The sequence below is a fragment of the Camelus bactrianus genome, chromosome 8 (genome assembly GCF_048773025.1).
Source record: "Camelus bactrianus isolate YW-2024 breed Bactrian camel chromosome 8, ASM4877302v1, whole genome shotgun sequence".
Lineage (NCBI taxonomy): Eukaryota > Metazoa > Chordata > Mammalia > Artiodactyla > Camelidae > Camelus > Camelus bactrianus.
The window spans coordinates 8,441,133-8,584,900 of NC_133546.1; the positions used below are offsets into that span (position 1 = coordinate 8,441,133).

Consider the following 143,768-nt stretch of genomic DNA (forward strand, 5'->3'; position numbering starts at 1 on the left):
AAAGATTTCTTCCCATCCAGGAGTATGATAAAACATAACATCCTTGGAGACAGGACTCACAGAATGGTAGCTCTGAAAAGGGCCTTAGAAATTGTATAGCGAGTCCGACCATCTCGTTTTACTGACGAAGAGATTAAGCCACAGCTCCCGCCCGCCCCTACTCAATAAAAGTATAATCCAGGTCTCTAGATTTCGTGTTCCTTTGCCAAGTAAATTACGTTCCCCAATGATGTGAGCTTGAAGGAAAGGAACCCACTCAGCCCCGCCAACTTAACCCTTAAACTTCTACACCTGGGTGCCCGGCAATGCCTCCCCAAAGGAAATCCAACGTTCCCTGCGGGACAGCCGACCGGCCTAGTCAGGAAGAGCCCAGAAAGGGGGCGGGATACCGCCCTTTACCCCAGCACCTGAAGGACAGGCTTGTTGGACTTTCCCTCTCCTCTTTTTCTTCTAGACCCCCGATCTCCCACTCTTCTCTCACACTCCAAGAGCCGTCACCACGCACCTCCGCCCACAGATCCAGCAGCGCCTCGGCGTCGCCGACAGAGTGCGCCTGCGCCAGCTACGTCATCGCGACAGCGACGCTCCCGTGGGCGGAACACCTCTGCAGGAGGCGGGGCGCGGGCTGGGCCGAGGGGCGGGGCGGGGCGCGGTGAGGGCGCGGTCACGTGCCGCCCGGCGCCGGTGTAGGGCGCGGGCTGGGAGCCGCGGAGAGGGCGGGCTCCCCGCCGACAGGGTCCCGGGTGAGCGGCTGGGGGCAGGCCGAGTCAGCGTGCCGGCAGGTAGGAAGGGAAGGCCGGGTTCGTAGGGGCGGGCGAGGGCCTCGGCGAAGCCAGGCACTGCGGGGAGTGGGGAGGGCGCTGACGGGGCGCGGCCGGTGCGCCCCCGCGAGGACGCACGGACCCTGGCTGACCCGCTGACCCGCCGCTCGGCGTGAGGTGAGGGCCTCTCTCCCAGAGTCTGCAACTCGACTCTTCTTTCCTGGTCGCCGCTTTTCTGTGGTTCCTCTCCGAAGCCCAAAGAGCACCTGCCGGTACCATCAGCCCGGGCGCTTTGGTCAGGGAAAGATAATGAAAATGAGAAGGAAACAGTCTCCTCATTTAAATCGGAACCTTCCAGACCACAGCTTCTAGCTCTGACCGAGAGGTTGAACAGATTGAAGGCTGATAGGTGTCTAAGACGGGTAACTGTCATTTTAAAGTAAAAGACCCCAGAGAGTTCTAAAATTAGTTCCTTCCCCAAATTAGGATCTATAGTCTAATAGAGCTCTCTCTCCAATTGTTTTCACACCAGTGGAGAAATGAGGTTCATGCTTTCTGTTCCTAAGATAAAATTGTACTTCTCCAATGGTGTATTCATGTGATTTACGAACCTAGCTTTTCCATCTATTTTCCTCTTTCCCTCAACTCTTTCTCTTATGGTTGGTTTCCATAGTGCTGCGCATGCTCGCTCGCGCGCCCTCTCCCTCTCCCCCCCCCTCTCTTTCTTTCTCTCTCTCTAATCTCCCAAATATAGCTCTTCCCAAGTATCTTTTCAGTTTTTTTCTTCTTGAATGCATTTATCTCCTGGACTGTCCCATCAGTTCCATCACATTGGACCTCCATTCTTGTGCTCCAGGTGCTGGCCTGATGCCTGCACATTAATGACCTGTGGTAACTCTCCACCTCTCAAACTGAACTAGTTCTCACTTCATTTTAACTTCCAAACCTACTTTTCTTCTTGTGTTTTTCTAAGTCGTCCAGATTTAAAACTTCAATTTATTTATTCAACAAACATTTTGTGCAGTATGTGCCAGACCCTGTTCTAGACACTGCGAATACAATGGTAAACTAATTACAGTGGGGGAGAGAGACACTGACCTCAGTTAATAAGAAGGTATCCGATGTGATCTTATAAAGAGTGACTGGAAAGGCTGCTTTGGTTTAGAGGGTGTCAAAAATGGCCTTCAGTTCAAGCAGACTTCTGAAGTAAAATCTTTTATACACCAGTACTAAGTAGGAATTTGAATTAAAAAAATACTACTCATAACAGTATTTAATACTAAAGGTATCTAGAAATAGATCAAATTAAAGCTGCATAGTCCTTTAGTGAGAAACTTATAATGTTCTATTGAAATGCATAAAAGAAGACCCAAGTAAATGGAGAGGTATACCATATTCATGGATAGGAAACCTCACTATCATAAAGATGTCAGTTTTTCCCAGTTTTCCAGATTCATTGCAGTTCCGAATAAAATTGCTATATGGTTTTTCATGGAAGTTGGCATGCTGACTGTAAAATGTATACGGAAAGGCAAAGCACCTAGAATTGCTAAGTCAATTTTGAAGAAAAAAATCTGTTCCTCCTGGATATCAAAACAATATAAAGCCATAATAATTGAGATTACTGTCTCAATTACTGGTATTGGTTTAAGGACAGAAAAGTAGACTCATGGAGCAGAATAGAGAGCTTAGAAACACACTTACATACATGTGGGAGCTTGGTTTACCACTAAGTGGTATTACAAAGCATGGGGGAAAGTACAGGCTGTTCAATAAATGATGCTGAGATATGTGATATCCAAATAGATTAAAGACAAAATTAGATTCCTTTCCACACCATTTCCGACAGTAATTTCCAAATGGATTAAAGATATATGTGAAAAGTATTTAGAAAAAAAAAAGCAGGCTATGTTGTCTTGAGGGAAGATTTCTGTTTTTTGTCTGTTTTATTGCTGTTAAATACACATAACGTAAAATTTGCCATTCTAAACACTTTCATGTGTGCAATTCAGTTTGTGTTATTGTGCAGCTATTACTACTGTCTTTCTCCACAACTTTTTCATCTCTCTGGAAAGGATTTCTTAAGTTACAGAAAGCACCATTGAGGATCCTGTTGTATTACTCCAAATGAGAGATGGTGGTGACATGCACTTGAGTGCTAACAGTGAAGATGGAGAAAAGTGGCTGAATTTGGGATATGTTTTGATGGCAGACAGCAGTTACTGTGCTTGGTTTAGATAATGTGAAGGGAAAGCAAGGAATGAAAGGCAATATCAAGTTTTTTGCTTGACCTGTGAGGTAAATTATTTGCCATATATCATCAAAAACCACTTACCATTTGCTTGGTGGTGATGAGAGTAGGAGAAGGAAGAGTTTGGAAAGAAAAAAATGAAGAATTCTGTTTTGGACAGTTAAGTTTGAAAGACCTGTTGGACATTCAAGTGGAAATGTTCCAGTAGCTGTTGGATAGACATCTGGAAAGATGGTGACTGGAGTTACAACTTCAGGATCACTGGCATATAGATATTTAAAACTGATGTATTAGGATTAGATTTGGCTGCATTACATAGAAAATATAATAATGACTTAAATATGCATCTAATTCTATAGGTAGGCAGGCTGTGGCTGGTATGGCAGCAGCTCCATGATTATCACGGACTTGGACTCCTGTCTTGCTGTTCTGCCATCCTTAGCATGCTGCCTCATGGTTGAGATGGCTGCTTTAATTCCAGATGCCACCTGCTCATAGCAAGAGGTAAGAGGGACTCACAGGAAATACTGCCACTCAAGATGAGCTCTCAATCAAAAATTATGAAGCATATAAATAAATAAACCACCAAGAAGGATAGCCAGTTATTAGAAATGGTGGTTCTAACAGAAACTTTAAAATAAGTATGTTCAAAGTGTAAAGGAAGGTTTAGAAACCACATGTATCAGTTAGCTTTTTGCTGCACTATGAACTATCCCAAAACCTAGTCACTAAAATAGCCATTTTATTATTGCTTACAAGTTTAAGGGTTGAATATGGGGTTTATAGGGTCAGCTAGGGGCTAGTTAGTCTGGGATGACCTCATAAGCCTGGCAGTTTGTGCTGGCTGTCAGTTGGTACTGGTGTTTGGGCTAATGGGGGGATATTGAGCAGCATTTCTCTTTTCCTCCAGCAGAATAACCTGGGCGTCTTTACATGCTGGTCGTCACAAGTTTCCCAAGGCAGAACAGACAGAAACCCCAGTATGCATTGCTTCTCAAGTCTCATTTGAAGTCAGTTGTAAGGCCAGTCCATGGTCAGTATGGGAAGACACTACCAAAGAACATAGATATGGGAAAAGGAATAACTTGTGGCCATTTTTCACAATCTGTCATAATTTAAGACAAAAAACAGAGTAGAATGTGAAAAGAGCAGGCAAGTGTGAAGTGAGCCAAATAGAAGTTTTAGAAATAAGGGAAAGTTATTGAAATACTCAGTAGATAGATTGAATGGCAGGCTAAATACAGCTAAATAAAAGATTGGTGAATTGTAAGACAGATTTGGGGAAACAATCCATAAAAATGTCCAGAGACAGAAAAAGTTAGAAAATATGGAAGAAGTTGAGCTTTGGAAGTAGAATCAGAAAGTCTAAAGTATACCCAATAAGAGTACCAGAAGGAAAAAATAGAGTGGAGCACTCCAAATCCTGAGCAATACATATAAAAGCAAACCAGTACCTAGACATAACATACGGAAGTTTAAGAACATCTAAAACAAATATCTTCAAACTGCCAGATGAAGTACAGTAATCATGATAATAAGTAACATTTGTTGAGCACTTAACTTGGAATAGGCACTATTCTATGTACTTTACATGTATTATGTCATATTTATATAACTCCTTAAAGTAGTCCTATTATTGCCATTTTGTAGGTGAGGAAAGTGAGGCACAGAGAGGTAAATTAGCTCGTAAGCATATGTCTAGTTGTGTTTTAAAACATACTGAGAACTTTGTTTTAATCACGTGTGGTAAGATGACAAACACAGAGACAACTGTCTTGAAAGAACAGTTTACTATAGTATTGCTTTCAAGAGGAGGGGGCGTGCCATGCTGTGCACTTAGGGAGGCATTGGGATTGCTCAGATGGAGTGAGGGGAAACCACGGGCCAGAGCCTGTTATGATTTTCGTGGGAAAGAATGGATAAGATGGGGTAGTCAAGCTGAACAAGTTTAGGATTGGATGGATTGAATAATTTTGGCAGCCTTTGGGCTATAGGGAAAGTCCTTAGTTTTCTGATACCTGGCCCTGGATTGATACAGGGCAGGGGAAATATTGACTTGGTGTATGATGGATAAAGGAGGTTTGCGAGTAGGACTGAGGATTGGTTGGTTTGCACATGAATGGTGTACTCACAAGCGGGTTGTTTGCAATTTCTAGAAATCAGCTAACCTCTGAAGGGGCAGTTGTCTCCTGGGTCCTCAAGGCACCAAGATGTCAAAGCATAGTAAAATAAAAGACACAATTAATATAGGTTGTTGGTGGAACTGGATTTGAAACTAGCCAGTGTGGTTCCACAGAGAACCTTCCTAACCTCTTTCTTACTTTGCCTACAGAGAAACAAAAAGACTTGTAACAGATTTCTCATGAGCAACAACAAATACCAGGTGAAATGTCAGTAGAAGTATGGTTAACATGCTTAAGGAAACCTACTGTTAATTTAGAATTCTAAACCCAGCTAACTATGTTATGTAAGAGAGTAAAATATAATGCTTTATTTTTTTATTGAGGTATGGTTGTTTTACCATATTATGTTAGTCTCAGGTGTACAACATAGTGATTCACAATTATAGATTATATTCCCATTTACATTTATTATAAAATATTGGCTATATTTGCTTTGCTGTACAATATATCCTTGTAGCTTATTTATTTTGTACGTAATAGTTTGTACCTCTTAATCCCCTACCCCTATCTTGCCCCCAAACCCCTTTTCTCTCCCCACTGGTAACCACTAGTTTGTTCTCTGTATCTGTGAGTCTGCTTCTTTTCTGTTATATTCACTAGTTTATTTTATATTTAGATGCCACATATAAGTGATACACAGTATTTGTCTTTGACTTATTTCACTTAGCATAATGCACTCTAAGCCCATCCACATTGTTGCAAATGGCAAAATTTCATCCTTTTTTATGGCTGAGTAGCATTCTCTTGTGTGTGTGTGTGTGTGTGTGTGTGTGTGTGTATTTTGTTAAAAGCTTTTTCTGCATTTATTGAGATGATCATATGGTTTTTATTTTGTATGGTTTTATTCTTCAGTTAATCTGATGTGTCACACTCACTGGTTTACATGTATTGAAAAATCCTTGCATCCCTGGGATAAATCCCACTTGATCATGGTGTATGTTATAATTCTTTTAATGTGTTGTTGGATTCAGTTCAGTAGTATTCTGTTGAGGATTTTTGCATCTTTGTTCATCAGTGATATTGGCCTGTAATTTTCTTTTCTTTTTGTTTTTTTTCCCTGTTATCTTTGGTTGTAGTATCAGGGTGATGCTGACCTCGCAGAATGAGTTTGGAAATGTACCTTCCTCTGCAATTTTTTTGGAATAGTTTCAGAAGGATAGGTGTTAACTCTTGTCTGAGTGTTTGGTAGAATTCACCTGTATGCCATCTGGTCCTGGACTTTTGTTTGGTGGGAATTTTTTAAATTACTGATTCACTTTCATTACTGGTAATTGGTCTGTTCATATTTTCTATTTCTTTTCAGTTCAGTCTTTGGAGGGTATACATTCCTAGGAATTGTCCCTTTCTTCTTGGTTGTCCAATTTATTGACATGTAGGTGTTTATGGTAGTCTCTTACGATCCTTTGTATTTCTGTGATGTTGATTGTAATGTTTCCTTTTTTCATCTCTGATTTTATAGATTTGAGCCCTCTTAATTTTTTTCTTGATGAGTCTGGCTAAAGGTTTATTAATTTTATTTATCTTTTCAAAGAACCAGCTTTTAGTTTTATTGATCTTTTATTTTTTTAGGCTCTATTTCATTTATTTCTGCTCTGATCTTTATGATTTCTTTCCTTCTACTACTTTGGGTTTTGTTTGTTCTTCTTTTTCTAGTTCTTTTAGGTGTAAGGTTAGATTGTTTATTTGAGATTTTTCTTGTTTCCTGAGGTAAGCTTATATTGCTATAAACTTTCTCCTTGAACTGCTTTTGCTGTGTCATAGATTTTGGATCATAGTGTTTTCATTTTCATTTGTCTCTAGGTATTTTAAAATTTTCTCTTTGATTTCTTCAGTGATCCATTTGTTGTTTAGTAGCATATTGTTTAGTTTCCACATGTTTGTGTTTCTTGCAGTTTTTTTTCTTGTAGTGTTGTGGTCAGAAAAGATGCATGATCTGATTTCAACTTTTTAAAATTTACCAAGGCTTGTTTTGTGACCTAGCATGTAATCTCTCCTGGAGAATGTTACATGTGCATTTGAAAAGAATGTATATTCTGCTGCTTTGGGATGGTGCTTCTCAGATCCCTGTAATACAAATGTTAATGTGTTTGATGTTGTCCCAGGAGTCTCTTATTCTTTCCTCATTTCTTTTCATCTTTTTTTCTTTTTTCTGTTCAGCATCAGTGGTTTCTACTGCTCTGTCTTCTAGCTTACTGATCCGTTCTTCTGTATCATTTAGTCTACTACTGATTCCTTCCAGTGTATTTTTCATTTCAGTTTTTATAGTCTTCATCTCTGTGTGGTTGTTTGTTATATCATCTAACTCTTTGTTAAAAACTTATTACTTTTTGCTCTCCCAGGTTTTTTGATCATCTTTAAGATCATTACCCTTAAGTCTTTCTTGGTAGATTACCTATTTCCACCTCTCTTAATTCTTTTAGGGTTTTATCTTCATCCTTCATTTGGAACATGTTCCCCTGTCACCTCATTGTTTCCTAATTTGCTGTTTTTATTTCTATGTATCTGGTAGGTTGGTTACATTTCCCAACCTTGGAGAAGTAGCCTTTTGTATAAGGTGTCCTGTGGGTCCCAGCAGTGCACTCCCATCTTGTCACCAGTGTTGTATGCTCTAGGGGTATCCCACATGTGGGCTGCATGTGTCCTTCTGTTGTGGTGGGCTGACTGCTATGGATGGTCTGGTCTGGTAGGCTTGGTTGGCCCCTGGTCCAGTTGTTTGCCAGGCTCTGCCTTGTGTGGAGGTTACTGGCCATGGGTTGGCAGGGCTGAGTCACAGGACAGCTGGCTATAGAACCCTGGTGGGGGGCCCTCAGGGTAGTGCTGGTTCATCAGTGGACAGAGCTGGGATCCAGGAAACCTTGGGGCTGGTGTCTGCCCACTAATGGGTGATGCCAGTTCCTGGGGCTAGTGGTGGCCCATTGGGAGACAGAGCCAGGTCCTGGGGTCTGGCTTTAAGTCCCAGGGGTCCAAGAGATGATGTCAGACTACTGGTGAGAGGGGCTGGTTCCTGACACAGCTGGTTATAGAGTCCGGATTGTCCCAAAGCTTGTGTTAGCTTGTTAGTAGGCGGGACCAGGACCCAGCCAGTCCCAGGGCCGATGTTAGCCTGCTGGTAGCTGGGCTGTGTCCATAGGCTGGGAGGGGATGCAGTTGTACTATGGCTGCTCTGCCTGCTAGTGGGTGAGGCTGGTCCATAGGCTAGAGAAGGCTTTATGTTGGGCAGGGCCAGGGATTCTAGGGCTGGTGCCTCCCACTGGTGCTTGGAACTGGGTTCCAGGGTCTCTGGCTGCAGGGCCCTCGGTCTAGTGCCTGCACAATGGTGTGTGGGGCCAGATTCTGGTCCCTTTGGTGGGCAAGGTGTGTCCAGCGGTGGTTGTGTGCGCAGGAAGCCTTAAGGCAACCTATCTGCTGGTGGGTGGGGCTGTGTTCCCACTCAGTTTGTTGTTTGGCCTGAGGGTTGCCAGTACTGATATGTGTAGGCTGTTGGGCGAGGATAAGCTGGTTCCTGAGGCTGATAAGCTAGAGAGAGGATTCTAAATAGCCCTTGCCAGTACCAGTGTCCACATGGTAGAATGAGCTCCCCAAAATGGCTGCAGCCAGTGTCTAACCCCCCAGGGTGAGCTGGAGTTGCTTCCTGCCTCTCTGGGAGATTCTCCAGGATCTGCAAGTAGGTCTGACCCAGCTTCCTTTCAAATTACTGCTTCTGCCCTAGGTCCCAGAGCATGTGAGATTTTTCTGTGCACCTTTTAAGAGTGTGTTACCAAACCAAACTTGGGTCCATTCGCCCCACACACAGCATAGCCAATCTATTGACACTGGGTGAAGGAAAGTACAGCATTTATTGCAAGGTTCTAAGCAAGGAGTACAGGTGGCTAATGCTCTGAAAACCCTAACTCTGCAGTGGCTTTCAGGGAAGAGGTTTTAAAGGCAAGGTAAGGGAGAGAGGGTCATAGGGAATGTGAACAGTTCCTGCAGTTTTCTGTTTGGTAGGGGATCAGGTAATCAGGCAACATCACAGGGCTTAACATTATTAATCTTCAGGCTCCATCCGATCTAGGGGCTGCATACTAACGGTCATCACCAGATGGAGATCTGGTTGGGGTCTGATTTCTTCAGAACAACTGAGGAATATGCATTAGAATTTATCTTTACTTTTGAGACAGAACTGGGAGTCCCTGGGGCAGATTCATTGTTTAAGTTATGATTATTTCCTGCCTGCCTGTTGTATCTTTTTTCTACATTCCTTACTTTTCCCATCAACTGCTACGGCTTCTTTCTTTCTTTCCACTTATGGAAGATCTAGGAGGCCACAGTATATTCTTACAGTTTTTTTCCTAACCATCAGTAAGTAGGGGACACCTAGGCATTCTGTCACCAGGAAGGCCCCCACATAGGTCTGCTCCATTTCAGTCCCCCACCCCTTTTTTTGTAATTCTACTCAATCCTGAGGGGAATAGTGGTGGTGACCTCTCAGCTCTTCCTGCTGAATAGGGGTGACATTTAAAAGGGGGGAGGATTTGAGAACAGAAATTCTTGAGCCTTTACTTCAAAGAAGTCCTGTGTCCCATGTGGCTTTTCTGACTACTGCAAAACAAATAGGCTTGCTTTCTCCTCTCACAATAACACTTCAGCAGGAAAAATAAGAGATGACTATCAGGAAGCGAGCAGCCATCTCTCTAGTATAATCAAAACTCCCCGTGGACTGGAAAAGAAAAGAAAACCGACCTATGATTCCTGAACAAGTGTTTGCATAGTCTTTTGTTAGTTGCACTATTCTCTTTCCTCCCTTGTCTACCATTATCTGTACTCAGTGGAATTCTGTAGTACTCTGTGGCAAGTCCCACTGGACTAGTTCAGATTTTTCCTCCAGTCTATCCTTAGGCCAAATGACTTGCACAATGGCGTAGTGGGGTGGGGTGGTTAGTCCAGTTCCCAGTACACATAGGCATCTACATCAGTGGTATCATACATTTTTTTAAATTATAGTTTCCTAACTGTACTGTAATTGCACCAGATCCCTGTGTCATTCATACAGCAGGTGTTATTGTTACAATCCTGATCAGATAGAACAACTGTCTCATTACTGATTCGTCTCAGCAGAACTTTCCTTTTCCCATATACCATATGTTATCTTGCCAAGTCAGAATGTTTCCTAGGTCCCACTGGTTTGAGGACATAATCAGATGCTGCTTTTCAAAGTGCAGCTCAGTGTGGAGATTGGTGTCCAAATCTGGGGCCCAGTATCTTTATTCAGCAGGCCAAGTAGCTTCCCGTAAGCAATATGTGCTGTCTCTGGAAAATATTCCCTGTGCTTACCAATTGTGCTACCTGCTAGCCCCTTTTAATTAATCCAGGGAACTGGGGCCATCAAGGCACAGTGGTGTAAATTACAGTTACTGCTCAAAGTATCCCGTAGCCCGGGGTGGGAGGGGCATGGCTATTGCTTAGATGCCACTTTGGCTTCCAATGGATCAACACGCTTAATAAGCTTTGCTGGGTGTTTAAACAGGTTCATTCCCAGGGCTGGCATTTTTTGCTGTTATTTTATGGGCCTGATTTATCCATTGATTCAAAGCTTCATTTTTCTCCCAGGCTGCTTTCTAATTTCTCTTTTCTTCCTGAAATAGTACCCCTGTTAATCTACCTACCTGGATTAGCAATCCCTTCTCCTTTCCATTACCATACTCATTGGCGGACATTTCTGCCTGACTCAGCACCCCTAACCCGGCTCCCAGGTTTCCCCAGTATATCGTTTTTTGTTCTCTTAGTTTGTGGCCAGTGTTGCTCGAGCCACCGCATGTGCTGGTTCAGTTGGGAAGTGATTGCTTGGTGCAGTTCAGGTTAAGAGTGTCCACCCAAAAGTGTTGGGTTCCCCAGACTAAAGTAATATGAGTAGTGGTTGTGCCCAAATACAGGTGGTTTCTGTGGTCCGTAAGGCCCCCCATAACCTTCCAGATCTCCTCTGGGTTTGAGCATTGTTAACATTTACCCACTAGGTTACGCTAATTGATTCTGGCCAGGGGTTAGCAGAATTGGGAGGTAATCTTGAGGGTGGGGCTCACTTGCAAAAACAAGGCTAGTATGTGTGAGGGCAAAGTATATTATGACATGAAACAACGTGCGGCATACAGCACTTTACTAACCCCAAGCTCTGGAGAATTTCATCATCTAGTCCTTTTGGCACACAGTGATATCTAGTTCGGGAATTATAGATTGTTCTTTCTGGCTGATTGCATGACAGTATTTCTAAAAATGTCCCTCTCAGCCTAGACCTTATAGGGTAAATAAATCCTGAAAATGGGGTACTAAAGGCTAAATCTAAATTAGAGTGTGACAAAAATGAGTACTTGAGTTCCAGAGTAGTGTAATTACAGTGAAAGAATAAAGTAACTTTATCTTGAGAAAGATTTGGAACCAGCCTCCAGGAATAACTTTCAGGATCAAACAAAGGCAGGGGTTTTGGTATGCAGGTAGGTTGACTTTCCCCCAGCAACAGAAAAGTTACAGCTATTACTTTAATGTAGTGAGCCATCCCCTTTGTTTCTTACTGTTTTCTTCTAAAGAGAATGTTGATCAGTTAAGGACTCCCAGCTGAACTCTGCAGGGGGCTGTTTGGGAGCAGCAGTTCTCTCCTTTGATGTGGTGATGGAGTCAGAAGTCGCTGGAGGGAAGTTCCTTCACTTGGGAGTGGTGGATCCTAGGCTTAACACCTTCAGGAATGAGTTAGTAGCAAAACCTGAGAAGGCCCCACCCATCAGGGTTGGAGTTGGTTTTCTGGGAGTACTTATTGCCAGGTTTTTAAAAGTTACCAGTTCCCCAGTTTTATCTGATGGAGGGGGACATCTGTAGGGTACTTCATTCTTATATTAGGAAACTTATGAATAGCATTCAAAACAAATCCCAGTTTTGTACATATTTTATAGTATCTGTGGATGAAAAATGTTGCCTGGTGTGGCAGTCAAGCCACCAGCCACTTCAGTGACTCCCAACTGTGTGCCCTGAAAAGGGGGTTCAGGATAGAGAAAAACAGGATACTGGCCCTAAGTAGTTAAGATGTATATCAAAGGAATGATTTCATTGAACCCAGACTCTTGCATCTTCCTATGCATAGAAAAGTGCTAAATTCATTAACTTGAGATGTCTGGTTATCTTTAATTGACAGTAATCTTTTGATGTTCCAACTACCTGAGTTTGTTGCAAAACTCCTGTTTATCCTGGCATCTCCCTTGCTCTTCGGAGCAGTCTCTCAGAGCTGTTTGAAAAGCTGTCTTCAAGGCTTAAGTCCTCAGTTTTGTCTGCCAAATAAAACATAATTCTGAACTTTAAGGTTGTGCATATTTTTCAGTTGATTTATCTAATTCTTTTATCTTGTCAGAAGTTTGTCTGCTTAGCTGTTCAGAATAGAGGAATGGTCTCCCACACAGTGTCTGATAAGGACTCAGTTACAGGCTGCTTCTAGGGGCCACCCTGATTGTAAGCAGTACAACTGGAAATATTTTGACCCATGTTAAATTAGTTTCTTGACAGATTTTGGCTATAATCCTTTCCAAAGTATAATTCATCTTCTCCATTTTCCCAGTTTACTGGGGTCTTCAGGACGCATTAAATTCCATTTTATTCCAAGTTGCTCATAAACCCTGTGTAATACTGGCAACAAAAGCACTTCCATTGTCACTCTGAATTGAGCTGGGAAGTCCAAACATGGGAATTATTTCCTTGAGTAAGGCCTTCACTACCTTGGAAGCCCTGTCTGTCTGACCTGGGAATGCTTCCACTCAGCCTGTTAAAGTGTCTATCATTACCAGTATATATTGTTGCAAGAGAGGGAAGTATCACATCCTGGAACCCGCAGGAGTCCTTAGGACAGACTGCTAAGTGAGAGTTCCTGGCTTTGCGTGGGAAAGAGTTCAAGAGCCAGCCAAAGGAAATCAAAGGTAAGTTTATTTACAGAGATACACACTCCACAGGCAGAATGTGGCCTGTCTCAGAAAGTGACAGTGGCCCCCAGGCATGGGGTGGTAGGTTTTTATGGGTTAAGTAATTTCATAGGCTAATCAGTGGGAGGAATATTCCTGCTTTTTCAGGGAAGAGTGGGGATTTCCTGGGATTGGGCCACTGCCCACTTTTTGGCCTTTCATGGTCCCCCTCAGAACTGTCATGGCTTAAGGGGGAGTGATTTTTTTGTATTACGATGAAGGTATAGTGAGCTGAAGGTCAATGACCAGACTATTCTCAAAGCCACCTAGGTTTCAGCTGGTTCCAGCTAGTCTTCATAACATTTCAACAGCTGTGCCCCTTTTCATTTATCTAGCATGTGTCCTGCCTCTTTCCCTCCTGCCTCAATATGAAATGGAGAAGACCTTCTGGGGCCCTTTCTGGTACAAATCCTTTCTGTGTCTCCCATTTCTTGTTTGTAGGAAATAGGCTTTATCCAGCTTCCTTGACCTTCCCTGAGTTCCAAAGGGCAGATTCAAGCAGTTGCGAATCAGGGTGGGAGGGGAATGCAGAAAGAAAGGAGGTGCAGTCAAGAAACTGCAGTGCAGGAATAGACTTAACAATATCTCTGAGTTCTTCTGCAGGAACTTAGGCCCCCACCCAGGTGGAGAATGGTAACTTCAGGCTGAACACAGGATTCCTGAAACACTGATGCATTATGTCACCACCAACCAATCTAAAGAAAGTCACATACCCTCCAACCCTCACCCCAAATTTTGCCTATGAAAACTTCTTAAAAACCTTTGAAGAGTTTGGGGTTTTTCAGCATAAATCATCTGTTCTCCTTGCTTGGCCCTACAGTCCACATTTCTCTGCTCCAAACTCCGATGTTTCGGTTTGTTTGGCCCCACCGTGCACCAGGCACGTTAACTTGCATTCCGTAACAGATAATGAAACCTTCCTTTATAGTCTTAGGTATAACTGAAATCTACTTGCCCATCTTTCCCTGGGCCTTCCTTCCTCCCTTGAACTCTCATAGGAGGGGGGAGGAGGCTCATTTCTAGAGTTATTTTTAGCACAAGTCATGCACTTATGTATAATTCTTTGAACAGTCCTGGACATATTAGGTCCTTGAATAAAATCTTGTATCCATTGTAGGTAGGGTGCCATTTCATATCACATGTTCTGATGTATAGAACTAATCATTTCTTCCATTAAGCTTTCAGGAATCAAAACCTTTTCTTGGTTATTAACTAGCCAGATTGTGGGTTCTAAACTGGTAGGGTTGATTCCTATTCTCTTGACCTTTCAGAGTCCTTGGGTGAGTATTTGGGCTAAACTGGGTTAGGTCCCCACTTGGAATGGCCATGACCAGAGGAACTTTAGTTGTGGCTGCTTCTTTAGCCTCCTGATCTGCTCTTTTGTACCCTTTTGAAATTAGACAATCAGACTACTGATGTCCTGGGCAAGCATATTTGCCACTTCCTTCAGTTTTTATATTGCCTCTAGTATATCTTAAGATCTCTTGGGGCATGTTTGATTTCTTTCCTTTCGGAAGTGAGCAGCCCCCTCTCTTTCCAGGTTTCCATGCATTATTGAGAAAGCATATTTTGAATCAGTATAGATTGTTGACTGAAAAAAAAAATGCACAACATGAGAGTTGTTATTTAAGTTTTATTTGGGGCAGAATGAGGACTGCTAGCCTGGGAGACAGCATCTCAGATAGCTCTGAGAAACTGCTTGGAAGTAGGGGGGAAGGTTAGTATTATATATAATTTCAGTGAAGTGGGGTACTTGCAGTCAAGCACACATTTAGGCAGAGTCTTGCTGCTAGTCACGAGGAGCAGATGTCCCCACCATAAATGATTTTAGTGCTTTCTAGATATGAGGAGATGCAAGAATTTGAGCTCATAAAATTTTCTCCTGAGAATAACTATCTGAAGGCCTGTTCTACCAGTTTTTCCCAGAGCACAGAGTGCCTCATTCCTCATCGCCATCCTGAACACCTTTCAGGGTGTGTCAAAGATCAGTAACTGCAGTAGGTAGAGACTTAATCCTTGTAGAGGCAGATGGCAAGTGTCAATTTTTAGTTGGCAAGATGTTGATCCACTTACCTTTGCCGAGATGCAGGTGAGAGCGATAATTTTTGCCTTTTGGGAGGAAGTACCTGGTGGTAAGGCTTCTGACTGGGGAGTTCTGCAGTAGAGGGTAAGATCCATGAAGGCAGGTACTTTTCATATTCATTGCTTTCATATAGTTTTCATATTCATTGCTGTATCTCCAGTACTTACAACAGTTCCTAGTTCATAGGGACTCAAGTAAGTATTTGTTGAGTGAATAAATAAAGAATTAAAGAAATAATGGACAAAGGGAAGTTGACAAATGTATAAGCCAGGATGAAAAATTTTAAAACCTCTCTGAGGTACTGGTAGATCATAGAGACAGAAATTAGTAAGGCTGTAGAAGCTTTTAACAACACAATTAACAAGTTTGATATAATGGATATACTAAATTTTACCCATAACAAAGAATAAGTTTATATAATAATTTTATAAATATTGACTGCAACTAGCTAACAAAGCAAGTCTCCACAATTCCAAAGAATCTGTCATATAGCACAATAAAAAGATAATCTTTAGAAATTTCATGTGTTTGGAAACTAAAAATAAAACTAAACAATCCACAGATTAGAGGAAATCACAGTGGAAATGTCAGGACCTGTGAAATTGAGGTATGGCAAAACGTAGAGTGGAATTTATAGTCTTCAGTGCCTTTACAAAAGAGCAAGAAATACTCATAATGTATTAGTTAAGTGTTATTGAAGAAGTTAGGAAAACAACAGGGTGAATCAAAAGAAAGAAAGGAGAAAGCAATGAAGAGCAGAGATAGAAAACAAAAAGTAGAGATGATCAGCAAAACCAATAGATAATAAAAATTGATAAATCTTTTCCATTAATAAACTTTAGAAGACCACTCAAAAGTAAAAAAGAAGAAGCAGATATAATGCTGGGAACAAAAAGGTAGGGAATTTTAGGGCTAAAAAATATTTTAAGAATGGCATGAACAACTTTTTTTCCATGCATTTTTAATTGATGTATAGTTGCTATAAAATACTGTATGTTACAGGTGTACAATATAGTGACTTGCAATTTTTAAAGGTTATACTCCATTTATAGTTATTGTAAAATATTGAATATATTCCCCATGTTGTTCAGTATATCCTTGTAGCCTATTTATTTTATACATAGTAGTTTGTACTTCTTAATCCTTTACCTCTGTCTTGCTCTTCTCACCTCCTCTCTCCCCACTGGTAACCACTAGTTCTCTATGTCTGTCAGTTTGCTTCTTTTTCATTACATTCACTAGTTTGTTATGTTTTTTAGATTCCACATATAAGTGATATACAGTATTTGTCTTTTTCTTTCTGATTTATTTCACTTAGCATAATGCACTCCAAGCCCATCCACATTCTTGCAAATGGCAAAGGTTCATTCTTTTTTATGGCTGAGTAATATTCCATTGTATGTGTATACCATATCTTCTTTATCCATTCATCTGTTGATGAACACTTAGGTTGTTTCCATATCTTGGCAATTGTAAATAATGCTGCTATCAACTTTGGGGTGCATTATCTTTTTGCACTAGTGTTTTGGATTTTTTGGATATGTACCCAGCAGTGAAATTGCTGGTTCACATGGTAGTTCTATTTTTAGCTTTTTGAGAAACCTCCATACTGTTTTCCACAGTGGCTGTACCAATTTACATTCCCACCAACAGCGTACAAGGGTTCCTTTTTCTCCACATTCTTGCCAGCATTTGTTATTTATGTTCTTTGTGATGATAGCCATTCTGACAGGTGGATGAACAACTTTATGTTAATGATTTTGAAAACTTAAATGCTCATTTTTCTTGAAAAGTAGATATTAAAACTAAAGAAGGAAAATCTAAATAAACCAGTGATTGTAGAAATGACTCTAAAAAAGAGGCATATTAATAACCAAATGTAGCGTATGGGCCTTGTTTAGATCCTAATTCTAACAAACCAATAGTGTAAAACAAAAGTTTATGAAATAATTGAAGAATTTGTTGGATATTTGATGATACTATGGAATTAGTATTTAAGTTGTGGGGTTTTTTTTGGACATAATGATGGTTAATTTTTTTTTTTCTAGGAGCTACATACTACAGTATTCATGGGTTAAATATGACATGACATTTTGGATTTGCTTCAAAATAATTGATTGTTAGGGTGATGGAAAGTGAGTGTGAGTTACAGTATAGGTTACACTCTTCACTACCATAGCCACTAGCCATATGTGGCTATTTAAATTGAAATTAGTTAGAATTTAAACAGATAAAAATTTCAGTTCCTCAGTCACACCGGTATATTTTCGCATTAGTAGTGCAGATACAGAAAGTGTCTGTCATGTGAAAGTTTTATTGGGTGGAGCAGTTATAGATGAAACAAGATTGGCTATGTGTTGATAATTTTTGAAACTGAATGATAGAGTCCATTGTATTATTCTCTCTACATTGATATACATTTGATGTTTCCATGAAAGCAAAAAACAGAAAAAACATGCATAACCTTTGTGAAGAAAATGACAAAAAATTTAAAAGAATACTTAAAGATATACTATTCATGAATGGAGGGCCTCCATGGTATCAGTTCTCCTTACATTAATCTGTAAATTCAGTTCAGTTCTACTGAAAGTTCCAGTAGCCAAGACAGTCCTGAAAAGAATGGGAGCAGGGGTGCTCACTCTAGAAGCTATCAAGGCTTGTTTTAAAAGTATGTAAATTAAGAAAGATGTTATATCATTGATGCAAATGTATCAGTAGAACAAAACTCTCCAGAAATGGACCCTAGATAGATTAGACCTTGGTGTAGGAAGGAGTCATTTCTAATCAACGGGGAAACTGTGGTTTAGTAATAAATGTCTTGGGATATTTGCTTTTAAGAGTTGGTTTGATGATTTGACCAGGATCATTTGATATTCCTGGGTTTTAGGTGTTTGTGGTGCTTCAAAGTCAAATGTGCATTAGGCAGTTGTTTCTGTGTGTCTGAAGCTCAGCACAGAGAGACTTAAGGTAGTTATCGTGATTACAGGTAAAGCTTTGTGATGAAAACACTGATATGACTCAGCCAGAGAATGTAGCATGAAGGAAAAAGAGGACCGCAGGTAGAACCCACTGGAACACTTATATTTAAGGGCTGGGTGGAGGCAGCAGATCCAGCTCCAAGCTTAGTAGGGGCAGGGAGTTGTGCTGCCTTTTTCACATCTCAAATTTCTGTCCCTGACAGGTGATAGGTGCTCAGTAAATGTTTGTTGAATGAGTAATGGAATGAAGTAGCTAGAAATGGAAGAGTAGCTAGAGGAAAAAGGAGGGCGTAGTCAGATGCTTCAGACAAAGAAAGGAAGATGGTGACTGAATAGTGGATTTAGCAACGAAGATGTCACTCACTGGTAACCTTAGGGAGGGCTGTTTCTTTGTTGGAGGAAGTCACCCTGGGGAAAGAATCTTAGGGAGGGTGGGAGAACAGGCAGTAAGTGGAGGGCACTTGGATAGAGGGAGAGTTCTGGGGCTTTTTCCCAATCATTTGTTTTTTATTTTTATGTTTTGATGGGAGAACAGTGGACATCTAGTATTTAGGGAGGAGGAGTAGAAACAGCTGAAAGAGAGGAAGTGCGTGAAGATTAAGAAGGCAGACGCAGATAATGAATCAAGGTCCCCATGGAAGTGTAAGGGATGGGGTCTAGAACACAGACAGTACATTTCCCTTTGAGAAAGAAGTGAGACCTTTCCCTCAGTAACAGGAAAGAACAATGCAGGTAAAAATCCACTTGGAATCTGGAAAAGGTGATGCAGATAAAGATATGTATGTCGACCAGGGTGGATTTCCTGTGGAGTTAGGAAACTTTGGCTTGAGAGTACCTTACTTACATGGGCCCCATTCAAGTGCTAGGAGTTACTCAGAGTTGTAATGTCCTCGGGAGGGAGGGAACACCAGAGTGTAATCCTGATGCATTTCTATGTAAGCATTTCTGACAAACTGCCCAATGAATCTCAAAAGAAAGGCATTAAAATTTCTAAGACTCCAGTTATTTATTGAATCTTTTCTCATTCTAAATCACTTTCATTTTAGTACCTAATCTGATATTTGTGATTTTGTGGGGTTTTTTTAAGCACCTCCTTCCCACACACACCATTTGAATAAATGTTGATTTCCTCAATACCTGGATTGATCCCTGCCTGTAGCTATGGAGGCAGAAACTGAGGGAGTTTATAGTCTTAATTTTCTGAGTGAAATAAGAGACAAGATTGTTTGAGAGGGATGGAGGTAGGGTAGGATGCTTGGCAGAGTATGTGGATTGTTTAGAGCAGTCATTGTGGGGATGAGAAGAGAACTGATTAGGGGCAGCAAAAATCATTCCAAGAGCCCACTCCCGGTTTGTCTTTTATCCCCCCACTTTGGCTGTCCAAGTATAGGCACAGAGAAAGCTGCAGGATAGTGGAAAGAGGAGAACTCTAGTATGTTGACGGAGCAGGCAGAGAGAGATTGAAGTGATGCCTCTGGAGTTGAGGCTGGGCGGGGAAGGACATACAACCATGGGATGACTGCTCACTCCTGGAAAAGCAAGGATGAGCACTGGAAACAGTCAAGATACCGAGAGAGTTGAAAGTTAAGAGAATTAGAAGTGGAGACGTTTATTCTCCACGGGAAAAGCTGAAAGGGCCAGTGATGTCATCTGAGGAAATCTAGAGTGAAGTAAGATGAGGAAGTAAATTTCCAGTGTACTCGGATTTATACCCAGGGCTTGGGAGGGAAACCTGCAGAGGGGTGGTGTGTTTAAGTTAATATGGTGACGGTTTTTAGGCCAGGGAAGTAATAGTAAACAATATTTGTATAATGTTTTATAGTTGGCCGCTCTTCATAGGTATCAGGATTGAAGGCAGCATAGATATTTTTGCTCTGAATTTTTGTTTCAGTCAAAAGTTTTCACGTAGTAACTGAAATGCAGATCTATACATGAACTCTTAAAGTAGTTTACACTGCATTCTGCCCTGGTTTTATAAGACCTTACTTCATTGCTGTCTTTACATTATTTTTACCGTTATCCTTATGTCTCTGAGAGAAGTAGCAGCAACCCTTTAAACAAATGAGAAAGTAAGAAATAATGACCTTTAAAGCAGTGACCTCTTGTAAGTTTACCTGTTGCCTAAACTAGTTTGTCTGGTCAACAATTGATGTACTAGAATCATAAGAAAAAATCTTAAAGGTTTTTATTTTGGGTTATGGTTAATAGATGTTTCTAACACATATACATGGAGCAATCTCCCCCCTAATCCCTGTAAAGCTGCCAGAAGTTTTTTTAATGTTGAACCAAAGGACTGTTTCTCACATGAGATCCTTAAGACACCTTCTTTCTTTTCCCTTATTGCAGAAGAAAAAAGAAGGAAAAAATGTCTCATCCAAAGACAATCTGGTATGATTCTAGAATACTGAGTTGTTCTAGACACATTGCATCATATTTAGATCATCTTTGCTCAGTTGATGAAACAGTTGAGCGACGGGCTAGTGATGAAATAGTTAAACAACATCTCTCTTTGACAGGATGCCAAAAAGTAACAATTAAATTTCAAAGATTTTAAACCATGTTGGGTACCATCCTGAAGGAGCTGGAGAAAAGCTAAACGCTCGCATAGGTCTTAAGTATATCTTCTATTCGGAGCTGCTTTTCATTTCTGTAGGGCCTTCAGTCACCAAAGATAAATATAAATATCTATCTATATGCATATATATTTTAAAAATTTGACACAACATTGTAAAATGATTATAAATCAATAAAAAAAGTTAAAAAAAGAAAGACCCCCAAAAAAAGACATTAAAAATTTTAATTCCTATGTTGATATTCTGATTAATAATCTCTTCCTGTTTCCTACTAATCAGTGTTCACAATTGGACACAATTTGAAGAAGAAGAATCAAGGTACTAGCAAAATACTATTCTAATACGTCTGCTTTAAATTTTTAAGAGAGAAAAAAATGTTTTTAATTGAAAAGTTTTTTCCAGGTCTTGAAAAATCTAACTCTATGGACAATCTACTGTGATTGTGACATGTTCTTATAGTTAAAGGAAATGTTTTTAATTAGGTGCTAAATTGAATTTGTTATGATTGTTCTATTTAGACACAGAATGTCCCTGGCTGCTTACTGTGTCATCTGCTGCAGAAGAATGGGAACCTCAACTTCTCCTCCAAAAAGCAACACGTACTGGAGAGATATCAGTGAGTACAGTTTAAACAGCAACATTTTCTTGCAGAAACAGTGATAGAATTGTGGGTAAGTTTCCAGGGTGGTCCACAAAAACATACAACCCCTGATAAATCTCAGATTTTTTTGTCTTTTCTATACTAATAGGTTCACCACAGATCTGTAGGCTCAGAGCCATGCATGCTCCTTTTTCTTAAGAATCTTTTCCCTCCCCTGTGTTTCCCATCAGATTCATACTTATCCGTCCAAAGTCAACTTAAGGACCACTGCATGTTCATTCAGCAGCTATTTATTAAGCTCCTATAAAATATGGAGCCAAGCACATGTGTTAGGTGCTGGGAATTCAGTGGTGAGCCAGGAAGATGGTTTGCTTGACTTACAGGAACTTAGGATCTAGCACTAATCTACTACATTCATTTGTAAAATTTTATTTATATTATTTGTTACTAATCTTTATTTGTAAAATGAGAATATTGGCCTGGGTCATGTGCCAGCTTCTATTACTAGGCCCTGAGGATACAGTATTGAATAAGACAAAGTCCCTGTCCCCATGGAGCTTCTTTTTGATCTTTAAGAGAGATCAGTTTTTAGGATAGATTATTTTCATTTAGAAAATTCTGTAATTTTGTGTTTTAAAAATAGAAAAGAAAAGTGGGGACAAAAAGGAAGCTTTTCTAATTATCATTTCTAGCAGAACAAACTCCATAGTAGTGAATATACTTCAGGGTAGGAGAAAAGGCCTTGAGTCTGTATTCTATTCTCAGGGCCCAGTAAAAAAGAAACATCTTTATAAGAAGAAATAAGTGGTAGCAGTGTAGGAGGAAACAAAATGTTCCAGAGGGATTTCACAATCAGGAGGCTCTGTGTGTCACAACTTCTTACCTCATCCCTGCAGACTTTCTAGAGCTGTCCTCTTTTCTCTTCTGGAACCACTAGGTCCTAGAGTTTGGGAGGAATGTCTGTCTCCTTTGGCTAGTGCATAGGGAAGTCAGTGGAGGAAAGTTCCTCATCCCTCAGTAGGGAGGAGAAATGTGTTCTTGGAAGCATAAATTGAAACTCTGAACAAAGGGCTACCTCTGTACATCCAATAAATTATAGGTTACGTAGATTTTTATGGAGTGCCCTGAGTACCTAACCATCATGGGTAATATATTAGTTAAGATTGTGTTCAGTGCATGTAACAGAAACTTGACTATAATGGCTGAAATTAGTAAGTTTTTCATTTTTCTTACATAACAATTTAGGGCAGGAATTGCAGTTTAGCAATTCTCCTGTCTTCCTGCTCTGTTATCTTTACTGTCCTCTTGGTTACAAGATGGTTGCTGAATCCGAGGATGTCAAGAAGGCAGAAAGGCCAAAAGTCATGTTATGAAGCTTTGTCTTTTTATTTGGGAAGGGATCTCTCCCTATACATTTCCATCTATATCCAAATATCTATATAGATATATTACATTTATATGTATATTGGCTACAACTGTGTTGCACAGACAGCACTGGCTGCAGAGGAGTCTGGGAATTTGAATAATTTTAGATAATAATCAGGTTGTGTTAGTAAAGTTTAAGGGTCTTATGTGTATTAGATAGGCAACTAGCTGTGTCTGGCACTAGGAATTTTTAATACTAAAAAAAAAGGTTTTCCAAGTTCCAAACAAAAAATTTATAAATAAACTTGTAGAATATAATCTATGTTTTAAATAGGACTACCTATATATGGCATTTAAGCACCAATTATAACATAATTACTTTGGGAAGAATCATTTTGTATCCCTAGTTCACAAACCTGATCCCTTAATATGGTCTTAGGTAGTGATAGGGATAATTCTCCCTATTCCTTCATTTAATTGGTTGTGAACTACTGAAAAATCAGAGGGGAAATTAGCCCTTTGGACATTAGATTCAGTGGAAGCACTATAGGCCTGGCAATGTCGTAGTGCAGCAAAACAAGGGTGTCTTACTGATTTGATGGGGGATGGCAGAATAAGAGGTAGAAGTGGGTAATAAGTATGAAATGAGAATGAGTATGAAATACAGATTGTGTTTTTTTACTCAGTGCTTATTGGTTCATTTGTATCTGAAGGTAAAAAGCCATGTGTTAATAGCAAATGATTATATTAATGGAAAAATACCAAGAACTTCTAATCCAGTTATGAAAAACATAGGTAGAGACTTACACTATTGCCTATTTCTTATCATATTTTGAAAATAAAACTCATTGAGTTAACTTTTTTCCTTTCTTTTTGAAGGAAATATAATAAAGTTTACTGGATCACTTATTTTAGGGTAAGTGTCAATTGTGAAATATTAATTGAGTTCATTATACTATTGTTTGAAATCTAAATGGAAGTGATTTATAGGTAGCATGGGATAGTGAAAGGGTATAGGGTTTGGAATCTATAAACGTGTGGATTTGTCACTGCTTCATCACTGGTTCTGCCACTTCAGTGTTGTCTTGATCCAGTTACTTCAACTCCTGAGGAGTGTTTTCTCTTGGATCCAAGTACATGATGGGGATCCTACCCATCTGGTACTGCTGCTCTGAGGAAAGCACTTGGCATGTACAGAGCAGGCACTCACTAATTAGCTCTCACACAGGTAAAATCACTTTGTATGTTAGGTTATAGAAAAGGTGAAGAAGGTAAAAATCGACTGTAGTCAAAATTATTTTTGAAAATCCTCTAAATCACCATAAAGTTCTTATGAAAGGAATTGAGGTTGACTGAGAAAACCAATAGATTAACATCTTGCATCTCATCCTGTTTCAGAGGTACATGCTTAATGAATGGAGTGACTTTCTGAAGATTGTTATTTTCCATTCTCTTTTCTTTCCTTTTTTTTTTTCTTGGCGAGGGGGATATTATGTTAAGTGTATGTCTAATACTGCTCTAGTGTTTTTGCTAATATTCTTTTTCATTAGTATAAATATAAAATCAACTCTTAGGTGCTAAAATGATAAATGAGATAGAATTGGCATTTTATCTAAACATGTACATTTCTCCATGACATTATAAGTTAAGGCAAAACACATTTAGATAATTTTTTTCTTTGACTCATTCCAGGCAAAAGATAAATATATATTCTTTTCTATAATTCAATTTCTTTGTTTATATCATAATTATATTCAGGAATATAGTGAAAATTAGTCACAATTTCTAGTAAAGAATTTTGTCTTTCATAGAAAGCATGATAAAAATACTGAATAGATTTGTTCTTTTTGGCTGCTCAGATAGATCCCCAAGAAAGGAGAGGATTCTTGAGAGCTTTCTTTCCATTCTGTTGGTGCTGGCCAGTGTCTGGCCTTTCTGTTGTACTTGCTTTTGCTTCAGGGTGGGAAGCTCAGGAGCAGGGTTAATACAACTGTTGTTTCTAAGCTCTGAATCCAGACGGAGTGCAGCCTTTGTGTTGGAACTTAGGAAGTGTGTAGGTCAATTTGATTAGGAGGAAAAAAACCCTTCATTTTGGGGTATACAACAAACAACGTATTTCACATTTAAAATTTAATTTTAGGTATAACTATTAGAAGAGGAGAAATTTTCATATGCTGGTGATAGGAGTACAAATTGGCCAATCCTTTTGAAAAAACAGTTTGGCATTCATTATCTAGTAAAATTGAACAATATACATACTATCAGAAAGGCTGTAATATTCTAGATATGTACCCTAGAGGAACATACACATATGTATACAGTGTAGATGTATAAGATGTGTAACAGCATTATTTGTAATAGACTCAAACTAGAAATCCTCTAAATGCCCATCTAAAACAGATAAATCTAGAACAGATGAATAAATCATAGTATAACCATGCAATGGATGAATCACATACCGTATGAAAATATAAACATATGAACTTCAGATACATGCAACAACATGTATCTGACAAACAACATGAATCTCACAAACAGAAGGCTGAACAAAAGAATACATACAGTGTGATTCCATTCCTGTGAAATTCACTGACAGACATATCTAAGCTCTGTTGTTCAGAGGTGCATGTTAAGGTGGTAAACTATAAAGAAAAGCAAGGATGACATTATAATAAGAATCAGAATAATAATCAGCTATAGAGATGAAAATGGGTCAAGATCAGGCAGAGACACACTTGAGCTTCTGGGGGACTGTTACTATTTTGTTTTTTGCCTGGATATCATAATGCAGGTATTTATTACTATTTGCTAAGCTGAAATACGTGTATACATTTATACATATATATATAATATATGTTATATGTGCATTACTGTATATATATTATGTTTTCCAATATAAAAGAAAGAAAAGGTTCTACGAAAAGTTTAATTAAAAAAGTGTGGCTCCTCTGTTATATTTAGATCATATATTTACAATGAATTTTTTGTTTCTTTTTAAGAGGTTCTTTATTTATTACATATGAAGTTCTGGCCCTGAAGAAGTCTTTGACATTAGATACTCAAGTGGTAGAAAGAGAGAAAATGAAGTCATATATATACGTGCACACAGTTTCTTTAGATAAAAGAGAAAATCCTGGTAAGTTTATGGTAAAGTAATACCATCTTTGTGAAAAATGGAAGCTAGTTATTGAATTTAAAAATGAGTATTTAGGAATGTAAATTGATGTATCCACTATGGAAAACATTGTAGAGCTGCTCAAAAAATTAAAAATAGAACCATCATATGATCCAACAATTCCACCCTGAGTATTTATCTGAAGAAAATTCTGGGAGATGTATGCACCCCTCTATTCACTGCAGCGTTATTTATAATAGCCAAGATATAAAAGCAATGTAAGTGTCCATCAATAGATGAATGGATAAAGAAGATGAGGTGTGTGCGTGCGTATGTGTATACACACATGCTGAAATATTACTCAGCTGTGAAAAAGAATGAAACCTTGCCATTTGCAACACCATGAATAGACCCAGAGGGTATCATGCTAAGTGAAATAAATCAGATAGAGAAAGACAAATACTGTATGATTTCACCTATATGTGGAATCTAAAAAATAAAACATGACCAAACATAACAAAACTGAAATAGAATCATTTTTATAAAGAACAAACAGGTGGTTGCCAGAGAGATGGGAGTAGGGGGAGGAGAGAAATAAATTAGCGAGATTAAGAGGCGCAAAGTTTTGGTTACAAAATAAATAGGTCACAGGTCTGAAGTGTACAGCGTGGGAATATGGTCAGTAATTATGCAACACCTTTGTGTGGTGACAGACAGATGATAACTGGACTTATCGTGGTGATCATTTTGAAATGTAGAGAAATTTGGAGTCGCTATGTTGTGTACCAGGAACTAACACAGTGTTATAGGTCAATTATACTTCAAAAACAAACAAGCATACTAACAAACTCATAAAAAAAAAAGTCAGATTTGTAGTTACCAGAGGCAGGGGTGAGTTACAAGGAGGGAGAATTCATTGGATGAAGGTGGTCAGACAAAGGTACAAACTTTCAGTTATAAGATAAATAAGTACTAGGGATGTAATGTACAACATTAATAAATATGATTATCAACGTAATATAATTAATGCTGCTGTTACGTTATACATGAAAGTTGTTGAGGGAGTGAATCAGAGTTCTCACCTGTTTTTATAATTTTGTATCTATATGAGATGATGGATGCTCACTAAACTTATTGTGGCCATCATTTCATGATGTGTGTAAGTCAAATTATTATGCTGTACACCTTAAACTTACACAGTGCTGTATGTCAGTTATATCTCAATGAAACTGGAAGAAAAAACCTTTTAAAAATAAAAATAAATATTTAAAACACAATATTAGTAAAATAGGTTCAGTTTACTCTTAAGAATTACCAAACCCTGTGAGAACCAAGTTCCTAAAGAATCAATTGAAGATCAAATTTTGGACTTTCACATTTAACCCAAATTTGGAGTTCTATAACTAAGTCAGGTGAAGACCAGCTAGCTATTTTAGTCTACATTTGGACTTCCACATTTTCATGAGGGCTGTCAGTTTGGAAGGCTGGTCTTCAGTTTAGGAAGCATAAAAACATGATTTTGTCACTTAGCTCAGAGATATTTTTCCTCTAAGGCATTTATTTATGCCACTAAACTCATGAGATGGATTCATAAATATGAATACCACTGTATTTACAGAGGGAAAAAATTCTGTTGTAAAAGCTGGAAAACCTGTCTTTACTCATCAGAACATTTGGTCACATGGAAACCTAATTAGTAATCAGACAATTGCTTGGTGAACATGAAATTTTAGAGCAGAGGAGTATCTTTTCATCAGGATACAGGTATCCTGGTGAGTCATCACACTAGGTTTACAGCTGCCTTCTCCTGCATTGTCAGCCACGTAACGACGCCTGTGAGCACGTGTTCCCTGAGTGGGGCAGGTTCTGCTGCTCCCCTGTCTACGAGCTGTATATATCACCACTCTCTCCTCCTGGTGTTTATTGTTATTTCACCTTCCTGTATCTCCACATACTTTTATGGTGTGTTACAGTTTCAGTTACACAGATAATTTTTATAGCTTAAAATTTACCCATATAGTAAAGCTTAATGTCATTAGTTAGTATAGTATCTCCAAATTTCACTTGAGAGGGATATTTTTAAGTGACATTTTCTTGAATGTAGTTAATCTTATGTTGTATATGGGGATTTTTGTTAGCATTAGCTAGTGTTTTTGCCTTTGTTTTGTTTTCACTTTTTCCCTGACTAGGAAAGCAGTCTTACTTTGGGATCTAGAGTTATGTGTCCCCATAGTGGTTTGGTTGGTTTGATAGAAACAATAAAGATAATAAAATAATGACAATAAAAAAGAAAGATGCTGTTTTGTATTTTCTTTTTGAAAAAAATGGAGTTTATATATTTCTCTTTGAAGTATTGGAGCATAGCATTAAGAGTATGTACTTGGTTTTATTTAAATTTGTAATCATTTTAGGAATCACCTACCAGGCAAGAAAAGAGCTTCACAAAGCAGTAAGAAAAGTATTGGCAACATCAGCCAGGATGTTACGGGGCCCATTTGCTGGTAAGCATCACATATTTAACTTGGATAGTGATCTGAAAGTCATTTGATGATCAACCTGAGATTTTTTTTTTCCATTTCTTATACTAACATTTATTATAGCTGTGGAAAATTGAGTAAAAATATACTCTGGACATATTTAATTTTAGGGATTGATATCTTGGACAGTTTCTATCTTTGTGGATACACAAATGTTAGATAGTTGTAAATAAATACTGAGACTAAATATACCCTCTTGAATATTTCAAAATTTAAAATTTGTTAGAAAATCATTCCTGTGCTTTCTCATAATAAGAATACTGCATCACAAATGTAGATTTCATAATCAGGCAAATCTACATTGTGAGCAGGTTATAAAAGAGCTGATCTGATCTCTTTAAAAAGTTGGCATCATGAAAAAGAAAAGGTGGAAAAACTTTCTAGAATTAAAGTACTACAAAGACTTAATCAAATCATGGTTTTAAAAAAAACAGCTCTAAAGATAACTTGGGGGACAATTGGAGAACATTGAATATGGAGTTAGATTGGATTTTGGATGATTTGGAAGGTTTTTTTTAGTATTCTTGGGTGTTATAATGGCTTTGTGATTATATAGAAGAAGTACAGGCTTTTTCTTAAGAGATGCATATTGAACTGTGAAAGGGTGAAATGTTATTGTTTCTGCAACTTTCATATAGCTTAGAAAAAAGTATACACGTAACCACATAGATGAAGCAAATGTAGCAAAATAATAACACTTTTTAATTTTAGTTGTGATAAGCATGTGAATTTTAATGTATTATTCTCTTAATCTTTCCATATGTTTGCTATTTCTCATGATAAAAAGTTCTTTGGGGAAAAGGAGCCAGAAAAAAACCAAAAAAAGACTGCAGTGTGAAAGCAACATAATATATAAAACAAAAGCACACACCATAATATGCTTAATAAATAAAATAATATGACAGAAGTGAGAACAAATCTATTATTTATTATCAACACCTAGAAATGGATTTAACTTTCCTAGTGTAGGTTTCAAATATTTATTACCATCTTAAATGTGAGGATGAAAATATTGTTTTTACTGTTCACATTGTCTTTTTTCCTTTTCTTTTTGCAAAGACACTTTTAGCACAGTTGATGTAGAAGATCATGAGTGTGCTGTGTGGCTGCTCCTGAAGAAGAGCAGGTCCGAGGACAGAGCCGCGCGACTGCAGGCTGTGCAGGAGATGTCAGAGACCCACCACTGGCAAGGTAACAAGGCCAAGGTGCACTGAACATAGTCCGCCTTTGCCTTCTGCTGTTAAAGAGAAGGGAAGGAGATATTAAGGAAGGAAAATAATTCAGGGAATATTAATATATGTAAAAAAAAGTTTCAAAACATTTAAAAGAAATGCCAGTGATAAAGTATAAAACCTGCTGGCCTGGTATCCAGATATGTTTGGTTAAAAACACTCTTGAAACAAAACTAGATATGTTTGTATAACTTTCTGCCAGAATGAATTTTTACTTGATTAGAGAAACACTTTTTTTTTTAATTGAAGTATAGTCAGTATACAATGTGTCAATTTCTGGTGCACAGCATAATAATTCAGTCATACTTATGTATACACATATTTGTTTTCATAATCTTTTTCATTATAGATTACTATAAGATACTTAAAATAGTTCCCTGTGCTGTACAGTATAAGCTTGTTATTTGTGATTAGAGAAACTCTTGATTCTGATCATTATGGCCTGATGTTGTGTTTGCATTTTCTTTTGATTCCTGTTTAATGAAATATATTTTATTTGCTGGCTGCACCAAAGTTATATTTGCTTTCACTTTTACAATCTATTTGGCACTAATACTAATAGTCAAATGTCTCTCATTTGTGTGTATATATTGTTTTTTAAGGAAGATTTAAAATATTTAATTGTATTTAAAATCACAAGTTGTACAGTAAAAGTACATGAGCAAGAGCTCAAATCTGCTCTGAGTACAGGGACTAAAGTACACTCTGTTAGTAGAGTCACCTTATAAAAATGGGTAAACAAATGAAAAAGAATAACGTTTTCAAAGAAAAGTTTAGTCTCCGAATAAGATCTCTGTCTCCATAGCAGTTAATTTGATTGATTGGTGGCTATAATTATAACTTACAATGTAAAAATAAGCCTACCTAATGTGAGTGGAGACTTAGGATAAAAATCTGTTTTAAAATCTGCCTTCCAGGACTGCATTTCAGACTTTCATTGTATCATAAAAATCAAAGGTGGAGCCCTGGTATGTAGATTTTGAAAAAGTTCCCCACTTGACTCTGAAGAACTCACCCAAGTTACGAAGTGCCATTATTAAAAATGTCTCCTTCAGTGGTTACAGTTTTGTTTTTGATACGTCTTAGTCCATTTGGGCTGCTGTAACAAAATACCTAGACATGGTTTATTTCTCACAGTTTCTGGAGGCTGGGAAATATAAGATTACGGTGTCAGCAGGTTTGGTGTCTGGTGAGGACCTGCTTTCTGGTTCATAGATGGAGAGAGCTCTCTGGGTTTTTTTTAATAAGGGCACTAATTCCAATCATGAGGGCTCCACCATCTCGACCTAATCACCTCGCAGAGGCCCTGTCTCCATATAAATACCATGACATTGGGGATTAGATTTCAATACATAAATTTGGGAGGGACACAGTTTATAGCAATATATAAATCAGGAAGGCTAAAACAGAGTACCAGCATCTGGAACCTCAGATTATTCATGAACATCATTGAATGCCAAAGCACCATACTGTTACCAGGGGACAATAGATCTAAACACAACCTCAGGTTTTTTGAGTAGTGATCAAAACAGCTTTTGAACGCTGGAATTATTTTGTTTAAGGAGAAGAAATTAAATTGGTTCTGATCTATCAGTTTACATATTTGAGGTTTTTTTTTTCAAAAAGGTTAGTTAGATTGTGATATACCTAGCTAAATATATGTTGAGAATTTATAAGTTAATTCATGGAAGTGTTGGATAGCTAACTTACTGGTATTGTAAATGCAGTTGTAGTTATGAAAAAAATGGGAAATTCTGAATTACAAACTAGTAGTTTAAAAATTAAGTTGTTCATTTAATCTTTGAAACAACATAGTTAATTTGGGTGCTAACAATATACTTTTACAATAGATTACCAGTATAGGATAATTGCTCAAGCCTGTGATCTGAGAACTCTTACTGGTTTGGCACGAAGCAAAGAGAGTGATCTTCGTTTTTTTCTCCGCCCGCCTCCTTTGCCATCTTTAAAAGAAGTAAGTAAAATAATCCAGTAAGTGGAAGTAGTTCAGTATATCATCTTCACTTTGGGTACAAAATAACCATTCAAAAAGCAGTTTGCTGGCTACTTTATACAAGCAGGTAAACTAGGGTGTCAACCTGAAATTATAGTTTCCATTCTAAGGTTTCTTGATTCCACAGGAGGTGCTGTTTCTTTTATTTTCCCCTTTTGGGGGTTGAGAGTCTCTGTACACTAGAAAGTGGCTGCTTATTAGCATATCAGCGTCCATACATCAGTTTTTCTCAACTTCAACACTACTGACATTTTGAGCCCAATAATTCTTTGTTGTTGGAAGATGTTCTGTACACTGTTGGGTACTTAGCAGCATCCTTGGCATCTACTCCCTGGAAGCCAGTAGCACCCCCCAGTTATAACAACCAAAATGTCTCCAGGTGTTGCAGGCTATTTCCTGGGGTTCAAAAGAGTCCCTGGAGAACCACTACATATAGATATTGATGTATTACTATATATGGGTGTAAATCATTAACCACTAATATAGATATTAGAGCATGTTTCTTGAGCAGTTTTCCTAGACTTCTGGAAAATGAAAACTGAAAACTTAAAATCTGTAAACTTGAAATCAGTTTTTGAAAAATAGAAAAACAAATATGCTAGATGTAAATTATTAGAAAATTAGATAAGAACAAGTTCTGGATATTAAAAAGCCAGCTTTCGTTGGAAAGAGTGTAATAATTCATTCTGAGTCAAGACGGGAAGTAGCCAGTAAGGTGAAGGTCAGAGCCGTGCTTTGCAGTAGGCCTTTCAGATTCAGGTAATAAACATGAAAGCACAGAATTCAAAATTAAATGATTTCCTGTTTTTACCTGGGTGAGTGTTTTCAAGGCTAAAAGCACTGATTTATCTCTTGTTTTTTTGTTTTGTTTTGACTTTGATTCTTTGGGTGCTTTTTGTTATACTCAGTTGTTGAGTTTGATTATGAAGGATTTCCTTTTATTTCAGGATTCTTCCATTGAAGAAGAGCTCAGACAGTTGCTGGCTTCTCTACCTCAAACAGAGCTTGATGAGTGTATCCAGTATTTTACATCTTTGGCTCTGAGTGAAAGCAGTCAGAGTCTCGCTGCTCAGAAGGTTAGCTCCTTTCTTCATTCAGTAAATATTTCTGAGGGCCCACTTTTCCAAGATACTGTGCCAGGGCCTAGCACTTAGAACTTTAGATAGTCATTCATCCAGAAACTGAATAAACATACTGTTTCCTGGTTGAATGCCACACACTGGGCTAGGTGTTTGGCATAATGGGGAGACGAGTGAATAAAAAAAGTCATGGAGTGTGTAGGAGAGGTTCAGGATACTTGGAGAGCCCACCTCTCTGTTTAAGAGGCCACTTTAGTAGGTTCCAGTCTTTTTTTTAACCAATGGTTGTTCAGCAATCATTTGTGGTTTTGTTGTGTCCATGAGAGGAGGCGAGCTCATGGTCCTACTACTCCGCCATCTTGACCGGAACTCTAAGAGGTCATTGTAAAAAGGCTTCACAGGAAGTACTCTGAGGTTGCATTTTGAAGAATGAATAGATAGTAATTGACAAAGCTTTAAAATATTACCTCTGTGCTGGTGATGCCTAAATTCAGTGTCTTACAGCCCTGTGTTCTAACCTAGGCTCTAGATTTGAACATTCAGCCCCCTACTTGATGTCTCTACTTGGATATATCATAGGCATCCCAGACTTTACATGCCAAAACCACCCTCCCTCTGCAAAGCTCTTCCTCCTTTAGTCTTTCTCCTTTTAGCAGAGGGCAAAGCATCCACCTAGTTGCATAAGCTAAAGCCTAGGAATTCTTGATTCCTTCCTTTCCTGTTCTCCTAATCAGCAGTTACTGTGAGCTGTCCCTTCAAATACAGCTTGAATCCATATATCTTATCATCTTCACTGTAGCCACTTACTCCTGGCCACCATCATCTCTTTTTCATAGTATCCTCTTCTTTCATCTTGGCTTCTATTCTTTCTTTCCTTTTAAAATAATTTTAAAGTCCCTTTCAGAGTCTTTTATTGACTTAGTTTACTGGGTTAATTCCTGACTCCCCCTTATGTTAGATTGTGGATTAACATGGGTTAGTCATTAAAAAATTTTTTTTATTTTTAATTTATTTTTATTGAGTTATAGTCCGTTTACAATGTTGTGTCAATTTCTGGTGTACAACACAAGCAAGGGTTAGTCATTTTTACTGTGAGCTTAGTTTTAGCCAGATTGATTGTTTTCTTTGGGAGTCCCAAGCACCTCAGATTCTAAATTTATCTCTACAGAGCAGTTTTTATGTTTACTTCTTTTGGATACCCCAGGAATTCACTGTTACAGGACTAGTTTTTGTATTAATTCCTTAGTTTGGAATTTCTGTCGCACATAGGTAGTATAAATTCAGATATACCTGTACATGGCATAGTTTTAGGATTGTCATTTCTCTCTCAAAGCCTGAAGCGGAAATAGGCTTCTTGTTGCTTTCATGGACTGGTGGGCAGAGTTTTTCTAAACTCTCTCATAGAGAGGAGGTAATCTTTCCAGGGTTCTGCCTTTATATAGGGATCTCAAATCTAGCTCCCACAGAACGTGAGACTCAAAACCGTATCTCCTGCACTGGACAGGTGTTAAAAATCCCATCCTGAGGTGCCTACAGAAATTTTACACCACCCGTTGTGTGCTTACCACTTCTGCTGAATACTCTGTTTTCAGTTCTGGCACCCAGGGGATTCCCTTTAGTTCTTCTTATTATCTTTAGAGCTTGGCTTTGTTTTAACATTGCTTTTATTATATTTTATTAAACATGTATGTCATAGGAAGGGTTCACCATGTTGACTAAAGAAAAACACACAACCTAAAAGTTGAGAGTTAAGTTTTATTTGGGAGACCTTACTGAGGACTATAGCCCAGGAGATAGCCTCTCAGATAGCTCTGAGGAACTACTCCAAAGAGGTAAGGGAGAAGCCAGGATATATGTGGTTTTTGCTGGGAAAAATAACATGTAGTCGCACGTCAAAGATTACTGCTAATCAAAAAACCCAGACATCTTGTTAATGATTTTAGTCCTTTTCTACGTATGGGAAGATGCAAGAATCTGGGCTCATTGAAATTATTCCTTAAATATACATCTTAGCTATCTAGGGCCAGTATCCAGAGCACAGAATGTTTCCTGTTTTCCTCCATCCTGAATCCCCCCCAGGGCTCACAGTGGGTGGAGGGTGCTACGGTGGCTGATGGCTTGATGGAGGGCAACATTTTTGTTTACTGGAATGACAGGCTACATTCTTTGTTTGCAACTAGAAGCCAAGTTTGCCATCTTGCTGCATCCAGAAAGCTTCCTTATCACAGTCTCCGTCACTTCTGTGAGCTACAGGCATTGCATCAGCCTCCAAGCTCCAACTTCTCTCTCCAGTTCTATGTCCTCACGGCAGCTGGAGTGATTTTTTTAAGAAACATGAATTAGAGCTCGGTCATACTCCTGCTTAAAGCCCTCCAAATGGCTTCCTGTTTCACGTTAAATGGGCCCTTCACTTTTTGTGATCCCAGCATGTCCTGGCCCTTGTGTACAGAGTGCCTGCCCCCAGGGATGGTGATGAGATTGACAGGAAGGCACCGGTAGCACAGTTAGAGGGTGTGAAGTGTATTTGGTGGCAAAGGGTCTGAAAACTGAAGGAGACCGTGCCGTAGGTGAGGAGGGCACAGCAGGCCCTGGCTGTGGTGCAGACTCGTCAGAGCACTCAGAGTGCTCCACGGGGAAGCCCACGCCTTTGGCATAAGACTGCCTTCAGACAGGAAGTCATCCCTTCCGACGGAGGTGTTCATGTTCTCTGCCCAGATCCCCTACTCCTACTGTTTCAGCCATGGCCTGTTCACTGCATGTAAATACCTGGAGTAAAACTAGCCATGCACAGCAGAGGGCTTCTAAGTGAATTCAAGCACTGTCCTGGGCACAGCATCCTACACAGACTCCAACTCCGGCCCCCCGAGGGTGGTTACTGAATTCCATTATTCTTGTGGGATCATCTCAGCAGTACTTTTGTCTTCATAAAATATCTCTTACATCATTAGAGAAATCCGAACAAATTACAGTCACTATTACTATAGTAACTATATAACCTACTCAGTGAGGGTAAAGTATTTTATCTGTAAAACAAATCATAGTATTTATTCTATATTCTTTTACCAATTGAATAATTTATCTTTTCCTCACTTCCCTTTTTATGAGAAATTAGGGACACATCAGTAGATACCACTTCTCTAGTGTGCTTTTTATAATTTCCCCTTTGGGCCATGTCTGGGAATGGCTCCAGTGAATTGTAATTATTGTTTTCCTTTTGATGCTCAGAGTGCCACTGCCCAGCCACTGGGGCCTGTTCTTTAGGCTGACCTCATTATCCTTTTTAGAATTCCATCCTCAAGGTGGCTGTGAGAGCACCTTTGTTTTCTGACAGTAGGATGTCCCTGGCTCTTCTTGATTCTTCCTGTCCTGCAACGGGAACCAGCTGCTCCTCCAAGGCATCCTCATGACTTCTGTCTCCCACTGCTGTCACCAACCCCTTTCCTCATCCCCCTGCCAGAGCTCCTGGTACCTGGCCTGGCGTTCTTATTTTCTGCACAGAAGATTTTCTTCTGCTCATTACTATTCAGGTAACATCCCTCTCCCTTCTGTACTGTTCTATCACCTTCCACTGTGTTTCCTTATCTTTTGCTAAGTGAAGAGAGAGAGTGGTTTAATACACTGTGCCAGTTGTTTTCTAAGCACATCTTTAGTTAATTTAATAGTGAAATAAATATTTAATTTCAATTCTGAGGTCCCATCTCATCAGACCAGTAAGCAACTCCATCTTAGTTATTCTTATTCCCCCACCCCCACCCCAGTTTCGTCAGGCTCTGGATCTTTCTATATGCCAGGAAGTTGGGGATGAAGGAATAGGAGGGTCATCCGTCTGGTTTTTAGTGATCTGACCAGTTCATGACAAACCTGTTTGGTGATAGTCCCCACGCAGCCGTCAAGTGGAATATGCTGCTTCTGCACAGAACTGCTCACGTGCAGAGGTTCCTCTGGGCCTTAGCCTACAGCCTACAGTTACGTTTGGTTTTGGAGCAGGGCTTCTTAACCTTTGTACATCATGGATCTCTTAGAGATTTGGTTAAGTCTATGAATTCATTTCTAGATGCGTAAAATACAGTACATACATGGGAAGCCAACTATATTGAGATACTGTTATCAGAATTCAAAAAGTGTAATATAATTAATATATGTACTTTAATTTCAAACTTAAAAAAGAATTACAACAATACATTTCACTGGGTTTGCCAGTTATTCATATTTTGTCCCTTTTGTTTTATCATTCCCCATTTACTCTTCCTCGTTCTATAGGTATATTTTTATATGTCTATTTATATACTGTTTCTACTTTGAACCATTTGAGAATTAGATGCAGTGTGGATTCTGTGTCACCAGGATGAGACTGTGCAGTTGGCATTCAGAGGAGCGATGAGCAGAATGTTATTTTCAGGTAGCTGCGGCAGCTGCGATGTGGTAGGGAGATAGCCGTGTTTTCAGTCGTGGACAGAGTTGCACAGACTGCTCCCATTACTGTGGCTAACTGTCCATGTCTGTAATTGAATACGATGAAAAATTTGTTAAAGGTTAGGAAAGGAAGGATGTAATTTTTTCCTATCCAAGTTTACATCCTCTCTGCCCTGAATTCTATCTGCCCCAGGCCCTTAAGGATGACCTGGGATGGGTTACAAACTCATGCTTTAGAATGAACATTGTTTATGCCCAGTTAGTTTGCACAAATCGCAGAGCTCTAAGGTTGTGACTTTTTATGAAGAAACAGTAGAGATTAGCTCTCACACATACTGATACAAAGGGACTGACAATGAGAAGCCTTAGCAAAACTCCCGTGCCCCCTGCTCCCCACCTGCCCTGGCAGTGGTCTGCCTTCCCTTCTTTTATGTTTTTTGTTCCTCAGGAAAACTGGGTCAGTGAGAGCCTAAGGACGCAACCAGGGATGTAGAAGTTTGGACATTTTCAATTGTGATTTCTTTTTGATCTAATGTGGCAAACTGCCTGGAATCAAGAGAACAGTGGATATGGAGCATTGAAATGATTTCCCATCATAAAGCTTTTGTGGTCGTGGCTTAAGGACAGTCCAGCTAAAATCTTGCATTTCTAGTATTACCATCTTCTGTAATTTCCCAGAGTCTCTCTGAAATCAGCTTAGCCATCAGGGTCTACTTGTGTTCCCTCTGCCTAGAATGCTCTGCCGCCAGAATGTCACATGCCTGCCTCATTCTTGTCCTTCAGATCTCAGCTTGTCAACTCCTCAAAGAGACCTTCCTCTTTATCTCAAATGTTTATTGCCCATCATAGCATATATCCCATTCTGTAATTATTTTATGTATTTATTTGCTTGCTTATTTCTCTTTTTCTCTTCCTTTAATCTCCCCAGTGTCAAACACAGTACCTCAGACACAATATGCTCTCAATAGATATTTATTGAATAATGAATGGATGAATCATGACATTACTAAAAGAGCCAGCTGTGCACAATCTTATACATACTTAAATAACAACTGGCATATTTCTGTTATGAATCAAAGTATTTTTGTATGACAGAGACAAAAATAGAGATAACTAAAGGTTATATTTAATTGGAAGGTAGATTATATGGTAAGAAAATATCCATTATATATTAAATCATTTGGCTGTTATAAACCTTTTGAATGCATTTGAAAAATACCACATTAACTCATAGTAATGCTGTGTCTCAATTTGGGTATCCTAATAGGAAAATGATACATAAAATGCTTTGTTACACACCTATGGTTAATATATAATATGGATATAAATTATTTAGTAACTGACTTGATTAGTTCACATTTCCTTTATACTTTTATTATTGTTGCCTTTTAATTTTTATGCCTTACCCTTTATTATTGTTTTTAACATTGTCAGTCTTTCCACCTTTTCCTGTGGATTTCTTTGATCTTTAAGACATCGTTTTTCAGTTGTGCATATGGAATTTGATGTGTGACATTTCTTAAATCTTTACAAATTTATTTAATCTTACTATATCTTAATCCAGTGATAAAGAAGCAGGGCCCATGTATATTTATTTTGTGTTAGGAGTTAGAAAATAATCCATATGACCACACCATGAGTTTATACCTTTTTAGTCATTCCTTTTGCTTATGCTTGTTACTGCCACACAATTTGCCAGTTCATGAATAACTTACAAGCTTTGCCAACAAGGATGGACTTGGAATTACATTTTTATATCCCACTTAAAAAATGATCAAGAAAAATGAAAATCCTAGATCCTTTTTCTTTTCCTTCTCCCTGTTCTTTCCTTGGATCATTTAGACTGGAAAGAGGTCAGATGGTTTGACAGTGTGAGGGAAGGAGAGGGATTTGGGGGAGGTTGTGGTGGTAAGTTTTTAAGAAAAATTTCCCACCCTGCAAAGCCCACCAGTCCACTCTCTACCCTTTTCTCTGCTAGAGGAGGCAGAGACTTTCAGTGAGTTAGTCCCTTCCCAGTCCTCCACTTGAATAGCGTGAATCTCTGAGATCCAGACGTGTTTAAACTCAGGAAAACGGATTACTACATCAGAGAGGATAGCATGAATAAGAATTAAAGAGTGGCCAAACATTTTGAACGTTACTAAGTTTACTGAACCATAGACCCTATAAATTAACTCAAAATGTAGAAACTTAATGGACTATATTTCCTACAGAAAACACATTGTTGAAAGACACTACCTTGTAGTTGTCTCTTTTGCCAGCAGGTAGTCTGTATACACACAGTTGTGCCACTAGTTCAAATATAAAGTGCTTCAAAGAGGAGATACAGTAATAAATCTTCCCTCCATCTCCCCACCCCAACAACACACACGTAGTTATACATACTCTTTTACACAAGTGATTTATCCTGGAGACTAATATATATCAATACATGAGGAGACTCAAGATTTTTTTATACTCATATCATTCCATTGTATAATGGTACCATCATTTATTTAACTCACCCCCTATTGAAGGGCATTAGGTAGCTTCAATTTTTTGTTCTTGCAAAGCTGCCATGGACAAATTTGTACCTGTATCACTTTGCCAATGTGTGAGTGTCTCAGTAAGATAAATTGCTGAAGGGCATGGGCACTTGTAATTTTGACAGCTGTCACTAAATTGTCCTCCACAGAAGTAGCCCCGTTGACATTACCAGCCGCAGGGTAATAAGAATGCCTGTTTCCCCACCTGTCTGATGGATGTAAAATGCCCTTTCTTAAGTGTAATCTCACACATGCACGCCTCTCATCATGAGCAAGGTTGGGCATTGTTTGGTACGTTTTAGAGACATTGTATTTCTTTTCCTAAGAACTTTCCATTTATGACTATTGCTCATTTTCCATAGCTTTGTTGGTATTTTTCTCACTGATTTTTAGGAAATTATTGCATGTTAGTGATCTGTGGTAAGAGTTGAAATTTTCTTTTCCCAGTTTATTCTTAAATATATTTTAATATCTATTAGGACTGGTCCCTACTACTTTTCTGTTTCAAAATTTTCCTAATTTCTTCTGTTTATTCTTCAGTATGAACTTGAATTTTAATTTAAGAAGAATTAAAAGCTCTCTGATCATTGCTATCATTGGCTTTATTTTAAATTTTTCCAATAATGCCTTTTCTGTTATTTTGATGGATAGATTTTAAGTAGACTCTACTGGCATAATCTGATACTAGAACATTCTTGATCAGCCCTGGGCTTTTCCTACTTGGTAAGATTTATGTGTTGGTCCTCATGCTTTCAGATAAGAGGACACAGAGGAAAGAATTGAGAAAGACTCAAAGATTGCTCTCTTCTAAGAATAATTCCATACGTTTTCTAGTCTAGTAAGCAACAGTTTGAATATTGAAAGTTCCCTCTAAGTTTCCAAAATATTTTGAGTCCTGCGTATTAGTTCTTTCTAGTATTGTATATATTACAGAGATTTTTATTTTGGTCAAGCAAAATTTTCAGCAAAAATTTTAATTATCTCACTTTCAGGGTGGATTATGGTGTTTTGGAGGAAATGGGCTTCCTTATGCTGAAAGTTTTGGAGAAGTTCCTTCAGCTACAGTGGAAATGTTCTGTTTAGAAGCTTTAGTAAAACATTCTGAGGTAACTTACATTTTCAAAATTTGGTTTACTTTTTATGATGACACTGAAAAAGTTATATATGTTGGTTATTCAAAGGAAATAATTCTCATTTTCTATAAAAGAAAAAAAAGCTTTTTTAAAAAAAATTACTTTTTTTTCAATTGTTAGAATTGATAATCATGATTTAGCACTGGTATATGAATTTCACTTTTGCTAAGTAGTTCTAAAAAACGGATTTAGTCTTCATTGCACATAAAGCAACTCATTGTCTAAATATGACATTTACCTTTGAGTTATGCTGTCTTCTGTTACCTATCTCAGATAATTTTTACAAGTAATGTTATCAGGGAGTTAATTTCCAGTAAAAGACTTGAGAAAGATGTGTCAAGATAGAAAAAAAGTAAATATTAGAAAATATATTTACTTGACCATGGTCTTGAATTGTAACTTGAATTGTAACTATATATATATGTCAATGATTTAAAAATTTTTGGCATTAAGACAACTTTTCTGTCATATTCAGAGTTTGATTTTAAAAAGAAAAAAGCAACAAACTTTGTGGTGCTCAAACATCAGTTCATAAAAATCATCGAGGAAGAGTGTTAAAAATGCACATTATTGCTCACCTCTAGCAATCTTAGTGTAGTAGGTATGGGCTAGTGTCCAGGAACTGGCATTTGTAACAGGCATCCCTGGTGAAGCTGGTGCAGGTGGTTCATCCCACATCGTTAGAAACACCATCCTGGAGGTTCCAAATGCTCCAGTTTAATTGGGAACCACTAGACAGGGCTCAGAAGCATGGTGCTCTCTGGTCATCTCAGCTCCCACGGGTGGAATTGGGAATCCAGCAGAAAGCAGAGTCATTACTCTTACAGTTCAAAAGGGCATGTGGGAAAATGAGCTTGATTTTTTTTTTTTGTGACTTACGGCTAGTTTCTGAAGCAATAGGTGCATCTGCAGTAGAACGTCCAGTACGTGGAATGTGATAGTTACCTTTTGGAAACTTCTCAACTTACTACATATCTCACTTGATATATGTCTAAAAGGCATCCTTTTAAATGCATTTGAAATGATAAAATTTAATGAAAATTTAGAGAATGAAAATAATTGCATAAATATGACATGATGTCACGTAAATAATAAAACTAGTGCTGGGAAGAGTCAAGGTCATGCTGGTGTCTTGGTGGGCTGTAATGGCTTGTTGGTCAATTCTGTCACCTTATCTTTTTATATATATTTCCTTTGGCTTTCTTTTATCTCTTCTCCATTAAAAGTTCACATCCCCTTTTCTTTCTTTTTTATTTTCACTGGATCTTTCTCTTTAAAAATTTTTTCTGACTCTTGAGTTTTAGGAGAGCCCCCATAGCTGTGGGCTTGCGTGGGGTGGTGTGTAGGCCCACAGGTGTTGCTTTATCTGGAAGTTCTTGTACGCAGAAGCAAAACCTGCCACTTACACAGGGGATTATTTCCTGTGATCAGGCGACAGTTTTCTTAAGGGTAGAGAACCCTTTAAGGTAGTATCAAGACAATCAAAATATCACTATAAGTTGAGACAATTCTGTAATAATGACATTGTGGTTACATTCAGCCAAGAGCTAAGCAGAATAACTTTAAGAATAAAAATTTTAGAAGTCCTGGTGGCCTTAATTTTTCAGCGATTTTAAAGCACTTCCCACACAGATAGGGGCTTGCTTATTTGAGTGAGCTGAGAGTTTGGGGGTCTCTGGGTCTCTTCCTTGAGCAGGAGCCACCTGCTGCCCACCAGCATGCTGTGTCACCTGGTTAGTGAATTTGTGCAACATAAAGTGAGCTTTCGTTAATTTATTGTGCTAGATACCCACACACTGTGATAAAATTGAAGCAAATGGAGGCTTGCAACTACTTCAGAGGCTGTACCAACTTCACAAGGACTATCCTAAAGTACAAAGAAATATAATGCGTATCCTTGGAAATATGGCTTTGAATGAACATCTTCATTCTGCTATAGTTCACTCAGGTAACAACTTTACATACTGAGTATTTTGCATCCAGCCCTTTGTTCTCCCACCTCCACCCCTCATGGTACATTAATTTTTCAATAGGCTTAATAATTTACTTAGCATTAGTTTTGGGTCCTTAGAGCATGTCATTTTAATAGGGGCAAGGAAGTGCTTGAAACATGTGGATAATTCAGACCTACGATAATCCATGTATGGACAGTCACTGGAGAGCAGTTTGTTTGCCATGATGACCATCTAATTGTTCATATTATCTTTGATATGATCTAAACCAAGACGTATAGTCAGACTAAAAACAGGTTCACTGTATATTTAGTGACTTTCCCCCTTGCAACTAATAATTCATCTGTGGGGAGATACTTTAGATGAAAATTCCTGCCTGATCCAGTCTTTATCATGATGGTTGCACAGTGATGATTTTCCAGCAGCAGCATGCCCTCCTCATTTACGTTTTAGCATCTGGCATTTTACTGTAAGCAAGAGCCTTTCCTGCTTTCTCTGTCCCTCCTTTTTTTCATCTTCTCCTTCCTTTCCTTCTCCCTCCCTCCCTACCTGTATGGGCACATGGATTCCTTTTTTAAAATGGTTTACAACTTATTACTGTACTTAATAATTTGATGCCAGATTGTCTCAGCTTTGGTAGTGGGATGCTGGCAAACTGGCTCCTGTGTCCTTGTGATCTGCCCACATCATTTTGGGAGGCATTCCTTACTTTCTGGTATAACAAGATGTTCCAGGCTCATTTCTCCAAGGAATCCTATTTCCTTTTAGTGGAGAATGATTATTAGAGACCAAGATCTGGGTTCTAGCTAGATGTGCTATTGCTCCTGGAGTGTCTTTGCTGCTTGGCTCTTTTAATGGAAAAAGCAGGGTGATATATAAAAATATATGTACACATACAAAAGATATACATATATGTACATATATGCATATGTTCATACACATTTATTAGAAACTATGAATTTACTTTTTTATTGTATATCTGCTTTTTTTTTTGAATTTACATTTAAGAGTACATTGATCAGCAGAAGTTTTTAATTTGATGAAGTCTAATTCAGGGATCAGAAAACTTTTCTGTAAAGGACCACTTACTATATTGGGTTTATTTGTTTCTCTCTTTTATAGATTCTTAAGGTAGAAACTTAGTCAGATTTTAACCTTTTTTCTTGTTTAAGTGATCTATTGCTATGTATTAAACCACCCCAAAACTCACTGGTTAAAATAGCAATCATACATTTGCTCATGAATGTGAAGTTTGGGCAAAATTCAGTAGGAAAGGCATTTATGTGCTCTGTACAACATCAGCTGGGGCAGCTCAGCTATAGGGTGGAGAATATACCTGAAGATCGCTCACTCATATGGCTTGCAGATTGGTACTGGCCCTCAGCTGGGAGCTCAGCTGGGGCTGAGGCATTGGCTGCTTTCTGCATGTGCCTTGGGCTTCCTTAAAGCATGATGGCTGGGTTCTCAGGGCAGATGTTTCAAAAGACAGCGAGGTATAAGCACTTTTGCCTTTTATAATCAAGCGTTGAAAGTAATTTTTGCCGTAACCTGTTGATTTAAAGCTAGTCACTAAGGCTAGCTCATATTCGAGGGGAAGGGATTTAGAAGGGGTTTAGACTCATCACCTCTTAATAGGAATAGTGTCAAAAGAAAACATGTTTTAAAATCATTACAATTACTTTCTAGTATTTAAAGCTGTAAATTTCCTGTAATCTGACTTTGGAAGCATCCCTCAAATTTTGGGTATATTGTATTTTCATCATTTTTCAGTTTGAAAATGAATTTCTTCTTTGTCTCATGGGTTACTTAAAGTGTGCTGCATAATTTACAAGTATTAATGGCTTTCTAGACATGTCTCTGATTTCTAGTTTAATATTCCATGTATTCAAAAAACACACCCTATAAGATTTTAGTCTTTGGAAATTTATTGACACTTATTTGATGGCCTATTTTATGGTCTGTTTTGGTGAATGTTCTATGTGCACTTGAAACGAATTAATATTCTATAGTTATTGGGTGAAGTGTTTTATACATAACAGTTGGCTGATTGTGTTTTTCAAATCTTCTCTAGACCTTTACCGAGTTTTGTCTACTTTGATGAATTACTGAGATGTGTTAAATTCTTGGACTTGTCTGTTTCTTCCTTTAGCTCTGTCAGATTTTTCTTGCTGGTGAATGTTCATTTTTTATTATCAAGTAATGTCTCTACTACTTTTCTTCAAGTTTTACTTTGTCAGGTATTAAAATAGCTACACTGGCTTTTTCTTATGCTTTCTGTTTGCATTGCATATCTGTTACCTTTTTCTCTTCTTTTGCTTTCATTTTTCTGTGACTAAAAATAAGCACATCTTTTATAGACAGCACATACTTGTATCTCTTTAAAGAAATTCAGCTTGATAATCCCTTTTAATTGAAATATTTTGTCTCTTTACCTGTAATGTAGTTATTGATATTATTCGGTTGTGTCTGTTGTTTTGCGCTTGCAATTAGCCCCCTCTCTGTTTTTTGTTTTGTTTTTTTCTCTCTTTGACTTTTTCAAGGTTATTTGAGTATTTTTTATGTTCTATTCTTTCTCTTCTTTTAGATTTTTATAGAAGATTTTTGCTGTATTTTCTAATGGCTGTATCCTTAACTTATCACAGTCTGTCTTGAATTAATATTATACCATTCGTATGTAATGTAAGATTCTCACAATAGATTAATTCAGTATAAATCCTTTATAGTTTTGTCATCATTATAGACCATAATATGCTGTAGACCACATACGTTACAGAACTTGCAATATGTTGCCGTTTTTAACAGTCAAGCGATATTTTAAGGATATAAGAGAAAAGGTTTTTTATTTACATAGTCATAATATCCAGTGCTCTTCCCTCTTTTCCGTATATCTAAATTTTCACCTGGTGTCATTTCCCTTCAGCCTAAAGACCTGGGTCTGCCGGCAACAAATTCTGTCACCTTTCTTTTTCTGAAAATGTATTGACTTTGCCTTTATTATCCAGGGAAAGGTTATTTTCCATGGATAAAGAATACTGTGTTGACAGTGTGTTATTTTTCTGTCAGCACTTTAAAAATATCATTTGATTTTCTCCTGGCTTCTGTTGTCTAATGAGAAGTGTTTCCTTATGCCCACTTCTGTTCTTGTATATGAAATGTGTCTTTTTCCCTCTGCTTTCTTTTAAGGTTTTCAACAGTTTGACTGAATTGCCTAGTCTGTTTTTATATTTATGTTTCTTGGGGTCCACTGAGCTGACTGAACCTATAAGTTGATGTTTTTTATTAAATTTGGAAACTTTCCAGCTAGTATATCTTTAGATGTTTTTCTGTCCCTTTTTCTCTCGTCTCTCCTCCTGGGACCTCAAATATGTATATTAGATCTCTTGATTCTGTTCTACAGGTCATTAAGACTCTGTCGATGTCTTTTCAAATTTTTTTTTCTCTCTGTGCTTTACCTTTCTTTTTTAAATTGAGGTATAGTTGATGTACAATGTTATGTAAGTTTCAGGTGTACGACATAGTGATTCACAATTTTTAAAGATAATGCTCCATTTATAGTTGTTATAAAATATTGGCTATATTCCCTGTGCTGTACAATATATCCTTGTAGCTTATTTATTTTATACATAGTAGTTTGTACCTCTTAATCACCTTCCTCTGTCTTGTCCCTTCTCCCCTTCCCTCTCCCCACTGGTAACCACTAGTTTGTTCTATATATCTGTAAGTCTCTTTCTTTTTTGTTATATTCACTAGCTTGTTTTATTTTTTTATTTTTCAATTTTTTTTAGGGGGGCAGATAATTAGGTTTATTTATTTAAATGGAGATACTGGAGATTGAACCACCTCATGCATGCTATGCATGCACTTTACCACCGAGCTATACACTCCTCTTGTTTTATTTTTTAGATGCCACATGTAAGTGATATCATACAGTATTTGTCTTTCTTTGTCCAACTATTTCACTAAGCATAATATACTCGAAGTCTATCCATGTAGTTACAAATGGCAAAATTTCCTTTTTTATGACTGAGTGATGTTTCATTGTTTATATACAGCACACCTTCCTTATCCATTCATCTGTTGATGGACACTTAGGTTGCTTCCATATCTTGGCAATTGTAAATAATGCTGCTGTGAACATTGGGGTACATGTATCTTTTTGCATTAGTGTTTTCGTTTTCTTCAGGTATATGCCCAGTAGTGGAAATGCTAGGTCATATGGTAATTCTGTTTTTAGTTATTTGAGGAACCTCCATACTGTTGTTCACAGTGGCTGCACCAATTTACAAGTGTTCCCTTTTCTCCACATCCTCACCATCGTTTGTTATTTGTGGTCTTTTTGATGATAGCCATTCTGACAGGTGTGAAGTCATATCTCACTGTGGTTTTGATTTGTATTTCCCAGACAATTAGCAATGTTGAACATTGTCTCATGTACCTGTTGACTATTTGTATGTTTTCTTTGGAAAAATGTATATTCAGGTGGTCTGCCTATTTGTACATTTTTTTTCTTGATGTTGAGTTGTATGAGCTGTGTATACATTTTGGATATTAACCCCTTATCAATCATATTATTTGCAAATATTTTCTCCCATTTGGTAGGTTATCTTTTCCCTTTATTGACAGTTTTCTTTGCTGTGCAAAAGCTGTTAAGTTTAATCAGGTCCCATTTGTCTATTTTTGCTATTGCTTCCTTTGCCTTAGGAGACATAAAAAGAAATACTACTATGATTTATATCAAAGAGTGTTCTGCCTATATTTTCTTCTAGGAGTTTTGTTTCAGGTTTTACATTTAAGTCTTTAATCCATTTTGAGTTTATTTTTGCATATGGTGTTAGAAAATGTTCTAATGTCATTCTTTTACATGTAAGTGTCCAGTTTCCCAGCACCTCTTATTGAAAAGACTGTCTTTTTTCCATTGTATATTCTTGCCTCCTTTGTCATAGATTAATTGATCATAACTGTATGGGTTTATTTCTGGGCTCTCTATTTTGTTCCATTGATCTATATGTCTGTTTTTGTGCTAGTACCATACTGTTTTGATTACTGTAGCTTTGTAGTATAGTCTGAAGTCAGGGTGCATGATTCCTCAAGCTCTCTTCTTGTTTCTCAAGATTGTTTTGGCTATTCAATGTCTTTTGTGTATCCATACAGATTTTAAAATTGTTTGATCTAATTCTATGAGAAATGCCATTAGTATTTTGATAGGGATTGCATCAAATCTATAGATTGTCCTGGATAGTATGGTCATTTAAACAGTTTTGATTCTTCCAATCCGTGAACCACAGTATGTCTTTCCATCTGTTTGTGTCACCTTTGGTTTCTTTCATCAGTGTCTTATAATTTTCTGATTACAGGTCTTTTACCCCCTTAGGTAGGTTTATTCCTAGGTATTTTATTATATAAAATCCTTATTGGTGAACCCTTAATTTCTCTTTCTGACAGTTCATTGTTAGTGTATAGAAATGCAACAGATTTTCGTATATTTATTTTGTATCCTGCAACTTTACCAAAGTCATTGATGAATGCTAGTAGTTTTTTGGTGGTGGCTAAGATTTTCTATGTATAAAGTATCATGTCATCTGCAGACAGTGACGATTTTACTTCTTCCTTTCCAATATGAATTCCTTTTATTTCTTTTTCTTATCTGATTGTTGTAGCTAGGACTTCTAAAACTGTGTTGAATAAAAGTGAAGAGAGTGGGCATCCTTGTCTTAGAGGAAATGCTTTCAGCTTTTCACTATTTAGTATGATGTTAGCTGTAGGCTTGCGGTAGATGGCTTTTATTTTGTTGAAGTATGTTCCCTCTATACTCATTTTATGGAGAGTTTTTATCATAAATGGATGTTGAATTTTGTCAACAGCTTTTTCTGCATCTATTGAGATGATCGCTCGGTTTTTATTCTTCACTTTGTTAATGTGGTGTATCACATTGATTGATAGGCAGATATTGAACTCTTTGCATCCGTGGAATAAATCCCACTTGATCATGGTGTATGTTCCTTTTAATGTATCGTTGGATTCAGCTTGCCAATATTTTGTTGAGAATTTTTGCTTCTATATTCATCAGTGATACTGGTCTGTAATTTTATTCTTTTGTGATATCTTTGTCTGAAGATGATGCTGGCCTTGTAGAATGAGTTCAGAAGCATTCCTTCCTCTGTAATTTTTGGAACAGATTGAGAAGGACAGGTGTTAACTCTTTTCTAAATGTTAGGTAGATTCACCTGTGAAGCCCTCTGGTCCTGGAGTTTGTTTGTTGGGAGTTTTTTTTTTAATTACTGATTCAGTTTCATTGTTGGTAATTGGTCTGTGTACGTGGCTGAAGTATAAAATCAAGTCATAGGACAGTAGGAATAGTATATTGCTACTTGGGAAAAAATGCATATGGAGCTACAGTGTATATGTATAAATTAAAGGTATATAACTGAATTTTTAAAAAGTTTTGGAAGAGTGTCTACCAAACTTAACTATAGTTACTTCTGAGGACATACATGGGAATTGAGAAATGCTGGGAGTGCTAAAGTGGGACATTCATTATTAAATGCTGTCTTCGTTTATTTTTACAATTAAAATGTATCCAGAGGTTATATAATTTATAAACAGTAAACATTTAAGAAAGACACAGGTTTTCCAAGAAGCATTTGATGGTTTATAAAAGGTGAAATATCTCAGGTTTTGTAAAAATACTTTGTCAAGTAAAAAATGCTGAAGAACTGGCTTGTGCCATGCTTTCTCTTATGTGTCCTTTCTTGTGGAGTCTTTCTTGCAACTTCATTAAAAATAAAGCCATATTTTTGTACATACCAATAACATACTACAGTATCTCTACAGGTAGCATTTTAAAACATTCTTATTTTATTATTATAAAGCATTCTATAACAGATTTTGAAGTGAGATTTTCTGATATTACACATTTGGATATTTAAGAATTATTAGGACTGAAATTTCTTTTGGATTACTAAATAATGGCCTCTTATCGTCACAATGATTCTCACCACTTTTGCCACAGAGAGTGGGAGGAGGACATGGAGACATGATCTCTATTGAGCACCTGCGGGGCAGTTTTGATATAGATTAATTTATTAGAACCTTCCTCCAGCTCAACGGAGCCAAGTAACTTGACTGAGGTTCCATAACAAGTAAGTGGGGGACAGAAATACAAGCCCAAGTCTCTCTAACCTCAAGGCCCATGTTTCGTTTTACTTTAAATTAAATAATACAAGAATAGACTGTCTTTGTAAATGCTTCAGAGAACATAGACACAGCCAAAAGGTCACACCCACCTCTATACAGAGCCCTCTCCAACCCCAGTTCCCACCTCAGAAGTAGTGACTGTTCATTAGTTTGGTGCCTCTCTCTAGATCTGTGTGTATGTGTGTGTGTGCGCGCGTACACTTGCATACATATTTGTGTGCATAAAGCAATACATTGTTTTAAACAACAAAAACATAAAACATAAATGAAATCATACTGCACAAAGTACTGTTTTGTCTCCCTTTAAGAAATAGTTTTTCCTTCCTGAACCTCAAGTTTTACAAGATTTTTGTCTGTCAAGCGAGTTCATTATTAAGAATCAATATCCTCGTGTGTATTAAGGGCTGCTAATATGACTGCCAGTCTGAATAAAATAATTAATATTAAATCACCAAACTTAATATTTCTTGCTAAAGCAAAATACATTTTCTTACTGTTTATGAACTCATGTCTAGTAATTACAACTTTTGTTACATTTTCTAATAAAGAAAATGGTTCTTAACTTCTTTGAGACCCCTAAGGAGTACCTGGCTGGGGACATCATGGCATTGAGTTATGGGACCCAGAGGACCTTAGGGAAGAATGGAATTGGAGTGGTCGGGCTTTTCCACGTAGACTGACGCTGAGGTTTGCCTTCCTTCCATCATTTTCAGCCTGAAACCTCTCAACAATCCGAGATAGGTAAGTGCCGATATTTAAGGAATATGTTCTTTTCACCAGGCTGGGTATCCATACTGGCAGAAGCAATGAAGTCTCAGCACATTATGGAGGCCTCACATGCCGCCAGGACGCTGGCTAATCTAGACCGAGAGACTGTGCGAGATAAATACCAGGACGGGGTGTACGTGCTGCACCCCCAGCACCGCACGAGGTAGGAGAGCAGAGTGGGGCCGCTTTGCCCCTGTGGGGACCCTAAGCTTAGAGGGCTTAATATTTTAATTTATTTCTGCATAATTTAGGTAAGTTAAGTACCTTACGAATACCTTATTTACTGAAACAATTTGCCCCTAATAACCTCAGAAGAATTGCAGGCTGTCATGAAAGTGTGGAACTAGCTAAATTACCTGGGTATTTTACCTACAGGATGGCTGCGTTCACCTTTTATAACGTGTCCCACTTAAACTTTGTATTGGTATTTCTTCTTTTTTCATTACATTTTTCATGTAAATCTAAGTTATTAACTGACGAGGGTTGTAGAAGTCAGTCTGGATGGGAAGGAGATAGGATATTGTTATATATAATTACATGCAGGCAGCCAGATTAGCCTGGGCCTAGAACTCAAGGGACTGGAGAAAGTTTATGCCAAGTACAAAAGCATGCACCAGAAGGAATAAGTTGTAATAAATCTGACTCATGCCCCTTCTTAAGGTTATTTCTGGTCACTGTTTCCAGTTGTATCACAGGTAAGACAATAAATATAGAAAGGACCACAATGAAAAAAAATTACATGTTTCTTGGGTTTTTGCCAGGCATTTTAAAAATAACACCTCAGAAAATAGCAAGAACTTTTTTAAATCTGAAAAATAGATTGCCTGGTTAATTCCAATTTGTAGGTAAAAGAATATGATCAAGTATTTTACATCTGTTATGTAATTGTGTGTATATTCTAAATAGCTTGCAAGTAATATACAGCTGCAGTTTTTAAGAGTGTCGTATCCAAAGAAAGAATATAAGTTACTTTAAAATCTCATTTGTTCCACTTCTGATAAATATTATTTATTTTCCTTGATAAATTAGAAACAATCTCTTTCATGCATACTGAGTGTGAACTACACTAGTGTATTATTTAATTTCTTAACTATTTTAATTGATTTGTACAACATGCTCATGAAATTCTTTGGAGGGTAATCTGTGACATCTGTCACTTCATTGATCACTAAGCACATTACAGTTGATTTTGGTTTGTCTGCCTGGCTAGCTATGCCTCCATCTTTATAGAGAGAGCAGTGAACACATTTTGTGTATGTCTCTGCCAAAACTTCTTGAAGGGTTCCTCAGCAAAGCTGTGCCTGTAAAGCATACTTTAAGTTTCTTTTGTTATATAAACCTGCTAAGCATCCTCCAAAGAGAGTGCTGTGTGGATTCTTAACAAAGCAGTAATGCATTTATTCTGCTTCTTTTTAAAACTCTCTCCCCGGCTAGTCAGCCCATTAAAGCAGATGTCCTTTTTATTCACGGCCTTATGGGAGCAGCATTCAAAACGTGGCGCCAGCAGGACAATGATCAGGATTTAACTGAAAACATTTCAGAGGATGAAACCAAGTACACAACTTGTTGGCCCAAGGTACGTACATGGCTGACTCTGGCAGGCCACCCTTACCCCGACACGCTGCCGTGTCCCTGCCCGCTGGAGCCGCCATTGTGACGTGCTTATGACTTTTTATTGGGGTTTTTTTCTCTGCAGTTTTTCTTTCCCTTAGGGGCACTTATAGTATGTTACATGGACAACTGGGCTTGTCACTCTGTATTGTATAATTTAGGGTGCAGTCTATATGACTCTAAAAGAATATTCTATTAAGTAAAAAACAGGGGCAAAGGGCAAGGGTCAGTAATAGATCACTTCCATTAAAAATATGATTGAACAAATAATATGTTAATAATAGTTGGGTAGTTTTCTGATTTTAATAATTATAAAAATAAAGACTTTAAGGAAGTCAGTTCTACTTTGGATTTCTTTGACATTATTCTAAAGAGCCTTAACTTTGGGATGAATTCATTGAATGATATTTATCTAAAGCTCAATGAATATGTATAAACAGTTTCTGGGGTTTTGTCCCACTGCTGCTCATTCACCTTCACAAGAGCTTATCAAGTAGAAAGAATGGTTTGCACTGTCTCTGGTGACACTGAATGTGGAGATGATAAAACTCAGGCCCACAGAGACAGAACTGTGACTAATTAGAATCTGAGTTCTCAGGTCAGATCCCTGACCATCACACTGTTCTATCCTGAGATCATAGCTTTCTATGAAATGCTTTCAAAAAGCCAGTTTGATCTAGATTCCAAAAACAGGCTCTGCTTTTAGCTATAGCAGATTAAAACTGAGAATATTCTCTTGAAACCTGCAGAGACCTTACACTATTAATCATGATACCTCCTTGTGACCAGAGATATAAAAAGATAAAATTGCCAGGATTGTTTTTCTAGTCACCTTTACACATGACTCCAGCGTGATGTTTTACTAGTTGTTAGTATTACAAGAGTCCTTTAGTTATGATTTCAGTTGCTAGGAAATAAGTGGGACTGTGGAAATTCATATTTTTCCTTTTATACCTTTTGTTTTATGTAGTCATGGTTAGCAAGTGACTGTCCTGCTCTCCGAATTATATCTGTGGAGTATGACACCAGCCTTAGCGACTGGAGAGCAAGGTGTCCTATGGAAAGGTAACTGAGGGGAAGGGTCCGGGCCACAAGGCCTCTGGGATGGAGGGGAGTTTTAGCTTTTGATGCCACAGACAGGATTTTCTTATGGAAAACTAACCTAACCTTTTTTCTCTTCCTTCTAGAGGGAGTTAGCGGTAAATAAACAATGAAACTATATAAAGCTTAGATATAGTGTCAATGTTGGGTTCCTAACATGGTTCACTTACAGCTGTTCTCATAGTAATGACCGTGGATTTTAGATCAAAGTCTTCTTTACCCTGGAAGCAAACATGAGGCTTTTGGCTTTTGTGTTCACAAGCACACCATATAAAGGAAGCAAAGAAAGAGATGCTGAACAGTGTAGACTCCTTATGTCACTCGGACGTACTAGGTGCCGTTGTGTATCTAGGAGAGAGCCTGGGCTTCAGGACCTAGGTGTGGCCAGTTCTGCCTGTGACACACTGTGCCATCCTAGGTCATTTAACTGGTCTGGGAAGTTTGGCCTACAAATTGAGAGTTGGTCTGAATCAGTGTTATCAAACTGAGTGTTACCTCTGAGTGACCCCCATGTAGGTGCCAGAGGAATGGTGCTGAGGGTCAGGGGGCACGACCCCAGGGCTCCTTCCCCATTTCACCCAGAGGAACTCTCACAAACTCTGGTTTCAAAGAAAGGATTCTACAAATACACAGTTTGAAATAGACCAGATAGCTTTGGGGTTCCCTTTTAGGTAGAAAATTACTTATTTGATATTCTCTGATTCAAATAGCTTTCTGTTGTTTCTAAGTAACAAACCAAAATGATGAAAGCGTACTGTTTGTAGCATAAATACAAGTAGAACTAAACAGCAGTGACAGCTGACTCCGCAGGTGAACTTGCAAGGGACAGCACGGTCTCCAGTGCTGCCTGTCTTGGGCCACGTACAGAGAAGGGACTCACGTCCTCGGTGGTGGGGGCCACATACAGAGAAGGGACACACGTCCTCGGTGGTGGGGGCAGAGTCCCAGGCCTGACCCGTGAAAATTGCCAGATACGTGTTAGATGTGTCAACAATGCTTGTTTAGTAAATGTTCCCACTTACGCCAGTGTGACTAAGTTAAAATGAGGAATGAGCAGTTGCAGAAATCAACCAGAGAGAATAGGGGTGTTCCTGACTCCAAAGCGTAGCATGTAGAATTGGTCCAATAAACAAAAGTTCTTGCCTTAAAAAGTGGCTAGCAAAATTGGTGGGGGAGCGTTGTTGATAGCCTCCTGTCATGCCTGTTGTTTTCATTTTGTTCAGAAAGTCCATTGCATTCAGGAGCAACGAACTTCTTAGGAAGCTCAGAGCTGCTGGTGTTGGGGATAGGCCAGTGGTCTGGGTATCACATAGCATGGGAGGTAAGTGTGTTTCAGTTTTGCCAGCAAGTACTGTGAGGCGGTCAGCCTTCGGGGCTAACATAAGTTACTGTGGCTCTGCTTTATTTAATAGCCCTTTTTCCCCTTCAATTAATGGTTTTGGCTATGGCTAGGAGGTTTAAAATTACTGTTCTCCTTCCATGCTATTTGTTTTTTCAGAGGAGGGACAAGTAGTAACAAACCATATAACGAGAAAAGGCGTTTGGCAACTTAATGCATTCATTAGGCATTAAGCATGATGCTGAGTATCAGAAGCTGCCCATGGCTTATCGAAGCCCGATTTGTAAATACCCCTCAGCATCTTGGCTGGTTCCAGGAGTCCCTTTCTTCCCTGCTCCTCCAGCCATCGCAGAGTCCATCACTGCTTCATTGCCCTCAGCCCCAGCCCCCTTCATGCCCAAGTCCACGCGGTCGCAGGTGTCCACTCTTTGGTCCTAGTGCTTGCTTGCTAAGCCACATCTCCTGCTTCTCCCAAACCCCTCCCCTAATCCAGTTCTAAATGTTCACCATCCACCTTGCAGAGGGCCCCCGGCCTAGATTATCTGATGAAATAAATGCTCAGGATTGCTGACTCTTGAGTCTGGGTGTTTTGCTGAGAGAAAGGTGGATGTAGCCCTTTGTGTCCTCAGAGACCCACTGTCACCATCCATGTAACCTTTGTCTCACTATCAGCCAAGCCCAGGTAGGGGGACAGAGGAGAAGCTGCCTTCTGAGGTGCATTTTCCCCCTAGCAGCTTTGTTTTCTTGGTGGTGGACTGGGAGATTATGTTTTTTTTTAAAAATATTAGTTCTGACCTAATGGAGTGGTCATTGGTGACCTAGTGGAGTGGCTGCTGCAGGCAGGCTGGGGAGGCTGGCTGCTGCATTTTCACTTCATTGATGGACACACAACATAGCAATGCCTAAATTTTCTTCTGTGGGAAAGTGCATCCTATGATATAAGACCTGCCTTACAAATGAGTTTCTAGAATCTCACCCATTTGTAGGCTTGCACTATATATTTTAGAGGATTAAGAGTTACCAAATATTAATATTTAAGGCTCTGTTTATTGGACTGCAGAGAATTATTAAACTTTTTTTTTAAAAGAAAGTACTTCTTCCTGTATTTGTCTTTTTTTTTTTTAATGGAGGGCAAGAAAACAGCTTATGCATTGTTTTTCTTCTCTGTGGCTAGGTCTTCTTGTTAAAAAGATGCTGTTGGAAGCCTCTAAGAAGCCAGAAATGAATACTATTATAAACAATACCAGAGGAATCATTTTTTATAGTGTCCCTCACCATGGATCCCATCTGGCTGAATACTCTGTGAATATTCGCTATCTTCTCTTTCCCTCTTTGGAAGTCAAAGAGCTCAGCAAAGGTAATACTTTCTGTCAGAAGGGCATTGTATTAACACCAGTTTCACAGGAGAAGGAGGAAAAACAGTTTCTAACTTGACTGTATTGCTTCATTTTCTGTGTATCAATTATGTTTAGACTGTCAGGAAAGATTTTTAGTTTGAGACTAATTTTTCTTTGATCCCTTCCCTTTTTGTTCTTAAGCAAGTATTTGCTCCAATAGAACAATAATTTTAATACTATCTTAAGTATTTAAAAATTTTAAAGTTATATAATGTTTTTCTTTAAGTATTATTCCAAATTACAAATGAACTGCTTTTTTCTGTGTTTGGAAAATCATCAGCTCTTAAAATATACATGAGCTTTAAAGATTCATCATAATTATAAAGTACTGTATTTTAGGGGGATTAATAAGCGTCTTCTCTTTCTCTGGAATACCTGTTAATCCGAATCTGGGGACCCCTGGCTTGAGCCTTTATGTGCCATTGTCTTTTTGCTCATATGTTCTCTGTTCTGCTTTGTGGAGAGTTATTAGAGTTATGTGACTTTTATATTCTTAATCTTCTGTTGAATTGTATTTTTTTGCAATCAGATTTTATTTTCCACAAGCTCTTTCTTGTTTTGTGATCCATTTTCTTTTGAAATCATTCTAAAGATACTTATTAGGGGATTGGTTTTTTTTTTTCCCCCTTTCTGTTTGTCTTCTGTGCTCAGGTTTTCTGTTTGCTTGCTGGGTCTGTCTCTCTTAGGTTGTAGGTAGGCTTGCCTTTAAGACCTGGTGCTTCTTGGGTGCCCTTTCATATTTGAGGATGGGGGGCAGGAAGGGCCGTGTGCTCTGTGATTATAGACAGGCCCTGTTGATGGAGGCTGTGCTTTAGGGTGGCTGTGGGGGTGCCGGCAGCACACTGGGGGACCCTTCAGTCCCACACAGCAAACTGCTCTGGCTACTGCCTCCTGTCAGCCAGTAATGTGAGAAACCTCTCCCTCTGACACTGGTCTCTGTTCTGGGTTGATTTTAGCCCTTAATCTCCTCTTAATGGCTTCTTAGGAAGGAGAGAAAATAAACAAGCCACTGTCTTGAATCAGAACTGTAATTTCCTCTCTAAATATGGAGGGTTGATGTCCATTTTATAGTGAAATAGATAAACAGAACTTGTAACAACCTTGTTCTCTATAATTTTACAGATTCTCCTGCACTTAAAACACTACAGGATGACTTTCTGGAGTTTGCGAAAGACAAAAATTTCCAGGTGCTGAGTTTTGTAGAGACACTACCAACCTATATCGGTAGCATGATTAAGCTCCATGTGGTGCCCCTGGAATCAGCAGGTATTCACTCTTTTGCAGCTTGTTGGTCCTTAGATGCCTGATTGTGGTCACCATAAGTGTCAACTTTTATATTCAGTTTCTCAGTTTTAGGAGACAGTTTTATGAAGATTTAGATTATACTATTCTTTTCAGCAATAGATTAAAATTTCTCTGCAAACTTAACCTTGGCATTCCCCTCCCCTCCCTTTATTTAACTGGTCAGAGGGCAAAGGTTAATTGACTAACTCTGAGTTAGCCCTCAACAGTGAAGTCTTTTGCATTAGATAAGACTACAGAGTGTCCTTTCAGCTGGATTAAAAGGGGCATTTAGTAGATTGATCGCCACCTGCAGGAACCTTAAAGAAAATCAACTAAAGATGTGGAAGCTTAGTAGAAATAAATGGAAGCTAATGGGGAGTATTCAAGCCACAGAGACGTCGAAGGAAGAAAACTAGTGTTAAAGTTCAGGCTCGTCCTAATGCTGGGGCCGAGGGAGGTGCGCAGTACGTGCTGCCACGGTGCCTGCGCTTTGCTGTGGTGTGCCGTCGGCCCTCGGAGGGTAGGGCCCAAGTCTCAGTTCTGCTTAGAGCTTCCCCTGCTGCTCTCTGTGTAGTAAGCAGCCCATCCATTTCACTCCCCGAAGGGCTTTTCTCCGGCTGACTCCTTAGTTTGCTTGTCAGATCCTTTTCTGATCACCATGGAGGCTGGCTCAGGTGCTGTACTGGTGTCACTTGGCCATACTGAGAGCTCCTGGCAGCCAGGGACGGTGCGGATCTGAGCGCTTGCCAGATGTCCTTCTGTCTGCCGAGCAAGTTTTGTCTTACTTCATTAATATGTTATCTAAATAAAATGGAAAAGGCTTGATAGTGGGACCTGAAGAGGCTTTACCTCAAAGTAACATGCCACAGGGTGAGGGGCTGTGATTTGATAATTGAAGAACTTGAAGAGTTCAAAGAACAGATTTTTTTTAAAACAATGACTTTGGAAGCTTAAAGCAAAATTAATATTGCGGACCAGCTGCTAGTAGTGACATAGCCTTGTCACAATTCTGTCCACCCTTTCTTCTGTGTCACCAGGTGGCTTGTCTTCCTTCATAACCACCACCTGCACTTCCTCGCCTACCTGGCCTCACTGGTACCTCCCTCCCTTCCATCTAGGTAGACTGCGTTAGGCTGAAACACCAAAAACTCAACCAACTCTCTCAAGTGCTGCGTTGTCTCCTCCGCTGGGAGAGTGGTCATGGAGGTCTGGGGATAGAATGCAGCCCACGTGGGATGTTCCCATCCTTTTCATCAGGACAAGGGAGCTCCTTACCTCTAATATTCTCTAGTATGAAGTGGTTAAAAGAAGTGTGGAATAATTGCATAATAACCTGCCAGTGTATAAAAGTTTTGAGGATGACAGTGCTCAGGCTCTGTTCATGCTAAATTAAGATGTAGGCAGCACACATAGGCAGAATTTATGAGAAAAGCATAAAATTATGATACACTTACTGAGATGCCACTTGTGCGTGGTGAGTCAAATACAGTTTAGCGATACAGTCAAACTTTAAGTCCTTTTATCTCTTGAAAGAGGCCTTTGTCACAACCAAATCAACATTACAACTACGCATTTGGCCTCTCAATATTGACAGGGGAAGCTTGTATTTTTACTCAGATTTTATTGACATTTTGTTTTCTTCAGATTTAGGCATTGGAGATCTAATTCCTGTGGATGTGAACCATTTGAACATTTGTAAGCCAAAGAAAAAGGATGCTTTTTTGTACCAACGTACCTTACAATTCATCCGTGATGCTTTAGCCAAAGACCTGGAAAACTGACAGTTGTCTTCTTCCATTTTCATACGTGAACACAGTGCAAGAAACGTGGTATTCTCTTTCTCTTTTTAAGCTCTAAGCAATCATGCAGACATAGTCACTGTGGCATCATTGTGGCCTGGAGTATGTTGCAGGCAACAAAATATTGTTCTGTAAAACACAAACACAGCACAGAAGTGGCAATCGGAGAATGAAGGGCTAAACTGGATTCTTTTGATTTAAAAGAACCTCCCTGTGTGCCAGGTTATGTTCGGCAGTATCCCTGGTGACGAGGAGCAAGCTACTGTGGGGTAGAGAATGTGACCTGTGACTTTTGTCATCTGTGCCTGTCCATGGCTTATGCTGGGAGGAGCACTGATGGCTTCTGAAGGGAGAGCCATCGCCAACTTACCATAAAAATGCCTTTTGGAGAGTACCTGTAATGGAGAGAGAATGAACTAGAACATAAAAGACTCTGTTTTGGGTCTGAGTGTCCATGTGCTGTAAATTTTAAAAAACTTGTCAGTGTAAAACCTTTGTCTAACATGTTAGCTTTGTTAGACCTCGTGTCACCCATGGGCCAGTTTCTTGTAAGTTTTATTTTCATATTGCTGAGACATATTTTTTTTTAAAAAGTTCTAGCCTATAATTCTTTCCAGACTGCAGCTGCCAGTACTTTTAATTTTTCCCAGAAAAGAATAAATCCATTACTGATCAGAGTATGAAATAAAATGATTCTAAGCCATTGTAATATCAACAGTACTTAGTATCAAGATTCTCAGATTCTTTTTAGCTAAATAAAGGATACCTTCCTCTTGCTCATTTAGAAGCAGTATTAACTGGTCTCTAGCATGTGAGAAATAGGAAATTATATTGATGACTTTTTCTTAAGCAATAGCATTATTGAGATACAGTTCACATACCATAAAATTCACCCTTTTAAATATACAGTTCACTGATTTTTAGTGTATTTTCAGAATTGTGCAACCATCACCACTATCTAATTTCAGAATATTTCCTCATCCCCCAAAATAACTGCACACCCGTTAGCAATCATTCCTCCTCTCCTCGCAGCCCCTGGTAAACACTGAGTTTCTTTCTCTCTCTCTATGGATCTGCCTATTATGGAAGTTTCATATAAATGGAATCTTACAGTAGGTGGCCCTCTCTGTCTGGCTTCGTTCTTTTAGCATCACATTCTCAAGGTCCATGCATGATGTAGCATGTGTACATGTAGAACTTCATTCCTTTTTATGGCCAAATAATACACTGTTACATGAATGTACCACATTTGCTCATCTGTTCCTCAGCTGATGGAGTTTAGGTTCTTTCCATTTTGGGGCTGTTATGAACGAGGCTGCTGTGAACGTTCACATACAAAGTTTTTGTGCGAACGTGTTTTCCATTCTCTTGGGTGTTTACTAGGAGTGGAATTGCTGGGACATGTTAAGCTTGTTTCCCATTTTGAAAATGATCGACATAGAATGGGATAGTCAAAGCTAAAACTGGAGTATTGCATCTGAAGGTAAACTGGGCTCATCAGTAAACTCTCAATAACTAATTGTTTAGTTATGCAAAAACTAGCAGGTGACCTAACTCTTTATTTTATTATGTAGAAACAGGGTGATAGCTAACAATAAACTCTTAGCTGTTGAAATGACATGGGGAGGGGGGTAGATACGTTTGGTTCGTTTTCTTTTTCTGTTTTCCATGAACCATGGCAGATATGCCATGGCTGGAACATCTGTTCATGAACCTAGAGTAATAGGATGAAACCCTACTCTTTAAAATCTCAATATAGCCATTATAGCTGTGTTTTAAAAATAAGGTCTGGGAGAGAGATCCAATGTATTTCTGAATTACTATAGTTTTTCAGACAAGTAACTTACCATCTGTTTATTCTATTTATAAAATGGATGTGATACACACAGATTCACTTCATCAGGTTTGTGAGATTTAAGTCAGTAATGTTTTAAAAATAATCATCACCTGAAAAACTCTAAGAACAGAGTATGAAAACATACATATTTGAAATAGTTTTAAACTTAGATCATCAATAAAATGGTTCTTAGCCTTGTTTAAGTATCTTTTCTGAAAAAAAAAATTTCAAATGAAGTTTTATATTACTTTTCCCTTCATGTGAAAAGTCACTTTAAATGATCTATCCAAGAAGGAAATAAATAGAATACAGCTTTATAGAAAGCTGACACTACTGAAAGCAAGCTGTAAGTAAAACTCAGATGAAAATGAAAAATCAGTTACTCTTATTCATAACCTTTTCTCTTTCTGATTACGTTGTCTACTGTGAAAGTCAAGAGCACTGAGTTCCCCTTTACTCCAGTGTTTAAATTAAATGTCATCATAGAAAGAGACCCAAACAGAGGCCGTGGTACCTTTCTCGACACTATCTCAACCATTCAACCAAGGTTACACCAACAGCCAGAACGTGGTGGAGGGTGCGGGCCTCTGCTCAGTGGGGATGCCCGTGGTGGTGGGCACCAGCACTGATTTCCTAGAGAGAAGACAGCACAGTGATACAGCGATGTGTATATCTCTTTTGAACTTGGTTCGTAATTCACATTGCCCCTCAAATTATTTCCAAATCCTAAAATTTGAGCTTTAGGCATACCTTCCTAGTTTTCATCTCTTTGTAATATTAAGTATGTTAATACATAGTTTGGTTTTTATTGACATTTGGTATAAAAATGATGTCCATGAAAAAAAATTTAAATATCAATAAATGCATTTTAAAGTACTTCAGTACAATTGGATGTGCCCTTATGTTAGATATTGAATACTCCCAAAAGCTTAAAATCTATTAGAAAATTACTTTATAAAAAGTAATATTTTATTATAAATTTCCTTAATAAAGCAAAAGACATAGAAAGTTTAATATCCAAGAAATTTCCAAATTTAGAAAAAATTATTCTGGTAAAAATTCCAGTTCTTAATCTGCTTTCTGCTTGGCCTTGGAAACAGTGACACGGAGTTCAACACCTGGACCCAGAGTTTGGAAACACTAAGCTTACCAGAACCTTTGATTTTTAATTTAATTCAGACTTTCTCTCAGGATTGTTAAAGCCAGTTTATACTGAAAGTTAGATAGTCACTGATTCTTAGGACCACTAGAGAGTGCCTGGATACGAACACAGTGTTCAAGCAGAAAAGACTTTTGTTGTGTATACAGCAATAATTTAGAGTTCAGAATATTCTGACAACTGGGATTACTAGATTAAAACATTTCTAAGAGTTCTTGTCCAAGATGGTGACCTAGGAGGCTCCTGAACTCACCTGCTCCACAGACCGAATCTACAGCTACGCACAGAACAGTTTCCTCTGAAATAAATTCAGAAACTAGCTGAGCAACTCCTACACACTGGGTGAACGAGAAAATGCCCATGTTGAAATGGGTAGGAGAGGCTGAGACACTCTCACCATGAATCCCATCCCTGGCACAGGGAGATTCAATCAGGAGGCAACACACAAGTCCCAGCTTCCGCCTCAGGCGTGAAGAGTTTGGACCCAACGTCTGGTGCCCCAACTTTTAAGTCCTCTACCTGAAGGATGGACCCCACCCCCAAAACACGTAGCTTTAAAAGTCAGCAGGGCTTGCATTCACAAGACCCATGAAACTATAGCAAAGAAACAGTTCTGAATGGGCTTGTAAGGACTCACAGTGTCTATTCCCCCCCAGGGCTCAGCACAAGGGCAGCAGACAGAAATGCCTGTCTCCCAGTCTTTTCCTGAAAGATGCCTATTTGCGTATCTTAAAAGCTGCAGCCTGAGGGTCAGGCTTCTAAATTGAACACACATCTAGAGTATGACTGTGATCTTCCCTGGAGACCAGGGAGGCTGGTGGGTTCTGTCTCTGCATTCTCCCTCTGATCCACTCCAGGTTGCTGGTGTCTCCCTGGAAGGAGTTGAGCACCTCTCTGGTGCCCTCGCTTTTGTGGCTGCTGCCCATGGAATGCACCTCTTGATTACCTGGCTCCGGTGGCCAGCAGGCCTTCTGTTTGTAGATCCCACAGGACTGTAGTAATCAAACAGTTCCATCCCCCTATTGCTCAGCACAGAGGGAGCAGAAACACCCATCTTCAGTCTTTCCCTGAAAGAAGTCTGTAAACTTTAAAAACTGCTCTGAGGGTTCAGTTTCCAATCAGCCTACATCTAGGTACTGAGATGCTCCCCGCTCCTCTTTGGAACACTGCCAGATCTTGGCAGAATCCCAACTACCTGGAGCCACTAAGAACAATAGGAGGCTCAATCACAAAGTTAGAGACAACCAAGAGCTCACTGGGCTCAATATTAGGTTCATCTACATGAGACCCTGCTGTCAAGACAGGGCAAGGTGGCTGTTTTATGTCATGCACAGAAGCCAACACAGAGAGTCAAAGAAAATGAAGAAACAGGGGAATATGTTCCAAACAAAAGAGTAAGATGAAACTCAAAAACCTTAATTAAATGGAGATAGGTGATAATTGCCATAATAAAGATGCTCACCATGATCAGGAGAGTAATGCTTGAACAAAGTGAGAATTTCAACAAAGACATAGAAAATAGAAGAAAGTATCAATCAGAAATCACAGGGCTGAAGAATATGAACTGAAAAAATGTAACAGAGGGGTTCAGTGGCAGAAAGGATCAGCATACTCAAACACAGGGCAGTGGAACTCATCCAATCAGAGAAACAAAAATAAAAAAGGATGGAAAAAGAGTGAAGACGGTTTAAGTGACCTATGGGATACCATCAAGCAGAATGATGTTTGCATGAAAGGCGTCCCACAAGGAGAAAAGAGGAAAAAAATGGGCAGAAAAATTATTCAAAGAAATAAAGGATAAATCTTCCCTAACCAAGAGTCCCAGAAAGTTCCAAATAAGATGAACCCAGAGACCCACACTGAGACCCATTATAGTTAAACTGTCAAAAGATAACGACAAGGAGAGAATCTTAAAAGCAGCAAGAGAAAAACAACTTGTTACGTACAAGGGAACCCCCTAAGACTACCAGCAGATTTTTCGCAGGAACTTTGCAGGCCACAAAGGAGTGGCACAGTATATTTCAAGTGCTGAAAGAAAAAAAATGTCAAGAATACTCTACCTGGCAAAGTTTTTCTTCAGAATGGAAGAATGGATTACAGAGTTTTTCAGACAAGCGAAGAGTGAAGGAGTTCATCACTTCCAGACCAGACTTACAAGGAAAGCTAAAGGGACTTCAAGCTGAAATGGAAGGATGCCATTTAGTTAGTCATAAGAAAACATATGACAGCATCAATCTCACCAGCAAAGGTAAATACAGATGGTCCTCAACTTACAATGGTTCAACTTATTTTATGTTTCAGTTTTATGATGGCAAAAGTGATATGCATTCAATAGAAACTATACTTCAAGTTTTGAATTTTCATCTTTTCCTGGGCTAGCAATATGTGGTATGCTACTCTCTTGTGATACTGGGTAGTGGCAGCAAGTCACAGCTCCCAGTCAACCACGTGACCACGAAGGTAAACAACCAATACACTTAAAACCATTCTGTTTTTCATTTTTCAGTATTAATAAACTACAATGAGATATTCAACACTTTGTTATAAGTAGGCATTGTTAGATAATTTGGCTTGACTGTAGGCTAATGTAAGTGTTGTGAGCACATTAAAGGTAGGCTAGGCTAAGCTATGATTTTTGGTAGGTCAGGTGTATTAAATGCATTTTCAAATTAGGATATTTTTAATTTACAATGGATTTATCAGGATGTAAATGGGGAGTGTTTTGGGAGGGAAAATTCAGCCCATAGCATTTTCTTAAAAATAACAGTATATAAATGGTGTATCTTATAATTGATGGTATATTGGGTATACTGAAATACAGTAAATTGTTAGATTTTATGACAGTTTATGTAAAAGCAAGGTTGTTTGATGCATTTCAATGAATAAAAAGCTTACATTTATGTATACTAGCAAAACAGATGAATTTAAAGAATTATTGGTAATTGTTAGATATAATGAAGTATTAAGGTTATAAAAGAAAATGTTATTTAGAGATACATTGAAAGTATTTAGGAGTCAAATATGATAGCAGAATTGCTTTAAAATATTTCAGCAAGGAAAAACATAAAGCAAATATAGCAAAACATTAATTACTATGAAATCCTGGTGATGGATATATGAGTGTTCAAACTAGTCCCTCTGATTTCACGTGTTTGAAAATTTTTATAAGTTAAAAACTTTGAAAACCATTAATGAAATCCTTAGAGAAATATACCATGTTCTTAGATTGAGGAGTCAATATTGTAAAGATGTCTGTTCTATTCCATTCAATCCCAGTCAAAAATTCCAGTAGGTTTTAGCTTACTTAATGGGACTTGACTCTATATGGCAATGCGAGTGGTCAAGAAGGGACAAGATATTCTTAAAAAGAAAGTACAAGGGAGAAGGGCTTGTTTTACCAGATATCAAAGGTAAACAAGACAACACGGTATTGGGACAGAGACTGACAAGTAGACCAGTGGCACAGGAAGAGAGAGCCCAGGGGGCAGAGATTCTGCAATGGCCATGTGAGCAGCTCAGAAAACCTCTCCCCCAGAGAGAGACCTATTAAACGAGTCAAAGTTAGCAAAGGCAGTCATACACAGTGTCCAGAGATTGATCAAAAGACATAACAAATTGAGAAGCATTTTATTTAAAAAAAACTAAGAATTCCTGGTAAGAACAGTGGGAGGTCACTGCAGTGGAGTTAGAACTAGAAACTGCATCCACTCCCAACAGATCTGCCTTCCAGAAAAACCTGCTCCTCTGGAGTACAGTGGAATTAACATATCAGATGTCACACACACACACACACACACACACACACACTTTTGTACCCTACAACTAAAAACATTTTGATTTTGTATTGATGAAATCACCAGAAAAATCAATCCTGCACTTTTGACCATGGAGCAGACCTCAATAAATTTTAAAAAGTAGATGTTTAGATCTAGGCCATATTCTCAGGTCATAATACAATAAAACTAGGAGTAAACAATTTAAAAATGCCAAACTCAACTATTGGAAAATTGCACAGTCTCCCTTGAATCAAAGAGAAAATAAAAGCAAATTACAATTCAGAAATTAATGAAAATGAGACTATTTCATTCCAATATACGTAAGGTGCAGTTAAAGCTACAATCGGGGAAATATATAACTGTAATGTCCTTATTGTTAAGAAAGACTAAAAATAATGAAGAAAGTGCTACTTTTAATTAAGAAAGTAGGAAAATAACAAAATGGAACAAAAAGTAGAAAAGGATGCAAATGAAAGATAAGTTGAAATTAATGAAAAATAGTTTAAAAACTGATGAAATAAAAATAAACAATAGAAAGGATATAGAAATAAATTCAAATGTTATTTGAAAACGTCAATAACCCCTTGAGAAACCCAATTAAGACAGCGAGAGCAATGGTTTGTTATTTAATAAACAGTATGGTGTAACTATCCCTCAGGAAGATGTTGGACCCCCTACCTCACACCACTTATAAACGGTATTCCAGATGCTTTGAAGAGTTGCTTTTAGCCCAGGCAAAGCCTGTGGTCTTAACCACTCTAAAACACTCAGATTTATTTAGGTATTTTTACCACCCACTACTTGTATTACCTACAAAAATATATTAAAATCCTAAAAATAGAATAAAATCCCAAACTCATTTAAGGTGCTCTGAAATTCTTTCCCATCAACTCATTCCACTTTGCTACGTGTCAAATTCTTAATCCTCATCTCTCAAGTCTCCCCTGGACCTCTGTTCACAAGTAATCACTCTCCCATTTGTACTGTCCTACCTCATGAAGACAGAAGAGATTATACAAGTGCAAACAGTTTGCCTTGCATGACAGTGAGTTTCAATTCCTCTCTCCTGCTACCTTGGGAAAGAAAGGTACTGCCGCTGGCCATTTACTTCCTCTCCATCCAAGTTCCAGGCTGTGCAATCAGATTAAATGAATTCAGTATATACTTACTGGTCAGGAAGGACTAGCCAACATCAATCTATGTTGAGATTGTTGGTATATTCTTATTCCTGAAAGGCATCAATCAGAGAACATTTATGACCTAAGTTTTCTGTGTTAATTAGCTAAGAATAAACCTAGACAGAACTGGAAGACTGTACTCCCTTGTCCAGCCTCTGAGTAATGTACTCAAACACTGGCAATCAAAGATTCTATACGTTTGCTATAAGATCCCATAGAAAATGAATCCTAGCATCTCTCAGTATTACAGAACAAAGTTATTATATATGTTATGTCAGAGAATGCTAGGAACATTCAAGTCAGAAATTCTTAACCAGGTTGTTACTTTTTGCCTTTTCAACTTAGTTGGATGGTTGAAAAGGAAACAAAAACAAATAAATTCAAACAGAGGAATAACTAGTAATCACATTTCATCCAGAAAAAAAAGCTAGCCAAAGATATCCCAAGATTCTCTTCATATCTGAAAAGAAATAAGCCAAAAAAAGATTTTTTAAGGCAAAACATTTAATAGGTTTTTTTTTTACAATTTCCATATAAATTATCACTTCAAATAAACATTATAGGGTTTTTATTAATTGCTAGTCACCCAATAAGTAATTTCTGCAGTTTTCCTTTCTAATAGAATTACTTCATTATAAAGCTAATGTTTTAATACATTTCTTTGTTTATATTTATACACAGGTCAGGAGAAATTTATTAAGTCTCTTGAACTTCAACAACTTTAAAGGAATTGCTTGCGCAGATGTCCTAGTTTCAGTCATTTATTGGAACAAATTTTTAAAATAGGCAAGAAGTCTAAGATTATGTTGTAAAAAGGGAATCTAAAAGGGGTCAGGGAGACAATGCTGAATTGTCAAGTTTGTCCTTAAAATACTCTGCAGTGAACTGTAACACTTTACAAACAGTAATGAAATAAATTGCAAGGTCCCAATAAAAAAGGCCGGTGTGGGAGCATCAAAGAAAGACCAAAAATAAAAACCACAGACTGAAATCCCCAGGAGGGTAGCTGCTCATTGTTGAGATTATTGAACCGACTTTACTGCTAACCTAGGAAACCCACCAACTGTTAAGCATTGAAAAAAATAAGGCAATTCCAATTGTCCTTTTTCTTTTTCTTTACTTTTTCTTTTTTAAAGAGAACATTAGTGCAAGAATCTTATGCATTATCAACTCAAAATCCAGTCTGTGTTGTCCACTAACCGTGAACAGCCATGATCAAGTAATATTCACTTCTTAAGGTTAGAACTACTTGTAATTTTTCCTGTGACCTGCCTCAGCACAATTCTGTGTGTTAATACTTACTGTGAGATTATTCAGAACTACTGGTGTGATGAACACCTTTTATCTTAGAAGAAATTCTTTTCTCTGTACCGTGTACTGGCTATTTGCCATCTAGAACAGAGAAAAAATCTGAAAATCAGGACTTTCCCAGCACTGGGAGCAACTTCCATGGGCTTACTTTCCCTCTGCTTTTCTGACTGGTTATTACATATGCATGCCTTCAACTTCACATCCTCTTTGGTGGGAAAAGATGTTATAGAGAAAAAAACATTTGAATGAAGAGATCTTTGATTCCATTCCCAACGGTACCTTTTAGCACTAAAGTGAATCCTGGCAAATGATACACCTTCCTCCCAAGCCTGTTGACCCATCTTGCTTCTCTTTCTCCCCCTGACAGGGGGAGAGGTTTACTTCCTGCATTTCTTAGAGAGGTAGAAATGATGTAAGTATGTAATGATGTTAAGTGTAATGATACAAGCTATAGAAGGTGTCCTAGCCAGCCTTGGCCAGAAACACTGTCTTTTATGGCTGGTTAACTACTAGCATTATCTGCTTATCTCTACAGGTCACTAATACCTTTTTCTTTTATTAGTTTTCGGATGAAATGAGATAAATACAGTTTTGGTTTTGTTTTGAGTACCAGATGTGACTAATCTGCAGTGGATCTTGATAGTGGCAATGAGAGGCTAAGTCTGAAATCCCAGAGGTCTGATTGGTAAAAGGGGAGTGGTATTTCCCCAGGCAAGGTGATTACTGCCATCCTAACCATTATTAGCGTTGAGTACAGGAACTCCCTGGTCACATCAGGGACAACACGGAACCACTGCTATATGATTCTATGACATGGAAGACTCCTAAATATGGCGGAGTAAGATTTTACCAGTGAATTTCTTATCAGGAAATTATGATATCTGCTCCAAATGGGTTCTTATAACATCCGGCCTTATAACATCCTTTAAAAAATGTAAAATAGTAGGGTGCTGTCTTTTTAAAAGACTGAATAGACTAGAAATGGTGTTAGAAACATACAGGGAAAAAATCCTAATAAAAGGTAGGTGAGCTAACTTAGAACATCCTGGGGTTTCTTATACACAGGGACAGGCGGTACTTTCCTTTCTGAAGCCACAGCCAGGTGGACCAGACGCAAACACATATTCTCTGAATTCTAACAGTGAGGATCAGTATTATGTGCAAGTATGAGTTTTCACATTTTGTGCTTTTACTGGGTATAGCATATACGGGAAAAAAGAAATCCACAAGGTTTTAACAGGGAATAGTGTGCAAAAATTGGCTTAAGCAGCACACCAGAGCTCAGGACTGTAGCCATTTAAGGGGACATGCGAAGTCTAAGACGTGCTTCAGGAGGCTTTAGCCAGTTGAAGCTCAGGTTAATAAGCTAAGAGTATGTGCTTTAGAACCAAAGCAGGGAATGACACCATCTCCCACAAGATTTACAGAGTCAAGGTTAACATCCATGTACGTAAATAAACAACAAGGGCTCACGGGAATGTGCAGTCTTATCTTTGGGTATTTGCTGCCTCCTACTCTGATATTTTTTTCACCTGGTGTCAGCTGGCCAGGTACAGCTCTTAATGGTCCCAACCACCTTTTAGTGTAATGCTCACTATATGCATCAACCTTCAAGTGAGTCGCCAAAAAATTATTCCAAATCTGTAAAATACAAAGAATATTAAAAAAAATACAGCACATACACACATAAATTGAACAACCATTTAAAATGTAACGGGAGGGAACGTCTTGGGCGTCGTCTGCTGGATTCTCTTTCCTAAATCTATGCACTGAATCCAACCCAGGTTTCCCATCCCCCCAAGAGGACACTTAATATGCACAAGTCTGGAATAAGATGTATCTCGGTGGCTGAATAATAATATTACTGAATAAGAGACACAGTTTTTGTAAACTACACAAGAGTGACAGAAGTACCAATGTTTTTTCAGTGTGCCTTTAAATAGATGTCGCTTTGGACTCGGGGGCTGAGGCGGGTGGGCTTCCCCCCGGAAAGTGATGCTCACGGAAGACGGCACACCTCCTGCAGGACAGCGGCTGTCCAAGTCTCCCAGTCATGTTTTCGCCAGAGGGTCAAACACTTGCAGCACCGTCCTCTTGTCCTCGTCGCTGATTGTCACCCAGTCACCTAAGTCTTTTTGTGTGTGCTCCGGTGGCGGCTCCCGGGCAGCTGAGGGGCTGATGTGCAGTGGGGCTGTGTGAGCCCTTGTCCCCGAGTCCAGGGGGTCAGAGCTCTTGGAGAGCCACGAATTATTCAACAGGCTGGGGTGGTGGAGGAGGCTCCAGAAGGGATCCTGGTAGTCACAGGGAAGGGAGGCTGCCTCCGACTTGGTGTCCTTGGTGCCATCAGCCTCCGGGCTGGCAGGTGCTGAGGTGCTGGGAAAAGCCGGCGGTGGGGAGAGAGTGCCCCCCGCAGGCTGGGGTGCGGGGGGACAGTCGCTGCCGGGGCTGCTGCAGGCGAGGCCCTGGAGAAGCTGGCAGTTGCTCTGCAGCACCTGCAGGTGGAAGGCCGCTGGGGCCGACTTCTTCCTCCGCGGGGGCACCCGGGGCACAAGAGGCGGGGCCTCCAGGGGGGGCGGCGCGGCCGCGGGAGGGGCCTCGCCGGGCGCTGGCTTCCTGGCGGCGCCTTTCCCGGGCTGCAGTGTTCTCGGTTTGGGAACAGGAGGGACTGTCGCTAGAGGTGGGGTGTCAAGGCTGGTCTCCGGGGGCCCAATTGTAAAATGGACAGCCTGTTGTCCAAACTGTTCTTCCGGTGACACGGGCTGAGGAAAGGCAGGACAAAGAGTGTAATTTTGTAAGAAACCGGCACGGGGTGGGGGGGGTGGGGGGGCGGGGCGCAGGCCGGGACTCAGAGCAAACGACAGCGCCCGCAGGGGAGCAGAGCTGGGGCTCAGCAGGCATTCTAGCAAATTCAGGATTTGAGAATGTCTGGGATGCGGGAATGTGACCAGGTACGAAAGCACATGAGAGAAACACACACACATATGTATCACGGAGGACTGGCAGGAGGGATGAAATATGAGCGGAAGCTTTAAAACCAGGGCCACCATGAATAATCTGAAACAAGTTTCCCTGTTACCAAGGAAACAGAGTTACACTCTTCCTTGATGAACAGCGAACCTCTCTGAAAACTATCTTCTTCTAGTCCACAGCTTTGATAATTCAGTCTGTACCACTCTAGGGAGAAGTAGCTTATGTCTCAATGTTAAGCTAACTTAAGGACTAAAGGGTATTCTTGCTCCTTGACTACAGAAGAATGGAAAATTTCACGCAGGAACTTCACTTCCTGGATTCTGATTCAAAAGGATCACAAAGAAAACAACCGCAAAAGGTGGGAGGGAGCTTTAGTACAGACACAACTGTTGGCAGCCGAAGCACCAGCATTTCAGTATTTCCATTGGTTCTTTAGAAAACTAGCTGCAAAAACAACCCCTTCTCCAAAAGCCTTTGCCTGTAGCTCCTGAGCAGCGGGTGGGAAAAAGAATCCATTTCTGCCTCTGGCTTTGAAAAGACAAAGCAAAACTAGAGAGGAGGAGGAAAGAGGTCTGTTTTGAAGGCAGCGTGGAAAACAGACAGATGACCGAGCAAAAGTGGGACAGCAGAGCAACCCAGAAAACACCAAGCAAGCTCTGTCAGAACCAAGCATCCAAGCCACGCTCACACTTTCTACAGGTGGGAAAGCAGCCACTCTGTAACGAGCAGCCGAGAGATTACCGAGTGTCCGTTACTAACACACTGAGCTCAAACAGGAGATCCAGACGTCTCTATAGGTGCCAGTCTTTGGGCTGCTACTGTCCTGACAAACTCATGTCTTTGAAGCAGCAAGCAAGGCTGAGAAGCTGGAGAGCCAGAGCAAAAAACAATCTGCAAGAAAAGTGGCAAGAGAGTCGAGCCTCCAGGATCTGAGGCGCACTAGCTGGTCAACATGGCTAATCCAGGGACCAGTGACTGTTTTTCTAACGCAAATCAAATCTGTCCCCATGAAACCCGGGGCACGTGACACAGACCACACACAAAAGGGAGATACTGGGACACTTGGAATAAGGCATCCCACAGTGGTTCAGTATGGAGACTGAAATGGAACATGTGGGACGTGTGGTACCTCCAAGCTGTTCCTATCTTGGTGAGAAATTCCCAGTTTTTCTGCTCAGCGAGAGCTAAGAAGCAGCAGGGACACGAAGGATAAAGCGATTGCCAGGCATTTTCTTCAAGGATGGACTCGTGAACGTGTATAAAGAGACCAGACCCATCGGGGATGTATTCTTATCTAACAAGACATTTGAGCAACCTAGGAGCAACAGGCTAACACTGCCAAGTTCGTACCTTTCCTGTCCTCCTCAAGGTTGGCTTCTTGATGGCAGGAACTCTGGGTGCAGGCCGACGGGGCAGGAGTGGGGCCACCCCCACTGCAGACTCTGGTTTGGCAGAACCCTGGTCCCTCAGGGCCATGGCATTTAGGGCCTCTCCTGGGACGCCTGAAACATACAATTGCATAGCTGGTGTAACAGACAAGGCAATTCAATGCACGGTTTACTCTTTAGACAGTCTATTTTAAAGACAATTTACTAATGCAATGTATTTCTTTTTTATCTAAAAATAAATCTTTGATGGTCGTCAGGACCAACCAGCTAGGTTTGGCTCCCAGCTTCTCATGCTCATCTTAACAGGGATGGTGATGTGGAGTCTGTGTAGGGGAGGATCAGTGAGGCCTGACATCACACACACAGTTTCATGTGTACCTGTGTTTCTCAGGGGAGATGACTTAAAACTCCTCAAAATCTCAGCAGGGCCCGTGATCAAGAAAATGTTAAGCTGGGACCCTGGGAAGATTTCAAACCTCAAACTTCTCCTAACCTCTACATCTATAGAGTTAAAAAAAAAAAAAGCTTTATTGCAATATAATTCACATACAAAAAAATTTACCTTTTTAAGGATACAATTTGGTGGTTATCAGTAGTCACAAAATTGTACAATCACTACTGTCTAATTCCAGGACATCTTCATTCTCCTCAAAAAGAAACTCCATACATACCCACAGCAGTCATCCCTCACTCCTTCCCCTCTCCAGCCCCTGGAAACCACTATAACTTTCTCTCTGTATAGACTGACTATTCTGGACACTTCATATAAATGGAATCATACAATACATGCCCTTTGGGCTTGGTTTCTTTCACTGAGCACATTATGTTCATGATTCACTCATGAGAGAGCATGTGTTAGTACTTCATTCTTTTTATAACTGAGTAACATTCCATTGCAGATTCACCACATTTTATCCATTCATCAGCTGACAGACACTTGGATTGTTACATCCACACAATTTTAGTTTAGTTTTTGTTTCCTTAATATAAAAGAAACCGCTTGCGATGGGGTTATCGTACAACAGTGTTTCCCAGCCTCTTAATCCATGCCTTTCTTCAATGTTATTTGGGAATTCCAAACAAATGAAATATCCGGACTAAAAGTGAACCAGGTGATTTTAACTGCACCTGGCTTTTCAGAGGGCATAATCTCCCCTCCCCCAAAGAGATTCTAGTACAAAGTCAAAACAAAGCACCAAAAATTGTCAGTTACCAGTGATCCTGAATGCATGGGGGGGAATTCCAAGTGAAGCTATGATTCACATGGGTTAGGTGAACAGTAACAGGAATTAATAGGCAGCACGATGGAGAAGTCCCTGCCTGACAGAAAAGAATTTACAGTTGCTGGCAATTTAAAAAAGTACATGTTTTGCCTGAAAGAAGACGCATACCTAGCTATCTCTTTTTACAGAGCCAGCAGAATGAATGAGTTAGTGCCTGGAGCACAGACCTCTTCTACCTCATTTTCATTTATTTTAGTCTCTCCCTTAAGAGCTGCTTAATAATCTTGGGGTGATTTTTATATACTTACTGAATTCTAAACATATAGTTTTAAATGATCTATAAATCTTAACAGCGGAATTTTATAAAACGTTGCTAAAGGGTATTTCCATTGAATACTGCCTCCAGAAAAAAAAAAAGTTATTTTCTTTTCTAGGCCCCCTTTAGTAGGAGGATGAAAAGCAACACGGACTCAGGGGGAGAGCCCCAGGGGAACACATACCTCCCCTGGCTTCCAGGAGACATCGGATCGCTGCTTCCGCCTCCTGAGCGTTGGTGGTTTTGATCTGCTTAACGTTATAAGGTTTACTTATTCCAGTCCTAGCTTTGGGCTTGAGGACAAAAATCAGGAAGAAGCGCATGTTAGCACAGGTAGGAAAACAGCCTCGCCTGGTGAGTTCCCCGCCTACTGACCAGCTCTCCAGCCTGAGATGGACAAAGCGCCGCCAGACGGTGACCAAAACAGAGCTCCAATCTAACCCGCATCCCGCCGGCCTCCCCCCACCCCCATCCCCCAGCACTCGCATACCAAGAGGAGGAAAGCAGTCATGTCTGGAGGGCCCTCATCTCCCAAACTGAGTGGTTACAGGACTTTGCAATGCGGACAATCCATCCTCTATCTTTATTTCAGTAACCAGGTAAAAGCCAGAAAGCATAATTAGAAGTCACTCCTTCCACAGTCCAGTGGAGTCATTAAAACACCTTCCAGATGTTTTCTCAAGTGTTTTTTCTACCTCTTCACTTGTCTACCTCTCATCCCAAACCTCTAGGTCACCTTTGAGGACCTGCCTTCATGACTATAAACCACTGAGGTCGAGTCCACTGCCTCCTCCTGCCATGACCGTGACCAGCGGCTGGTTCAGCTCCCCACACTCTCCTGGGACACGTTAGCTTCCATCCAGCAGCCAGCTTCCCCTCCCTCGTCCCTCACCTCTAGTCCACTGACCTTCGCCTACAGTCTTCTTTAGAGCCATCCTCTGGAACTGTCTGCCTCTAAAATCCTACGCCACTCTTATCACTACCAGTGTCCCTTACTGCGTTATTTAGGTCCCATTAAGTCTCTTTCTAGCCTCCTCTCAAGACACTTGGTCTGAATTTCTCCTGTTTTCCCCTCCACCAACCACTGCTTGATACACCACGTCAAAGGCAAGCATGGGAAGGGAGAGAAGCTGGTGGGTCTGGAAACCGACAGTTTTCATCAAATGTGATTTTCTGATGGTCCGTGCGACCATTTAAAAACCTTATGGAGGACCTGGTACTAAGTTATAGGGTTCGGGGACGAGTGGTGGACAGGCAGAGGGTTAAAAAGACGTAACTCTATATATGCACGGAAAAGAGGGGGTCCTGCATGATGTCAGGGGCTGAGGATGGACCACTGGGCAAATCTCTTGGGGTGAGATGCTGGCCTGCTTCGCTCTGATCTGAACGCAGAACTTACTGCTTGCTGAGGTGCTCCTGGCAGGAGTTTTGCCGCCTGCAAAATCGAATACTGCCCGTGAGTGCCGGAGGAGATGGACGCATCCGAAGCAGACTTTTTCACCATTAAACCAGCTGTAAAAACCAAGGAAGGCAGACTGTCAGTCTCAGTGAAGTCACAGCTGCTTGGACACAAATTCCCAGCCAGCTGAGAGCCAGGCCACAGTTAGGGTCTGAGCACATCCAAGGCCTTTTGGGGTCCAGAGGCGCTACTGAGTTCCTCTTTTGATTCTCCAGTAACTTGTGTCTATTAGTGTAGATTCTCTGGAGAAGCGCTGTTTGAATGCAAATTTTAATCTAACATCCTGGGGGCGGGGTTAAATCTGATGTAAAATCTGATCAATCACTACTGTTACTAGAACCAAAATTTTTAAATGTCTTGTGGGCAAAATCTAAAAAAAAACCCAAAAACCCAAAGCTGGGCAGTAAACTGTATTACCTAATACTTGTAGTCATTAACAAATCATGTTTTAGAACATTTCATGACACACGTTAGATGAAAGACAGATCACCAAACAAAATGATACCAATTTTGTAAAAATAAAATATGTTTTTTAATTAAAAATTACGTGTAGAAATAGCTAATTGGAAAAAGGATGGAAATCTTTTGGTTAACAATTATTTCTAGGAAGGTGACATTAAAAATTTTAATGTTTGTATTTATTTTTTTAATTGCTACAATAATATATGACACACATTTGTTTTTATTTATTAATATTTTATTTTCTGAGTACCAACTCAGAAAAGTAAAATATATGCTGAACAAGCCATATGTTTCTGGCTTGCTATCAGTCATTACTGTGATGTAAGTCAAGACAACCCAATTGTGAAAGCACAGCCTTAGGAAAACCTTTGTCTGACTGTCACATTTTTTAGGGGGGAGAGTAAACAGTGGAAGTAAATAGAAACTGATCAAAAGCATGTCACAACTTTATTTTAGACTATTAAGGAATGTTTCATGGACAGAGCGTTGCTTTTTGCGGACCAGGAAGAACAGTGCTATCCTGAGACCCAGGCTGGGAAGAGCCGTCCTCAGCAAGCTGGGGCTCACAGACAGAGTGGCACCTGGTCAGAAGTGGGTGTGTGGTCACCCTGCCTGCTAGGGCACCTGGGCTACTGGAGTCCTGATCAGCAGGGGGTGGGGGGCAGCAGCCCAGGAGAGAAGATGCTGAAAGATGCTGTGGAGTGTGGGGGACGGAGGATTTTAAAACATCCCTAGCTTGTCTGTGGCCCCAGTTTTCCATCCTATTAGGTTTCAAACTGCAAGCAGCTTAAAGCGAAAGCACAGCTACCAGAGGACGAAGGGCAGCTTTATAAAGGAATCATCTGATTTGCCACGAGAAACACAGCTACCTCTGATATCAAACTTGCCGTGGGTTTAAGACAGACGGGAGCCCAGGGAGGGGAAAAAGCACTGTGGAAACTCAAAGGCTAGGTTCAGAGCCACGTGCTCAGCAGCAGGAGGTGCGCATCCTTCCCAGCGGGCACCGTGGTGAGCCGAAAGCGAGCGAGGTCTTACTTGGAGGGGGGGGTCTCTGCGGTGGGTGAGGCGGCCGAGGCCTATTGGGAACCGACAGAGACCTACTCGGAGAGCGGTGGCGGAAGTCCCCAACTGCTTCCAGCTCCTGCTTTAACTCCACAAGGTCAGCATCATCTGGAGGACACGGCGGGACGTGAGTCAGGTACGTCAGGCTCAGACTCGGGCCGGCAGGGACCCGGCCGTGGCAGGAGCTCCTCCCACAGGACAGCTGTCGGGTCCCCCTTTCTGCTGGCACGGGGGGCAGGGGGAAGGGCACCCAATGCCTGCTTGGAACAGTCAGTGAACTGTGCGTGGACGAGATGTGTTATCCAGACACGCGAGACACTGACACATTTTAAAGTGTAGGCATGTTTCCTTCTGGAACAATCCATAATACTTCCACACAGAGTAGACAGCTGAAAACCAGAGCCCCTCATTTTTAACTCCTCACTCTAAAACAGGACAGCGGTTTCGGAGTCAAGAATATTTTCACTTCTCTGCAGCAGGGCAGCCTGCCATTCAGCGGCAAGGCCCAGTGTGGAGAACTCTGCTCATCCAAGCCCCAAATCCTACACCCCATGCCAGCTATTGCCCTAGCACTGCCATCCTGACTCACCCTGCAAAACCCTTCTAAGGCTAACAGGGGCACAGGGAGGTGACAGCTTCTGTTTTATTACATAGACATTTATTTTACATTTAAATTCAAGACAATCTTAAGCCTTTTCTCTCGCACTACAACACACCCCGATTCACTTCATTTTGGCTCGTTCACCCTGTGCCTCAAATCCAATAGTTCAGCCTCATGTATCTTTAGAGTTCCACCGGGAAGAGGCAAGATTTCTCCTAACTGGAGCCCCTGATCACCCATCACATTGAGGAGATGTTCTCTTGATGTCCACCAGGGGGCAGGGCTGCCCTCATGTCATAGCCCCATGCAACTCTGTTAATTCTTCATTCAGAGGCACATGTGCTCACACCTGCCCTGCCCTCGAGGGGATGCCTGAGTGATGGCCACCCTGCAGAAAAGGACTGCTTCTTGTCTCAAGAGCACATCCCTTCAGCCACTTCCACTCCAGGGCAGGAATCCTCTGGGCATGCAATGCACAGAACCATCTGGATGGGCTGACAAAGGCTGCTGCTACTGTATCGGGCAGCAGACCCCAAACCTGCACATACGTCCCAGTCGCCTGGGAAGCGTCATGAATTACCAGGTTTCCAGGGTCCCAGCCCACACCTGCCAAGTCCACATCTCTGTGACGGGGCTCAGGGACCTGTAAGTTTAAAAGCTCCTGATGTTCAATGCAGCCAGGCTACTGACCGGCTTTGGGACCAAATACAGTCAAGGGGCTTGGGGTACTTCGTACCTCTCCCAGGGAAGTACCTTCCCTGCGAAGCATATTATTTTCACTCCTGTTCTTGGTTCTCGGCTCCAGCTCAAAGGGTCCTGACACGTGGCTGAACCCCTGTAACTGCCAGTAATAGCTCTCCTCCAATGGGGAGACACTGACCAACAGCAGGAAGGCATTCGTGGCTGTGGATGAAACTGAGCCGAAGGAGTCTGATGGGGATCATGAACTACACTACTTTACAGCCCATGGAACACTAGTGGGTTTTAAAACTTACTCAGAAGAGTCATTATACCATATAGTCGAGGGGCCTGCAGTTCAATCCTATGACTTTCAGTCCCTCTTAAGTCTAAAATCATATAATGATGCTGATGTTATCATATTACTATATAATAATATGTTATATGAATGTAACAAGACACCAGCAACTCAAGACATAGATATTGAATATGTCTCTTATGAGATTGAATCAGAAAAGTTTTGGAGAAGGGGGAAAAAAATCACAAGGGGAAAAAAATCACAAATGTAAAACTAGTTCAGAGCTATGACCATTTAAATATATACAGGAAACAAATTATCATGCATCTGGTGTGTTACAGGGGTACCAGTTGTTGGAAAAAAATTAAATCACTAGAGGAAATCAGTGTGGTGGTGGCTGGGCCCAGTTTCCACCACAAGCTATGACTTGTTTCACCCGTCTTCGTGGGACGTGCACACATGACGGTGGCACCATGACCCGGCTGCTGAGACAAAGAGTGAGTGTGACGCCAGAGGCTGTTTAGAAAAGGAAGGTCCTGGTTACCTTTGTAGGTTGGACGCTGCTGCTTTTTGGTGAGTGCAGGTAACCTGCTGGGAGGGGCCACTGCAGTGGAGCTGGGGGCATCGGAGAGCTCATCTCCCCCCAGTTCACCGTCTGAGACCATAGGCTGGCTTATTAGCTCATCCACCAAATAATCCACCTCATCATCTTCGACAATATCCCCTTGGAGAAGGAAACATCACAGCAATCAGGGTAAAAGGACCTAGTCTTTCATCAGTGGGTCTGTTTCAACACTGAAGCCTATGGCTCGTGTCAGAACACCTGGGGCACAGCTGCCAGCAGCCCAGGGCACCCACATGGCAGCAGGGCTGGGACCCCAATTCCATTCAGGCCTGAGACACAGCACCAAGCCCACAACCCTGACATCCTCAAAAGCACTGTTTTCAACGTCATTTTAGATGCCTCAGGTCTGACCCCTGCAGGCATCACGCCTACACGTGAGTACCACCCAACCTCTTGCATGGAGCAAGGCTTGCGCTCCAAGCAGCCTCTGGAACCTGCCTGAGGGCGGGCCTCGGAAGGGAACTTGAAGCACTCACACCGGTTGCTGGGAGGACTTCCTGACCACCCGCCCACCTCGCCATCCTGACCGAAGCCCTCGCAGGGCGGCTCACCTTCGGACTCATAGTCCAAACTCGTGAAGTCAAAGTTTTCCTCCAGCAGACAGGAGTTGGCGGTGGGGGACATGGAGACCATGCTCTCTCGCTTTCGAATGATCTCCTCCTGCAAACCTTTCAGCCAGTCCTTGGTCTTCGGTCTGATCTTCACAACTCTGCCTTTCACCTGGGGGGACAGAGCAGCCGCCAGAGCATGAACACAGACGTCAGATGGCTTTGACCCAGAGTGCGTCTCGCTCAAACGCACACACTGGGAGCAGGGCCAGCCTTTGCGTTTTGCTAGAAGAAACAGAGGGTCTGGACCCTGGGCAGGCCCGGCACAGCTCACGTTTGGTCTAAATAAAAGCTGAACTATCATCTCCAGCTTTTCTTTCTGTGTAGATTTAAAACCAGGGTAGTATATCAAAATGGAAACTACCCAGGAGCTGCATGTTCCAAACCACAAACTAAAGAGAAAGATCGCTGCATCCCACGTGGAGGTGGAGGTGTGAGCGCAGACAGACCCAGTCACACAGGGGGAACTGCGCTCCAATGCTTGCATTTTCTCCCCAGTTCTGCAGGAGAATCTCCAGGGCTGGCCAGTAGACACCTCAACAAAGATACCAGAATGAGATGCGGGATAAAGAGGCCTGGCTCCTGCCCTGCTCCTGAAGACCCGGCCATGGGAAAGCACAAGAGACCCCTGGGGACAGGCAGCCCTGCTGCACGGGTGACCGAGCACGACTCACCTTCATTCCGTCCACATCCAGGACGCTGAGAGCCGAGTGACTGTCTGCAAAAGTCACCAGCATCTGCCCTTGGTTGATCCTGGAATAAACGAGATCCGTCCGGTCAACCCCAGGGGCGCTCTCCGGCGTGCACGCTGGGACCCCACCGGCCGCAGCACTCACCTGACCAGAACAATCGTCCCGTAATTCCCCAAGGTCTGCATGAGCTCTGTGCGCACGTCCTCGGGAAACTCGTTTCTCTCTTCTAAGGTTGGCGACTGAAGGTTGACTACGACAGTGGCATCCAGGGGGCCCTGGAAAGAGGACACTTCCTGGAACACCCTGTCCCGAGCACCCACGTCAACTTCTTGCACTTCCACCTCCACGATCGCCAGCACGGGTCTGCGTGAGACATGGAGGGAAGGTGGGTGAGTTAACCTGGGACGGGACCGCCCCCAGCCCCGCCTCAGCCCCGACTCTGCTGTAAACAGCCAGCATCAGCAACACAGCTTAGGTGTGCGGCCCCCCACGGACCCCATCGCCGGGCTGTCCATCCCGTCCTGGGGTTTCCATCTGTCTATCCCCAGCCTTCGTGTTATCTTGGCTTTTCTGTTTAAGGATGGTTTGAGGGAAAACAGTGCCAGCCATCAGCAGATTCTTTACATGGTAATCGCCAGCACTGCTGAGGGCGTGGAGAGGTGGGCATTCTCCCGGTGCCTGGGGTTCAAGCTTTTCTGGGGTGGGGGGGCCTGTCTGGCAATTTGTGTTAAGAATCACAATGCCCATCTCTTTTGACCAGCTTATCTCAATCTAGAACTTTGTTCTATGGAAATGACCAGAGAGTCAGACAAAGACTTGTACACAGGGTTGATCATTACAGCACCGTTGATGGGAGGGAGAGAAGGGAAACAGTCTAACCGTTCCATGAAAGGGAAAGAGTTAAGTTACGATACAGCCATGTGAGAACGTGCTACGCACTCATCAAGGATAATGTTGCAGAAATCCATCTGACAGGCGCAGAAAAACAGATCAGCAGGAGATAATGCAAAACACAAACCTGATTTGTAATTTTTGTAAGGATGGGTTTACTCTACAAAAACATTTAGAAAATTCTTTATTATAGAGATTATGTAACCTTATTGAAGACATTTATAATATTAAGTGGAAGCAAAGCATAAGACAAAATAATATATAACATGGTTGCAACCTTTAAAACTAGAGAATACTGAAAAAATTAAGCCAGATCTCTGACAGCCATGTGACTGTATCTCAAAAATACTAACTCACCAAAAAGCAAGTTGCACAATGACATCATTTATATGAGAATGTAAGTGACACAGAATCCTACAGGTTGTGTCCTGGCAATTTTCACAAGTGATGTCATTTATGATACGGAGCGATGAAAAAATGCTAATGCTGATTAATTCCTGGTGGCAAGTGCGATTTGTCACACTATTCTTCCCTCTTCACGGTATTTCACACACATGCATTCTGATGGGGGCGGAGGTCCACTCTCTGCAGAGAGCAGCAGACACTGCCTTTCTCAGCCGAGGATGTGCCCACAGCAGCCAGGACCGTACCTGTGGTCAGATGCTTGTAGCTCTGCTCGGCCGTAATACTTGAGGGCACCAGGAGACCAGGTGTGTCTGAGTCTGGTGCCAGCCTCCAGATTGTTGTCTAGAAGATTGAGTTCTCCAGCTGCTCAGAGGGATTCCAATCAAGAGACGCACATACAACACAAAATTGCGTTAACATACGTGAATGCCGATTACGGGACAGCTGCACCAGCAATCCACGTCCCCGACCACCTCCTGGCTCAGACTCCTTCGGTCTAACCCCTCGGGCTTGAAACCATGTCAAGGTGGCTTTGGGGCCTGGGGTAGAAAAACTCCTCCCACGTAGATTATCCGAAACAGTAAGACCAGTGCTGCCTGCATCCTCCCCAGCAGGAAAACTGGGTGGGAACACAGAAGTCCCTGCTGCAGGGATTCTGCTCCAGGCCCCCAGGAAACAGGAGATTTGCAGCTGTTGGTCTAGCAGGAGATGCGGCAACTAAGAACTTGGAGGCATCCAGCCTTAGCGCTCTACAGCCATGCAGATGTCCGCAAACTGATGTGAACACAAATGCATCAAGCTACAAGTGGGATTTCCAGGCTTTGAAATCTCAGCATCCACCTCACCAGAAAAGTTCAGCTGTTTATGTATTAGTTTAGAGGTGTTCTAATTTTTAAACAAACTGCACCTCCTAGCTGGGCATCAATAATCCTTCAAAATATGATCAACAACTAATTTATAAAGTACTCTTTCCTGTGTCCTGCCCGTGTTTGACTGGTATTGGGGCTTTAAGCAGATAAGAGTTTGGCTGAGCAAAATGGGCTGAAAAAATGCATGAGTCTGAGAGGTAGAGATGCTGGAGAGGAAGAGCCGTGGCCTCTGTCCTCGTCCCCGCCGGGAACAAGAGAGGGCGGGTGGTGTGTGTGGGGGGCAGTGAGGCAGGGGAGGGGGAGCCAGAAGCTGGTCCATCTGCAGAACACAGTCTTTAGAAACAGCCCAGAGGAGAGCCTCTCCAAAACACACCTCTCAAATCTTAGGGCTAACATCTAGGCTAACTTCTGCGTAGTTCTGGGTTATCAAGAGAAATTTATACAGCAAAGAGCTCTGGACTAAATAAGAGTGACTTTCCCTCTGAGGTACTGATCATTCGCCCTCCACCAGCTCTGACAGCACGCACGTCACACGCACCTGTTCTGTCAAAAGGATGCCTCTTCCTCCACCACAGGACTCTGTCGGTCCAGGCAGGGGTGCGGCATTTGTCACTCGTGTCGTAGGCGGCAGAGCCCACATCATACTTGTAGGTGGGTCCAAAGTCAATGATGCCTTCGTGAAAGTCTTTAAAAATCTATGGGGAAAAGAAGTCACAAGACCACCTCAGTTCTCCTAGATTCTGTACGTTACATGCAAATACAAGGCACATTTCAGAGTGTTTTATTCCTAGAGTAACAGAATCTACACCATATTTACAAATATGTAGAAAGCTGGGCATTTTTTAATTAGCAAAAAGTGACGGTTATCTATTTGCTCCGCTGACTTACATACCACCACGGGGTCTCCCACCTGCCTCAGCACCTGATCGGTCACACATCTGCGCATCAGCACCCGGTGACAGTGACAGGCATGAGGCAGATGCACATTCCGGGCTGCGTGTGACACCTGGCCCAGACCCAGCGAGCCCTCGATCTGTATTTGCTAACTAAACCAACTGGGCAAAAAGACGCCCAGAACCAAAGTCCAGCTCTCCTCCATCTTCGGTTAGCCCCGGGTCCAGCCTTGGCGCCGTGGGAAGGCCCGGGAACAGATGTTCACTCAGTGCTTGGGCAAAGGGTGTGGAGCTTGTCGGCAGGAAGAGGACAGAAAACCCATAGCAGGAAGGCCTGCTGTGGGCATGGTCCCCTCAGGACTCCTTGCCCTCAGTGGTCCATGTCACTGAGTCGGGGCAACAGAAAACCTGTAAGAACATCCAAATCTTGCTGCAGGAGGGACCTTAACTTCCCCTTCCTCACCATCTAACCTGCTGCATTTTCAAAAGTGAAATGGAATTTTGCTGTGCTTCCCTCCCCTCGACCTGTCCTGCTAGGAAGCGAATAGGCTTCCAACAGTGTCATCTGGAGAAGATAAGTTTCGAGTCATGTGGAGGCTGGCCGGTGTGACCTGAAGAACCGAGGACAGACCCTGTAACTGAATCTTTCCTATCACGTCGTGGTCTAAGGAGGCACTAAAAACCTGCGCTGGGTTATACAGGGGGAGTATGAGCGCTGTAGTTTGACAGTCTTGGGCTGTATCACAGCTCTGTACACTGACTGTGTGACCTTGGACAAGGTATTTGACCTTGACCTGTTTTCTAATCTATAAAATGGGTGTAATACCTCATCTGTGGGCTGGTCTTGAGGATTGTATGTACAAATCGGTGTGTTTTGAGCAGTCCAGCGTGTCACTTGCTGGTTGAGCGTGTCTGACACACAGCCGTGCCTACGAGCGTCGCCCTGAGTATGAGGCGGGGGGGACTACGCACATCACGTCCTCACCCAGCCGTACGCTCAGATGCTGGCGTGGGGCCTTCTGAAAGCAGCTCTGACTCAAACTGATGCAGCTACTAACTCACTGGGAGACCCTGGACCAGGGGCTCAGCTTGTCTGTAGGATGAAGGGACAGCTGACCCCCCTCCAACCACAGGGCACCAGCAGAGAGCCTCCCAAGCTCTGAGCTCCTGTGGTGGCTGACGTGTGTCCCCTGTCCTTTTGAGTGATGGCCCCTCTGGCCCTGAGAAGACACACAGCCTCTGACTGTGGCCAGTGAGAGGAGGGACAGGAAGCGTGTGGACTGATGCTCACATTCCTCTAACTTCCTATGCCGCACATGTTTTCCACCGTATCGGAATCAGATGCTGAATTTGCGAACACCAGTATGTATATTAGGAGATGCTATTCCACGCTGGAGCGGCTGTTAAAAACTATTTTAAAAGCACTACTCACTTTTCCACTCGATTTCTGCAGCTGTAGCTGATCAAATTCCAGAAGCTTCTTCCAGTCTTGGCGTTTCACAAAATAGAAGACTTCTTCGTAAGTGAGATCAATGCGGTAGTTGAAATCGCCACACCAAAACACATAATCGTGAGAAAAAACGTTTCTTCCCTAAGTTGTTAAAAAAAAAAAAGATGATTTGGCCCAACTTGTGAGGAAGGTGGGAGGCGGGAGAAAAGAGAACTGACCGCACAGACAATAAGCACAGGTTTTTTTCTTCAAATGTTACTTAAAAAGAAAAGTCTGCTAGAGCATCTAATTTTTCACTAATCCCATAACCCACTGAAGAACTTTCACATGGCTTACTTTTAAAATTGTAGTGTTTTTCAGTGGTTTGGAGAAAGCTCCAAGTCTAAGGGGAGCATAACCACCGATATCTACCCTGCCGATCGGACCCGGACCATCAGGTCTCCTGCTTTGTTGTATCTGTATCCTAAAAAGAACTACCCAAGCCTTCAGTGTTATGAGGATGAGGCTTAAGAAAATAAGTATAAATGCTCAGGACATGCAACTTCGTAGAACATGGTGGATTTTATACATTTTCACCCTGTGATCCTCCATCTCACCCCCCACCCCCGATCTTGCCCAGTCACTCTGTGCCCATTGTCCAGCCCTGGAGAGCCCTGACATCTTCCCCTCTCTTCCCTCCAGAATCACAAAAACAGGAGCAGCACAGGGTCGACGGTCTACAACGTTGGGCTCTGTTCCGGGGCACATGTCCTCACGGCAGCCCTGGGAAGCACACACTATTGGCTCTCTTAGATTACAAAAAAAAGTTCAGAAAATGTGCTGAAGGTTACACTGCTAGTGCATGATAAAGAACTCAGATCTGCTAAGTTACAAAAATCTGTTTCTGTTCTACTACACTACGTGGTATTTCCACTCCCCCAACCCACACCCGTACTCCGGACAAAACTGACATCATCACAGTCAAATGAAAGCGCACTGCCCAACAGAACACTCTGCAGCGATGAAAATGCTCTCCACCTGCGCCATCCAGAATGGGTCACCAGCCACACGGAGCCATCAAACACTTGAAATGTGGCTGGTGTGACAAAGGGATTTTTAGTTTTATTTAATTTTACATATTTTACATTGAAATAGCTACTTGTAGCCAGTGGCCACTCTATTAGATAGCACAGGTATAGCGTATTACCTTACAGGTGCCCTCAATATTTGTTGTTGAAAAAAACTGTATTTTAAACCCTTTAATTATTTTGAATGTGTCCCAGGGTTACTATTTTAAAACACCACTTTTCCATCCAATCCTTTTTTTATTGAATTATAGTTGATTTTGCAATGTTGTGTTAGTTTCTGGTGTACAGCTTAGTGATTCAGTTATTTATATAAATACATATATATATATATACACACATATATATAAAGTTCTTCATATCCTTTATCATTGCAGGTTATTATAAGATATTGAATATAGTTCCCTGAGCTAAATAGTAGGACCTTGTTGTTTATCTGTTTTAGATATAGTAGTTATAGTATCTGCAAACCCCAAACTCCTCATTTATCCCTCCCCTCCCATTTCCTTCCTGGGAACCAGAAATTTATTTCCTATGACTGTGAGTCTGTTTCTGTTTTGTAAATAAATTCATTTCTGCCATTTTTTAAGATTCCACATGTAAGTGATATAATATGGAATTTTTTTTGGTCTGACTTAGTATGATAATCTCTAGGTCCATCCATGTTGCTGAAATGGCATTATTTTATTCTTTTTTATGACTGAGTAGTATTCCACTGTGTGTGTGTGTGTGTGTGTGTGCGCATGCGTGCGTGTGTGTAACAACTTCTTTATCCAGTCATCTGCTGATGGACATTTAGGTTGCTTCCATATCTTGGCTTCTGTAAATAGTGCTGCTATGAACATTGGGGTGCATGAATCTTTTTGAATTAAAGTTTCCTCCAGATATATGCTCAGGAGTGGGATGGCTGGATCATATGATAAGTCTATTTTTAGTAAAACAGCACTTTTTAAGTCAGAAGTGTTGAAGTTTTCTTTTTAACTACATAGACAATCCAAAGAAAATATCAGCCCTACGTAATCTGGAAAAATTACAATTGCAAATTTCCAAACCCATTTCTTTCTTTTCTAATCCAAGAAGTTAAAAACTACAACAAGGATTACAGCACTTCTTAATGAAAACTAAGGAAGTTTTGCCTGGAGCGCAGCCTGGTGAACAGGATGTGAGTTTTAACAGATCTGACCTCACACGTAAGAGCTCCATGAGCCACCCAACTGTATCTCGGCGGCAGAAACAGCTGAAGTCTGCCCTCACTGCTGGGAAACAGGTGTCTGCCCCAGGCTGAAGGTGTGCAGGCCATCAGCTTTGCACAGGAAGGAAAACATTCAAATCTGAATTTGGAAAGATCCCAAGGCTTCAGAATGAAAACCCCTGGACCATCACTAGAGGGCGGCATGATGCACGTTATCGGCAACGGTGAGACCAGACCTGGATCCAGGGCTCCTGGGTCAAGAATTCACTGGTTTCAAAAAGGGGTATTCTTTTCTGAGCCCCAGCAGAATGTATGTGGGAATCACAAGAAAACCAAGTCTTATGCTGTTTGGATTCAAATGTTCTTCACCAACTTGGACAAAGTACAAACACACTGGTTTTCTTTCCCCGACCATAAAGTTGAGTTAGAGTGAGAAAATGCAGGGCATGTGAGGACATTAGGAAACGTACAGAGATACCGGGGGACAGACACTCTGGGGCTGGACCCCCTGCTCCCCTCTACTGCAGAAGCCCTGGTCACTTCCCCTCCCCCAGGGCTGAGCCCTTAGGGGCAGGGACCCTCCTAGGTCATGTCCCCGACTGCCTGCCCGTATTAGCAGCTCAGAAAACCACGTGTGGGACTGACCTGAGTGGGGGGCTGGCGCGCGCCCCATCTCCCGGCCCCACCCGCTACTGGTGGCACCGTCCCTGGATGCCACGCTGCTCACCGTCGGGAAGCTCAGCTTCTGGGTGATCTCCCTGTAGTCCTCGTTCCTCTCCTTCACCTGGGACTGCCCGGCAGTCAGGTGGCTGCAGATGAAGCAGAAGCTGGTGCTGTGGAACTGGAAGCGGATGGCCACGGCGCCCTTGTTCCCGGCCTTTCCGCCCATGCCCGTCTTCACCGTGTCAGTCGCCACATCCCTGGAACATAGAACGTGTGCACGTGGAGGGACTTCTTCATGGCTCCAAAGGAAAAGCACAAATTGTTTTGCTACTGAAAAATGCCGAGCAGCAGCACGAGGCTTGCAGCTTCGAGAATTTCAAAACCATCAGCTCCGAGCCTGTTTCATCGCATCTCCAGCAGCCAGGCCACATGGTGATGGCATGACTGCCATCAACTCAGATGTCACTCCTGACCTTCCTCTTACTGTTGTAATGGCCCCATAGGTGTCAATGGCACCCTCTCCACAGCCCCAGCTCCAGGGTGCTCATAGAAGCACCTCACAAAGCCGCGTGGAGCTGAATCACTGCCATCCCACTCACTTCCGCTCTCACTGCAGCAGAAGCAGCCTGGGCTTCACCGCCCCCAACCCCACCCCACCCCACCCTGGGCGGCTTTCCTGCAAAGCACAGGATGTGACATCAGGTAATCAACGCGTTTTAGGAAAAAGGAACTATCCAGCTATCTGTGCTGGGCTGGGGGGGGGGGTTTCCATGGAGACGCCAGCTGTTCACATTAAAATGCCAACTTATAATGCACACAAGTGAGTGTGGGGGAAGGTACAGCTTAGTGGCAGAGCATATGTTTAGCATCCACAAGGTCCTGGTTCAATCCCCAGTACCTCTGTTAAATAAATAAACAAATAAATAAATCTTATACCTCCCTTCCACCAAAAAAAAAAACCCAAAAAACAAAGGAGCACGGAGGTCCGCGGAAGAACAGACTGAAGCCTCCACCTGCTCCCTGGGACTGTCACCCAGCAGACAAGGTATGGGGATGACCTGCCAACAGGTGTGTGAGCTCAGCAAGCCTGAGGCTGAAGGAGAGCGAGGCCCAGGACACAGGTGTCAGGACCTGAGGCGACACCTGGGAAATGCGGAGCCCCTCCCAGGGCGTCACTCCTTCCTCGCAGCCTATCTCTGACTCCGACCCTAACCTCACCTTTACTCTCACCATGAATGACTTTTACCCACTCACTGTGGACCCTGCCAGACTTCCCCAAGTGGGGGACAAGAACTTTAGCATTTCCCGAACGTCACAGAAGAGGATTGTGAACACAGCACAGCCTTGCTCCCCAAGTGCTGCCACGGGCACGCCCACGGTCCTCTGACTCCCCAGAGGTGCTCAACCAAGTGCGACTCCTTTGGGCTTAAGGGGCCGGCTGGACGCCTGGTGTTGGCAAAGAGCGAGACCGGAGGACACTGTAACAATGTGAGGCTAGGGAGTAAAGAGAGGCTCTGAGACGCTGAGGGAGAAGGGGAGTCCCTCACAGACGTTCCAACGCCACGCGCACACGCCCTTTCCTAAAAGACACCCTTCTCCTAAGGTTTCCCTTTCTGACATTCACAAAGCTGTCACTTGGGCACTCAGTAATGGGATGACAGTGGTAGAAGTGTCTGCCCACACATCTTACTTAGAATTCTTTTAAAAAGAGACAATAGAATTGGCATTTCCCGATGAGTTACCCGGCTCTCGGTCAGAGGTTTCCCGTCTAACACTTCAGCAGGGAATCCCTTTCCTTGTGCAAAACTGAGCCTGAGTGACAATGACCATGAAACCCCCTCCTAACAGGGTCCAGCTTCCTGAGTTAGAAGGTTTCCATTGTGGCTTTTTAAATGCTAAACAATATTCTATTCAGCCTGGGTTTTCCTGGGGGGTTTATTACATTTACCTAGAATAATGGCAGGTCCTGATTCCTGCTGCGGGAAGGAGGGGAAAAGGAATTCAGAATAAAACAGTCCCATGTACCCCTAGATGTTTGTCAACGAAATTTTCTTACCTGATGAACGGGACATGGTACGGACGCACAAAGATATAAAGGCAGACGCCCACCAGCTGTGCCGAAGTCAAGAGAATGTACCTATGAGAGCGTGAGATGGCTTTCTGAAGCTGCTCACCCCACATCTTCCTGTTGGTGGTACTGGACAAGAGAAAAGCAGGATGCTGTTTGCCATCAGCTGGAAGCAGGCTCTCCCTCCCACAAACTCCTCCAGCCTTTAGTTCTTTCTTTTTACCAAACCGACCGACATCCTACCGCCTGGACTCCTGCACCAGCGTCACGCCTTAACCCCCACGGGGGACCATCCGCATATTTCTGGCTGTGTTGTACACGTCACAGCACGTGCGCCACCCCAACCCCTGCCACCTGAAACCCAGCCCAGGGCCTTGCTCATCAGACCTCCATAGAAGCAGGTTTTGCTACTTGTTCAGAAAATTCCTTGCAATGAACTAGGAAAGAGTCCAGTTGACCTCATACCAGATGTTAATCCAGTGGTTTTCTTCCTTTGTACCTAGTTTATCACTTACACTCATGCTCTCTTACTTTCCCCAGGAAACGTGAATCGGCCCCTGCCCTCTGGGCTCACGCGTGCTGACTCACAGCACAAATCAGCCTGCATACGTGGCCGAGGCAGCAGCACCTCATGGAATACTGAGCCTAGCCCTCCCTTCCTTCCATTTCCTTCATCAGCAGAGAAGGAGGAAAAGGGAGGAGCAGTCTGCGAGGATGGGGCCAGGGCACGCTCAGCAGTACCAACGTGCCGAGGGCCGTGGGTTAGTCAGCCGATGCCCCAGGCCCGCTGTCTACCTGGCATTGACGATATTGCCTGCACTCAGCTCCACCATCTCTTCAAACCCCACGGCAAATATGTCAGCTGGGCTGCTTTCATCTGCGGAACAAGCAGAAGACGAAGGAAATCAGACCCGTGAGGCCTGAGTTGGCCAAGTCATGGGCCCGCCATCCCACCGCCTGGGTGGCCTCTCTAGACCATGCGGTGAGCCCCACAAGCCGACCCCCTTCCTGCTCCCACCGTGCACATGGCCTTTCCCTGTCTGCATCCTGGGTTCACCACTAACCGCTCCAGACCTCTGCTGCTCCCTCTGCAAAAAAGGACAGTAAGGGCCACCTTGCAGGGCGGTAGAGAAGAGTAAGTTCTCAGATGACACGTGTAAAGGGCCTGGACTGATGAACCCCACCCCACCACCAGCCAGACCCTAAGGTCCCCAGGGGCAGCCGGGGCTCACTCTTCTATGTGCCCCTCAGGACTTTTCATGGTGTTGGGCCTGCCTCGCTGGATTAATGACTGACTGTGGTCCTGTCCCAGGGCACTGTTGTCCTGGTGGTCAGAGAAGGGGACATCCAGCCCTGCTTGGGACCCACTCTGATGAAATCTGCCCCAGAAATGCCTGGTTTACAGGAAGCACAGTGAGCAGAGGTGTTCCTCATCCATTCTCCCTGTTCCTTTTTTTTTTTTTTTAATGGAGGCACTGGGGATTGAACCCCGGACCTTGTGCATGCTAAGCACGCGCTCTACCACTGAGCTTTACCCTCCCCCTGCTTGCTCCCTTTAACAGGGAAGCTTAGGTTAATGGAAACCCTGCACCAACTGCCCTCCAGTTGTGTCCTTCTGACATTCAGCTGCCTGAGCCATCCCAGTGACCCCGAACCACATATACGCTCTCCCCCACCCCAACCCCCCACCCTCAACCCCTGCAGCCGGTGCTTGGACAGCTGGAGATGGGGCTCTGGGCACCCCCCAGCACAGCTGTTGAGGACGTACGCACAGCCGACCCGCCCTCCACCACTGCACACCAACAGGCAGAGAACTGGACCCCGAGTCTTTCCAGAATTCAAGTGAGCAAGAAAAAGCAAAGCCCTAGATAAACACTGACTGGAGAAAATGTGTTTGAATCCTGAGTTCTGAGGCCATTAAACATTACCTAGCATGATATAAATCAAAAAGTGAGTTGTCAAACTTGAATTATTCTTAAAAGGTACACAAATGCTCTCACGACTTCTAAAGCAGTTGTGTATTGACATGGTCGGTTTGGGAAAAGGCAGGGACAGATGTCCTGGGTCGGTGCCTGGCTCTGCCCAGCACCTTCCTCCTTATAACAAGAAGGTTCTAATCATCAAAACCTAAAACTGCAAAATCTCTACATGTGAAGAGAAAAGGGATTCACTGCTTTAATAACCCTTCCAAACGTCTGGGAAAGAGAAGGCATCAGCGTGTGCTGGAAAGTTAGACCACAGTGCTTTCTACATGTTTCAAAGAGTGAGACCACCAAGTACCAAACTTCACAAGTCCGCCTGGGGGAGAGGTCGGACAGGTGTCTGGGTGTGCGCCTCATTGTCACCGCAGCAGCCACACTCACCCTGGCATTCGGTGACTCCAGAAAGTGTGGGCGCGTCCAGCAGCCAGTCGGCCAGCTCTGCCGTCCCCAGCAGGTTGCTCCTGAACTGCTTCCCTCCGTTCACGTTCCAGGTGCCCACGGCAACGCGCACCGGCTTGAAGTGCGTGAACTCCGCCTGGCGCTCCGACATGGCTCTCAGGACCCTGGGAGTCACTGTCAGGAGGCATAGAAAGGGCATGTTTGTACCCCCAAACCCCACGCACCCCCAGAAACATGGCCAGGCTCCGTGTCACAGAGGGATGCAGGATCCCATCAATATGGACCAACGCACGCTCCTGACGAAGGTGCTAAGAGGCTGAAAACCACCATGACCAGAACACTTCCCTGTGGCACTTCCATTATGTCATGAAAACACAGAACCAGATGCTCCCCCTCCACACCCTTATCCCAGCCAGACCCACGGAGGCATCAGATCCCAGGGAATCCCATCCTTGGGGATCGCTCCACAATCCCGTGGTAATTCAAGCAAGTGGACACCACAACTTTCCCTGGTAAAATATACACATGTGTAACTTTAAGTGCCTGATACCCATCTTTGCATTTCCCACCTATCATCCTGCATTCTGTTGCATGAAATATTCTGTTTTGTTTGTTTTACTTCAGACTGAAGCCTTTAAAAAAGCGTTACTCTGAACCACGTCCATCCTCTAGATAGCCAAAATATATTCCACTTTTTAAACAAATGACTCAACCCAAATCTCTGTCGTGTTTACTTGGCTATTTAATAATACGAAACTCAGAGTTTCTTTCCACTTTTCCTGAGCAGGCCTGGTTTCCAGGGTCAACACAAACATCACCTTGGCTATTGGGAGCCAAATAAAAGTTCCCCTAATGACGGAAGGATGAAAGTAGAAGGAGTGTGGAACTATTTTAAGCATGGGCAAACTAATTTTTCAAAAACACCAACAATTTCTAAAACAAGACTCATACATTTTTAAAAGAAAAAATGCCGGGTTTCCCCTTCTTTTCTAAGAAACTATAATGTGTGCAGGCTCTAGAGGATAAGATGCCACTAAAGTTTTCCCAAAGAAACCTCTACCTCACTTGTATGTACGGTCTTACGCACACACTCACGCACGCGCGTGCGCACACACACGCACACTTAAAAAAATGAAGTCACAGATTCAGAAAAGAGTTTCCACAGGCTGCAGTGGATGATGCTACAAACTCCAAAACTCTAATTATAAAATAAATGAGCCCTGGGGATGCAAAGTACAGCACGGCTGTGTTAACAATGCTGTATCATATATTTGAAAGGTGCTAAGAGGGTGGTTCTTAGAAGTTCTCATCACAAGAAGAACCTTTTGTAACCACGTGTGGCGATGAATGGTAAGTAACCAGACTTACTGTGACCACTTTGCCGACTGTACAAATACCGAGCTGTTCTGTTGTACACCTGAAACTAACACAATGCTACATACCAAATCTATCTCAATTTCGAAAGAAAGAAGAAAGAAATCTCTAGCTATTGAGGGAATCAGGATAGTCTTGCCCCTGAGAGGGAAGGCATCTCCATCCCTGGGAGACCTGCACAGGGTCCTGGGGCCCTACTGGGAACAGGAGGCCGCCCCCATGGGAGACTCTCCACAAAGGACACCTGCAACGGGGCCAGGAACGCATGTGGGCCAACAAAGATTCCTGGGGCGAGTTGGCATTCAAAGACACTTTGGGAGGAGCACGCTGACTCCTGCAGGACCCTCCCAACCTCTCCCCTCCTCTCAGTGTGGAAAATTGTTCCAACTTAGAAAGTAGAGGAGCGAGCGTTCACGGGAGCCCAGGGACCACAGTGACGGCTGCCATCGTGGATACAGTTTTATCTCCTGTTGACCGTGGTGTCTGACATCTTACAAAGCCTTTCTGGCTGGGGAGAGACTGCCCCTCCTGGGGCTAAGCCAATTCTCAGACCCAGCCAGAGCCTGTAATGTGCAAACTCACCAATCTGGGGCCTCACCTCCTCTTTCTGGCTGGCACACCCTGGAGACGATGTTCCCTGGCCAATGAATCCTTCCAAGACCAGGTACCACCCAACTAGAGCCCATCCGTAGAGCCCAAAGCCCCCCAAATTACCCAAGCTAGCCCATCCTACATTATCTACCTTGCCCTGACTTTCCTACGGAAACCCCAATAAAGGAAACCCCAATAAAGGCCATGGCCTAAGCACTCTGCTGCCTCCTGGCCACCCTGGGGGTTTCCATGGGGCCCCACATGGCACGCCTCCTGTCTTGAGGATTGAGTATGATAACCTCGTTTTTTTCTGAGCCTCCACTCTGCTTCCTCTTGTGGCTGCACCTGACTGATCATCTCATCAAATACAAAACATGGCTGAAAGCTGCTGAGATCAGCTGGTCAGACTGTGAGGCTGATGGAGCTGAAGTCAGGGGCCAGATTCCAAGCACAGAAGCTCCCTCCTGCTGCCCTACAGCTCAGGGCAGTGCCCGCCCCCCACCACATGGGATTCTGGGGCTCCGTGAGGGGTGGGAAGGCTGGCTGGGAAGTCTTCCCTCCAGGCAGCAGGACAGCCAGACACCCCTCCCCCCAGGTGGAGCGGGGGCTGCCTTACCCAGCAGGGCCGGGTTGTCCAGCAGCACCCTTCCCCTGTCTGCAGACTCCTCGGTGTAGACGTCCCCGACCAGCAGCAGCCTGATGGCCTCCTGCTTCGCCCCGTCGAAGAAGTTGGACTGGATAGTGCGAGACACGGACCGGGCCCCATCCTTCAGCTTCCCCACCTGCCACGGGCCGGACGACAGGCCGTGAGAGGGGCCTGCGCAGACCCCCGACCCTGCCCCTCGGCCGGCCCCTACCTTGGCCTTGCCTTCCAGGGCCCGGCTGCCTGTGAACATCTTGCTCAGACTGTGCCCGTTCAGAGACCACATTGCCTTGAAGGACTCCACGAAGCGGTCGGCAGTGGGCTTGGAATTCAGTCCGAGGCTCTCGAGCTGCAGATGGAGGACCTGGGAGAGAAGAGACAGTTGTCACTGACTTCTCACCTGGAAGCTGCCTCACTGTCGCCTAGGGGACACCAGCAAGCGCCATCCCCATGAGTTCCCCACTCAGCATGTTGCTGTGGGTTAGTCTGCAGCCTCCAGAGGACAAGGCTTCCTCACAGCAGAGAACGGGGCTTCCTGCCACCACACACCAAATTTATCTACCCATCACCCAGCCCTCCTCTGAATCCCTTACTCCTCCCCTTCTCCTCCACTACCAGAGGGCCAGACAGCAAGGGGTGGGCCGCAGGCGGCGCTGACCCCGCCCTTCCTCCCAGCGGTGAGCCAGGAGAGGTCACCCAGGCAGTGGGCCACAGAGACAAATGCAGGTCTCCCGCCCAGGCTGCAAACCCAGCCTCTTCTCAGCCAGCCTCACTCTGCCTTCATCCAACGGAATACTCACAACAATCATACATACAACCACCGTTTCTCAGGGTGGCACCCTTGGGCCACCACGGCTGGGATGCATTTCAGAGAGTGTGAGGAGGTGTGCATGTGACAGGTCAAAGGCATATCGCAGCTCCCGCAGGCCAGCCACCCAGGGAGACCTCACTCTATATGCCGGGCACATCCTTGCCCCCTGCCCCCAACACTTAGAAAGTTAGCCCAGTGATGCCTCCCTCATCTTGCCAACGAGGGCGCTCAGCCCAGCCTGTCCCCCTGAAAAAACACAGGACAGGACACGGATGGCCCGAGACACAGACCTCGAGGGCGATGAAGCTCTGCACCGCGTTGGTTCGGTCCAGGCAGTCCAGACAGTTCATCCGCAAAGTGCCTTTCTGCAAACTTAGGGAAACAAGAAACGCCAATGGTTACAAGTTCTGCTGGAAGGAGCAGTGGTCCCCCAAGGAAACCTGTCCCAAGAGACAACCCCTCACCTCCTCCCTGGTAGCCCACCCGCCACCTAGAGCCCAACGCCCCCCACCCAGAGTGCTGGAATTATGTAGATGAACTGATCCTAAGCTGTCTGCCCAGCCCTGTCTGTTCCACAGAACCCCAGTGGGGGCTCAATGGTGCACATTGCGGTGGGGGGCCCCAGCCCTGCTACGGGTAGGCCGACCCCCAGAGCACACTCTCAGCAGCCTGCACACCCGGGGCGCTATAAATACAGTCAGTTCCCCTTGCTCACCATACTTATGCTCTAGAAAGTTGTCCATGAACTATTAGTGAATCAAACTGTTAGCAAAGTAACAAAAGCCAAGTCACTACTCCTGGAGGAACATGGGGGCAGGTCCTGTGGTCACATATTTGCATCAGCTAATCAATCTGTAACCTTGCTCTGTGGGTGTTTCTGTCAAAAGATACCTAATATATATTGTTGATTCGTTCACAATGACACCTCAACCTTCAGCCCTGGAACTCGTGCTTAAGCGAAGATTCTCTTAAGGCGTGTCACGGCCTTCTCAGGCTTAGGACCGCTTAGCGGGCGTCTCGAATTTCTCACCATTCTGAGCATGTCTATGAATGATGGCGAACACTCCAAGAGTACTGATTCTGGGGTTACAAATAAACCTTAGCAATCGGGCAAATTTGCAAATACGGAATCTGGGAATAGTGAGGGTCCACTGCATTGATTTGAGGAAGCTCGACTTCTTTCTCCTCCACTCTGAGTAAGGAAGCCACATCCCACTTTCCTTGGGCAATCGGGTTTATGCCAGCTGCCCCACCCCCGGCTTTCATCACAGTTTGGATGATAAGGTATATGGTCACCCTGACTCCACAGTTTAACCTAGTCCCATCAGCACATTTATTTTGCCAGAAAACCATGATTTATCCTCTACTCAGAATTCAAAAGCATGTCTGACTGTAGGAAGGGAAAGGAGAAGGCTGGATCCCAAGTGCCCAACGTCACTGGCCTGCAGCCCTGGAAACTCCAAGCAGAGGAGGGCATGCGCCCAGGAGAGCCCCTGCCGGCTCACCCAGCACAGGGACAAGACGCAGGCGAGACTCACCGTGGACTTACATTCTCGCCCTTGGTGAACACGTCGAAGTCATCCCAGTGCAGCTTCAGCTGGGGCCTCAGCAGGTTCTCCAATTTCTCTAGCTTCCCACCTTTGGCAAACTGATGGAAGTCAAAGTTTATCATAGGAGTGTCGCCGGCGTGGCAGGAAGCCCAGAGCAGCTTCTGAAAGGGGAAGGGAGAAGGTGGCAGGGCATCTGAACAGCTTACCGCATCACCCAACAGAGCAGAGCATTTAGCTTGAAGGCTTAGGGGCGACTAGGCTGTTCACCAGCCCTGACCTGAAAAGGGCAGCACAGAACAAAGGCCCTGGGGACAAAACCATAAAGGAGGTCTTGCCTGCAGAAGGGCAGAAGGACCACCTTGGACAAAAGACAGCCAGAGCGAGTGTGGCTCCCCGGGGCAGCCCAGGGCCCCTGCACTGACATCACCTCCTGCAGGGCTCTCTGGAGGGCGCTGATGGGGGAAGGACCGCTCTGTTCTGCAGGCACCCAAGCACCAAGGCGCATCAGGTACAGGGCAGCGCAGCTCATAATCCAGCTCCCGTTGCCCCGGTAACCAGCCCCATCCTGTCAAGCCAAGCCTCCGGGAGGGTGTGCTCAGAGGCGGCCAAGTCTCCCCACGGGTCCTCTGGACCACCCCGTGATGCGAGGTGCAGCCCAGTGGAAGCCCAGGGTTGGGGAGACAGAGGCCCAGGAACAGCATGGGAGCTGGGGTGAGGGTGGGGCCAGAGCTGGGGAAGCACAGCAAGCGGGTGCCAGTGGGGCATGGTACGCCGGCAGAGGCCTCCCTTCCACACAAGGAACCTCAGCCGGCAACTCCTCAGCACTCTCAGCAGACAGCCCTGCAGCAAAGGGTGAAGCACTGCTTTCCCAGGGCACCCCGCCTCCATCCCCGACCCACGCCCTCCTGCGTGGCTTCAGGTCGGACTTGTCCAGCATTCGCCCAGCCAGAGTCTAATGACCCTGAAGGGCTAAGAAGGACTTCAGACCGCCAGGTCCCTACGACTCAGGGGCCGTCCGTCCACCATGCGCTAGAATGCACATCAGGGCACAGTGACGCCGTCAGAAAGGTCTTGCTGTGGAGGAGTCAGCCCAGCTGCGAAGTGCGCTTGGTGGCTGCACATTCTGGAGCAAGTGCCTTGACTCCTTGCGGCCTGAAAACCCGGGGGTCACAGCCCAGCTGCTGGTACGTGGACCTGGGGATGGCAGAGTGAGCTCCCTCCGTGTGACACCCCATTTGGGACCACAACCCTGGTTTCCTCCAGGTGGTGTCGCCTCTTACCGCCCACCTGCCCTCCCCCCCGGGCCATGGGCCTGCGGTCATGTCCCACCCAGGGGTCCACCAGCTGATGAGGGGGATGCTTAGGACCCCCTCTCCCCAGAATCAAGGCATAAAGGGGAAAGATTCTTAAGGTTTCTTTCTTCTGTCTTCTTCCTTAAAATAAGCTGCCAACACTGCTGCCAAGATTGGTGGGAGGGAAGACAGTTCTTGAGCTTGTTGCCAATAGCAACAAACCAAACAGGAAAAGCAGGTCTGGCCAAATGAAACTGGCCACCAGAAAGTCTCCGCTCCAAGCACATGGCTTTCCTAAGCAGAGGGAAATGAGCACTCAGCAGGATTCAGCTTCCACCGGCCGGCCGGGGCCAGGACCATGAGAACACGCTTCCTGTGAAGCGATGTCTGACTTCAGACTCTCTCCATAAGGGGCTTCCTTGAGCTCTGAACAACCAGAGGGCTTTTTCCCATTCAGTGGGGCATGTGAGCAGCTGGGAAAGGATGGTGGAGGCTCACAGCCCACAGCTCATCCTGCAGCTTTGCCCACAGCAGACTGAACCACCCAGGACCACTGGGAACAGGGAGAGACGCAGGCCAGCGAGGTGGGCAGAGCCCCTGCTCACTGCTTCCTCCCCTGTCCAGGGTGTCTCCCTGCACTGCCCCTGAACAGAGCTGGGAGCCCACAGAAAGCTGGCACAGGGAGCAGCTTTCAGAGGCAGTCCACAAGGATGGAGGATTTGAAGGCTCCAAGTTAGCAGGAGGAAATCACATAAGATTGCTTGCTTTAGACGGAGCAGAGGTTCTGAAGAGTCACTGAGGCACAAACGCCCTGTGGGTGTTTGTGTGAACTTATCAGGAGGTGCCGGCCAGTAGCGGGGCCAGACCAGCGAGGGAAGAGGGACTCTGGCTCCTTGAGCTGGTCAGGGATACGTGGGGTGAAGCCCAAACAAATGTGTGCACGTGCATACACGTGTGTGTGTGTGTGTGTGTGTGTGTGTGTGTGTGTGTGTGTGTGTGTGTGTGTGTGTGTGTGTGTGTGTGTGTGTCAATGTGTCTGCCTGAGAGAGCTAGTGGGGAGGCCGGCCAGCCCGAGTCCTCCATGCCCCAGTGGGGAGCACTGCAGGAAATGCAGCTGGAGACGGGGGATGTCTTGTTCTCATTTTGAGCAAATTCTCCCAATCACTGCTTCACAAAAATTGAACTTCATTTATCAGGAGCCCAAATCACCTAATGCTGAAGCTCTGATGGAAAAAACCTCCCCAAACACAGTGAGAGCAGTGCCGTCATTTCCAGTCCCTGCCCTCAGCAGGGTCCCTGGGTTCCCTCATGCCCTGCCCCCGCCCTGGGACGGTGGGGGGTGGTAGAGGGGTAGGGGGTGGCGGGTAGGAGGGTGAAGCCGGTTACCTTGAAGGCTCTGTTGAGCACCTCCTCTCCGCCTCTGCTCCCCAGCAGGTTCACAACCACTTGCTTTCCATACTGCTCCTTCAGAAGCACCATATGCCTGCAACAGAGCAGGGCAGTGCCGTGACACCATGTCCACAGGACACACATGGACGCGCCTCCCAATGCCCGCTCCCCACCCCTCAGGGGACCTTCTGAGCACAGTAGGTTCAGGATGAGCTGTTCCCCACAAAAGGCACATCAGACTTCTAAACGCACTGTAGTATGAGACACAGGGTACGCCAGGCTTTCTATAAAGCTCCCCATTAAATCCAGAACAGCCGGCCTGGCCTTTCATTAACAGAGCCTTATAAATGTGATGTGCATATCTCTGAAGTTAATCTGTTTCACTTGGTACCTTCTCAAAACTAGAAAAACTGGTAGGAGAGCCATCCTCCTCAGTGCCTAAGTTTTTCATCTAAGTGCTGCATATCATGATGTTTAACCTAAGCAAGAAGGTATAATGAAATTGCAGTCTTAAGGAAAATTACTTGTCTACCAGAGACGATTTTTAAATACACATTTTGAAACAGGAGGGAGAGACTCAAGCTGATACTTCTCTTTTATCGCCAGCTTTTGAAAAGTAACTTTATAATTTTAATAATGTGAGAAATACTTCAATATAGTTTTAAAAAACAGTAAAAAGACACAATGCAAAAAGCAAATGCAGAATTAATTTAACAGTAAGAACTTTATGCCTAAAACTAGGGAAAAAAATGACTGGAAGATAATACATCACAATGTTAAAGTGGTAGAACTCGATGTGATTTAATCTTCTTTTCTTCTTTAAACGTTTCTCTATTTTCCAAATTTGTACAATAACGTGTTTCTTTTATAAATGGAATTTTTAAAAGTTAATTATCACATGAGAACCATTTTTAGCCCGATAAGAGAAGAAAGGCTCCCTTACTAACTCGAAGGAATAGCACTGTGTAGGAGAACATGGATCCGAAGTGGGCAGTTTATATTCCTCTGCAGACAGCTGAAGGTGAGGAGGAGAAGGAGGAGGAATTCTCCCAGGGCCATGCTGCTGGCAGCCCTGCCCTGTCTGCAGCCCTTCCCCGGGGAAGATGCAGGGCTCGATCAGATCTGTGACATCAGGGTCCCTGCACAAGCCGGCAGGCTGCGCACTGTCCCTGGAGCTGTGCAACATGGCAGCCCCTGGGGAAGGTGCTGGAAGAAACAGAACATGCCTGGCCTGGTCCCTTGGGGCTCTTTTGGTTCCCGAAGAAGGTGCATCCTGGCCTGCGGTCTGATACAAGGAGACAGAGCAGGCCCTGCTCAGGTGGGGAGTCAGAGCCGCCCAGAACTAAGTCGTGCCCTGTTTGTAATATGCTAATTAGGGGGTCACGGTTGGGCTGGTGTTCCCAGTCTTAAGGTCAATAAGAAGACTGCAAGCAAAGTTAAAGCCCAAAGGTAGCTTCGGACAGAATGATTAAAATACTTTAAAAAATGACTTTGAGAATTTTTTATATCCATTAACTTTTTAAATTAGCATTTAGAGTAAAAAACAAATATTTTAAGAAGCTATTAGCTGTCTCAAGTACAAATGACTAATAGTTCAGGTTGGCAGTGGCTTTTCTTAAGTAAGTTGTAAAGCAGTAAGTGTACTATGATCCAATTTGTGTTTTAGGTCTGTTTGTTTGTTTGTGTATTTATTTATTTATTTTTTGATGGAGGTACTGGGGATTGAACCCAGGACCTTGTGCATGCTAAGCATGCACTCTACCACTGAACTGTACCCTTCCCCCTAATTTGTATTTTAAAATATGAACTATGTATAAGCCAGAATTTTTTCTAGAATGATACTGCTATATAAAAAACTAACAGTGGAAATTGGGAGTAAGGGTATGTCCACTTGTTCCTTTATACATTCCTATACTGTGACTTTTTAAGGCCTATGGACATATTGCTTTAAAAATAAAAACAAACCAGCATACAAATATCCTATAGTTTAGATGCTCCCTTATTAACCAGGACAAATAGATAAAGCTTCACTGCAGAAGGAACTAATGAGATAAAATAATTGCAAAGTGTTACCTGAACATTTATTAGTGAAACTTCAGGGAAACCTGAGAGCAAGTAAAAATTCCATTTTGTAAACTGCTTTTCTGCATAAAGAACCAAAGTAAAAGGCAGATTTAGAGTCCAGATTTGGGGCACCCCCCTTTCCAGCTGCACCCTGTCCCTGGCGCTGCTGTCTGATGCGAGGAAGGACAACAGCCTCGGGCCAGTGCCGGACCACCCTACCTGTCGAAAGCAGGGGCGTTGGCTTCCAGGCCTCTGTTGAGTCTCAGATGATGGGAGCCAACCTAAATCAGAGAGAAACAACACTGGCAATCCATCCCTCCCTGCGAACCCAGGACGTGATGGTATTCCCACTGGTCCTCGCACTGCCAGCCAGGCCACCTGCAGCAGCCCCTCAGCCCCTCTGCGGCCCACTCACAGCTCAAGTCAGCCAGGCCCCAAACCCAGGTCCCTGAGTCTGGCTCTGCTGCAGCCCAATCCTCACTGTAGGATGGACCACGCCAGCTGGAATTCCTCCAAAGACAGAGACAAACTTCAGGGGAGACCATGGGGCCCATGTCGAATCCACAAACCTTTCCATGGTGCAGAGGTGCTGCTAAGCCAACCGGGAGAGAGAAACCGCTCCCAGCCTCTTCTGCAACCCCAGGGACCTTGACTGCCCCCAAATCTGAATTATCATAACTACCTGCAAAGGAATTTTCCTTATTGTTAAGAACTACTTATTTAATACTGGAAGTTTAAAAAACAAACATAAAACTATGTATTGGTATTGGAGCCAGTTTGAGGGGGGCTCTCCCTGGACACATCTGGGACAATCTGAGCAACGAATGATACAAGGACAGTAGTGGATTATAACCTGATGAATAAAACAGGAATCCATGCGTCTATACAGACGAGAGCTGGCTGGATGGGTGGACGGGTGGATGAATGGATGGATGGGTGGGCAGGTGAATGGGCAGATGGTTAGCTGGGTAGGTGGCCAGCTGGGTGGTGGGGGGTGGGAAGGAGAGAGGGCTCTTCCTCACAGTGGAATCCCAACTGATAAATACGAAGGGAGTGGTGAGAAATCATCATCTTATACCTGTCACGGTAAAGAGCTGTTTAGCAAAAATCATCCATTGACCATAAATTTCTTTTTTAAAAATATTTCAAAGTCACTTTTATTAAAAGTTTCATCATTATAACTTAAAAACATGAAATATTAAAGTGAAAACGTGACCCGGTACAAAGCATGAAGTCAAACTCGGGTCATCTGGTTCCAAGCCCGTTTGGAGAGGTGGGGAGAAAAGCAAAGATATTTAAGAAATATACGACTCTCAGGTTCTATGTGAAGGAACCCTTCCAAAGACTTCAAATCACAAAATCTGTTGCATTGACCATAAATCTTCAGGGAAAGTTTGAGAAGGAGTAGGATACTTGCATGGTCTCAAAGTGTCTCCCATAAATTGCTTATGAGTTGAAAAGGAAAACAGATTAAGTTTAAGTGGAGAAACTGAAGAACCCCTTGCCCAGGTGATCAAAATTGGCATCACTAATGAAGGGCAGGGGGACACCGTGGGCTTCCAGGTGGGAAAGGCCATCGGAGAAGGACGTGGTCGCTCAGCATGCTGGCCAGGGTTCCATACCCTGAGCCTGATTGTAATGAAACACCAGGAAACTCCCAAATGAGGAACATTTGGTTTACAGAAAAAGAAGGCCTACATTCTCCAAAAATGTCAATGTCAGACAGGAAGGCGGAGGAACCGGTCCAGATTAAAGGAGACTGGAGATGTGATGGCTAAATGCAGGATGTGATCCTGGAGTGGATACTGGACTGAAGGGGAGAAGGAGTCATGATGGACATTAATCACGGAGACCATCGATAAATCCGGAGTCTGGACTGCACATCAGATTAAAGTACTGGGTCTATGTTCCACTTCCTGACCCTGGACCTACCCGTGGTGAGGTAAGAGAACATGTTTGCTCTTCGGAAAAACATCCTGAAACATTAAGAAGTAAAGAGATACAATGTATGCAACCTGTGCTAAATTGGTTCAGAAATAAATAACAGCATATGCGTATGTGGCAAGAAGCTGACGTTTAGTGAATCTGCGTAAACCACGTACGGGAGCACTTTGCGCTGTTCTTACAACTTTTCTGTAGGTCTGGAATCATTTCAAGATAAAAAGTTTCTTAAAACATACTGCTTCATTTTGCTTGGTCCTGAAGGGTGTAAAAGTGGTGTCTTTGGATTCATCCATATCCTCAGACGGAGCCATTGCTGAACACGTGCGGAGTGTTCTTTCATAGCTCCTACCACAGCGGGTAACGCGTCCGTTACTCTTCATACTTGAGGAAAGAACCCATCTGGGAAGCTAGTCTCTCAGCAACAGATTTGGAATTAGGTTTGTCCACAGAAATGACTCTACAAATAAAGTCTACAAATAAAGTCTCAGATTCCTTTTGGTCCTAAGAAACCTGGTCACCAAGGAAAATGAGTCTGCAAAATAAGGCATCTAACATCAGGCATCTCGCTGTTAACCAGTGGGAGAGCCCAACACAGGCTCAACCGGAACAGCTTTATTTTGCATGTACTTCGCCCTTCTTTCCTGATGACCCCCGACTCCTGGCGGACGGGATGCCACATGCCTAATCCCCAAAACCTTCACAGCCCCTGAGTTCGACACCCAGGCTCCTGTCTTTGTTCTGAGCCTACCAGGAAGGTGCTGGTGGAAAGCGGGTCCACGCTCCTCTCAGCCACCTTTTGAGGGACCCCTGAGGACGAAAACCCGGGGAGGGGGTTGCCTGCTCTGTGTCGGTCTGTCAGTCACACAAGACGTCGCCCGGCCTCAGGGATAAGCCGCGGCTGCTTTTAGGCTTGCTCCATGGGAACAAGTAAGAAGAGAATCAGAAAACAAAGTTCAGAGCTCAGGAGCCTGGTTTTTCGTTGTGACAAGTTCTATCCCCAGACGTCACCTCCCTGAGTCATAACCCAAAGTTTCCTCTTCTAAACGGGTGGAAAGTGTGGTCACAGACGACTGGACTCAGGAGTGTCCCATCTCTGTCTCTAAACTGCCCATTGTAAACATCACCTAAGTCCCATTACAAACTGCACACCCAGTCCCGGCCTGAGTAAGTGAGCCAGGCACCTCGGGTCTCCATGGCACTAGGAAGATGGGAAGGGACGGGAGACCCTGAATTCCCTGCCCTGGACGATTACCACCAATCGGGGTCACCGCAGAAAACCCACAAACACACCTACATGTTTCTAACAAGTCAGCACAAGTGCAAATTAATTTGATGGAGAGTGTGCCCTTTGTCCTGAGAACAAGCAGCCACCAGGGTGAGACGCCGCAGGCCCTCGACTGCATCGGCAGGACTCAGGGAAGGCGGGGACCAGAGCGGACGCAGCAGCCCACAGTAGGAGAGGACACAGCCCAGACCCAGGGCAGAGCACCGCCCTGGTCGTGCCTCCAGCTTGTCTCCCTCACCCCAGATTTTCCTTGTGGTCAGGGCGAGGAAGGACCCCTACAGGCCTGCTCCCATCCCCCATAGCAGTTAGTCCAAAGTCACTGTTGAGGACAAACACTGAGACGTCAAGGGCGCCACCCACAGTGAAGGACCAGCACAGTAAAGGGGTAGAAAGGATCCCTGCCGCTAACAGTTCTCAAAGTGTGGTCCCTGGACCGGCAGCATCAGCGTCCCTTGAGAGTGTGTTAGAAATGCAGATGTGGGCCCACCCCAGGCCTCCTGAATGAAAGTCTCTGGGGGTGGGGCCAAGATTCTGTGTTCTAACAAGCCCCCAGGTAATTCCCGCAAGTGCACACATGTGCATGCGTGCGCACACACACACTCTACACGCTGAAGTTTGAAAAGTGCTGGTTTCTACTTATCTTCCTTGTTCCCTTTTTGCTCGGAGTTAGGATGCCTGTGAGGAAAGAAGGCAGCAGGACAGGAGTGGCCCTGGGGGCGGCATCCACACTGCACTCGGTGACCAGGCCCAGGCTGCCCCCAGCTGCATCCCCCTCACCTCCTAAGGTGGACGGGGCTGTGGGCAGGAGGGGGCCTGGGCTGCTCTCTGGGAGGGCATCCTCCCTCCATCACCCTTTGGTCCCATGGCCTCAGGCCTCACATCCAGCCTCCCCACCCAGGCCCTGCCTCCGCCGCTGCCCGGCTCTGACACGGACCCGAATCGCTCCTCTCGGTGTCACCTACTCCTTAGGCCACTGTGTGTCACAGCCTCAAGGAAGCTTCAGTCGAGGATAGAATGAAACCACTGCTGATCCCAGCACACGGGAACTGGCCACGCTGCTTTTTTCAGTCTCCCTCCTCCCCCGTCACCCACCCTCCTCCCCCAGGGCCAGGCAGACACTTAGCCAATTACTCTTGTCTGGTCTTGAAAGTCACAGGTTCCATCCTCAAGACTCCAAGCTGAACCTAAGGGAGCGGCTGGAAAACCAACTGAAGTCCCAAGGCCGCCCGGCTGAGTGAGTTGATGCAGAGACCCCATGGGCACTCAAGAGGGTCCCAGCGTCACCAACAGCATCTCCAGACCTCTCCCCGCCCCTCCCTGCCCCCTCCCCCAGTTAAAGCTGCCGGCCTCACTAATCTGGATCCTTGCAACTGCCCCACCTGATGTCTCTACCTTCGATCTTCACCCTCCACCCGCCCCATGAAACCCTTTAGTGCCACATCCAGGGTGTCGGGGGAGCCAGCTCCTTGCAGCTCACTAGCCGCTGTGTGCACTCCTCTTCACAGCTCCAAGTTCAGTCATGTCGAGCTGGAAATGGGCAAATGCCACAAACCAAAACTTCTCCCTCCTGGCCCTAGAAAAGCTGATTTACCAGCGTAACCTTGAGTGCTTCCCGAGCCTCCTGCACACTGGAGTCACCTAAGAGTCCTCCAGAAGTACTGATGCCTGGCTCCTGCCCACAGATGCTGTGATTTAATTGGACGACATGCAGCCTGATACCAGGCGTTGGACGAGCTGCCCAGGTGGTTTTAATGTGCAGCAGTTTGGGTACCATTGGGGTAAAATTCAAACTCCTTTGCGTAACATACAAAGCCCATGTTTATCCGGGCCTTGCCTCCAGTCTCACCTCTCACCACGATCCCCGACCTCCAGGACTGCAAGTGGCGAGCCAGCAGGGTTCCCTGGATGTGCTCTGATCTCAGGGGTCGCACCATCTGCATCCATGGTTCCCTCTGCAAGGCTGCCCCCTGGCCTTGGTGATTCCACCTACTACCTCCCAGGTCAGTTCAGACCCCTACCCCTGCAGCCTGGGTGGGCTGTCCCTCCCCAGAGCTGCCACAAGGATCTTGTATTCACACAACACTGTCATGTCCTGTCACCTCCTCCCCGAAGGCAGGGGTGACATCTGATGTCAGGTGCCTGCATGTACCAGGTGCTTAATGAGTGTCTGTGGGATGAATAAACGGCTTACCCTGGGGTGTGTATGAGGCCTGGGAGATGGATCAGCCTAGGAGACTGGTCCCTGTGCTGCGCATGAACTGAGAGAGGTGAGCACACTGTCACCACACCTCAGCGTCCTCATGGAGACTTCAGGGGAAACCCCTACTCAGCTCTCAGGACTCAAAGAGCCACGCTTCTCCTAATGCAACATGCTTTTATCTCTTAGATGTTACAATTTATGTTAGTAATAACATTAACAGCTACCATTTCTTAGTCTTTTTTTAGATTCTAGATACAGTGCTAAATTCTAATACATGTTATGATATTTCATCCTCTCCATAACCCTATGAGATTGATACTGTTAACCCCACTTTACAGAAGAGTAAACTAAGGCTTAGCAAAGATAAGAATTTTTCCACTTTTTTTTTTTGATAAGAACTTTTTTTTTTTTCCTTGAGATTAAAACGTCTCAAAAGCATATAGTTCCCAAGTAAGGGAGCCAGAACTTGAACTGGAACGCAGGTCCCTGTAACTTCACAGCTTACGCTCTGAATCACATGATGAGCTGCCGCGCGAGCCTGTTTCTTCCCGCGATGTTGCTGGTAAGCCCAGGAGCTCCCTGCAAGCACACGGGACCCGCGGCCCGCCTTCCGTGTACAACTTTTTCCTGGCTTCAGTTCACTTTCATTTTAAATATTTTTTCCCCTTCATCCCAACCTCATCATTACTTTTCTTTCCACCTGCTTAGCAGAGGTACTGCGGATTGAACCCAGCACCTGTGCACACAAGCACGCAGTCTACCACTGAGCTATTTCCTCCTGCCCCCAACCTTGGCATTACTTTTGAATCTGCTGTGCTGTAATCCACCTCACATCCTTTTTGGAACAAAGAAAGGTACAACTACCCAAATGAGCACCTACAGTGCCCTGCACCGCAGAGCTTAGTAAACTGCCTTTGACAGGGAGGAGGCAAACGCAGGCAAAGAGGGAGCAGCAGAGGGGACCAGCCTACTCTGCATCCTCTTCCAGCTGGCTTAGTCACACAGACCTAGGTCCCCTTTGCAAGACATGTGTCTATATGTGCATGTTATAGGGGAGGAAGACTCTAAAGTGACAAGAGAACAAACTCTTCAACAGACTAACAGTATATACAAAATATACTCTATAACTAACCATACCAGAAGAGCAGTTAGCTTTAAGGGGAACATTTCAATGTGGCTATTTATCAACCGCATAGCCTTTTAACATGAGAAAGATGAATTGCTAAAAATATATGGTTGCTAGAAATGCAGTCAGGATGCAGGAGTTTGTAATGAAGATGCCACGCCTGTGGAAACATGCAGACAAATCATCATCCCACAGTCCTCTCTGCCCACCCGCTCTGTCCCCTCCCTGGGGGAGCCCCAAGAGGGCAAGGGCACAACATTGCCACTTAAAATGCAAGCTCTTCACCCCAAAATCTTTGCCCTTTTCTTCTAACCTAAGTGAAGAAGTGGGGGAAATTTTTCAAAACGGAGAAAAACAACCAGAATTGATCATCATTAGGCTTGCTATTGATGGTTCGGGTAGGGTGACTGAACGCTGCCCTCCTGTCCCCTAAGATGATCTCATCTCTCTTTGATGACAGACAGTATTTAGAGGATAAACAGATATTAATTAGACCCAAGGGTTACCAAGCCCGTAAGATTCATGAACACTAAAGCCTTTTGAAACTTATTTTGAAGACACCATGGAGGCTCTGGAGGAACACGGGTGTTATAAGTCTAAAAGATGCCACAGCTGCAGAAAAGGGGGCCACCCAAGGTCCACGGATGCTGGTCCAAGTCAGACTGGGGGACCGCTGATCCACTGCAGGGCCAGGCTGCGTCTGGAGCATCAAGGGGGTCAAGCTGGAGACGGGAGTTAGAGAGGAGGATGATAAGTTTTGTCTGGTTTTTAGAAGAGGGAGACCAGACCACAGGGAGTCCTAGAAGTATGACAGAGATGGCCAAAGAGTTGGAAGGTCCCAGAGAAGATGAAATGGAGAAAGGGGGAACCGCGAAGGTCTCTGAAGGTCTGAGGACTCAGATTTGTCTGGTGTGTCCCCTGGAACACCCCACAGAGAAAGACCAAGTACAAGGCAAGGAGAAACGCGCTAATGATGATAAAAATGGAGCCACCCTACATCGTGGCCTTGAGCCAGCGCCTGGAGGTCAGCTTCTCTGAGATCCTGGAAGAAGGACCCTGAACTGGGTGAGAGGGTGAAACAGGTGAATTTCAATGGGTCCATCCCAAATTCTAAGACTCTATCATGACCATCCCCCAGCTGGGGGTTTCTTACGAATCCTTACACATGACGTGGTCTCCCCCTTCCTTCCTGTATTCTACTCATTTCATCTTTGCTTTTTAATCTTCTAAATACAGAGCTCCAGAGGTTTCAGAAGGAAAACTCTAAATCTAAAGAAAATCAGGTTTCAAAATCCCTTTTGGGATGTCCAGGAGAGGCAAATTACAGAGACAGAAAGTAGATGGAACAGTTGCCCAGGCCTCAGAGAGCGGGAAGGGGATGGGCCGTGACCGCTGGTGGGTCCAGAGTTTTCTTAGTGGTGATGATAGGGTTCTAAACTTAGATTATGGTTATGGTTACACAACTCTGTAAATGTGCTAAAAACCATTGAATTGTACACTTTAAATGGGTGAGGTTTATGTATGTAAATTATATCTCAACAGAACTGTTGAAGAACAAAGCTCTTTTGGGATGCGCCCCAGAGGAAATCTCCAGTTACAACCTTCCTCAGGAGTGCTTCGTTCTGCCACCACTTAATGCCACCAGCTCCTCATACGTCTTAGTTGCTCCTTTCTAATGGGAAGACTGAATGTTAATAAAGCTTTTTTGCACAGAACTCAGGGCCCAAGTGAGACACTCATCTGTCTGCCTCACCAGAGGGCTGACTTGGTTCCTCATCACAGCTGCCAACTGCACGGTGACAGCCATGAGGACAAAGTGCCCATTGCGGATGCTGGGTCAAGTCAAGGGCAGGTGAGCCCCAGGGTGTCAAACAAGCCCAAGCACTGGGTAGGTGGCCCTGGGCCTCTTCAGCCACTGCCTGAGGACCCACCGTCCTCACACAGAGCTCTCGGGGAGAAGAGCCAAAGCCATGGAGGCACAGGCAGAGGGGTCTTCTGAGGGCACTCATGTTCCCTCCGGCCAGCGAGGGAGGTCTCAGGTCCACTTGGCCATGACCCTACTGGTAGGAACTCACTGAATGAGGCAGCACGCCGTTCCATTGACGACAAATGTGTTCTTGGAACCACACCCTGAACTCTTCCCAGGAGACAGAGTGCCAAATACCTCTGGCACCGGCCAGAGCCCTGTTCGGGACAGCAAGGTATATTTTTAGAAATCACGGGAAAGCCCTGTGCAATTCTCACGTGGCCCCACAACAGGCACTTCCAAACGCCAGACTGGCAGCACGGCCACTGGGGCCCCCAGAGCCTTTCAGAGCTTTCCAGGAGTCACAACTCTCCAAAGGCATCTTGGGCCACGTTCTCAACACACTGAACTTGGGTCTTACTGGAAGTAACTCCACTCAATCCCACAATGTGGTCCACTTACCTGCAAAGACCTTCCTACCTCACCAGTGAGCTCATGATTGGAAAACCACACACAAAGTATATGTTTCTGTGTTCGACACCACACACACGTGCACACTCACACACACGGTGACAACTCAGCTCAGTCCAACTGGGCTGGGGGAAAAAACCCAGGAACTGTGCCATGGGAGAAACAGGGTCGAAAGAAACAACCCACAGCCATTCAGAAGCAATGAGTGAATACACGTAGACATGCTTTTTCATTACTTACCTGAAGCCCTGGCTGCTCCCAAAACAGCGGAACGGAGCCTCTGATCTGGACAAAAGACGACACTCCATCATCCATGTAAATCGTCTGCACCACAGGGAGACAGAAAGGAAAAGGTATTCTTCAATGAAACCGAGTGTCCTGGAGCCGGGTAACGGGATCCGGCGGCCTGAGACCCGACACCAGCTAGAGTGCAGGGCGACCGTGGGGCGTGAGCGCCCTCTGCCCTCTCTGGGCCTGGCCCCGCTGCTCCCCGACCCCCAGGCCGCCCGGCGCTCTCGGGCTTGCTGGCTGCCCACCAGCCTCCGAGCGGGGCAGGAACTCCCACAACCTTCCCGACCTCCCTGAAAAGCCCAGCAATTCCTTCCCCTACCACAACTTTAGGAACAGAAGCAAATGGGCTCTGGGACTAGGTCAAGATCTTCCTCTGCTGTCACCCTGTCAACTGGCGAAGTAGTGGGCAGCGACTGGAAGAGGACTGAAGGAAGTGAAATGAACCAGCTGTAGCCAAAAGCCCTAGTTGGTGGCACTCGGCGGTCCCGCAACTGACAATGCAAGTCAAGACCCGACCCGAGCTCGTGGTTGGTCCTGGCCCTACACCACGTCTTCTTAAATGTGCCACACAGTCCACACACAGCTTCCACGAATTCCAGTGTGACAGCACCTGTATAGACATGGATGACCCTTACCAGCTAAAGAAGTATCTCCTCCCCACCCCCACACACCGTTGTTTTGGGGTGCACCAGCTCCTCACCTGCCTGCAGGCCCCCGCTGACACCGCAGTGCCGAGGCGTTCTAAAAGGACAAAGAGTCCAGCCCTGAGCATCACGAGGGGGAGGCCATGGCAGTTCTCAGATGCTGCCCTTTATCTGGGTAACTCTACCCTGGCCTGGCAGGGCCGGCCAGGGCGATGCTGCTGGCCCTTTCCAGTTCTTACCGGCCTGCTCCCTTACAGGGTAGCTTTCCATGCAGCTAGATCACACTCAGATCACACATGCATTAGTAATTCTGCAGTGGAGGACTTGAACATTAGACCCTAAGGCTCCCTGGACTCCAGGAATTATAGGAGCCTGTTAGTTACAATGTTGAGCTGAAACCCTACCCTTTAATCCCCAAAGGAAAAATGTACTGGGTTAAGAATTGGTCAGTTTCCAGATACTGACAACCAGCAAATTTGTTGCTCTCCATTTTTCTATTGACAGCAGAAGCAAGCAGGTTGTTTAAACGGCTGCAGGCAGCGCTGGCTACAATGGCATTAAATGCACACAACCCAGCTGCCTGTGGCACATGCACAGGGGGTCTCGATCCCTGAGAATCAGCCAACAGCTGGGTAAACACAACTCTTAACATTGCCCAGGATCTGATCTAAGCTAAGGAGCTATTACCCTTCACTTTCTTTAGCATGTGCTAAGAGCACTGCTTACAGCTTTAGACCAGAGGGGTGGGAGCTGAAACTCAACAACCACAAAGAGAAAGGGGCAAAGCAGGAGGACTTGCCACTGGGCACACTCACTTTCCCCTACAAAGCTTTCCACTGAACTTCTGTTCCCAGATGAAGTGTCTGCAAACCAATTTTTCCCAAGTCTGCATTCTTGGGAGGACACTCACGGTCATCCCAACCTCCCTCGATTAATCAGTGGCCTTATCTTTAGTAGTCAAATATTTATTTCTTATCTTTTGTTTTCTTTTGATAAACTAGGGGACTTTCTGCATGGTGAGTCATGGCTGCAGAGCAAGCCTACAAGGTATGGCTCCCAGCAGAGCCGAAGACTCCAGACTTTTTCCCAGGGAGACAGAGATGCCCCTGCACACACATGCATATACACAGCACAACTGCAACACAACATATATGCGTGTGCACACATACAACACAGACATGCTTGCACGCACACACACACACACACACACAACACCCATACATACAAACGTGCACACACACACAGCCTGCCCTGGTTGTTTCCCCTTAGGAAAAATGTAAACGCAAGGTGGGAGTGGAGCACCACCCTTTTCTGGCTCCCTGAGACTTTGACTCAGGAGAAGCCCGTTTGCCCACAGAGAGTCCCCATGTCAGGGAACCAGCCTGTTCTGCCTGGTGCCATCATTTGTTTGAATGACAGCAGCACTGCAAGCTGTCAGCCCCTTAGCAGGGGGCACAGGCTGGAGGTGACCTGAGAGCAACCACAAGAGGGGCCGAGCTGTCCCCACCAGGCTCCTTCCCACCAGGGGCTGGGTACCAACGCCTCGAGGTCACCGCCTGCCACCCTCAGGCATGGACCCGGGGTTTCAGACCTTGCCGTTTCTCTAAACACCGGGTCACAAAGCAGGTAATACTTTGCTCCCTGAATGAACCAGCCTCGCTCTGCTGACTCACTCTGATTTGAAGACCTCAGGATGCGACGCACAATCTGCTCTGTCACCATAAGCAAAGCCACCAAGACCACACATGGAGGGCACACTCAGCCCCAGGACAGCATCCCAACCGATCGGCTCCCGGGAGTCCTAAATGACAAACCTCAACAGGGCCACAGGCAGTCTCCCTCCGGCTCCCTGTGAGTCTGCCCTCCCTGACTGAGCTCGGCATCCCTCAGCTCCCATCTCTGACATACCCTTAGGAACCCTCCCTCGGAGGTGGCCAGGACAGGAGGGAGGCAGAGCTGCCTCTCAGCAGGAACGCTGGGAAGTGTGTATTCCACTTCAAGAAAGATTTTAGTGTTTTACAAAAAACAACTCAGATCAACCTAAGCACCTCTACTGCTACAAAGAGCCATCAACAGAACCCCGTGATTCCAGAGACAGGCAGCAAGTGGCTTGTACGAGCAGGAGCAACACGAGTTTCTTGTACCTCTGGGAGCAGCTTCTTCCCTTCAGCCATGTCTGCTCCTGCATCCATAAACCTTTTAGAAAAGGGGGTGATGCAGCTGCGGTGGACACTGCCTGGAGCTGGTGTCGGGGAGTGGCTCGTGTTCCATCACAGCTGTGCCATCAGGACGTCTGTCAGTAGGATGCTTTCCAAAGAAGCGCACGCCTTCAAAGCTCTCCTCGATTTCATCTGTGTCTTCCTCTCCCTCCGCGGCTCCCCACCTCCCTTGGTCCATCCCCCTTGTCCTCCGATGGCTCCGATCTCCAAAATCCTCCCCCAGCACACAGGCCTCTCCCTGCCCTCACTTGCTCTGCTATCCTTCCGTCTCTCTTTAGGCAGGAGGGCTGTGGCTGAGCACTGACTGTGGGAGGCCCCTCTGGAGCGTGAAGCTGCCTGTCTGCAAGGGCCAGCTGGTCTGTCTCATTCCTGCTGGGTTCCCACCTGGCAGGCTCTTAATCAGATTCGGCCGAGGGGCTCAGGATTTGCAAGGACAACCCTGGAATCAGCTCTGGGAAACGCCCCCTCTCCTCCCCTGTGGCCGCCTTCTCCCCTGCTCCCTCTAGCCAGGGGGTCACGCTGTTTAGGGGCCTGGATCCGGGCTCCTCCTTCCTGCAGTGGAGAGCACACGTCACTGCGGAGCAGCCTGAAACAGAGGCACCCCGCAAGGAACTGCTTTGGGTGCAAGGCTGCGACCTCCTGCCCTGTATGTGTCCATGAAAACAAAATCACCCTGGGGCTCGCTGGCAGCCCCTCGGTCCAGGTGGGACGGCAGTGTACCTGTCAGCTCACCCGCTGCTCCTGGGAGGAAAGTTGAGGTGAGGCCTCACCCAGAGCACAGCCCGGAGGAGGAAAGGGAGGAAAAACACAAACTTGGAAGGCCACAAAGGTTGCAGGAGTCGAGAAATCCCTCCCTATGCCCAGGAAGGGAGGCAGGTGGAGGCAATTTAGGCAGCAGCGGGGCTGCAGGCACCAGGAGCTGAGGGGCGGGCCGCTGGCGCCTCTAAGGTGCTGGAGCGGACAAGGCCCCGCCCCCAGCTGCAGCACGTAAGGTGCGCGCGCACAGGCGACAAGCCCAAGTCACCAGGCAAACTGAGGTGAAGCAGCGGGAGCAAAGGCCCAACCCTAGTCTGCAGAAAAACTAGAAAAGCAAGGACAACAGGGAGATTTTTCATAAAGCTACAGGGGCCGCACTTAAGGACAGTCCTAGTCTAGCAACGTCCAGTGATGTGCTTGTGATGGACTGAACTGTCCCCCAGAAAGCTGTGTTGAAGTCCTAATCGCCAGCACCCCGGAACCTGACCTTCTTTGGAGATAAGAGCCTTTGCAGATGTGATTAGTTCAGAAGGTGAGGCTGGAGAAGGATGGGCCCTTAATCCACAGGACGGGTGTCCTTATGAGAAGGGGAGAAAGACACACGTTGGGAGAAGCCTCCACGTGAAGATGGAGGCAGAGACGGGGGACGCTGCCAGCCCGGCCACCGGAAGCTGTAAGAGCAGGGACGACCCGCCCCCAGGGGCGTCGGAGGGAGCTCTGCTCACGCCTTGACTTCGGGCTCCGGCCTCCAGAACTGTGAGACAATACGTTTCGGTAGTTTTAAGCACCCCCTCCCAATTTTGTGGTACTTGTCACAGGAGCCCCAGGAAGCCACTACTGCCTTCTCATCTTTTAGGAACAGACAGACGGTGATAAGGACTTTCCCAGTGACTTACTCGACAAGACACAGTAGATGAGACCCCAAATTTTAAATAAAACTGGTTGGAAGCCAAAACTCTGGGGAGCACCAAACAAACTGCTCTCGGCCCAAGGGCTGGATGGGGAGCGGGGCTGAGCCGCACGGGCCGCCCGGGGAAAACCGCTTAAATCTGGTTCAGTTACGAGGTTCACCGTTGGTGTTTTGCTTTGTACAAATATGCTTGGCACCTTTGGCCCCCCCAGTTCCCAGCACAGCACCCAGCCCAGACCACCCAAGTGATAAAGAATGAAGATCTGTGGGATGAACTGGAATGGTCTGAAGACCAATAAATAATACAAGGATAAAGACAGGGGTGGAAAGTGGTAAGGAAGGTGGGGCATGAGACATGAGGAAGCTATTTCCATCACGTAGACGGGAATAAGGGGGAAAAAAAAAAGCCTCCAGTCGGGGGCCCCATTTTCTGTCATTTTTAACCAGATACTTATCTGCCAGCCTCGTCCAGGTGCAGGGGAGCAGACAACGTGAGCCAAAGTCGCAGGCAAGGAACTGCCCCTACTGCTCACCTTTAGGCTTCTGTCCAACATCCCTACTCGGCGTCTGACCCCAAAGGACCCTCCTCCCCTCTGAGAGCCCAGGCAGGTGCAGCTCCCACACAGAAGGCAAATCTGTGCTGAATTCAATTGGCTCAAGCCCCCGTAGGACACACCTCTCACAGCTGCAGCAGTAAGAGGGGATGCAAAGCCACATCAGCACTAAGTGAACACAGGCTGTTTGCAGCCTGACAACCACAGCGACACCGCACCTGCGCCTTTCACAGGCTTTCCTTTATGATTTATTCCACCTGTTAGTCTGCACGGCGGTATTATCCTACAGATCGCACGGTAGAAAAAGTAAAGCAGTTGTAAGACAACATCTCTAGGATTGAGGACAAAATTCAGGGGGAGAAAAAGCCAATGAGAAGTTAAGCAGATGGTTCTATTCCACGGAGCTAACAGCAACTGCCGCCCAGCACGCAGATTCCACAACTCCCAGCTGCTGAGACCTGCTTCTAGGAGGAAGCTTCCCTTGATTTAGAATGAAAAATAACTGTTTCTTCTCTCATCCTTCCATCACTGGTCTACTTACTTTGGTCTTAGAAAGCTTTTGCAGCGAGGAGGGTATATATAGCTCAGTGGTAGAGTGCATGCTTAGCAATGCACCAGGTCCTAGGTTCGACCCCCAGTACCTCCTTCAAAAAAATAAAACCTAATTACCTCCCCCACCAAAAAAATTTTTTTAAAGATTTTCAAATCCTATTGGTTCATCCATCAGCTGCTCTCTGAATAACTGCCCCTCCTTCACAATTATGGCAAAAATACCTGCTTCTTTTTAGTTGAAAATAGCTCACAATGCAGCATTTTCCCAGCATGAGAAATGAATCAGAAAAGCTACACCATGCAAAGCAGAGGCCACATTTGCAGACAGAGCCCCAGTGACAGGTTCTGTTCTGTGAGAGTGAGGAGTCACATTCATCAGAAACTGCCTCCAGTAACCCCCGAGTAGAAACACGTGTGCCCGAGTGCACCCGAGCTGAACCATCGGGCGCCACGGGCTGGCCTGGGCACTGACCTGCTCTGTCTCCACGAAGTTGGACACGTGGCCGTCGTCATTCACGCCGCGGGTGTGGAAGCGAGCGCCGGCGCGCTCGCAGCTAATGCGGGAGATGAGGCAGGCCTTGGCCTGCTTGTGAGAGGCGTACACCGTGCGGATGGCCACCACCCCGCAGATGACCTTCAGCAGCCAGTCACAGCAGCTCACCTGGTGCTGCCTCAGGGGCACGTGCAACAGCTGGTTCCTGCAAAACAGCCCCACAGCGACTGGGGTCGCCTCACATCGTCCAGGAAACACTGTGCCCAGAGCAGGGGGAGGGGCCTGGGGGCCGGCATTCCCACACTGCTCATTCCCTGTGAACTCTGCACCTGGGACATGTGCCCTGGGATGTTCATGTGCTTTAGAGATGCCTCAGACAGCAGGGCCACAGGGACGCCCGCATCAGGAAAAGGCTATAAGTCCCTTCCCGAAGCTACTCCCGGGTGTCAATATCAGTGACAGGAAGCCACGTGCAGGTGTGACTAAATCACCTGCCTCTCAGGGAATCTCAGAGGAGCCATTGTTTACACCAGTGTTCTCTGCATTTTTTGATCATAAATCCTATTGATAAAATTTAATCACATTTTATGATGAAAGAATAATGATACATGATAAAACTAATTACATATATGCAAGCTTATTCAAATTATATACAAATCCCACAAGGTGAATATAGTGAGAGCATTATGAAGCAATCCAAAGTAAATAAAAAAGGAAGAGATGAACATAAAACGTAATGAAGGTTGCAGTGTTTCCTCCCCACACCCAGTGGATAGTCCTGGGTCTCGCGTCCATGATGAGAATGATGGGAATGGCAGCCAACGTTGATCAAGGGCACCGAGCACCATTCTAAGTACTCTGGGATGGATCAACTCACTTCCTCCTTGAAACAGCCCTATGGAAGAGGTAGTATCATTTACCCCATTTTACAGATGAAGAAACTGAGGCACAGAGATGAAGTACTTGCCCAAGGTCATGGAGCCAGTAAGCGGCAGTGTGGAGCCGGGAGCTGTGCTCTTCACCCCGAGCCTCTCCTACCTTTATGGCTGCACCTGTGCAAGCCACACCCTTCTCTCATCTTCCAGTCACTGGATCTCCCCAACACCCACTGGAACTTACTGAGCAGGTCAGTGGTTGCTCTGAGCTGTGGAGCCTCGGAGTGGGTGCATGGACCTCAGACTGCTTCCGAGCTCCACAGAGGTCATGCCGGGGACCCAGGCAGTGCCGTTCTGAGACCCCTAACCCGCTCCCCGGGAGGCTCATACAGGTCAGTGAGCAAATCTAGATCACAATGCCCTATTTGTTTTAAAAAGGCAGCACCATTCCTGCTCTGAGCCTTCCTCAAGGGTAGCAGCTCTCACTCATTTCTGGAGAAGTGTGTCCCAGTCAGCGGCTTCTCAAAGCAGCCACTCCCTGCTCTCAGGCCAGCCTCCCAGATGGAAACTGGGACCGCGTGGTGCTAAGAGACGCCCCCTCAGGGAGCAGGGCCGTATCTGAGCTCTCATACCAAGCACTGGTCTGGCTGAGTGTGAATGAAAACGGTGCCCACCGTATCAGTAAACAAGGAAGTCGCAGCCATCAAGCCACTCCGGCTGCCCCCACGGTGAGCCCTGAGGGAACCAGGATGGAGACAAAGGGGCTGCCTGCTGCCAAGCCCTCAGCCACTGCAGCCACCCCCAGCCGTGCTCCCAGAGGGGACTTGGGATGGGAAAGGACAGGATATCTGCCCCTAGATAATCTGAGGTGCACATCAAAGGAATGATTTCAACAAGCCCAGACTCCTGCATCTCCCCATCCATAGAGAAAGGCCAAATTCCTTAACTTGAGATATTTGATTTTCTTTAACTAACAGTAATCTTTTGGTGCTCCCACTACCTTTGGTCTTTGTTGCAGACTCCCATACATTCTGCCCCTTCCCTCAGAACAGTCCCTTATTGCTATCTGAGAGGCTGTCTCTCGGGCTTGAAGTCCTCACAAAGTTTGCCAAATAAAGCATAACTCTCAACTTTTAGGCTGTGCTTTTTTTTTTTTTTCAGTTGACACGAGCATGAAGCATTACTTTACAAAAACACATTTCCCTCTTCAGAATCACTGGCTAAAATTCAGGTAATACGCCAGCTTTAGTAATCAATGTACCAGATCTGCATGTGGCATCAAGGCAAAGCCTCCAGAATATTCCAGAGTTTTCCAGCCACACAGCTACAGCCACCATCAGTCACCAGGGGTCAGGAGAAGGACCCCTGCGCCAATGGACAGCTCTGAGTACTCCCTGTTTGTACTCACGCTGCACTGACGCCCTGTGGGAGGACGGCTCGTATCCTTGAAGGAAGAAACCCAAGTCCATAAAGAAAAACAGCTCGAGTTTCCTTCCAGGACTTGATTGTACTGGGAAGCAATTACCGGTGGTGAACAGTAACCAGCCCAGAAAAGTGACTGCACCCCACCGTACACTCTCACTCCTTCACCAGCCACATTCATGGTGGACCCCATCTGACTCCTGATGTGGGCTCAGACCTTGAACACAGCACCCAAAATGGTGGGTGTAGGCAATCAGGACTGTAAGCACGCGGCTGGGGCCGACTCAGCTGTGGTCAGCTCCCTGGGTGCCCTGGGATGGGCCAGCGGCCTAGAGCCCCCCGGAGCAGGCTTCTCTCCAACTCTTCTTAGTCCTGCGTCCACTTGGGGCCTCCCCCTTTCCCAAGCCCCTCTCAGCCTTCACTCCATGAATCTCTGCTTTGTCTTACTCTTCTTTGTGTCCCTCAAATCTCCAAACAGAGCTGGTGCAAGGAGGCCTGGAAAAAGCAGTTACAAGGGCCATCTCGACTCCCCAGGCAGCCCGTTCAACCCTGTGCTTTTCCAAGGAATATTACGGCCGCGGAGACCTCCGGCCTCTGCTCTCAGACAGGCCCAGCTGAGAACAGCCCTGTGGACTAAGACCGCTCATGATCCACAGCCGCTGCGTCCCTGAGCTCGGCCACCCTCAGGGGCACATGCACCTGCAAAATGGAACTGGCGATTCACAGACACACCATCCCCTGGACCTTTCAACCAGCAGCACTGGTGCCACCATCCGTGCCTTGCTGGAAATACCGAGTCTCAGACCCCAGCCCAGGCCTGCTCAGTCAGCATCTCCATTTTAACAAGGAGACTCACATGCTTCAAGTCTGAGCACACTACTGCCCCCCAAACTCAACAAATCCAGGGTGGGGCAAGGAGCACTGGGACACATGGAAGGATGTGGTGGCAACCCTCTTTCTCCAAACGGAAGTCAGAAATTCACCTGTGGGGGTCCGAAGCACCAAGGAGAAAGAACATTCATCTGGTGATGGAAACCTATGACCTCTTCTATTTGGGCAAAGGGAGGATGGCACAAATAAAGGGCATATATAACCTCACCCATCCTGCCTCAGGGCTGGACGCTGGTGTAGCCCCACAGACCAACACTGGAATTGAAGAACATCTCATTATGTGAGGTATACTGGGACCATTTCTACAGCAGGATTTCCATCGCTTCTGCTCTGACTCCCTTCTCACGAGTCTCCGGGTAAATCTCAAGGGAACAGCAGCATTGCATGTAAACCACTGAGTTCCCCCTCCCTTTCCCAGCACTGTCAAGGGTCCTGGCCCCCAGGGCCCTGAAAGAGAAATAGATAATTTACATATTTATAGGATCATCCACACTTAGCTTGTCATCAGGTGACCCTAAACGCACAGAAACCCACCCACTTTTGCCCGGGCCTCCAGTCATATCATCACATTCCTGCCCGTCACCTTGGCAGGATGACTCCATTTGCTGTTGATGTGGCTGATTTAGTTTTGTGATTAACAACATGGGATCCAGAGCCAGGATGCCTGGGTTCAAATTCCCTCAGTAGTTCAAGCCTCAGTCTCCTTACCTGTAAAATGGGGACAACAGACCCTACCTCATAGCTTACTAGGAGGATTATGTGAGCGATGACCTGCAGAGAATTTAGTGGCTGGAACATAAGTGCTTTATAAACGTCAGTGGTAAATATCTGTGCGCTGATGGGTAACCAGGGGAACTGAGGGGACCAGGAGGGACCAGGGACGCACTGAGCATGTGCCCACGCTCTTAGGAAGCACAGGCAGATGTTGGCCCTTATGCTCTTTACTTACGGAGCAGATCTGCCTTCCTAAGTCTACATCAGACCACTTTGAACAGCCTCCCTGACCCCGGGCGGGGAGTGGGGCTAGTTTTCCTCTTGCTGTGCGGAGAGCAAGCGGGCACAGATCCCAGCTCTCAGAAACCCATACTCCTGGAGGGGATGCAAAGCTGAGACAGAGGATGCAGGCGCCCATTAGAGCCCACCCCCCGAGTGAGCTAGGGGCAGGAGACCTGGGCCCGGGGCCCTCACCAGAAGAAAGAGTTCCCCCACTCGGATCTGTCATCACCCTGCTTCTGCGCCCGGACGGTGAGGTCGAAGTGAGACCCATCATTGGGCCACGCAAAGTAGAAGACCCCTGAGTTGAGGATCTTCCTCAAGGCTGTGAGGCGGTCCTCCTCCTTGGCCTCTTCCTGAAGAGGGTAAAAGTCGGTGGCAGTGATTTTGTAGATTTCGGCCTCCGGAATTCTGCCCACAGACGTGCAGCCTGTCACCAAAACCAGGAAGCTCAGGGAGGTGCCACCTGGGAGGGAAAGGAGACACGGGAGCTGAGGATCACGTGGGCAGGGCAGCTTGCGGTCACACGGGGCCACACACAGCCCAGCTTCCTGCTGCAACCACAGACGTCCTGTTCACTCCCTGGCAGCCCAGGGCCCCTCACGTCACCTGAGCCTGAAGCCTGGAGCTGTGGCCCCTGCCCAGAGACCCCTGGAGCCTGTTAGAAACGAGAATTCTGGGCCCCACCAGGCCTCCAGGGCTGGGCCAGCCATAGGTGCCTAACAAGTAGAGGTGACCTGCTACCTTCCGGGGTCCGGAGGCACCGCCTGGAGCCTGCCCAGCCCACAGCCCTCCCCACAGCTGCCACTCCAGCCTCTCCCATCCACCTCTCCACGAATCCTCAAGAGCCGCCTGACTCGGGGTCCCCAGCGGGGGTCAGTCCTCCATGCTCCGTCACTGGAGTGCTCTCACCCCTGCCAGATCACAGCCCTCCTTCCTTTGCTGAAATCCTTCAGGCTCCCACTGGCCCACAAGGCTAAAGTGGGACCTCCTCCCGGGACCTCCCACCCAGCCCCGCGCACTGTCCTCCTGTCCCTCCCCATCTGCAGCCCCCACGGTCCTACAGCTTCCACGGGCTGTCTCTGCAGCTCCTCAAATGTGCCCTGGAGCCCCGGGGCCTCTGCTAGCGAGGCCTTCCATAGCCCCCTCCCAGTTCACTTCCCCGCTCTACCCTTTATAGACTTTCCCCATGCCTCCGCCCACCCCTCTTCCCAGAAGAAACTCTTCTCCACTCTTCTGGGTTCAAGTCGGCAGCACCTCCTCCAGGGAGCCTTCCCTGCTCTCCTGAGACACTGCTAGTTGCCCCTTCTAAGTGCCAACAGCATCCCTGTTAGCCCTTGTCACATGCAAAGCTAATACCTTCCTTCCCTGTCTGTGTCCCCCAACAGACTGGGGTTCCGTAGGGTCAGGGCTCTGTCCGATTGTTTTATCCTGGCACCCCAGCACTTCGCACGGCAAGTGTTTGATCAACTCTTCCTAAATGAGCTCTCAAGAGAGCAGCTCGAGCCTCCCCTGCCCTCTGCGAAAGGTTACCCAGACCATCGCTGACCCAGACCATCGCTGACCCTATTGCTAGAAGGAGACACATCTCTCTGGGGACCCCTCCACACCATCCATGGCTGTTTTCTGTTCCACATCCCCACTGCCCCACCGTCCCCACTTTAGAAGGAGGCCCAAGAGATAACTCGGGTGAGTACCTGGCCTTTAGGGGCTGGTGTGGTTCTGGTCCAGAGGACACACCTCCCACTCCCACTGAGGTTTAAGGGACCCATTCCCAGCACAACGTTCTCCTTGTGATCAGCAGTCATTACCTGGAGCAATGGTGGTCAATGCTCCTAGATCTCTGGATTCTCTGGTAAGGCCCCGAGACTGCCAATTCCACCACTCGCCTGCCCCACACTTAGTAGGAAGAAGAGTGCTGCTGGGGCCAGTAATGTCTGGTTTTTATTAACTGTCCCTTCATTCGACAAACAGGTCACCACTTGTACCATGCCTGCTGGTGGGGTGGGGGGAGTGTCCAACAGGTGACAATCCTGGCTCACATTCCCCCCTCTCCAATAAGATGACCAGGACACCATTTTAAAACAACATAAGAACAAGGCAGTTATGCTGTGGACAGTGACAGGTGTCAGGGGCTGAGGGTCTTAAGTAGAACAGGCATCATTTCTAGAAGACAGGCGGGGTTGACGTCCTCAAATGTCAGCCTCACGAGTGCAAATATTCCCACAGCCTGCGCTAGAACCAACGCCCAGGCACCCCGTCTGCCTCTTCCGATGGGCTCAGCGCAGGGACAAGCACAGTTCAAGAACGGTCCCCTTGCAGTGGCCAAAGGACAGCCCCGTGGTCGGGGCTGCAAGCCCAAGATTAGACCCCGGAGGCGGTGGGTTCAAGGAGGGGCATGGAAAATTTTACTTTACGTCTCTCCATCTGAGTCGTGAAGCTGACTTCTAGTACCACTTCCTCAACAGCCTCTGCGTGGGAGGACAGAGTCCCTGGCAAGAGTCCCAGGTTGCTTTGAAGGCAGTAGGCACTTCCTGTGCCGGGGTAGCGGCCCGGGGGAGGCCCGGGAGGGCGTGCTGCAGCAGGCACGAAAGGCTCTTGAAATAAATGAGAACAAAGGGGATTCAGGCTCCTGAGTCCCGGGACGGGGGGCTCAGGAGAGGGTGCAGGTGAGTAAGAGGAGCCGGCACATGGCAGCACGTTGGAAGCAGATGCTTCAGTGACAGTTAATCCTCAGGGCAGTGCTTACCGTGTGCCAGGCAGGGTTCCACAAACTTCCTCCCACGGGGAGGCCCCACTTTTAGTCCCATTTTACAGGGAGGGAGACGGAGGCACAGGGAGGTTAAGGAGCCTGGCCAAGGTGACACAGTGGGGAGCTGGGATTCAAATCCACTTTGCGGCTGTCCCACCTGGGCAAGTTACTCAAGCCAAGTCTGGCTCCAGAGCTGGTGCTCTTAACCACATCCTTGCAGAAGGATGGCTGACCTGCCTAATAGGATTGCCACTGTACACAGGAGGGGCCGTCCCCAGGAAGCTGAATTGCCTGCCCCGTGCACAGTTGGTCTGTGTTGGACCTAAGATGCAAACATGGGTCCCACGGAGCCCAGACTCCATCCAGCCCTAAGGTCTGGCAGCCTCCAACCACTTTGCTGTTGTCTCCCTAAGAGTGCAGTTGACCAGTGCACCCCTCGTGTTCAAACTGCTATCAGAAATTTTCATCATTAGTTTAAACAGTCGTGAGTAATATTTTCCAGCATATGCTAAATATTGACATGTAAAAATAAAACCCTTGTGGGCCTCTTTACTGATATCCCGTGGATTCTAGATGGTGATTTACATTCATCATCATCTATTGTTTAAAAGGATCCATGAAGATCTTCTTTAACAGATGGGATTTCTACTCATTTCCAGTCCACTTTTCCCACATTTCATCCTAACGTAACATCTTGTGCTTCCATGCCTTGTAGTGATCACCTGATCAAACTGTACAGTAATTTGATCCTAAAGCTCAAAGTCTTTAGAGAGTTTCTTCTGGCTTGACTTATCATTGCAATGACTTTTTATTTTTAATTAAAAATTTTTTATTTCTTTTTTTTTTAATGGAGATGCTGGGTATTGAGCCCAGGACCTCGTGCATGCTGAGCACGCACTCTGCCGCTGAGCTATTTTCTGACCCCTGTAATGACTTTTAGTACATGACTGGGCAAACATTGTAAATGAAACATTTTGCTAAATAATCATTTAACAAAAAAAGTAAAGATTTGTTGGAAAAGCTCCTCTTAGTGAGATGGAGGGGACGGCTATTTCATGGGTAAATATTATTTACTGATGGAATGAAACTAGGTTTCATACCAATCGTAGTTCTGTTTTTCATTTTCACAGATGTAAACATCGAGGCAACTTATTCACATACAAAAATAGAAAGGCTGTCATTACAGAAATGCCACTCAATTCTTTAAAGTCTTTCTGTTACATGTTGAAAAAAATCACAATAATCTATTGACAAAATTACTGTTAATGCTGTCAGCTGATACCACAATTACTTCTTCAATTTTGTGGAAAGCAAACGATGGACTGTCACCTGACTTATAAATAAATTTGTTACCTAGTGGTCATTGAGGTGACTGACTTCCTCAACTGCTGCCAGTACTTTGAACTGTGCCTTTGTTTGGCATCCTAGAGGCATTTACTTTCCGGAGCAACACGTTGCGGTCAGATTCTGGGTAGGGGAAAGGTGAGATGGGAGAAGGATGGTTGTGGATGGAACAGGGGGGATGAGAAACCAGCCCCTCATCACAGGACATCCTTAGGCAAAATGAGTACTGGAAGGAGTTGAGGACCTGGAAATTGTTTTCCTCGGGCCCAACCATGTCCGTGTACCGCGGACAGGCTCTGTGACCCCAGAAATGCACTAGGCCTCTGACTCCCCAGGAGGGGGCCTCGCCCAGCCTGCCCAGCCCAGCAGGTGGTTTCCCATCACACCAGTACTGGCTTGACCCGGTCTACCCATCCTGTGCCCTCGTGTGCTCTCGTGTGCTGCAGGAGGCTGCAGGACTGTCAGTACAGTGTCGGCCTGTGATCTCCCAGAGGACGCATCTCTAGGGGCTGAAGTGAGGCTGGAGGGACTCACCTGCCCCAGCACGTGAGAAATACCCTGTGATGTCACCTGGAGCATGGGATCTAAGCTGTTTTCAGTAGGGCAGGCTCACTTTTCTCAGGGCCCAGAAGTAAACTGGGCCTGGCAATGGTGGGGATGGGGTCTCAGAAGTCATTAGTCAAGGCCAAGTCCAGATGCTGGAAACCAGTTGGGATCTTATAGCAAGAGAAGACAAAACTCAAGCTTGCCTTGGCCTCAGAAGACAGGGCTCTGGGCTCTGAACGCCTCCAGTGGCCTGGGGGGTGGCCTCTAGTAAGTTTCCTATCCTCTCTGGGTATCAGATCGGCACCCCATCCCTTCCAGCTCCAACACTCTGGTTCCGGGGCTCTGGCCGAAGCATGACCACGCCTGGGTCAGAGGTCGCAGGCCAGTCAGGTGAGGGTGTGGGGAGGGCAAGCAGTGAGTCACAGGCCAAAGGACACCTCAGAACCAGCGGAGTCACACGTGCTCACAGAGGCAGCCTGAGCAGAGTGGAGCAATGGAGTCCCACCCCCTCGCTATATACACCATCTAATGGGAAAGGGTTTCAGTCTGAGAAGATGAAGAAAGTTCTAGAGATGGATGGTGGTGATGGCTGCACAACAATGTGAATGCCCTTAATGCCACTGAGCTGTACACTTAAAATTGGTTAAGAGGGTAAATTTTATCTTACATATATTTTACCGCAATTTAAAAAAAAAAACTCCTCAGCCTCAATATCAACTTAGTAATCCTCTCCCTCAAGAGGGCTGCCTCACAGCTCAGCTCCACATCAGAGCTGCTCGGTAGAAACCTGGACCCTGCAGTAACAGTCTTATCTGGCTGTGGTCATTCGTCATTGCGGGGTCACGATGAGTCACATACAGACACAATGGTTTGTTCATTCAGGGACAATGCTGGGCATGGTCTGGGCTGGAATTTCTCTGTGTTCAGCCTCAGCATTCTCTCCCCAGCCAGGTTCGTGGGGATCTCAACCCTGGGTGCCTACAGACCAGCTCACCTTCCTGTCTGCTTGTACAGGATCCTCTCAGATCTGTAAACAAAGGACTTGGGGAGTCTAGGCTGCCCTCATCTGTAAAGTGAGGAACCGGGGCCAGAGGCCCCAAGCCCCCTGTCCTCACCCCCGTAGCAAGGAGCTCAGAATTCTAAAGACCTGTGTCTACCTGGCGCATCACAAGAATCGCTTTCACCTTCCCTGCCGAGAACCCGAGGGCGGTGAAGGCAGCAGTGCACCGGCAGCTCTCAGCAGCTCCCGAGAGCCAGCTGAGCACATCGTACCCCAATTCCACACTGGCCTGAGATCAGCCACCGTGGGTGCATTTACACCATGGAAATTGGCAAACATGACATATCAGGGACCTCCCCCTAGAGAGCTGGATATCAAATAATTGTCATCACACCACTGGGTACAAGTATTAAAATAAGACTGATGACCATTCCTTTTCAAGACTTGCTAGAGAATGCTGCATTCTTGGAATCTCAAAAGACCGCCAAACTTCCCTCTCCAGAGGTGGTCCATTCTGCAGTGACTGTCCACAGGAGTCAGCCCTCAACTAGCCTGTGGACTAACCACTCACCAGGAGTCACCGACCCAAAGGCACTCAGCTTGGGCCACATACCTCGTTCTCCCAGAGAGACCCCTCTGTGGGACAGCCCCCTCCCACCCAGTACCCATGTTCAGGGCTATGTTCATTCTCTCATGTAAGTCTCTGAAGTACTATGTAAGATAGAGGTGAGGTTGTTTTCCTGGCTTGAGAGATGAGAAAACAGCCCTAAAGAGGTGAAATGAACTCAGAAAGTCAGTCTGTTGAGAAGATGAAATTAGAATTTAGGAGGGTTGTCTAGTGGAAAGTTTATAGGACTGTCACGTACAGCTTCACAGGCTGTGCACTGCACAACGCCAGGAGACACAAATCTTTATAGACCTCAATTTATTCAACCCCTGAGGCTGTGAAACAGGGAGGCCTTGAGAGCTTAGGTTAAAAAAGAGTTAAATCCCTATAATCACTGGGCTCAATTCTTTTTATGACTATACTCTCACTTTCTATGCTTTGTACTGTGTATGTGTCAGGAAGCCAAACTTCTGGGCTTATTGTGGGGGCTCCACCCGCTTCCTGCTGGCATTTCAGAGGAAGGCGGGACTCTGGGCTCCCCATGAAAATCTACCAACTTGTGCATGTCTCTTAATTTCTAGCATAAAAGGCTATTTTCACTTCAGTAGACTGAAACTGAATAACTGCCCAAAGTTAAGAGCCCGAGGGGAAGTCTCTCTCTTTGTACAGAGACCTTCAGCCTAAAAACGTCAAAAGGGAGGCCCATCTCCTCCGCGGGCCAGTTGTTGGTGGAAACTGGAAGTTGGAATTTCATTCGGGGCTGCCCAACTCCCTCAACAAGTGAAGGAAAAAACAAAACAGATTACAGATCTGAGGTGAAGACTTGCAGAGGGAAAAGAAAATCAAGTTAAAGCCAGACACTCCTCCGTGTAGCCAAAGGGAATCTGAAAAACTCAATGACAAGGCCTAATCCTTCCATCCTTCAGATACCCTGGGCACTTGGAGAAATGTTTGACAAAGGCCAAATAATCCTGACCTTCCAAAAGACAAACACACTCATTCCACTCGCCTTCTCGGTCCTTCCTGGAGGGCGATGCCTGCAGATGAGGCTGAGGTGTTCAGAGGACACCAGAAACAGGGGCAGGGGACCAGAGGCTGTGCTCACTCACCCCTCAGGGGAGGGGACAGCTCCAGGAGTTGGTCACTTCACACTCTGGCCCCGGGAAGACCCTGCTGAAGCCAGGCACCAGCAGACACCCTGACTCGCGCTGACAACATGTCTCTCGGGGCTCCCACCCTTCCTGGTTAGGACTAATTCCCTAGAGCTGATCTAAAATCATAGCCCAGGGTAAAAAGCTTTCCCCTGGGATGTGGGGGAGGAACTGCTTTCCTGTCCCTGGACTCTCAGACTTTCTGCCCCTTTCAGGACAGAACAGTCTAGCGGTTGAAGGCAGCCCCTGCTGTTAGAAAGCAGGAGTTTAAAACTCAGTCATCACCTGAGGGATGCCTGACCTTGGGCAACTTACAGATGAGAAATGGACCATTAATTTACATACAAGAAAAATGTTGTCAGTTATAATTGTAAGAGGCCAATAGCTGTAACATATCTTAAATGCCCAGATGTTAGAATATAAAAAATGTGTCACAGAATAGATGAAATAAAACTCTTAAGCTTTCTGATGGTAACTGTCCCTCCCTCACAGGGAGAGATGAGTTAATAAACTGAAACACTAAAAACTGTGCCTGGGGGGAGAGCGTATAACTCAGTGGTAGAGCGCATGCATAGCATGCATGAGATCCTGGGTTCAATCCCCAGTACATCCATTAAAAAAATAAATAAATAAATCTAATTATCTCCTCCCCCTCAAAACAAAAATGTCCCTGGCACAGAGTAAGTACCATGTAAGGTTAGCTGTCATCCTCACCTCCTCGTGACTAAGGAAAAGCCACAGGAATTTTTTGTAACCTCAGAAAAAAATCACTGCAGGGAAAAAACCTACAGAAACCCATGGCAGGCAGCACATCTTCATGAAAATAGCAAGGTTTTGGAAGCAGCTAGGTCCAGGTTTGAATCCAAGCTAAGATTCTTTTTTTTTTTTTTAGAATGTAAATTCTTTCTTTCTTTATTGTTTTTGGAGGGGAGGTAATTAGATTTAGTTATCCATTTTTTGGAAGAGGTACTGGGAATTGAACCCAGAACCTCGTGCATGCTGAGCATGCACTTTACCACTTGAGCTATACCCTGCCCCCAAGCTTCTTAAGCAAGTTACTTTAACCCTCTGAAACTGTTTCTTCTATTGTAAACAGAATAAAGATACAGCATAACATTGGCTTGATTTTAGGCTTAAAGAAGTTAATGAATACTTAGCTCTTGGCACAAAACAGACATTAAATAAATGCATTTTGTCATGTGGGTACTAAGTGTTTTTCCTAAACACTGTTTGGCAATGATCAAAGTCATCATCATAGTTCAGAAAAAAATCTTCCCACTAAAGAAAAGACCCAGAAAAGTAATGGCAAACAACAGTGCTTCTCTGCTGGCTTAAAAAAAAAGCCCCAGTTCAGGAAAACAGCTGCTGCGTGGATGGGAGATGGGTGTGCTTGGTTCGGGAAGAGCCTCCGAGCCTGCATCTGGTCCACTCACAGCCTGCTCTGGTCTTGGCCCCATAAGTCACCAGAGATGCTGCGTGGGGACAATGTAAATGAGGCGGCTGAGAGAGGAGGAAGGAAATGGGGTCTGCAGTCACAGAAGTGCACCTGGGCTCCCATGAGGTCCGGGAGTGCAGAGGTGACCCAGTGGCCCCACGGGGAAGCTGTGACACTGGGCTGATGGCTCAGCCCGAGTCTCCTACTGAGCAGGGAAGCCCGGTGTTCCTGTAAGTTCTCTGCCCTTTCTAGGAAGACCGCTCGGTCCAGTTTCGAAGCATTTTCCCTTGCTCTTGCTCCCACACCATCCTCAGGGCCTGTGGTCAGGGGCTGGTGGCTTTCTCTCCCTGCCAACGACGCCCATCCCAGTTCCTTTCCCTCAAGACCCACCCAGCGAGCCCAGGGGCTTCTGGTCTCTGACACCCACCCATTCTAGAATACAGATCCCTTGTAAACAACAAACAACCCCCTTGGGCTCCCCTCCCCAGACCAGGCTGGAAAAATGTAGATCCTGGTGGGTGAACAATGAAGGTGCACTTCCTCTGCACCCGGAGGGAAGCGGCTTGGGCAGCTGAGAACCAGGCTGCGCTCACCGTGACCTCCTCCCTAGCCTGGAGGAGCAGGCTCAGTGAAATAGAGAAACATTTTAAAAGATGATAACAGTTGCTAAAATAACATGCCGACATCCCACGGTCTTTCCAAACTAACATAAAAGAGGCTCTCCCCAGCGCTAGAAGTCTAGGACCGGGCGTCTGACGGCCGCTCTTCTCCAAACCATACTCACCAGCCTTGAACCTGAGCTCCCCCAGGCAGCCATACGCGTCGGTGAGCTTTCCATACTGGCCCTTAATGACCTCCTTCTCTTCCGGAGCTGGAGGAGAAACACAGCACAGACAGCATCAGCGAGCCTCCTGTTGGACTTCATTCACTGCTGCCTTCCAACGCGGCTCCCCACCCACTCGGAAAAGAAAACGCAGAGACAATAGCTCAGCCCCAAATCATATGTTTGGAGGCTTTAGGATTAGCAAATCACTGGGCTGCAGTGATTTAGACCATCCCACCAAAAGCTTGCTCTCTGGAAGCTCTGACAGCCACCTGGGGGCAGGAGAAGGTGAGGGGAGTGGCCGGCTGGCGGAGGTGCTGGAGTGGGAGCCGGCAGCAGGTGCCTTGGGAAGTGTGGTCACTCTGTGCCGCAGTCCCCGTGCTCAGAAACGGCAATGAGTCATCGTTCCCTGATGCGGAGAACCTTCCTTCCTAAGAATCGTCCACTGGAGGCTTTGTCGTGCCAGGGGTCACCTGCCCCCAGGTACCTGCTAACCTGCGGTGGCTAAGTGGGTGCCCAGGTGCGCAGGCCTAGGTCCAGTGGAATCCCAAGGTGGGCTGATGAACAGAGGGCCCTGGGTCCTCGGCAGTTACTGGCAACATCCAGGGCAAGACCCAGCCTGGTGCAAAAGCAAAAGGAGAAAAACTGGCAGAGGGAAGGACCAGGAGCCCTTAAGCTTGACAATGATGCACGGACACCGTGGCAGGTGCCATTGGCTCTTCTAGGGGCCAGGGCTTTGGCTCCCTTCTCAGAAGAATGTTTCTAAATGCACAGAACAAAACATGAACACGGATGAATCCTCAAACAAGGACCTGGCAAATACCCTCAGGGAGACTGACTGTGGAAGCGGTCACTCAGCCTTGAATGAATTCATCTACCGCAAGAGCCCTCTATCTGGGAGACAGGACGGCCTGCGCAGACCCTGGAGCTTCACAGAGTGCTTTTGGGGGAATCTGTATAATCTCTAAAATTGTATGAGAATTTTTTGATGTATATTTTTATGAGGCTAGGACTCAAAATTTTCATCAGAATCTCAAAGGAGTTAGTGACACCAGAAAGGTTAAGAACCAGTTTAATAAATTACATTTCCTTCTAATAGTCACGTGTCTTTCCCTAATTGATTAGGCTTTTGGCGGGGGGGGGGGGGGGGGGCGGATGGAGGGGAAGGAGCAGAGTAACCTAAAGGTAATTACTAAAAGGACTGGGAAGCCACAGCCCTTCCTACTCCATCGACCTGCCTCAGAGGATGCCGAGCAGCTGGGAGGTGGTGGAATGATGTGTTAGTTTCCTACCACTGCATTAACAAACGACCACACACTCAGGGGCCCTAAACAACACAAATTTGTGAACTTGTAAATCTGCTGGTCTGAGGTCTCTGGAGTGGGTTTCACTGGGTTAAAATCAAGGTGTCGACAGGATGGTGTTCCTTCTGGAGGCTCAAGGAAAGAACCCATTTCCCTGCCTTTTCCAGCTTCTAGAGACGCCCACATTGCCTGGCTCCTGGTCCCTTCCTCCCTCTTCAAAGCATCACTCCGATCTCTGCTTCCATCTCCACGTCTCATTCTCCCTCCCTCTCCTGCCTCCCTCTTCCATCTGTTAAGGACCGTTGTGTGAGTACACTGGGCCCCCAGATAACCCTGATCTCTCCCATCTCAAGGCCTTTAATCTCATCTGAAAAGTCCCTTCTGCCACATGTGGTGACACTCGCAGGAGCTGGGGGTTAGGATGTGGACATCTGTGGGGCCCACAGATGGAGACAGCCCACTTCTCAGAGCCCACGGGTCTCCTGCTCCAACACTGACGTTACCGAGGAGGACGAGGCATCCTCTCCATCCCAGAGTCGGCTCCCAGCCGAGATCAAAGGCATCCTCTGCCCAGGGTGGTGACAAGCCTGCCATTAAAGGACGGGCCCGGTGCCATGTGCCCACAGAGCCGTCCTGGAAACGGCCTGCTCCAGGACAGCTAAGTCCTGTGAAATCCCAACCTCATAGGTGGAAGCAAACATCCCTGCTGCAGGCCCTTCCACAGCCACACACAGCATCTCCTGGTCCAACCAGGGAGAGGTAAACTGGGCAGCTCCTGGGCTCACCTCTGTGGACAAGTTATCAAGTGCAAGTGAATAACTGCAAAATATATATATTCCAACCCTCAGGGATTTATAAAGCCTTTGAACAGAACCCCAAATCCTGAGTATCGTCTGGGTCTCACTTTGTCGACCATAAAACAAGGGAGTCTCTGCACTCGTGCCCCGCTGCCAGCAATCCTGACCCAAGAAAAAAGGTGCCGGGAGACTGCCAGCCAAAGCAGCATGGTCACCGTCACACGTCAGAGGCGGGAACGTGACCGCGGGAGAAACTGGAAACAAAGCTGAGCCCTTGGATCTCAGAGGACAAGTGTGCACTTCACTTCCCCCCATCACTGGGAAAATTAAACACAGATAAAAGAAGACTTTTCATCCTATTTTTAAAACAAACAAGCACAACACTACCAGGCCACCTTGTCCCAGTCGAATCCTGTAAATTATTGACGCCCTAATACGTAATCAACGCCATTATCCCCAACTTTTACACGGAGTGACTCGTGCTGGGTCACGACCTTAGTGCGCATGAGAGTCCTGGGAGAAGATGCTTTTCCTGCACCACAAACAGACCGGCTGTAAACAAGCTGGTGGCTTAAAACAACGAAACGTTATCAGCTCTCTGCTCTGGGGGCTGGAAGCCTGGAAGCAAGGTGTCAGCAGCAACACCTGCTCTGCAGGCTCCAGGGGAGGGTCTCCCCGCCTCGTCCTGGCTAGTGGTGGCCGTCCGTCTTGGTCCTTCTGGGCTTGCAGCTGCATCACTCCATCACCTGGCTGTCTTCTCCCTGTGTGTCCGTGTGTCTCTCTGCTCTCCAAAGGACACTCCATTATATTGGATTTGGGGCCCAGCTGACTCCAGGATGACCTCATCCCAACTTAACCAGTTACTCCTGCAATGACCCTATTTCCAAATAAGGTCACATTCTGAAGTACTGGGAGTTACAACATCCACATATCTTTTGGGGACACACTGAACCCATGAGACTCGGCAGCCTTTTCCTTTGATGAGCCAGTCCTGTCAAAGCCCAGACTAGCTGCAGACCATCTCTCCTTTTACCAACGTCTTCCTCTCCAAGGCTCCTTCTGACCCCCCCCAATGTATAAGTAGGATGCATCCCAGCCCTGTGAGGTAGGGCCCCCCTCGCTGACCTCACAGCCCCACCGCCAGCACTCCCAGAGGCCTGGCCTCCCAGGCAGCCTGTTTCAAAACTACCCAACACCGCTGCTCGCCCCAAATAACTATTTCCTCACTTAAGTTCGAAGGAAGAAGAAATCCAGTTTGCTCTTCAAAAGGGAGGTCACAAACCAAATGTGTATAAGTCCCAGGGAGTTAACGAATGAATGAAACTGCTGGAAGGGGCCGTGGGCGACCAGAGGCCAATTCCCCCCGCCAAGGGGACACACGGTCCATTCCCGCCAGCTGCCCCCAGGCGGGCAAACCAGCCCAGTGCCCTCAGGGCTCCAGTTTTTTGAGAGAAATAGGACACTCCCGATTTCTCAGTGTTGGCAACCAATCCAGATTTATTTTAAGCAGCGTGTGGGCTGCACACACCTCTGCAGTCTGTATTTGGTCTGCCCATTCGCAACTTCTGTCCTTCCTTGCTTAATGTCTCAAAAATAGAACTTTCCTGTCTTCCATGTGGCATTTCCGGTAGCTTTTTCCATGTGAGAATGTTTTTGCTTCCCCCACACCCTCGCCATCGGGGCCCCTCATTCACTCTCCCACTCTCTTCCTCCTACCTCTCGCCCTGGGATTCAGCTATTCATTCAGTGAACATGTATTCAGGAACGAACTGCAACTGGCACCATCCTAAGACGGGGCTCCGGCGGGGATCCAAACAGACCCAAACTCATCTACAGCAGAGCCAGCCGAGGCAGACACTGGGCAGAAGGGACACATGTCATGAATGGATGAGTGATGACAGTGGAGGCCAACCCGGTGGGGGTGGAGGCTGGAAGCAGTGACCCTGATGAGGCACCCACAAAGGTGACGGAGTGGCAGGGCCTGTGCAGTGCCAGGAACAAGAGCACAATACAGACCATGATGTGAGCTGAGGAGAAAAAGGGAGCAGGGAAGAGGGGGAGGGAGTGGGGGGTGTGGAATTTACACAGGGTGGTCTGACAAGGCCTCACTGCTGAAGAGACCTTTGAATGTAGACAAAGGAAAAGAGACAGGTGGCTGAGGGGGAGTTGGGGAGCACTACAGGCCCAAAAGAGCACACGCAAAGGTCCTGAGGCAGAAGCATTCCTGGTATGTCCAAGGACCAACAAGATCAGTATGTCTGACGGAAGACACAGAGTTGGGGACACACTGCAAAGTGCTTTCTATGTCATAAAAAGACTTGGGGTTTCACTCTGAGTGAGAGGGAGGCACTGCAGGGTTTTGAAGGTCTCTCTGGCTGCTCTGTTGAAAAGAGATTCTAAGAGAGGCAAGGGAAAGGCAAGGGGACCAGGGAGGAGGCGACAGTGATCCAGACAAGAGACGATGCTCAGACCAGGGTGGTAGGAATGGAGGTGCTGGGAACACACACACACACACACACACACTTTTTATTATGGAAACTTATAAAGAAAAGCAGGGTAGTGTAACAAACCCTGTGTATCCACCAGCTCCAACTGCTATCAACTCACGCCCAACCTTATTTCATTCACACCCCGCACCTGCTCTCCTACACCTTAGATCAGGCTTGGAATGTGGCCCTCGGACAATAAGCATCAAGCGGTGCTGGAGATAAGATGCCCCGCCCAGGCCTACTGAATCAGAAACTTTGGGCCTGAGGCCCAGGAATCTGTGTTTTCATGAGTCCTCCCGGTGAGAACCGCTGCCTGAGATTATTCCAAGGGAATCCCAGACTTTGAATAGTTTCATCTATACATATTTCAGTAAGTCTCAAAAAGATAAGGGTTATCCTAAAAAATGTAACAGGGAGGGTATACCTTAGTGGTAGCATGCATGAGTGAGGTCCTGGGTTCAATCCCCAGTACCTCCACTGAATGAATGAATCAATCAATCAATCAAACACCAACTAACCAAATTACCTCCCCCCAAAAATAAAAAAAATTTTTAAATGAAATCTTAATACTATCACATCTAAAACAAATTTAACCGTAATTCCTTAGCATCATCAAGTAGCTGCAAATATTCTGAAGGTGGAACCAAAAGGATTTGTGCACAGACATGAGAGAAAGGCAGGGTTCAAGGATGATGCCATGCCTTGCTCCTGAACACCTAACAGGATGCTGTGGCCATCGCTCACGGTGTCCGAGAAGACAGACGGGCCAGGCCTGGGCAGCACACCAGGAGCTCGGGTCAGTCAGACGGGCCCATAAGGCCCAAGGTGCTCATCGGCCCCCGGGTGGAGATGTTGAGGATGGAGCTGTGCATCTGGAGTCCAGCAGAGACGTCTGGCTGAAGATAGAAACTGGGCTTCCCCGGCAAGCAGAAGGTACTTAAAGTCATGAGATCAGGGGAGACCGTCTAGGGAGTGCGTTTAGGGGACAGTGTGTTTATAGGATGGGGAGATGGAGGAGAAGTGGCTAAAAAGATACGAGGAGAACCAGCAGTGCGTGGTGTTGGAAGCCAGGACAAGAGCGTTTCAAGGAGACAAGAGGGGTCCGAGAGGCCAGACGCTGCTCCATGTCCCGTAACGTGAGGGCCAAGCATTTGTCATTTTAGTTACGTACAGGTGAGCCAAGAAGAGCAATTGCCATAAAGGTGAGGGACAAAAACCTGAGTTGAGAGGAAGAAAGAAAACAGAGATGATGAGCAGAGACACTTCTTTGAGGAACTTGTGGGCATGTGTGTGCACGCGTGTGTGTGTGCATGTGCGTGTTTGTGTGTGTGCGTGCGTGTATGCGTGTGTGTGTAGAGAAATGGGAGGTTGTAGAGTGGGAAGTGGGGTCTAAAGATTCCTCCAAGAGGGGGAGTTAACACCAGTTAGTGCGCTAGTAGAAATGGTCCAGGGCGGGTAAGAGCTGCTGGAGCAGGACAGAGCGGGACCCGCCGGAGCAGAGCCCTGGACGGGGGAGTGAGTTGGGGGCTACTGGACACCGAGTCCACGCGTGGCAACAGGAGAGGAGACACAGGGACAGATGTGGTGGTGGGTGGCTGTGGCGCAGGCACAGATGGAAATCCTCTCCTGCTTCAGTTTTCTCAGTGACAGGAGAAGCAACCCATCAGCTCTGAGAGGAGGCGGAGGTGCGGCAGAGCAGGGAGGGACAGGTGTGGGGCAGCTGTCTAGGGGGTGGGAGGGCGAGTGGGATACAGGAGTGTAACTGAAAGGCCCACCTGGACCCCAGGACCCCGAAGGGGCAATGAGACCCATCGGCATGGGGGCGGGGGTCATCTCCAGAAACTTCCAGCTGCACAGATGCAGGTCCAGGTGAGGAGAGCAGGCGCTCCCCAGTGGTTTCACAGAGTGAGTAGGACGGAGCAAGAGAAGGGCAGGGGTGGGAAGGAGGGAGAGGGCAGGAGGTTGAGGAGGGACTGCAAGAGGTGGCAGGTTCGTGCAGCCCCTGCCGGTCAAGATGGTGGGAACTGGGGGATTGAGGGATGAGCTGGAAAGACGAAGGTGGAAGATGAAAAGCAGGACGTCTGGCAAGAGGGCAGAGGGAGATGCCATGGGAGGGAGCAGCGGAGCCCAGGTGGAGGACACACTCCCTGGAGGGTGGGAGGGCGGGAACGAAAGGTCAAGGCCATCAGAAGGATCAACAGGCAACTGAAGGTTCTAAGAATGAGGGCAGGACTCAGTGCAGAAGAGGCTGACAGAGAGGAAGATAAAACCATCAAGGAACAAATTTCAAGGAGGGGCAGAGAGTGACGTGGTTCCATGGTGAGTGCAGACAAAGGATTGGCAGAGCCTGCAAGAGAATCTGACCCTAGGTTAACTTTCTAGTCCTGTTTCCTTGGAAACCGGATAAATGTTGTCTCTGTTTCTAGACAACATAGCTCATGATAAAAATAGACCCGATAGAAGGCCTTGTTCCGGAGGAACCACAGGTGACCAGACAGTGAGAGGCCAGCGGACACTCTTGCGTGGAGCTGTCCTTTAAGGGGAGCTGGAAGCTCAGCCACTGGACCTGACACCAGACCCTGCGGGAGGGAGGCTTCTCAGCAAGGCAGCCCTGGCGCCCATGGCCCGTGAGCGAGCAGCACCTGGGGTCTCCCAAAGGCCGTGTGGACTCACAGGGCTGCTGTGTGGATGACTCCAGAGAAGGACACTCCGTGCGGCCCCACCAGCGAGCTGTGGTTCCCATCCTGGATGCCAAGCGGGGTGCTGACAGTTTGGATGCTCAGATGAACCCAGGAGGACCTCCTGGTGGGTGCAGGACATGAGATTCCAAGTTGAGTGCTTCTATGGTGAAGGGAAGGAGAACGATGTGGAGGCAGCCAAGAGGAGCCTGGGGGACACGCATCCCACCCCCAGGTCTAGTAGCCACGGGGAGTGGGGGTGAAAGGCCCCCTGTAAGAGGCCTGCAGGGGAAACGGTGTTTGCCCCAAAGCAGGACCAGGGATTCTGGTTCGCAGGGCAGGGCTCTGTCATCAGACGTCCCAGGGCCGGGCAGGTCTCCGTGGGAGCCACCGTGCTCACCGCCGTAGCCAGGGTCGGCTCTGCTCCTTAGAACCTGGGCCAGGAAGGCCGTGTTCCTGGTCAGCAGGCAGCCGGTCTGGATCAATACTCAAACCAACCACATGTGCTTCTTGCTGTCATAATATTTTCCACAGTAACACGCCTCAAGGAAATTCCAGCAAAGTCCAGCCCACAGGTCAGAAAAATAAGTAGGACAGTCCCACAGTGCAGACGACTCAAGATGAAGGTACCATTTGTGGCTGCATTCTTGTGCCCGATATTAAACCAGCTTCTTGTATTGCATGGTCTCAAGAGGACAGAATCAAGATCAAGGTCGGTGTCTGCTTCATGGGCTAATTCTGAGCTCAGCTCAGACTGACCTGCGGCTGTTCCTTCCAGAACTGTCAGTTGGGAGCTAACGCAACTCTCCAGACAGACAATGGCTTTCCTCCCTGGGCGGGTGATGGAGGCTACAGGAGGGTTGCTAAGCAAAGTGGAAATCAAAACATCGGTCTGAAACAGAAGCTTGAGAGCCAAGACAAAAGCCACTGGGCAGGCACGTCAGCCCCACTAAGAAACTCTCCTGCCCTCCCCACCACCTCTCTCTCCAAAAGTCCAAGCCACATGAAGGAGCCAGTGGGGGGTAGGGGAGGACACTCAGAAAAACATTACTAAGCAGATGCACCGCCTCCACCAAGGCTGTGCTCGCGTGCATCACCCGCCAGAGAAAATCAGAGGACAACACATGGTGTCCTGCAGCCACAGCTGGATAAGCAGCTGGATCAATGCCCCTCCTGGCACCGAGGTCAGTGGTGACTGAGCTGACCAGGCTCGGGGAGGAGGCCAGCTCCTCGCACAAGAGGGCTTGAAGGCATGGCTGGCCACTGAGCCTTTCTAGTTGAGTCTTTTTTTCCCCAGGAATCCAGGTCTTAAAAAGACGCAGTGCTGACTAAGCTTCTGACAGTGCCAGGCGATGGAGGCCCCTGGGCAGGGCCAGGGTGGCCATAGGTCCTCCCACCCAGCAGGGAACAAGAATGAGCATAAAAATACCCGCAAGTCTACACACGTGTGCGTGTGCTCTTTAGACGTGGGGGAGAGGTAGATCCTTCGGGGCAAATTGCAAGGCTCGGCCACAGACCTCGCACTGGGGCCTTCCATCCCTCCCCCTGCCCCACACGACTCCTCCGGATCCTGGCCTGGTGTGTCACTTCCTCATTCAACAAACCCTTCAGTTTGCCTCCTATGACTAACAAATTAGGTCCCCGGTCTGGGCCTGGCGCTGGAGGTTCCACTCCCAGCTACTTTTCCAGTTTCTTCTCTGACTGGCCAAGCCAGTTTCTCAGTACTTTCCATCTTCTTACTTACTCAGGAAGAAGTACTTCCTTACTCCACCCGAATGCCCCTCCCAGTCCTGCTGCAGCCCCACCTGAGTGCCTCCTCCCTCACAGAGAAGCCCTGTTTCCATGTGCACGCACACACACACACACACACACCTTCAGAGCCATGTAGTGTGATCCATGTACATCTTTCCATGCTACAGGAGTACAGGGAGGGAGAGAAGGGGAAAGTCACACCCTTTCACACTTCAGGTCCATCACTCAGGAAGGATGCTGGATGCCTACTGTGCACCAGGTGCTGCTCTAGGCCCTGGGGAAGCAGCAGGGAGGCAGAAATACGCCCAGGGGAAGAAGCGTCCTTCAGAAAGGAGGTGTGATGACCTGGGCAATGCTGCTGGAAGGAAAACAGATCTGCACGGGGTCCTGCAAGGCGGCAGTCTCTGGGGAAAGGGCTTCAGAGTGGTGATGTGCACCCAAGCCTGGCTGGAACCGCGTCTAGGGAGAGCGGGAGGAGGGAGAGTGCAGACAGCACACGCGGAAACCCCTTCATGTCAGGGAACGGAGAAAGGAGGCAGAGGGGTGGGGTCGAGAGAGGGCGTTTCTTACCATGAGATATGACAGTCTGCTGGTGTGATGGAGGACATCACCTAGCTAAGCAGGAAAGGGGGAAGCTGGGAGCAAAGGCTTCAAAGGTGAGAGGGGACAGGACCAGGGGGAAAGGCGGAAGAGCAGGAGAACCGAGGTCATGCTCTGTAACAGGGCGGCGGTGCCAGCAGCGCAGGGCAGGCGGATGAGGTGACGGGGCTTGTCAACGTCCTCTTGTTAATTACTTTCATCCTCTCAGTGAAAGAGGGGGTGAGATCATCAGCTGGGAGGGACCAGGTGTGCAAGGCTTGAGGCGATGTGAAGTCATCACCCTGGGGAGCGGAAGAGAAGTCTGGCAAGGCAAATGCCCGAAGACTGCTGAGCAGCACCCAGAACCTTTATGAAGTTGGGACAGACGTGTCCACGTGATGGGGTTTTCCTCCAGCCCATCCAGCAGCAGGGGGCCGGCGTGGACTGGAAGGGAGAGGACTTACGCAGCAATGGGGACTCTGCCTGGCAAGTACGAAGGAGAGAGAGTGGAGGCTGTGCCAGACAGGAATCTGCAGCATGGAGAGAATCGACGCAGGACAAGGAGGGAGGAGAGGAGGGGAGGGGAGGGAGGACAGTGGGAAGGATCAGGGGCCGTAGACCAACGGTCTGCGTGGAGGTTCTGAGGGGTTAGGAGGGCGGAAGGCAGCAGAGAAGGACCTTTGATGCTGCACTTGCAGGGGGGCGCACTAACTGGTGATGAGACGGTTAGTGCTGTGACGGGAGATGGAAGGGACGAAGGGCAGTGAGAGGCCAGCGGGGCTAACGCGCACGACCTCCCCTAGGATGGGGCAGGAGGCGTGGCAGGAGAGCCTGGGGCGCCAGGAGCCCAGCCCTCCATTACAGGAGGTGGCCAGGAAGAAGGCAGGCTTCTAGGGAGGGAGGAGGGACTGGGTCTGGGGTCTGGGAGCAGCAGCAAGGCACAGACACCAACCCCGCCTCCAGCGAGGCTGGGTTTGGGGGAGTGCATCAGGTGAGGACAGGATAAGGTTCCAGGAGGCTGGGATGAGAGCTGATCAACCCCCTGAAAGTCGATTCCTACTCTACATTTTCATCCAGCATCCAGACAACAGCCCATAACTCACTTCTCAGGCTTCTCTGATTTTTGGAAATTTTTTCTTTGGACAGACTCATCAGGGACCTGACCGGTGCAGGCTGTTCACCTGTGTCAGATGCTCACACTGTCACGGTGCTGCAGCCACGCTCTTTGGGGACCCCTGACCTGTGACACTCGGCGGCACATGGGTCCAGGGAAGATGGGGGAAGCTCAACTCGAAACAGACATACTAATAACACTGTGATACACCCCCACATATCTGCGATATGCGGGGGCGTAGCTTGTGACTGGTTTGGCCTCTTTCTCCACGTGTGTCTATTAACTAAACACACCTGCTTATTCACGGAGGCCCCACCCAGCGTCCAAGGGAAACGGCCACACTTTTTTTGACAAAAGGGCAGAAGAAATCTTCTCAAGTGAACCCAGTTACACCGCTTCACTGATCTGGAAACCACCCCTCAAAGGCTTTCTGTACCTGGAATTAGCTCCAGTCTTGGAAACTGAGAGGCCTGAGGCAGGGTCAGAACCTGGCCTTAGAGTCTTCATTGCGTCCCAGCAGGGAGTCCCCAGGTGCACCCCCAGGGACACCGGTTACCCTCAGATGTTGGTGTGTGTTCTGTGAACAAAAGGTCAAACGTGTTTGGGGAACGCCGGGCTGGCTCAGCAGGTGGGTTTACTGCAGGGCCTCCCCACCCTTCATATGCTGCCCTGAGTCACCCATCTCCAAGGGGGACCGGCTCCAGACTCCCCCAGTCATCTGCCCGTGAAATCCTTTTGTGTGGGAAGCCCCTCTCTGAGGAAGCTTGCCTTTACAGAATGCCTCTGACGCCTGCCCACAATCCCTCCAGGGGGCCCGTTTTGTCCTCCCCAACCCTGGCTTTTTCAGACAGATGCCATCCCTCCCGCCCCAAACTCTGGCCATGGTGGCCCCGTCCCACTTCCTGCCACTCCTGGTCCTGTCGCAGCTGCTGCTCATGCCCCAAGGGCCAGAGCCCTGCCCTGACGTTCCGGCCCTGCGCCGAGCTTGGCAGGAGCCTGAGCAGGAGTGTCCCCTACAGGACAAGTCAAGCCTGGGCTTGTCTGGGAGTGGATGGGGCTGAGCTGGGGACCAGTCAGGAGAACCAAATGTGTGCAGGGGCGGCGGTGGGGAGGGAAGGGGCTCAGGGGAACAGACAGGGCACAGCAGCAGGCCAGGAGGGCGGGGTGGCGCTGAGTGCACTGTCTGTCAGCCGGGACTTCCGGACTTCAGCGCCTGAATCACAGCAGGAGGAATGGGGCAGAGAGAGGAAGGCACCCAGCCACCCAAGGCTGCCCTCAGCCACCCGCTCGCTCTGCTGCTTGGGCCATTTGTTT

The 143,768-nt window shown here is 45.1% G+C and overlaps 2 protein-coding genes across 8 annotated transcripts in view; one reads left to right on the plus strand and one right to left on the minus strand.

Annotated features, from left to right (window-relative positions):
• The first annotated feature begins 629 nt into the window (after positions 1–629).
• On the plus strand, positions 630–61,293 carry SERAC1 (serine active site containing 1). Of its 2 annotated transcripts, XM_074368081.1 has the most exons (18): positions 662–782; positions 3,372–3,516; positions 21,321–21,418; positions 23,648–23,684; positions 25,768–25,904; positions 28,295–28,384; positions 29,480–29,611; positions 31,503–31,624; positions 32,611–32,739; positions 40,673–40,786; positions 42,599–42,761; positions 50,740–50,890; positions 52,162–52,303; positions 53,309–53,403; positions 54,663–54,760; positions 55,953–56,135; positions 57,298–57,441; positions 59,104–61,293. In XM_074368081.1, the coding sequence occupies exons 2-18, from the start codon at positions 3,494–3,496 to the stop codon at positions 59,238–59,240; spliced, it is 1,995 nt and encodes a 664-aa protein (XP_074224182.1). In that variant the 5' UTR covers positions 662–782; positions 3,372–3,493; the 3' UTR covers positions 59,241–61,293. The 2 variants fall into 2 exon arrangements, with proteins under 2 accessions (XP_074224183.1, XP_074224182.1); XM_074368082.1 differs by lacking the exon at positions 3,372–3,516 and having other exon boundaries at positions 630–782.
• Positions 61,294–67,692: 6,399 nt separating this feature from the next.
• SYNJ2 (synaptojanin 2) overlaps positions 67,693–143,768 on the minus strand; it is an 89,852-nt gene continuing 13,776 nt past the window's right edge. Inside the window, exons 2-27 of one of the 6 annotated variants that reach the window (XM_074368077.1) lie at positions 131,703–131,789; positions 122,279–122,549; positions 117,882–118,107; positions 111,724–111,807; positions 102,711–102,772; positions 100,425–100,521; positions 97,735–97,907; positions 96,487–96,568; positions 95,600–95,749; positions 95,359–95,476; positions 92,760–92,951; positions 91,192–91,273; positions 90,385–90,525; positions 88,393–88,585; positions 85,392–85,550; positions 83,605–83,761; positions 82,443–82,560; positions 81,046–81,264; positions 80,884–80,962; positions 80,153–80,321; positions 79,521–79,700; positions 77,373–77,507; positions 75,816–75,928; positions 74,601–74,709; positions 72,840–72,991; positions 67,693–71,278 (exon numbers count right to left, since the gene is read on the minus strand). In XM_074368077.1, coding sequence (XP_074224178.1) covers positions 70,571–71,278; positions 72,840–72,991; positions 74,601–74,709; positions 75,816–75,928; positions 77,373–77,507; positions 79,521–79,700; positions 80,153–80,321; positions 80,884–80,962; positions 81,046–81,264; positions 82,443–82,560; positions 83,605–83,761; positions 85,392–85,550; positions 88,393–88,585; positions 90,385–90,525; positions 91,192–91,273; positions 92,760–92,951; positions 95,359–95,476; positions 95,600–95,749; positions 96,487–96,568; positions 97,735–97,907; positions 100,425–100,521; positions 102,711–102,772; positions 111,724–111,807; positions 117,882–118,107; positions 122,279–122,549; positions 131,703–131,789 — 4,256 coding nt within the window. In that variant the 3' untranslated portion in view covers positions 67,693–70,570. Of the gene's footprint in view, positions 71,279–71,355; positions 72,381–72,839; positions 72,992–74,600; positions 74,710–75,815; positions 75,929–77,372; positions 77,508–79,520; positions 79,701–80,152; positions 80,322–80,883; positions 80,963–81,045; positions 81,265–82,442; positions 82,561–83,604; positions 83,762–85,391; positions 85,551–88,392; positions 88,586–90,384; positions 90,526–91,191; positions 91,274–92,759; positions 92,952–95,358; positions 95,525–95,599; positions 95,750–96,486; positions 96,569–97,734; positions 97,908–100,424; positions 100,522–102,710; positions 102,773–111,723; positions 111,808–114,562; positions 117,828–117,881; positions 118,108–122,278; positions 122,550–131,702; positions 131,790–143,768 lie in introns of those variants that run through there. The other 5 variants (XM_074368076.1, XM_045524491.2, XM_074368078.1 and 2 more) reach the window with 5 other exon arrangements.

What these genes read in the sequence shown, in the direction of transcription:
- SERAC1 (XM_074368081.1), top strand. Translation starts at nt 3,494, where the DNA reads ATGCCACCTGCTCATAGCAAGAG. An exon ending in AGAGTCTCGCTGCTCAGAAG is followed by an intron (nt 32,740 to 40,672) that starts GTTAGCTCCTTT and finishes TCTCACTTTCAG; the next exon opens with GGTGGATTATGGTGTTTTGG. An exon ending in AGTCAAAGAGCTCAGCAAAG is followed by an intron (nt 56,136 to 57,297) that starts GTAATACTTTCT and finishes ATAATTTTACAG; the next exon opens with ATTCTCCTGCACTTAAAACA.